Source organism: Mytilus californianus, unplaced genomic scaffold (genome assembly GCF_021869535.1).
Source record: "Mytilus californianus isolate M0D057914Y unplaced genomic scaffold, xbMytCali1.0.p SCAF_2, whole genome shotgun sequence".
In the NCBI taxonomy this organism is placed as follows: domain Eukaryota; kingdom Metazoa; phylum Mollusca; class Bivalvia; order Mytilida; family Mytilidae; genus Mytilus; species Mytilus californianus.
This window is the reverse complement of record NW_026262668.1, coordinates 94,038,424-94,156,433: the sequence shown is the minus strand read 5'-3', so window position 1 is coordinate 94,156,433 and position 118,010 is coordinate 94,038,424. Positions and strand designations below refer to the sequence as shown.

Below are 118,010 nucleotides of genomic sequence, written 5' to 3'. Positions count from 1 at the left end.
TGCTTAAAATGGAAGTAAATATTTTACCTAAACTGGATAGTAACGTTATTGGCCGATAGTTTTTCGGTTCCCTTTTACTGCCTTTGTTTTTAAACACTGGAATAACATTTCCTAAAAGCCATATTTCAGGTAAGAAACCTGTATCGAAAATTAAATTGAACATATATACATATATATCTAACATCAATTCAGAAGATGATAAAATATATTCATTTATTATTAAGTCGTCACCAGGTGACTTATTATTTTTAACACTTTGTATACCTTTGATAACCTCGTCTCTTGTTATTGTTTTATTCAAGAAATAATTTGATCTATCAGTATCAAAATTGTTATCTAGTTCAATATTCGCTTTATTAAGATTATCTTTATTCAATTCTTTAAAAAAATCATAAAACTGTTTGATATCAATGTCATTATTTACTGTACGTTTAAACTTATTGAAAATTTTCCAAAAATCACGTGGATTTTTCTTACGTAATGCTTTCATTTTCTTCTTCAAATCATGATTAAAGAGACGAATGCTATCATCCATAGTTTTTTTATATATTTTTTCACTATTTCGTAGTCTAACTTTGAAAATATTAGACCCATAATGTTTATACAATCTTAATGACTTTCTATAATCTTTTCTACTATTTTTACAATCGGGATTAAACCATTCTTTATTGTTATAATCTTCTTTTGAATTACTACAATCTTTCGTAAATACGCCAAAAGTTTTTTCTGCTGAATCAAGCAAAATCTTAGTAACATTGGTAACAATTTCATTTACACTACTTTGATCCACTTTACTGATATCATCATGTATTTCTAAGATATGTGACAATAATTCATTAACCTCATCTCTGTTTATGTTACTTGTAAAATCAGTACTCTTTTCATGTTTCCATTTACCTATGTATTTGTCATTATTTCTAATACATGTATTTACTTTTAGCATGTCCGATTTTACATTGCAATCTAGTTGTAAAAAGATTGGCGTATGAATATCCGAATATAAATTGCTAAATTGCATAATTTCAAAATCAACAATTTTGTGAAACATATTTGCAGAGCCCAATACGTAGTCAACTACGCTTAAGTTACGACTTGTTGGCTTACCAACTTTGTCAGATAAAAATCGACCGTTCAATATAAATATGTTATTATTTTTACAAAAACTAATAAGTTTTCTGCCATATGTATTTACTGTTTGATCTTGAGAGTTTCTTTTCCTCGGTATACCAAGGTCGTCTAAAATGCCTATTTCAGAGAACTCATTAAAATCAATCAATTCATTCACAAATGTATCATCAAAATCATCCTTATCATAATAATCAGCTAAGGTACCAGTTCGGCTATTAAAATCGCCAAATAAGCAGACATATTGTGAATCTTTATACATATTATGCAATTCTATCTCTATCTCAGATATAGCATCATCTGCTGTATATAATGTATTAATAGGTGGAATATAGATCACACCACATATTAGATCTTGTGGTAGCTGTACTAATTTCTTACAAATTTTAAACCAAAAGACAAAAGGACAATTTGTATCTATCGGAGTGATATAATTTTTAAAAACACTTTTATGGCCAAAAGCTAAACCACCTGATCTATAATTTGAGAATTTTTTTCTATTTTTACAATAAAAAGTGAAGTTTTCCAAAGATATATCATCTAAGTCATCTAATTTGGTCTCTGAGAAACAAACAATATCATGGTCTTGTAATAAATTTCTAAATTCTGGATATACAAGTTTGGATTTTAAACCACATACATTTAGTATCAATAAGTCTAGGTTAGTCTATGGAAAGGTATATACTATGAAATTTAGAGCGAGGGGCTTGCCCCGAGCTCTTAATTTCATAGTATATACCTTTCCATAGACTATCCAATTTAGCACATATTTACAACTCGAGTAATCTTTTAATTGGTCTATTGATAGTTTATTTTGGCTGACTACTTGTATCACAGGTGTTTGTAAAACGGAGCTCATTAACGAATTTTGTAAATCTACTCACTAGTATCATTGTAAAATATGTGATTTCAAAAGGCCCTTCACTCCAGAATGAAAAGATGGTAGCTGCTGGTGTAAGTATGTATACTGATATAAAGCGGTGTTTTACTATACATGTTCTTCTTACAAGGTAAGATGACAAAATAAATTGACCAAAAGCAGGCAATAATTAAATTGCAGTGGAAGCTTTACATGTTTTGAAAACATTTTTTAATTTCACAGTAAAACTAAAGCTATAATAAATTTGAAACATATAGATAGTTTGTCCCCAAAGATATAGTTTAGCAGATAGGCATTAAAAAGCAACTACAAATAGATCAGAGATTATAGGTTTTGTGTGTGTTTTTTTTTTTATTAGTTCAAAGTAAAAACTAAAAGATTTATCAGAATATGTTTGTATATATATATATAGGTGGCACAGTCATTATCTTCAGACATAATCACAGTTTTTCAATTCATGACATCGTCCTGAACATGCATGAAATATTTGCCACTGGACATTAAGCAACCAATAATCAATAAATCAATCAATTCATGACGAAATAGATCACTTTCCTTAAGAAAGTTTAAAAAATTATCACCAAGTTGCTTTAATTTTCCTTCACAAGGTTTCATAGTACACACTTTTCTGTGTACAAAGTAATTGCATGGATGATACATTATCATAATTTTAAGATATCGTTGTACTCTAATCAAGGTATAAAGAACCATATGTATTACCCTTTATTTAAATGATAAAATTTGCAATTGTCAAAAACATTTTTTAGATCCAAAGATTTTAATAGCAGGATATTTAAAAATCAATGTGAAAACTAATTACAAACTATTTAATTTAATTTGGAACACAGCATTTTATTTCAAAATAGCCAGTGGCAATTTTTGTTTTAAATATCTTGATTACGATACAATGAAATCTTACCCTTGTGGTCATTCATGCGTAGTTACTTAGTACACAGGAAAAGTATGTACTATGAAAATTAGAAGGCAAATATAAGCAATTTGATTGGACGAGAAGTTGTAAGTATGTGCTAATTGTAATTTATTGTTTTCTTTATAAGTAAAGTCAGTGTGAATAGTATTAACACTTTTACTACGGTGAAAATCTGTTCCACTCGAGATGTGCGAATGCTTGTACAACTGAATACCAATTAGATCTAGAATCATGTGCAAAACAGTGTAGGCGAGACCATTGATTGGCGCTCTAAAATATCCCATTGACTGGGTCAGATTAGGTGAACGTTCGTCTGTAACGCCCACAACTCACGACGTATTTATTATAAACATTTAAACTGTGGGGTTGCCAAAGGGTCTCAGTATATATACGAACTACAGTGCACAGTATATTATATACATATTTTATTTGCGATCATAAAATGTACGAAGTCGTCCATTACTATGTAAATTGGGTCGATTAAAATAAAAGCTGAATATGTTTCTGTTGCCAAGGGTTTTTCACAAGTATAGTAGTTAGCAGAAAAGATCACCAAACTATACATTGTATACTGAACTGCGGCCAAGCTTAGCGAATGGTCGTGCAACATAATCAGTCAAACAAACTTTATTAGATTAACTCGTTAAGGGACGATCGTTTTCATTGGTCAATTCAAACCTTCGACCTCACACCTGCGAAAATAGAACACGCGTACTATAAAGCTGAACGGACTGATCAGTATTCACGTAGCCGGTCAAGGTCGTTAAAAACTTCCATCGTCGTATTCACGTACATGATTGTGTTCTTGATTATCCCATGGCAATTCTAGCTTTTATACATGTGCATGTAAAATTTTAAACTTTAATCTTAACAGTCACGTCGAAATATTTAATTCAACTGTCTCCTCTCAATTGGTTCTGGATTAAGGGAGCTACCATTTTATTTTGATTGGGGGTAGGGGACTTGGATGAAACATTTTGTCCTGCATTTTTTTTAGTTGTTATCTCTGTCCTGTCTGTCTATTTTTCAGTCTGTTAGGTCCTGACTATATTTATTAGTTTATCCTGATTTTTTTTACATAAATCGTCATCCTGCCTTTTTTTTGTCAAGTTGCTCACCCTGCCTTATCTTTTATCCAATGGACTTGATGAATTAACGTTGTACTTGAAATGAAACCGTCCTTAACTACAAAAATAACCAAATTACATACTAAAGATATTGCTCGATTTTTATAGTAAATGGGTTTGTGTTATAAACTGTCATGTTCATTATTCATATTCTTTCATAAGTTTTAGGATAGTGTGATTTTTTTTCTGATTTAGTTTACTTGATTTTGAAAAAAAAATCCCGAAATTCCAAGTAAATTCAGAACATGTAACCAGCCATGCTTTGTTTAGAGAAAAAATGGAGATGGCAAACCATGGCACAGTGGAAGGAAATGTACTTTATAAACTCCAGCGATATACTTTCTTAATTTATAATTAACTGTTTTGCTATCCTCGGTTGAAAATTATATATTGTAAATATTTAAATAGTTGCATAGAAAACAATCAGTTTTAAACAGTGTGGTTATTCACTAAATGTATTGATAAAAGGTGACTCCATTTTTGTACATACTTTTACAGTAGTCATCCTTAATTTCTTAATATTTCGTTTATAAGTTTATCATACATGTATGATTTTGTATTTCATTTTAATACGCACGCATGCCACACGTTACTTTGGCGGATAGTTCAACAATGTTATGCAAAGCTCTATTCTTACGGTATGAAATTAAAGGATAAATTTTCAACCAATTAAAGTCGAAAACAGTACATTTATATAGTTCCTTATAAACTACGACATTTCTCACAAGTATTTATTTATTTTTTAGTTCCACACATGCAAAAATAAAATCTTCGCCGATGAAACATTTCAAACCTTTTTACACCAACATACCTTCACTGAATTCATTTGAATTTCGTGGTGACCATGATAGTACATTGCATAGTACATCTATATTCACGTGCACACATGATACGATCTTTCGGGGACAATTTGCTCGTTTATGACACGTCATTTCTAAATGACCAAACGCTTAGCTACTTTATTTTCGTTTTATAGCATGAAAACAATAAAAGAGGAATGTGCAACCCATCATAAATTTAAAATGGATCAGTATTATGAGATCCTTATTATAAGTAACTACGACATTGTCAGGATAATAACCTAGCGTCAATATGAAAGAAATTAAAGTGGTTCATACATTCATCCGTATAAAGCCGCACATGTATTTTATTTTATCCTTATATTTTTCATAGTGCGGTACAAGTGCTGCATGCATAAAGAATATTACTTAACACAAATTATTAGTATAATATTTCGACCCCACTATTTGAAATTCACAAAATACTTATTTAATTATTTCGACCAAAAATCATTGTTTTTTTACGTTCGTAGTAACGTAGTACATTCCATTGTCGGTCACCTGTGTCAATTCACGTGCACACTACAATTGTTGTTGTATTTAAATCTTTCGGCCAATGAAATGAGACGTTACAAGTTGTTTGTTTGTGATACGCCAGAATGTTATCAATGAATTATCAATCGCTAAACTTGACTGTACCTATTCAAAAACGTAAATGCAAATTTCATAAGGCTTGATCCAAATAGCCTTTTTACTGTCTAATAACTTGCAAGTACGAAAAAGACAGGAAAGAAGTATTATATTTTGTCTACATGTTTTGTGTTTGCACACTTTTTAAAGTTGATCATGCATTCGTTCTAAAATAAAATTTTGACCAGATAAAAGTTAAAAGATGACATAATTGGACAACCGCAATTGTTAAATCGCTTTGACGTCCGAAAAAAAGATAATAATCAACACATCCATTGTAACTTTTAAAGCCAGTTAAATCCTTTTTTGCTGAAAGAACGTCCGATATCATAAAAATTCATTATCAAAACATAACAAAAACACAAGTAAAGAACGTTTAAGTATTCAATATAAATCAAAACACAAAGGTTATTCCTGATTAGTTTTTCGAATTATTTTATTTAGGCGTTGAGACCCTTTGGTGACCCCACAGTTTAAATGTCTATAATAAATACGTCGTGAGTTGTGGGCGTTACAGACGAACGTTCACCTAATCTGACCCAGTCAATGGGATATTTTAGAGCGCCAATCAATGGTCTCGCCTACACTGTTTTGCACATGATTCTATTTATTTGTTATTGTTATGATATCGAAGAATATTTATACATATATAACTGTTTTCTATTGTGAGATGTAATATTTTCTACAACCGTTCTAGATTAACAGAGAAATAAGTAAAAATGCACGTCAAAATGACGAATTGAGTGAACCTTGCCTCGAATTTGTTTAATTTCTCCTTAAATTGTTCACATGGTACGGAAAGAAAGATATTGACATAGAGATTGCAAAACTAGTCACTTTGAGCACCTCAATATTTGTTTTTCTGCGTATGGAACGAAAGAAATGGGTCATGTCAAAATGGAAGCACCCGGTTTTGTCAATGTGTACAACCCGGTTTTGTCCTAGATTTCACAAGGCAGAACCCGGTTTTGTCAAAGAAAAAAATGCATAATTGCATAATATAATTGAACTTCAGCAATTAAAAGGAGTTTGGTGGCTGGTTGGAAAACGATTTCTTACAGAGGACAACCTGTTATTTATTTGAATCTGTAAACACTTGAATTCCTACTTTATTGGAACAAAAATAATTATAATTTTGCTTTGCATTCAAAAAAAAAAATACTCTAACTGCGAAATAGATAGAAATGAAGGTTAAACCGCAAATTGAGTTTTAAGCTCTCTATACGTTTTTTTGTATATGAATTATGTAAATTTGAGTGTTTAAACTTAAAATTAGAGTTTATGGTCTTAAAAATTGAAGGACGCACATTTGATATGTGATTTTCTTGCACAACAGGATGGTTATCCTAATAAGTAATCCAATCTACCTAGGGGTGTAATATTTCATATAACCGTTTAAAATAAATCTTCTTATGGGTAAATGTTCATTATAAGGCATGATAATCAAACAAATGTATATATGCTTGCAGAAAATGAATGTTTATGGTGAGAAAAGGATTACAATAATCATGCATTAAAAATCAAATCTATCTATCCCTAATTGTAACTATAATACTAAGTATAAATTAGTATTATAATAGTCTCAGGCCATCGAGAAAATGCAATTATGATTAGTTTATTAATAGTTGTATAAATAAACGGTTCTGTTATCTCTCCATTGTGTTATGATTATCGTACATTGACGTTGGTCAATATATTAATGACAATATATAGGGACGGATTCATGTTTTTTTTCAAAGTGGGCGTAATTCAAACAGCTTACATACCACAGAGCGTAGCGAACCGAACAATGTTTTGGACGAATTATGCTAAAAAAAATCGTAAAAATAATATTTATTTTTTTTGGGCCATCAAAGGTGGGGTGGGGGCGTGTGACCTATACGCCGCCTGGATTCGCCACTGATGTTATATAACTAAATCGTATACCAACTTAAAATTTTATAAGAAATAAGAAAGCAGGGACACCCACGAAATTGTATGTATGTTAGTAGGATTATCATGTTTATTCTAAAAATTCACATTGATATTTTGGATTTGTCGGAATGCGAGACCAAGGGATGCAAATTCGTGGCGGCTTGAACTATTTGTATGAAGCTTAATATGTCAGACGTTAGAAGGCCTGACTGCAACATACCTCGCACACAGATCTTTTATGTAACGATGTTTCTATCTTTCATATGTCCATTGCCCTTGACCTCATTTTCATGGTTCAGCGATTTCCTAACAAAATGAATAGCTGATAATGGTTGATATCTATGATTAAGGTTAACATTTCGTGTTCAAGTCCGTATCTCTAATACCATAAGTAATAGGTCAACTATATTTGCTCGTATGGCGCACATGACTATTTAAATGACTTTGAACTTATTTTTTTGATTAATTGGTAATATTAAGTTTTTTTTTGGTTGGTTTTAATGATTGTAATGTGTTCATATCCGTCTGGCAGGTTTCATCAGACCTTGAATTTTTTTTATGATTCCATGAACAATGTTAATTTTATGAGATTCTTTTATTAAATTATTTATCATACAGACCTTCAAAATAATATCGGTAACGATCATTCCAGCAGTCGCGACATATCAGTGCGTACAGTCACTCCCGTATAAATAATACGTAGTATTTATTTTTGTTAAAACAAAAACGCAATTGAAGTTGTTTTGCCATGTCTGATTAGTTTATCTCGTTCGCCTTAATTATGAAATGTTAGACTTTTTTTTAATTCAAGAAAGGTGCAATCTTGTTTGGAATTCTTGGTTGGTTTTAGCTCACCTGACCCCAAGGGAAAAGTGAGTTTTTTTCATCACTTGGCCCCCGTCGTCCGTCGTCTTCCGTTAATTTTTTTACATAATCTTCTCCTCTGAAATTACTGGGCTACAATACATTTAACAAACCTTATCCACAATCTTATGTCGGTTTTAAAAGGTCTAACGAACTTATGTTTAACTGTTTTTCATCATCATTGGGGTATCTAGTTTAAAAAGATTTTGATGACCCCCGCTTGTCAACAAAGATGGCCGACATGGCTTAAAATAGAACATAGCCCCGGGGATGCAAGTTTTGTCTATTATTTGAAAACAGCTATAGATAGAGAAAATTTAACAGGGGCTGATATGTTCATAATGTTGAGCTCTACCTTTTGTCCATACACATCAAAACTCTCACACGAATTCTTATAGAAGTTAATTCTTGAATGACAAATTTCTCCTTTTTTTCATTTTCTGTCTATTATCTTGAAATATATAAAAGTTATATAGCAAAATGATCAGCAAGACAATATATACAAATAAGTCGACTTGGTCGGTATCCTTGTAAGAATTATTGACCTTTTAATTACGATTTTTACCATTTCTTTACGTTTTTGCCAATTATCTTACAAAAATCTTCTCCTCTTTAACAATTTAATTTAACTTGGCCACACGCTTTATTGAGGTATCTGGTTTGAAAACCCACATGCTCAGCCATTTGTTAATTTATTATTTTGTTTCAGGGTACCAGTGTTAACGTTGTTTTTCATAAAATAAACAAAACCGGGTTCTATACATAGACAAAACCGGGTCATTGTGTAGTAAACAACATTGACAAAACCGGGTGCTTCCATTTTGACATGACCTATTTCTTTCGTTCCATACGCAGAAATACAAGGATTGAGGTGCTTAAAGTGACTAGTTTTGCAATCTCTATGTCAATATCTTTCTTTCCGTACCTTTCTTTCCATACCATGTGAATAATTTAAGGAGAAATTAAACAAATTCGAGGCAAGGTTCACTCAATTCGTCATTTTGACGTGCATTTTTACTTATTTCTCTGTTAATCTAGAACGGTTGTAGAAAATATTACATTTCACAATAGAAAACAGTTATATATGTATATATATTCTTCGGTATCATAAAAATAACAAATAAATAAACAGAAAACTACCTTTTCTCTGTCTATTGATGTTCCGTCACCGTGCCGGATATTATATACCATCGAGTCCAAACATTTTTGCCGGGGTAGTTTAGACACAGTGTTGTTTGTCCTCGGCCTTCGATAACAATGATTTTACGCTCACTCAGTCTGTCAGAGGCCTTCCAGTGGTGATTTAAATTAATCACTTGTTTCACATTTGGATACATAAAATTAAGTATTCAATATTAACAAGTAATAGCTTTTCTAAAAAGCTAGACGTCTTATAGCTGATGAAAGTGGAAAATGTTTTCTCTTTGTAGTTTAATTCGTTCAGAATTGTATGTAAATTGTAGTGGATTATAAAAATTATAAAAGGCTTATACAATTTTTTGGAATTACCAATTTCTTTTGGGGAAAGTTTTAACACTGGAAATGGAGGGGTAATGTCTTTTTATCGATTATTTTTTTGTCAAACAGATATCGGAGTTGTTCGTTGACTTTTTCTTTGGTTGTTTGCTTATTTATTTGTGTTAGAAAAGTATTTATTTCATAGGAAATATGTTCCAGCGGAATTTATATCACAGAAAATTTATACCCGGAATATATATTATAAGGAAATATGTTCCAGCACTGTTAAATTTGTTCCGGAACTAATTTTTTTACTAAATGTTAAATAATTTCCGGGTGTTATAGATTAACATGATGCATTAACTTTATATCAAGCAAAACATTGTATATAGTTGTACCTGACAAATTTAATACTCAACATTGAAGTCTTTAAACAACACGAAAACATTCAAAATAAGGTAAATCTTTTAGAAATTCAAATTAAGTCAGCATATATATTGTACGTAGATAATATGATAAAAAAAAACAAATGCACAACTATGATTAACAACTGTGATAAATATTTAAAACACACTATTTCATTTTTTGTCTCGCCTTGACGGAGTCAAAAAGCAAGACATAGGTATGCTGTTTCCGGCGTCGGCGTCGTCAACAATGTATTAGTTTGTGATTAGGTCTAGTTTATGGTGAACCACAAGTGGTAGGTCAATCATATTTGGTATGCAGTTGTATTAGCATTGGCGCATCTCATTTCCATGGATATTATTTGGCTCTGCCCCCTCAGTCATGGTCTATTGACTTTGAAAGTTTTGCTTATTTTACATGTATTAGTTTGTGATTAGGTCAGTTTATGGGGAACCACTAGTGGTAGGTCAATGATATTTGGAATGCAGTTGTATAAGCATTGGCATATCTCATTTCCATGGAGATTATTTGACTCCGCTACCTTAGTCATGGTCTATTGACTTTGAGAATTTTGTTAAGTTAACATGTATTAGTTTGTGATTAGGTCAGTTCAAGGGGAACTATTTAGAGTAGGCGAATGTTAGAATCATGTGCAAAACAGTGTAGGCGAGACCATTGATTGGCGCTCTAAAATATCCCATTGACTGGGTCAGATTAGGTGAACGTTCGTCTGTAACGCCCACAACTCACGACGTATTTATTATAGACATTTAAACTGTGGGGTCACCAAAGGGTCTCAACGCCTAAATAAAATAATTCGAAAAACTAATCAGGAATAACCTTTGTGTTTTGATTTATATTGAATACTTAAACGTTCTTTACTTGTGTTTTTGTTATGTTTTGATAATGAATTTTTATGATATCGGACGTTCTTTCAGCAAAAAAGGATTTAACTGGCTTTAAAAGTTACAATGGATGTGTTGATTATTATCTTTTTTTCGGACGTCAAAGCGATTTAACAATTGCGGTTGTCCAATTATGTCATCTTTTAACTTTTATCTGGTCAAAATTTTATTTTAGAACGAATGCATGATCAACTTTAAAAAGTGTGCAAACACAAAACATGTAGACAAAATATAATACTTCTTTCCTGTCTTTTTCGTACTTGCAAGTTATTAGACAGTAAAAAGGCTATTTGGATCAAGCCTTATGAAATTTGCATTTACGTTTTTGAATAGGTACAGTCAAGTTTAGCGATTGATAATTCATTGATAACATTCTGGCGTATCACAAACAAACAACTTGTAACGTCTCATTTCATTGGCCGAAAGATTTAAATACAACAACAATTGTAGTGTGCACGTGAATTGACACAGGTGACCGACAATGGAATGTACTACGTTACTACGAACGTAAAAAAACAATGATTTTTGGTCGAAATAATTAAATAAGTATTTTGTGAATTTCAAATAGTGGGGTCGAAATATTATACTAATAATTTGTGTTAAGTAATATTCTTTATGCATGCAGCACTTGTACCGCACTATGAAAAATATAAGGATAAAATAAAATACATGTGCGGCTTTATACGGATGAATGTATGAACCACTTTAATTTCTTTCATATTGACGCTAGGTTATTATCCTGACAATGTCGTAGTTACTTATAATAAGGATCTCATAATACTGATCCATTTTAAATTTATGATGGGTTGCACATTCCTCTTTTATTGTTTTCATGCTATAAAACGAAAATAAAGTAGCTAAGCGTTTGGTCATTTAGAAATGACGTGTCATAAACGAGCAAATTGTCCCCGAAAGATCGTATCATGTGTGCACGTGAATATAGATGTACTATGCAATGTACTATCATGGTCACCACGAAATTCAAATGAATTCAGTGAAGGTATGTTGGTGTAAAAAGGTTTGAAATGTTTCATCGGCGAAGATTTTATTTTTGCATGTGTGGAACTAAAAAATAAATAAATACTTGTGAGAAATGTCGTAGTTTATAAGGAACTATATAAATGTACTGTTTTCGACTTTAATTGGTTGAAAATTTATCCTTTAATTTCATACCGTAAGAATAGAGCTTTGCATAACATTGTTGAACTATCCGCCAAAGTAACGTGTGGCATGCGTGCGTATTAAAATGAAATACAAAATCATACATGTATGATAAACTTATAAACGAAATATTAAGAAATTAAGGATGACTACTGTAAAAGTATGTACAAAAATGGAGTCACCTTTTATCAATACATTTAGTGAATAACCACACTGTTTAAAACTGATTGTTTTCTATGCAACTATTTAAATATTTACAATATATAATTTTCAACCGAGGATAGCAAAACAGTTAATTATAAATTAAGAAAGTATATCGCTGGAGTTTATAAAGTACATTTCCTTCCACTGTGCCATGGTTTGCCATCTCCATTTTTTCTCTAAACAAAGCATGGCTGGTTACATGTTCTGAATTTACTTGGAATTTCGGGATTTTTTTTTCAAAATCAAGTAAACTAAATCAGAAAAAAAATCACACTATCCTAAAACTTATGAAAGAATATGAATAATGAACATGACAGTTTATAACACAAACCCATTTACTATAAAAATCGAGCAATATCTTTAGTATGTAATTTGGTTATTTTTGTAGTTAAGGACGGTTTCATTTCAAGTACAACGTTAATTCATCAAGTCCATTGGATAAAAGATAAGGCAGGGTGAGCAACTTGACAAAAAAAAGGCAGGATGACGATTTATGTAAAAAAAATCAGGATAAACTAATAAATATAGTCAGGACCTAACAGACTGAAAAATAGACAGACAGGACAGAGATAACAACTAAAAAAAATGCAGGACAAAATGTTTCATCCAAGTCCCCTACCCCCAATCAAAATAAAATGGTAGCTCCCTTAATCCAGAACCAATTGAGAGGAGACAGTTGAATTAAATATTTCGACGTGACTGTTAAGATTAAAGTTTAAAATTTTACATGCACATGTATAAAAGCTAGAATTGCCATGGGATAATCAAGAACACAATCATGTACGTGAATACGACGATGGAAGTTTTTAACGACCTTGACCGGCTACGTGAATACTGATCAGTCCGTTCAGCTTTATAGTACGCGTGTTCTATTTTCGCAGGTGTGAGGTCGAAGGTTTGAATTGACCAATGAAAACGATCGTTCCTTAACGAGTTAATCTAATAAAGTTTGTTTGACTGATTATGTTGCACGACCATTCGCTAAGCTTGGCCGCAGTTCAGTATACAATGTATAGTTTGGTGATCTTTTCTGCTAACTACTATACTTGTGAAAAACCCTTGGCAACAGAAACATATTCAGCTTTTATTTTAATCGACCCAATTTACATAGTAATGGACGACTTCGTACATTTTATGATCGCAAATAAAATATGTATATAATATACTGTGCACTGTAGTTCGTATATATACTGAGACCCTTTGGCAACCCCACAGTTTAAATGTTTATAATAAATACGTCGTGAGTTGTGGGCGTTACAGACGAACGTTCACCTAATCTGACCCAGTCAATGGGATATTTTAGAGCGCCAATCAATGGTCTCGCCTACACTGTTTTGCACATGATTCTAAACAGAAAACTACCTTTTCTCTGTCTATTGATGTTCCGTCACCGTGCCGGATATTAGATACCATCGAGTCCAAACATTTTTTGCCGGGGTAGTTTAGACACAGTGAACAAGTTAAAGGTAAAATAAAATGATTCAGTATTATTAACAATAAAAGTAAAATGGTTGTCCACACCGAGGTCCACACTGTTACGGGAATACCTCTAGTTTTATGACACTGTTATATGGAACGCCATGACTGCCTTGTGTTGATGATCATCATTATATTCATTGGTCACATCATCATATGCAGTCGTGACAGCATTATAATTATGCAGTGCTCACAACATTATATGCAGTGGTTACAACATTATATGCAGTGGTTACAACATTATATGCAGAAGTTAACAACATTATATGCAAAAGTTACAACATTATTATAGGCAGTGGTCACACCATTATATGCAGTCGTGACATCAGTATATGCAATTGTCGAAACATTACATGCAGTGATCACAACATTATATGCAGTGGTTACAACAGTATATGCAGTGGTTACAACATTATATGCAGTGGTCACAACACTGTATGCAGTCGTGACAACAGTATATGCAGTTGTCGGAACATAACATGCAATGGTCACAACATTAATTATACGTGTTTTTCTGATGAAGGTGATGATCAGTGATCGTGATGATGATGATTGATGATAGTGATGGTGGTGGTTCAAATTCGGTAAACTTCGAAAATTTTATCGGAAATTGCCGAATCCGGCAATAATTGATAACAAATACGAATACGAATACTTTATTGAACTAATTATCGGCCCATAAAGGACATGTTACATATAATGTTTACAAATAGACATAAACAAAAACAAAAACACAAAAAAGACAATAACGATAATGCTTAAAATGATAATATGGATTTAACTATAGCAGTTGTTTTCTTATTGTTTTCCTATTGTAAAACATTTATATCAAGTCAAAGCCACAGTGTTGCATCTATCTTCATATTCACAAGAAAGTAGCCAAATAAATCTGTTTTCGATATTTAGATTTTTTGAATTTATACATATCTTTAACATTACTTGTTGTTCGAATGCTGGACATTCCATTAGAAAATGAATTTCATCTTCAATTGAATTTACAGAACATAATTTACAACTCCTTTGATCTTTGTCAATCTTTCTATAACGACCCTGCTCAATAGCTAATTCTCATTTGTGTGTAAGGTACTTCCTTCCAATTTTTTTTTACAACATTTAGATAAGTCTCTCTTTTGAAGATATCCTTAAATCTAAAATAGGCTCATAATTTAACCTTTTTCACTGTAGCATTCTGTAATAGCTTTTCTTTCCAAAATTGCATATACATGTACCTCTTAATTAAAACATCTTTAATCTCATTAACATTGAGATTATAAATATCTACATTCAGCTGTTTCGCAATAAAAACAATATATGAATACCATGTTTGTTTGCCATTCTGGGGCATATAAATGCTATCTGTAAGAGTTTGACTCAATAAATGACATTAGTTCATGTCGTTGATTCTATAGAACAAAATAATTAACAACTAATATCAATATGTAGTGGAGTACGACCAAGTTGCACGTAAACTGCTAAATTTGTTGATTTACTATGAACTCCCATATATATTTATAAAATTTTAGGCATACATTTTCACAAGGAAGTTTACTATACTTTTGCTCTAGTTCATACGAATTAATATATTGTGATTGAAAATAACAAGTACCCCAATTTCGGGTAAAATAGGCTTAATTGTATGATCAAAAATATGAAGACTTGTATTAATGTTTGGCATCATACTATCAAAAACACCTTTCAGTTTAAAAAAAAATGCTATTAGAACTCTTGGTAAACCATTTTAAGCAGTCTTAAACGTACCAGATGCTGAAAAAACAACAAGATATTTATAACACTGTACATTTTCAATCAACTGACAACTGTAATAAAATTTATAATGAATTAACTTTCCACTTTTATTGGAAACAATTATTTTTGTATTTTTCAAATAAACAAGAATGCACCATATACTACAATCGTTTTCTAATTTTTCTAAACAGTATTTCAATCCATCCTTTGTTGTTGAAAATAATATAACATCATCGACATACAATAAACAGTTGATTTTACGATTTCCAAGAGTTGCAGACGTACAAACATCATTAAAAAGATTTGGCAAGTCATTGATAAAATTTTTTTTAAATTTGGACTAAGATTTTACCCCCTTGTCTCACACCAACCTCTGTTTTGAAAGAAGGTGTAAATTTGTCATTTATTCTAACCCTTAGTAAATTATTAGTTTACATACTTTTGACAATTCTATAAAAAGATCCCCTTATAACAATTTCCAACAATTTTAAAAATACAGCTTGGTGAAGAACTGAATAAAACGCTTTTTAAAAATCTACAAAGCATGTTTACAAATAAGATTTACCATTTTACGTATATTTTTCTATTAATGTCATAAAAAAAAACATGAGATCAGCAGTACGAGCGTTCTTTTGGAAACTAATTAATAGTAAATTTGTAATGATAATTGATAATGCCCGCTAACAAAATGAAACAGTTATTGAAGTCATGTATTTAAGGCAATTCGAATGAAATCTTCATCAAAGAAACAATAACACATGCTATTGTCTGCAAATTGGACAGACATAATTTTATAAATTTAAGGGGTAGTTCATTCCGAGGAAATGATGAAACTAAGAGTTGCATGTATTAATTATAGGTCTGTTCGTCTTAAGAAATACGCATGGCATAATGTAAGTAAAAAGACAGTGTGTATACTATATGCATCGAGTTCATTTCCCACTGAACAACACTAGCTAGATTCCACTTCACGATAGAGAGCCATTATTTGGCTTCGGTTTTCAGAATTATGCATTTTTACATGATTTAGTATCTAATAGACATAAACAATGCAGTTTACTTTTTATTGTAGGTGTTTATCATAACTTTACATCAATTGTATCCAACTTTTGCAAACTTTTTAGCCCTTAAAGCAGTTTTTCTTATAAATATGAACAGCAGCCTCAACCAAAGAGATATGTAATCATATATGAAAGCATCGATCATATTTTACAACTTCAGATACACATCTTGTTTGGTAATAGTTGATGCTCATATCAAAATATAAACTTTTATAAGAAAGTTTACCCTTTTCCAAACACAGTTTAATAGTTTTATTCGTAGTTATCATCACTTATCATCCCTTCGCCAAACGGAGTGTTCGTTCGTCTGTCACGGTTAAGTTTTGCGTTTAGGTCTGGATCGAAACAAGCTGCGAGTCAAAGAGGAATAATTTACTATTGTGCGCACATCTTGGATAGTAACGAATGCCTATGAAAAATGGGCCACCTCGACCTACATTTTACACATATTTAACCCATTAGGAACGACATATTTTCATGTGCGCACATCTTTGATAATTACAATAAAAAGTTGGTCACCTCGACCTATATTTTACGCATGAATGATTCTGATTAAAATTTTGTGTTAAGGTCCAGATGAAAGCAACTACAAGTAATAGAATAATATTTGTTACTGCGCACTTCTTTGATATTAATGAAGGTCTGCACAAAAATTTGGTAACCTCAACACACAGGCCTAGCTTTAAATTATATATACTCTACAACAAAAGAACACGCCACTCGTTATTATGTCTCTTAATGGAGAACTAATGTTTTACTATGAATTCTTCTCGTTGTTGTTATTGGCGTTTTTATTCTTTTCATATACAAGTTTGTCTTGTTGTTATAGTATGTGGATTTCAGTTATATTTGCTACAAAAAATTTTCCAAAATGCAATACATAGTTTACTTCTGACAGATTTTTGGTTCTTCTTGAAAAATACTGGGTCATGATATATCTAAATTGTAGTCCCGAGTAATCTGAAGACGTTTATTTGGTGTTAACTGTTCAGAAATGCACAATTATATATGTTTTTAAATACTAAAAGTATAAAGATATTAAACCATGAGTATGATGATACTGATCATTGAAATAAGATTGAAAGACATTAAAAATGCCCCTGGCGTGGAATAAATTCGGGGTAAATTCTTAAGTTCCTTATTTGAAATCAGAGTTTTATATATTGTAGCTGTCTATTGTTGCCGACTGTAAGACTCCAGTGCTGTACGGTTATCTTTGTCGTTGGGTTGCTGTCTCATTGACGCATATCCGCATCTCCTTTTTTCATATGAATATGAAAGGAATGAGACATAGTTTTTGTTCATTCTTTGTTGTTCCTTTACATAAGTGTTTATGATATGTAAAATATTAAAAAAGAATAGTATATTTGGACAGCATTATACGAAAACAAAACGATCACTTCAGAGAAAATTAAAAAAAGTGGGAATAAACGATCAAATCATATGAGCCACCGAAAGGAGACGACTCCGAGTAATAGTTTTGAGGAACAGTCATGCAACCACATTGGACGTCGATTTTATATATAGGGTTAATATAACAGACCTTGATTTGAGGAACGGACCTCGAATATAGGTTCCCGATTGACCTCGATCTGAGTTATATATATATATATATATATATATAGAAGTCTATAAAAAGGACCAACCAGCAAATTTACTATGTACCGGATCGTCTAGAATAGACGATACTGTGCAGATAAGGAAAAAATTATATAAGTCTAGAGATTTGCACAACGATACTAATATAAGATGGTATTATACGAAGATGTTGTTAATAAATCGTGTTGACAAATGTTAAGCCGAAATATTTGTCAACACGATTTATTAACAACATCTTCGTATAATACCATCTTATATTAGTATCGTTGTGCAAATCTCTAGACTTATATATATATATATATATATATATAGTGTCTAAAAATAGCAACAATCAACAAATCTATCTAGGCGTGGATCAGTTTGTAAATAAACTGATGCAGTTACTACATAAAATTATATAAGTGCCTAAGAATGTAACTTTAACACACTAATGAGTGTTATAAAATTAGTTGTTATATTTTATATTAGTCACGAAATATTTCGCTAAACAAATTAGCTTCATCCGGCGTGTGCATCTCTCAAGGTGAAATCGGATGCATATATATATGTTGTGTACAAGTTGTAATGTTGTACACATTATAATTTGTACAGATTTTTTGTACAAGTTATCAGTGTTTTATGAACCGCTTAACACAAATGGATGATGCAAGCAGACAGTCTTTATTTCGCATATTGCTGTCATATTTCCTAAAACTACATGATATAGTCTAATACGGAGAATTGATAAAAAACATTATAAGAACACAAAAAGACTTTTTATGGAAAGATTTTGGTATAAGGAGAAAAATAAAATTAGAGTTTAAACCATTCAGGTATCCTCATTTCCAGTTTGAGGACAAAGAGAATAGCACTAAATGTTAGGTTGAAGTATATAAATTTGAATTTAAGACATTAAACTGACACATTTTAGAAGATAATCTTTTATCACCTGGTGTCAAAAAACTTATAACTTGTACAAAAACCCTGTACAAATTATAATTTGAACAAACTTACATCTTGTACACAATATATATATATATGAAATATGGCACTGAATATTGACCCTTTAAATAAAACTTATTCTAAAAGGTTACCAATTCAACACTGTAAATAGATCTTTAAATATTGGTTTTTTTTTTTGGTATAAATATTGATTTTGCTATCAGTAAATTAAAATTATACTAAATATTATTTATGTATATATATACATATACACATTCATGGCTCTACAACCTGTCGATACCTGTATCTTGGCATTGCATACGGTCATGTTTTTCTCCGACTGTTAATGATGTCATTACACTAAATCCTTTGGATGTCGGATGTGTACTGATTGATATTTTAGTCTATGATGTATTATTTTTTTATTAGTTTTTATTGGCTTTGAACTAGCTGTCAGTAGTACCAGTACTCTCAGATATGTACTTAGTGTCTTTTTTGTTGTGGAGATGTATAAATACGCTGCCACGTCCGGTCTATGTTTTTTCTGCTTTGTAACGATCTGATGAGTTAAGCCCTTTTCAACTGATTTTTATAGTTTGTTCTTATATTGTACTGTTACACACCACTGTTAAAGGGGAGTGTTAGGCGCCAAAAGAACAAATTTAACCCAACCACATTCTGTATGTGCCTGTCCCATGTCAGGAGCCTGTAATTCGGTGGTTGTCGTTTGTTGCTGTATATCATATTTGTTTTTCGTTCATTGTTTTCTTCATAAGAGAGGCGAAAGATACCAGAGGGACATTCAAACTCGTAAGTCGAAAATAAACTGACAACGCCATGGCTAAAAACGAAAAAGACCAACAGATAAACAATAGTACACAAAACACAACATAGAATACTAAAGACTAAGCAACACGAACCCCACCAAAAACTGGGGATGATCTCAGGTGCTCCGGAAGGGTAAGCAGATCCTGCACCACATGTGGCACCCGTCGTGTTGCATAAGTTAGTACAAACCCGGTAATAAGTCTAATTCGGTAGGTCACATTCGTGAAAATGGAACGGGATTATATAATCAAGCAGTTAGTTTTATCGTTTGAATTGTTTTACATTTGTTATTTTCGGACCTTTTATAGCTCACTATGCGGTATGGGTTTTGCTCATTGTTGAAGGCCATACGGTGACCTAAACTATAGTTTCTATGTCATTTTGGTCTTAGTCGGAGGGTTGTCTCATTGGCAATCATACCACATCTTCTTATTTTTATCTATAAAGTGGCATATAGCTTTTGGTTGTTAAATAAGAAATGAACTCGAGGCATATAGTATACAAATGCCATTTAATGTTTCGTTATTTTTAATTACATTTTGCAATGGGTATTTCTCAAGACGACTAGAACTATAATTAATGCATTCAACTCTTAATTTCGTCATTTCCTCTGAATGAATTACCCCTAAATGGATAAAATAATTTGCGTCAAATTTGCAGACAAAAGCAGGTGTTATTTTTTCGCTTATAACGATTTCAATCGAATTGCCTAAATTACATGAATTTAATAACTGTTTCGTTTTGGTTGCGGGGCATTATCAATTATGATTACATTCGGCAATTCCCGATACAATTTTCAAAGTTTAACCGAATTTAAACGACCACCATCACTATCATTGTCATCGTCACTATCACTGATCATCACCTTCATCAACAAAATACGTATAATGTTGTGACCATTACATGTAATGTTCCAACAACTGCATATAATGTTGTGACCACTGCATATAATGTTCCGACAACTGCATATAATGTTGTGACAACTGCATATAATGTTGTGACCACTATATATAATGTTCCGATAACTGCGTATAATTTTGTCACGACTGCATAAAATGTTGTGACCACTGCATATAATGTTCCAACTGCAGATAATGTTGTCACGACTGCATATAATGTTGTGACCATTGTATATAATGTTGTGACCGTTGTAACCACTGCGTATAATGTTGTAACCCCTGCATATAATGTTGTGATCACTGCATATAAAGTTGTGATCACTGCATATAATGCTGTGAGCACTGCATAATTATAATGCTGTCACGACTGCACATAATGCTGTGACCACTGCATTTAATGGTGATTATCAACATAAGGCAGTCATGGCGTTCCATACTGTTATATCAACACCAATGAGTAATGCACTTTATTGTCGAAGTTATGGCTACTGGTTCAAAATAATGTTGATTTCGACAACGAGCTTTGTAACCGCTGAGAACGTCAGGTATAAAACATATGAAGATCCTGTATATGAATTAAACTGGGATTTCTTTAGGTGAATAGTAAAGCTACCATAAAACGTGTAAAATTATGTTGATGGTAAAATTAAAAAAAAAATGAATTCGCAGAGCCAAATAATCAGTTATTATAGTAATTTATATTCAGTTATGTTTCCGGAATGAAGGGATTCATTCAATTCATTCTGATATAACTAAAAACAATCTTGATATTAAAAACAAATTAAAAACCGAACTACACTTGTATAATTTAAAAAGTTGACGCAGGTTAAATATTTACAATAGAGACTGTATAGATATGCATCCCAAAAGAACAGTATGTGCGATATGAGCTGAAACAATTCTAAAATTTCACATGGGACCAAATTAAAGTTAATACAAGAGAGACTGAATAGACATATATCCTCTATGAATAGCACTGTTCGATTTAAACTGGTATTATTCTGAAGTTTCAAAGTTAAGTGATTACAACAGAGGCTGCGTATTTATACATCCCAAATGAATAGCGCTGTTGGATTTGAACGGTTATAATTTTTAAATTCAAAGTTGACGAAGGTTACGTTACAACAGAGGCTGCATATAAAAACATCCTAAATGGATAGCCCTGTGAGATTTGACCTGGTATAAATCTAGAATTTCAGAGTTGACAAAGGTAAAGGAGTTATAACAGACACTGCTTAGGACTACGTCTTTTCATTTGATCCCATTTGGTGCAAACGTTTTTAATTTACTTATCTAAAATCTTTCCCGAGTTTCCAGACCGCAATCGAATGACTTTTTCCATCATCGACCACAACACTGCTTGGTCTAGGGAGGAGATAATCACTCGGGAAAGATATTTGATCGATTAGTTGATCGAACTATGTACGCTAAATCATCTGACTTGTCACTATCAACTAAAACGAAATCATGTGGTGGGATCGTACATTTATGAGTTTTCGATAACTGATTTACTTTTTGTTGCTTCCGTAAGCAGGTTTTGATATATTACCCTGTTTCTTCCGGTTCCGCTTTCCTTTTTAACCCAATACGTGTCGGATAACTAATTTCGAAGTTTGGTAACTGTTGAACGTATCTATTCCATCGAACATGAAATTTTGAAATAAAATATGCAATAGATACAGTTAAGTCTGCCTCGTATCTTGATTTATATCTAGAAATTGACAATGAGGGTCGGTTGAGAACAAAACTTTACGACAAAAGATGTGATTTCATCTTACCAATTGTCAACTTTCCATTTTTATGTAGCAACATTCCAGGAGCGCCTGCATATGGAGTATATATCTCCCAGTTGAAACGATATTCCAGAGCTTGCATTTCCTATCATAATTTCTTTTATAGAGGTTTGCTGCTCACAAGGAAGCTATAAAAACAAGAATTCCAAGTGGTGAAGTTGAAATCATTGCTTCGAAATGATTTGGCCATTCAAAATTCTTTCAGTATCTCTTATAGTTTTCAAGATAATATGCAAAATGCAAAAACAAAAAGGGATAATATCATCATTTTGGGGCAATGACTCATATAAGTAGTCAACAGGCGATTTCAACAATTTTACTTATTGGTAGAGTTTGTCTGAATTGACTGTTTTACGGGAAACTTAGCACAAAATTTGAAAATTTGAAAAAATATTATGTTTATTCTATATAAATACAGTATGCATATTTGCATTAGTAGTTACGTTTTTTTCTCCAAAATATGTGATCAAATTGGATTTTTAAACCCGACTATCTATTTTCGACATGTCGCCATCTTGACAGCATCTTCGAATGTAACACATTTAATTAAAGCGAGTAGTCAGCTGATATACCTGTTAATTCAAAAAAGTACGTGATGTCTAAATACCACAAAGTCCCAAAACAAGCATGGCATACCGGAGTTTCAAAATGACGTACATGTATATATGTTTCTGGTTACAACAATTATAATATAATATAATACATTCATTCATTCAGGGGTCTTCCCTTATTGATAATTGACATGGCTTATTAAATTATTGCCAAAGGTCGTGTCAAAGTTACGCATTCGGATATTCTAGCGACTTGAAGACTGGAAACACTCAGTACTTTCACTCCCACTAAACTAGACATTATTAGTTATGAGAGTAGATGATAATTTCAGAGAATACGCTCAAATCAGAGACAAATATTATATATATGTCTCTGCTCTAATGCCCATATGCATACAAAAGTGAACAAAATTGGCAACGTTTGTCACCCCCTGTTTTTGGCGGGGCTCGTGTTTCTCCGTCTTTAGTATTATATGTTGTGTTATTTGTACTGTTGTTTGTCTTTTCGTCGTTTTTCGTTTTTTACCATGGCATTGTCAGTTTGTTTTCGACTATGAGTTTGAATATCCCTTTGGTATCTTTCGCCTCTGTTTGATCACGAATTGATTTCTTTAAAAACATTAAGCAATTATTACTTTCAATTCGTGTTTCATTACAATCCGTAATTTTGATTGGCTGACAATAATCTTGAGGCACTTTAATATCAAATTTTATTTCCGTATAAAATACAACAGCTTTGACTGCACGTGCTATCCATGACAATGTTAAAAATAATGCACAGAAAAACAAAAGAAAATCTGGATATACTCTTAATTTCATGGTTTTAGCATAAAAATGTAATTATTAGAATTGAGTGGTTTTTCTTTTATAATTTTATATGGTTGTAAAAACGTTGATTGTGCGCACATTTCGCGCTTCGATTTACGCTTCTACACTCCAATAAAATAATAAAAGGAAGCATTCGATTTTTAAATAAAGGAACACTTTATTATCAAGTAAGCTTGTATTTATAATTCATTCCATAATTGAAATACTCAGGTTATCGATATTCTGTTTAAAAAACAATTATTATTTGGATCTTTTCACGATCTTTTTATAGCCTCTGGGTTCATCATAAAAGTCCTACACGTCACGTCTAAAATACTCAAAGATTCCAAAAACTATATTTTAATTTTACGTGGCGATATTTCAATTATTTGGATGAGGTTAGTGAAAAGCGCTTCGTTCGCACCAAATTATTAAAACGCATGTGTTCCTTTTCTATACTTCTTTCAAACAGTTCCCAAGGTTAATTTAAAATTGTACATTTCGTAGTTTATACTAAATTATCCCATTTTTATTTTCAAAATCAATGAATTTAGTTCAACGTTTTATTATCTTTTTATCATTACAATGTTTTTATTCATTATGTGAAATACATGTTAAATAGGTCATGATTTATTTCATAATTTACAATGGATCAAACACGAAAGATGATTTATGTATTTGCCACCCTTTCCGACTCAAAAGAGAATATGAATATTTTTGTTTTTCTTTGTGTATTTATCTCACCCGTTTGTCTTATTATGACATTCACAGTGTGTGGGTTGGTGGTCTAAAAGTTAAAAACGATGGCTACATAGCTGAAAATCCCGGATTCGATTCAGACTCGGGGCGCTGGAAATTTCAGTACATCAGAAGGGTTGCCCCTGATTTTGACCTGGAGATCAATCTGCTGATATGTCTTCTGTTTTGTCTGTTCCCACCAAGCATCCCGGTGGTTCTATTCAAGTACTTTGGTTTCCTCCATCATAAAACAGACTTTTCCATAGCAATCCCTTTGTGTTGGGGAGGGTATTGTCTTTGAAAATATTGTTGTAAATACGTTAGTGACACATCTCCAATTATATCGGGAGTGTACGCGGATTCCACTGTACCCTCGCAACTGTAGTGGGGTGGTTGGAATAACGGAGGGATATACCTACATACAAACATTCATACCTGGAACGGTTTACCCTCGTATGAAGATAAAAAGAACAGTTATACAGAATGCCGATTTGATAATTATCTTAAATTTAACCATGCCTTCAAGAGGTATTGCAAGAGAATAATACACTGTTGTATTTGTAAAGCAAAATATTGTCCTATAAAATATTGTCCTCCAAGACAATATTTCATGACTATGTATCATGAAATATCGTCCTCATCTATGAAAAAATGTCCAGAGTAGGACAAATTTCCATAGTGAAATTTTGTCTGTATATAGACAATAATTCATAGATGAATACTATAAAAATTTTGTCCTGTTAAAGGGAGGTTATATTTTGTGTGTATTGAGACAATATTTCATAGACAGATTGTCATGAAATTTTGTCTCATGAAGTGGAGGTTATCAACAGATATCATGTTGGATAATGATATCATAAAAGTTTTTTATTTGACTGATAATAACAAATAAACACAAATTAATATTCCAGTTACATTGTACTACTGTCATGATTGTACCTCCAAAACGCTGTCGCAAAAAGATTCGTCAATCTAGTATTTACGAATACAATGTACTATTAGTACATTCAATTTTGAACATAAATAAGTGATTGTCAGTACATTACTTATATTTATACAGTATAATGTAGTACAATGGAACATACGTTAGACAATTCTTTAATCTACAATTAACCATTTATAAAGTATCTATGCAAATTTGAAACTAGCTAATGTTAAAATAAATATTAGTTCGATATATATAAAATACTTACTTGACAAAATAATTTCAGTTATAAATCTAAAATTGTGCATGCTGCATGCTTGTGTACTATTTTTAATTTTGTAATAGTTTGATTAAGAAATATTTTCATGGACAGTATTTCACAGTGAAATATTGTCATGGACAGAATTTCATAAGGAAATAATGTCATAATAGACAGTATTTCATAGTGAAATATTGTCATGTATGGAAAGCCTCAGCTGTCATATATTAGATATTTTAAAAACGTTATGCTGAAGCTTAAAATGTAAAGTTAAGACAGCGTGATGTTGAATTGAGTCATCAAAATGCTAACTCTAAATTACAATATGCTAAGTTGAATTTCCGCAATGTTGACTTGCAATGACAAGTGCTTTAGTCGTGATAGTATAATGATAAGTCACGATGTTGTGATGATATGCCAAACACACGTAACGTTGGGTTTAAAGTACATGATGTGAAGTTGACGTTGCATGATGTTAGCTTGCAGATGGATACTGCTCGGTCATACACTTCGATAGCTATGATAACAAATAAAATGAATAGCTAAAATGTATGGTGCTGACATGTTATTAATAAATGTTGAGCTGAGAATGTACGATGTTATATCATTGTGATATTACGATAGGTCTATCATGCCATCTGTTGATTTAAAACACCATGATGCACAGTTGAAAGTACATGATGTTAAGTTAAGATAACACGATGCTACAACACTATATTGAAACGAAAGGCTTACCATACAATTTGTTGACTTAAAACAACACGATGCAACGTGTTAAGCTAAGATGCTCATTTGAAACTACACGACGTACAGTTGAAATTTTGTAATGTTAAGCTACGATAGTACGATGTTATATCATTATAATGCCACAATAGACTTATTATACAATTTGCTCATTTAGAACTACACAACGTACAGTTGAAAGTACGTGATGTTAAGCTAAGATGGCACGTTGTTATATCATTAGAATGTCACGATAGGCTTACCACACGATATGCTCGTTTAAAACTACACGACGTACAGTTAAAAGTGCGTGATGTTGAGCTATGATAGCAATATCTTATGTCATTATAATATCACGGTAGGCTTGCCATACAATATGCTTATTTAAAACTACACGACGTACAGTTGAAAGTACGTGTTGTTCAGCTAAGACAGCACGATGTTATATCATTATAATGTCACGATAGGCTTATTATACAATTTGCTCATTTAAAATTACACCACGTACAGCTGAAAGTGCGTGATGTTAAGCTAAGATAGCACGTTGTTATATCATTAGAATGTCACGATAGGCTTACCACACGATATGCTCATTTAAAACTACATGATTTTCAGTTGAAACTAGATGATGTTAAGCTAAGATAGCATGTTGTTATATCATTTGAATGTCACGATAGGCTTACCATACAATATGCTCATTTAAAACTACACAACGTACAGTTGAAAGTATGTGATGTTGAGCTATGATAGCACGATGTTATATCATAATAATATCCCGATAGGCTTGCCATACACTATGCTCATTCAAAACTACACGACGTACAGTTGAAAGTACGTGTTGTTGAGCTAAGATAGCACGATGTTATATCATTATGACGTCACGAGAGGCTTATCATACAATGTGTTGACTTGAAACTACACGATGTAAATTTGAAGTAGTTTGGTCTTGACTTGAAACAGTAAAATGTTAAGTTATAAAAACAGAAGGTAAAGTCAAAATAAAACAATGATAGGATGACATATACTTGTGCAGAGTTGAAGATTTTTGGTGTTGACTTCGAATATAGTACAAATATTAGATCGTTTTATGTTAAATTGAAAGACAATAATGATGCGTAAAACATTACAGAATTATGTGAATTGAAACTGCAATTCTATGGAAAAGAATAAGGGACAAATCCCCAGGATTTTTTCTTCATCATTTGCAAGTTGATGAATATTAATGAAATTTAACTCCGGAGGCAAAATTATATACAAAGAAAGTTTTCCATAAATTCATAAAGCAAAAGAATTACCCATCGCTATATATTACACTTGAATACAGTTTTGCCGTATATTTTACATGTTTTGTTTGGATGTTTTTTTTTATGATTAAAAACCAGACTTTTTTTATGAACAATATTTAAGAAAATATTTATCTATGTTGTGTGTTAATATATACAACATAATATTGTGCTTATAAGACTTATGACTGTGAGAGTCAAATTTTACCTATATAAAATCACATCTATGTAAGAGTTATCGGAGAATTTGTATTTACCACTCCCGTTTTCCCCGAAATAGAACATAAGAATCTGGAATCTTTAAAAACAAAGATCAACTGATATGACAAATATCTTACGCTTAGCGTAGGACTGAGAGGGTCAGAGCTATTTCAGAATGTGACCCCCCCCCCCCCCCCCCCCGATCTTGTTAGAGGTATCTGAAAATTTGAATTTTCTTTTCCACGAAATAAAACAAAAGAATCTGGACTTAATCAAAAGCGATGCGATTACGATTTCCATAGATTGTCGACTAGTTCGTTGAAAATTCGGCTAGGCAAGTAAAGTATATTGTCTTGTAACAAAGCAGGGTTTATTCATATTCACATCACACTTACATGTTCTCGTCCTGATATGCATGTAATATTTGCCACTGTACGTAAAACACACCCCTTTTCCCCGAAATAAAACCAAAAAATCTGGACTTAATCAAAACCGATACTATTTGGATTTCCATAGATTGTCAGAGACGTTTTGTCAACTAGTTTGTTAAAAATTCAGCTAAGCAAGCAAAATATGTCTTGTACAGAGCCAAGATTTATTCATATTCATATCACACTTACATATTCTCGTCCTTATATGCATGTAATAATTGCCATTGTACACTAAATACTAAAACATTTTCATCAATTCTTTTTTATGAAAAGGAGCCTACTTTAAGCACGTTCATCGATTTGACACCCTGTAATTCATGTTTTTTGGGAGCTCCTCGAAAATTATAACACATTCCTTCTTTATTTGCAGAATCGCCAAGTGACGGGTGCCACATATGAAACATGATCTGCTTACCCTTCTGGAGCACCTGAGATCACCCCTTTTTTTTAGGGTTTCGTGTTGCTCAGTTTTTGATTTTCTATATGTTGCGCTTAATATACTGTTGTTTGGCTTTTTATTTTTTTTCTCTCGTTTATTTCGGCAGATGAGTTTTTGTCATGACATTGTCAGTTTGGTTAATAGTTTTATTATCCCTTTTGTATCTTTCGCCTTCTTTTTGTCCATTTTTGTGTATTTTTTTTTCCATTCTCCCCTCCCCCTGAACAGTATAATAGATAGATAAATGAAAACAGAAACCCTTTTCAACAAAAGGAGATCTACAAGTAACTCGACGTGACCGAAATTGTAAATTTCTTCCTCATTAGATATATTGCCCTTAGGGTAGATCGGGTGTCTTCCGCAATCTTAGGGAGCTACCATTTGATTTTTATTGGGGGGCTAGGATGAAATTTTAAAAAAAAGCAGGACAGGAGTTTTGAGTTAAAAAAATACAGGAAAACTTGGCAAAAAAAAGGCAGGATGACAATGTATGTAAAAAAAATCAGAATAAACTAATAATAAAAAATGCAGGACCGAATAGAGTGAAAAATAAAAAGGCAGGACAGAGATAACAACTAAAAAAAAAGGCAGGACAAAATTTGTCATCCTAGCCCTCCCCTCCTCCCTAAAAATCACATGGTAGCTCCCTTAGATTCTCATATAGCACAACACAATCGGTCTAGATCTAAAAAAATATACACATTTTGAGAGAGGAATGTCATTCATATGTTACAGTAGTACTTTTCATTTTGATGAAGAAAATTATATGATTTATCTGATTAAAACGATTATTTGTTTTTGAATACAGAACGTTTTTTGCATATGTTTTTCAACTTTTCCATATAGGGGAGATAACTCGGATAACATTATCTTTTGTCGTTTTTTATTTTTTTTTAATTTTTTGCCATGGCATTGTCAGTCTGTTTTCGACTTATGAGTTTGAAATCCCTTTGGCATATTTCGTCTTTAATGATGAAATGTGTAGGGACTTTATCTATTTTGTTTTGTAGACAGAAAACGAGTCTCGTGATCCCAATTTTTATTGTTTTTTTCTAACATTGAGTTTTCCATGTATAGTTATAAAAAATCTGACAATACTGCATAACCTGTATAGCTTGCAAAATGCTCTGTGGCCCAAACTTTTTATTATGTTTTTTCAAAAAAGAATAAACTACATTTTGGCAAATAATTAAAAAAAATGTACCGATTTTAATTTAGACCACACTCATGAAAACTATAAGAGAGAGAGAGAGAAACTGTTGACATAAAAAAAAAAACATATCTACAAATTAATCAAAGCAAGACCAAAATAATTCATGGACTTTAACAATTTTAACAGATTTTTGATTTTTTTCTTTTTCTTTGAAAACACATATAGATAGAGAGAAGCTGCAAAGAACCAAGAAAATCACTATGGACAAGAAAATAAGTGACGGAAATCATTAATACACCAGTTTCACATTTAACTGCGCATGTCTAACCTAATTAGCCAAACTGTGAAATCACGCGATAATTCCCGAGAATTCATCGACTGGGGGCTTACGGTTGATGTAAGCAGTGACCATGCAGACCTGGAAAAATAATCACCTGATTAAGTGTTTGCGTTTATATGTACACGAGCAACAATTGAATCAAAATATATATTGACGAGACAACTTTATTAACGATGACACATTAAAAGATTTTTAAACGGACTACTGTTGTGTTGTAGAGTAACAGACGATCTAATATGACGCCTGACGTTGTACCTTTAATTGTCACGAAGAAATGCTTGGATTCCCGCTGAGGTCGTTCACTTAGCGGGAAGAATAACATAGAAAAAATAAGCGGGGGTCACTTCATATCCATATATTAGGTCACTGATCAATTAAGAAGTCAATTAACACCTTAGCCATGTGGAATCCTAGTTTTACCTTGTACAATCCCACCAGGTGACAATTGATAAAAACGTACCCTTTTCTACATACAGTTGCTGAAAAAGGGACGACCATATGATATTCTGACGGAAGACAGAAGAATTTTTTCGGATTGAATATTCATCGTCATCTGTTGCTACCTGGGAATATTATACTGTCAATCACGATTTAATGTCCCAGTTGCTACGCATTCTTTTTCTTTTTTTGCTGCGCGAAAAATTTATTTAACTTTTGTACACAATTATTTCCTGCATTTTGTAATACAGATGTTAAAAATGTAAACCCTGTTTCTGTATAAGATACATGTACATAATTTACACTGAGATATTACGGTTAATGCAACTAGATATATTTTAATAATTCAGGAGGGGGTCATTCAGCAATTATGATCTTATTTTATGGTAAAGCAGGATATTCAATTACTGATAATGATATCTTAATGTAAATTCATTCATTATTAATCAGAATAAGAAAATAGATAATTTTTACATAACAAGGATTTTACTAGTACTACGTCCGAAGGATATGTCCACATTTTCTATTTATAAAACCAAAAACATGTTCTAAAGAATATATAATTGAATTACTAGTACCTGTTCTTAGAGACACTCAAAATGTTAGAGCGTTGAAATACAATATGTAATGAGGAAGTAAATGTATACATGAACGCATGCTGGTTAATCAATATAAGTAATGACAGCTGTATAATAAAAATTAAAAAAAAACTACATCATTTGTTACAAAAATCTAATGTGCATGTCTTTCTACACGTTTAAAATCCCTGTATATGTACAATACATAATAGCTACGTTCGCCGTGACAAACATACTGTGTACTGGTATCATCTGTTTACCTGCCTCCAGCACACACCAAGAGAGAGATGTGTATTATCGGTATTTATTATTGTGCTGCCAAATATAAGGGTAAATTGGATAGCCCCTAACCCGAATGATTCAGTCCCTCCCCGTAATCGATCTCTCCTACTTGCGTTAATGAAGCAATCGTAGATCAGCGGAATATACCGACCGAATTATTCGGGTAAGTTAGCCCCCTGTCACGTATGATATCGTTAATTATCGCGGGATTTAAACTAAAACGCGCATTTGATTTCGAGAGCAGGGTTGATAAGTCGCTTATGTGAAACTGGTCTATTGGCTTCTTATTATAAGTTATAGGAGTCATTGTCCATTAATGACTTTACCAATTTAAAAAAAAATGAAATATTCTCCGAGTGGATATATACATAAACCTGGGCACTATCTTACTTGGTGCTGGAAAAATGGTTGGCACTGCTGTAAATGATGTTTTTTTTTTGTTTTGTTTTTTTTAAAGTTGACGATTTAGACTGGAGGCTCTAGGTCAAATTTCATTAGGTTTCATATAGACTTCATGTATAAGCGGAAAGTATACAACAGAATCTACCATACTTTATATTTGGGTTGGCCCCATGCAGTAGGATTCTTCCACCTATCAATTCTTTTTGTTTGATTTCGTGGAAAAGAAAATTCAAATTTTCAGATACCTCTAACAAGGCCGGGGGGGGGGGGGGGGGGGGGGGGGGGGGGGGGGGAGTCACATTCTCATATACCTCTGACCCTCTCAGTCCTTATTATTTGTCATATTAGTTGATCTTTGTTTTTTAAGATTAAGACTCCAGATTTTTATGTTTTATTTCGGGGGAATACGGGAGTGGTAAATACAAGTTCTCCGATAACTCTTTCATAGATGTGATTTTATATGAGTAAAATTTGACCCTCACAATCATAAGTCTTATAAGCACAATATAATGTTGTATATATTAACACACAACATAGATAAATATTTTCTTAAATATTGTTCATAAAAAAAGTCTGGTTTTTAATCATAAAAAAAAAATCTAAACAAAACATGTAAAATATACGGCAAAACTGTATTCAAGTGTAATACATAGCGATGGATAATTCATTTGTTTTATGAATTTATGGAAAACGTTCTTTGTATATCATTTTGCCTGGGGATTTGTCCCTTATTCTTTTCCATAGAATTGCAGTTTCAATTCACATAATTCTGTAATGTTTTACGCATCATTATTGTCTTTCAATTTAACATAAACCGAGCTAATATTTGTACTATATTCGAAGTCAACACCAAAAATCTTCAACTCTGCACAAGTATATGTCATCCTATCATTGTTTTATTTTGACTTTACCTTCTGTTTTTATAACTTAACATTTTACTGTTTCAAGTCAAGACCAAACTACTTCAAATTTACATCGTGTAGTTTCAAGTCAACACATTGTATGATAAGCCTCTCGTGACGTCATAATGATATAACATCGTGCTATCTTAGCTCAACAACACGTACTTTCAACTGTACGTCGTGTAGTTTTGAATGAGTATAGTGTATGGCAAGCCTATCGGGATATTATTATGATATAACATCGTGCTATCATAGCTCAACATCACATACTTTCAACTGTACGTTGTGTAGATTTAAATGAGCTTATTGTATGGTAAGCCTATCGTGACATTCAAATGATATAACAACATGCTATCTTAGCTTAACATCATCTAGTTTCAACTGAAAATCATGTAGTTTTAAATGAGCATATCGCGTGGTAAGCCTATCGTGACATTCTAATGATATGAAAACGTGCTACCTTAGCTTAACATCACGCACTTTCAGCTGTACGTGGTGTAATTTAAAATGAGCAAATTATATAATAAGCCTATCGTGACATTATAATGATATAACATCGTGCTGTCTTAGCTGAACAACACGTACTTTCAACTGTACGTCGTGTAGTTTTAAATAAGCATATTGTATGGCAAGCCTACCGTGATATTATTATGACATAAGATATTGCTATCATAGCTCAACATCACGTACTTTCAACTGTACGTCGTGTAGTTTTAAACGAGCATATCGTGTGGTAAGCCTATCGTGACATTCTAATGATATAACAACGTGCCATCTTAACTTAACATCACGTACTTTCAACTGTACGTTGTGTAGTTTTAAATGAGCAAATTGTATAATAAGCCTATTGTGACATTATAATGATATAAAATCGTACTATCGTAACTCAACATTACAAAATTTCAACTGTACGTCGTGTAGTTTCAAGTGAGCATCTTAGCTTAACACGTTGCATCGTGTTGTTTTAAGTCAACAAATTGTATGGTAAGCCTTTCGTTTCAATATAGTAGTGTAGCATCGTGTTATCTTAACTTAACATCATGTACTTTCAACTGTGCATCATGGTGTTTTGAATCAACAGATTGCATGATAGACCTATCGTAATATCACAATGATATAACATCGTACATTCTCAGCTCAACATTTATTAATAACATGTCAGCACCATACATTTTAGCTATTCATTTTATTTGTTATCATAGCTATCGAATTGTATGACTGAGCAGTATCCATCTGCAAGCTAACATCATGCAACGTCAACTTCACATCATGTACTTTAAACCCAACGTTACGTGTGTTTGGCATATCATCACAACATCGTGACTTATCATTATACTATCACGACTAAAGCACTTGTCATTGCAAGTCAACATTGTGCAAATTCAACTTAGCATATTGTAATTTAGATTTAGCATTTTGATGACTCAATTCAACATCACGCTGTCTTAACTTTACATTTTAAGCTTCAGCATAACGTTTTGTAAATATCTAATATATGACAGCTGAGGCTTTCCATAGTCATGGACAGAATTTCATAGTGAAATATTGTCCAGAAGGAGGTGACAAAATTTCATGGACAAGGACACTATTTCATAGTAAAATATTGTCTTGGACAGTATTTCATTATGAAATAGTGTCCGCAGACAATAATTTATATGAAATTTTGTCCGACGGACAATATTTCATGGGAGACAATATTTTATGTTACAGATTTACAGCCAAAACGGGGAAATATTACCTAGAATTAAAAGGTCAGAAATCGAAGATTTGTTGTCAAAACAATATCAGTGTTATGTATCTTTGTTTAAAATAGCCGTCGGATATTTTTTCTACAAAATAAAATGAATTTCTTCTCAAAAACTATCAATTGATATCAAAACTCGAAAAAAAAACAACAAAAAAAACTGCCTTTACCTAGAGACATATATATGTTTCTGCTTTACCATATGAATTTTTAACTATTGAATGGAAATATTTAAATGGTTAGTCAAAATTCGCGAGTTTTCACTTTAAAGTTTTAGCCATGTCGGCCATGTTAGAGGGAAACGGGATCACCGGACATATTTTTTAAACAAAATTCCCCAATGATGATAGTGGTTAAGGTAGGCTAAAATAGCAGTTTTAGAGAAGAATTTTTTTGTAAAAATTAACAGACGACGAACACAAAGTGATTGGAAAGCACACACTGGTACTTTGTGCCAGGTGAGCTAAAGCTACATGTTAAATGCAATACGAGCTTAAATACAGTGTTCATATTAAAATAATATATGTCCATGTACACATTTCAACACTTTGTAGGTACAAATGCTGGATTTTCATAGTGGCTCAATTCGGTAAGCAGCTTTGGCCTATACATTCGGATAGTCGTCATGTCCATCAGCCTTTGTGAATCCTCTTGAACTTCTAAAAATAGACAAAAAGACTATAACGAACCCATCTTTATGAAGCTGATACCCAAGTGGTATTGTGGTAGTGTGCTTGCTTCGAATGTGGAAGTTGTGGTTTCGATTCCCTGTCTGACGAAAGCCATTTACTGCTTCTCCGCCAAGCGGGAAGCATTTAGAAATAGGAGCAAAGAATAGTTCTGCTGGAGTCAGAAACATATGTGCATGAAGGGTGATATGTCCTCTTGCGAACTCATCATAGTGAACTTGTATGTTGAAAAATCCTGCTCAGCGTATCGGTCTAGCAATCAGCAGTGCTTTTAATTATATCACACCCGCATGTTCTCGCCCTTAAATGCAATATTAATGTAACATTTGTTTGACGCTGAACACCAATCTGCCAACCCATCAATCTCTACGAAACCATAAAGTATGAAGATGGACAAAAGGGCAGAAAACATGCTTTTATAATTAATTTATTTATAAATAAAATACATTGTTTATAACAAAAGAGGTATGCACTTTTGGAATTTAAGGAAAGTTTCAACAGACTTGAAATAGTGAAATTGATCTAACATCGTGCATTGTTTAACTTCAAGACTTTCTTTAATGTTTAAATTCCGGAGTCGATTATGGATCTTTAAAAAAATCCGACATATGCTAAACATATAAATTACCATAGCAAACATTTGTTTTACACTTACCAAGGTTTTGCTCAGGTTTATGTTTGATCATTTGTTTCCGTATTAGGTGTACAGTGGTTACTATAACTATAAATCCAAACACCGCTGAACATGCACTTATAACAGCTATCCAAAGTTTTGACAATTTTGATGTACCGCTTTCTGTTGAATCTAAATGAAAAATAAAAATATTAACATAAATTACTTAAAATCTTTATCTAATTCTTCCATAGATACAAAAATTTGTTTTGCAAGTTTTTCTGTACCTGTAGAAAACTTATATCAAACGGAATAGCACGTCTTAATTTTTATGATGATGTTGTTTACCGAGCACAGAAATTTAGATACGATCCGGGTAAACTTATCAATCCTTTAAATAAACTTATTCTAAAAAGTTACCTATTCAACACTGTAACGAGGTCTTTGAATATTGTTTTCATTGGTATAAATATTGACTTTGATATCAGTAAATTAAAACAATACTAAATAGTATTGTTATACACATATGCGCTTTTACGGTACTACGATCTGTCGATACCTTTATTTTGGCATTGCACAAGGTTAGGTTTTTCTTTCACTGTTAATGACGTCTTTACACTTAATTCATTGGATATTGGATGTGTACTGATTGATATTTGAGTCTAAGATACATGATTTTTTTATTAGTTGTTATTGGCTTTGAACTAGCTGTCAGTAATTGCGAGTACTATATATAAGATCTACTCTTAGATCAGTACTTTGTGTCTTTTTTGTTGTCAGGAGTGTATAAATACCCTGCCACGTCCGGTCTGTGTTGGATGTTTTTTCGGCTTTGTATCGATCTTATTAATTAAGCCCTTTTCAACTGATTTTTATAGTTTGTTCCTATGTTGTACTGTAACACCACTGTCCCAGGTTAGGGGAAGGGTTGAGCCCTCACAAACATGTTTAACTCCGCCACATTATTTATGTGCCTGTCCCATGTCAGGAGCCTGTAGTTCAGTGGTTGTCGTTTGTTCATTCTTTCACATTTATTTTTCGTAAATTGTTTTGTTATAAACTAGGCCGTTAGTTTTCTCAATTGAATTGTTTCATATTTTTCATGTCGGAGCCTTTTATAGTCGACTATATGTTGCAGGCCGTACGTTTGCCTATAATTGCTCACATCCGCTTCATTTCAAATTTGATGGATAGTTGTCTCATTGGCAATCATACCACATCTCCTTATTTTTACATATATTTCGTTAAAGGAATTGAAGTTCGACGACCTTAGACGGTTTAGAAAACTATTTTTACATTTTTGTTCAAATTCCTAAATTTTATCATGCAGCCCAAGCACCTAGTTTGCTGAATACATACAAGTGTGTTTTTTTTTCAATAGTTTGTCCTTAACTTGGTCAGAGTAAAATTCATGAAGCACAATGGATCAATCCCTTCTATATGAATAAAAAAAATTGCGGCTTAATAGCCTGTATATGCTAAGAATTTTCTATCCCAGGAATAGATTACCTTAGCTGTATTTGAGAAAACCTTTCGGAATTTCGGGTCCTCAAAACTCTTCGTACTTTATTTGGCCCTTTTAACTTCTTTTATTCGAGCGTCACTGATGAGTCTTTTGTAGACGAAACGCGCGTCTGGCGTACACAATTTTAATCCTGGTATATCTATGATGAATTGGTATACAAAAACTCATCTTAACTTCATTTCATCACAATAAGCAGAACTACTTTTATTGGGCATTGCTTAGTTTGATGTTAACTTAAATCGGTTACATGTTTGTACTTACATGAGCAACACGACGGGTGCCACATGTGGAGCAGGATCTGCTTACCCTTCCGGAGCACCTGAGATCACCCCCGGGATTTGATGGGGTTCATGTTGCTCAGTCTTTAGTTTTCTATGTGTTTTGTATGCTGTTGTGTGTCTTTTGGTCTTTTTCTTTTTTTGTCATGGCGTTGTCAGTTTATTTCCAACTTATGAGTTTGAATATACCTTTGGTATCTTTCGCCTCTCTTTTAGAATCAGATTTTTTTTAAATTGATAAATGTAAATATTTCCTTTTTTTATCTTTTTTAGTGATTACTTCTTATATGTTAGATTTATCCTCGGCATTCATGTTTTAATGTAAATACTCGTATCTGTGAAATAATAGTAACTTTTAGAGCTCTTAGGGTAATTTTCATATAATATAATGCACTGTTAATAACCGTATATTTAACATATAAATACAAAGTTTACTTTAACAAAATACGACATTAAAATAAACCTTTCCACTCAATGAACATTGAGAAGTCTTACCGTCAATCACATTGAAAGACAAAGCTTTAACAGTTTGATTTCCGATCTTTAAAAGATGCTTCTGTTTCATCGCATCCAATATCATCGTGATGTCTTCTTTCGATTCTGTGCTAGTAATAACGTCATGATTAGCAATAAGACTGCCTTTCCTGTTAAATTTTATTTAAAAAATTAATTATTTGTCACAAACACATGACGTCTCTGAAATAATACCAAATAAGACATGTCTTTATCATGGATATATCGTTTTTGTAAAAGGTACCTGCTAGTTGTACCAATCCAATCTTTATTTTTCTTTATTTGTCAATAACATGTATCACAGTAAGTGAAATATAATGAGTAACATGATACAATCCCCTAGATATTATTATTTGCACTCAATATGGTCTTCTTACTGAAAAATAGTCGGGTATCTTTTTATAATACACAGTCAATTTTCTACGACGTGTGTTTAATCTTTGTGCTCTTCCTTGAGGACTACATGTGTGTATTACACAGGTTAAACGTTCATATCACAGGTATTTAACACACATAAGTTTCTCTAAGAAATAATACTGAATCTCCGTGTTCGACTAGGATTTTTAATAAATAAAAAAAAGAAAGAAATATCGAGTTTAGAACAAAATCAGACAATTTCTTATTTGGGAGCAGTGTTCAAATTAGATCAAGGTTTGGTGTTACCGTCTCAGGTTGTTACATTAACAATCGAACAGTTCAGGGACAGAGGAACAAAATCTTTTATATATAAACAATCGAGAATAGGGAGCAGTTTTCTGAAAAAAACAGAAATTACAGACATTTTTGAAAAACGAACAAGTTTTGGTTCGTCAAACTGGGCTGTTTTTGTTCTTCGGCTGGGTTGTTGTCTCTTTGACATATTTACCGTTTCCATTCTCCATTCTATTTGATTCGGTCAGACAATGTTATAGTAGTTCAATACATAAACAAGCAAGGGGGTCGCTCTCCTCAGCTTTGTCAAAGGACTTGGGATCTATGGATGTTTGCTTTATAAAACAATATTTATCTGACAGCAGCACATATTGCCGGAGTACACAATGTGTCAGCAGATCAATTGAGTCGGATAAAAATCCATGCGACAAAGTAGACATTGGACAATTCAGTTATGCAACATTTTTTTTCAAATTTGGGGGCATCCAACCATAGTTCTCTTTTCAACAAACGAGAACAGGAAAGCAGTTGTATTTTGCTGATGGATAAATCACCCACAAGCATTGGCATTGGATGATCTGTCCACAGGATTACACAACATGTTTACATATGCTTCCCCCTGGCACTATTACCAAAAGTATTACAAACTCATGCAAAAATGTGAGTGCGAGATAATACTGATAGCTCTGCTTTGCCAAGATAACATTGGTATCCCCAATTGTTACAACTTGATTGACAAATTTGGACTAAGATACTTACGCAATTGAGAACAACGTGATATTTATAAAAGCGTCCTTGATAGATGAGTGAGAATAATACTCAAACAACTGAAAAAGAAAAATGTATTTGCATTGAGTATTTATCTACAAATTAAATGAACATTTTTTTCTAAGAAATATGTAAACATAATGCTAAAGATGAGGTAAATGCTCTCTCTCTCTCTCTCTCTCTCTCTCTCTCTCTCGATCTCGAGTTATTTAGGTACCCATTAAACTATACAAACAGTCTACACCAAACTAAGCATGGAAATGCCACTTTCTAAGAATAGGATTTTGGTCAAAAGGTCAAAAGAAGGTATGAAAAGACTAAAATTTCGGAATAACTTTCGTTTCCGAACAAACATATTGAGTTATTGTTAAGATTTTTACATAAGGTTGAAAATGTGACATGGGTTGAGTTACCCCCTTCTGATTTTGATAACAAAAGTTTGGGTCACAGCGGAAATTAAATGACAGATATATAATTTTTTTTATATATCTTTTATAACACATCGGTCAGCAAATACATTTTAATTGAATTGTAGACCAACAGATTTGTCTTTTAGTAAGATATGAAACCAGAGCTTGAAAAAAATATTGATGGTTAGCATTTGTGATAGGAAGTTATAACTAACTTTCCATTATTTTCAGTTTTAATGAAAGTTAGATCTACCGTTAAAATGCTTTTAATCAATAATATAGAATAAACCCCTATTAATGCACCTAAGAATGTAAAAATCAAAGGAAATGCCTTCATGTAATCTGTAATTGCTTACATTTACAGACACTTACAAAAAAACTTGTAATTGTGCAATTTTAGAATGCATTAATTTATATGTCTGGGTTTTTCAAGAACAGTCGGGGCTTTTTCGATTACCGTCTAGGTTTAATTGAGTAAACAAAAATGTTCATATTGGTTCAAATGCGATCTATAATTGCATTTACGTTTGATTTTTTAAGGATTCGAATACATTGTAAAATAGCAAAAATACCGAACTCCAGCGGAAAGTCCTTTATAAATTGGCAAATTCAAAAACTCAAAAACATAAAAACCAATTGAAAACAACTGTCATATTCCTGATTTCGTACAGGCATTTCCTTATGTAGAAAATGGTTGACTAAACCTGTTAAACCTCTCATTTGTATGACAATCGCATAGAATTCGAACGTACTTTTCAAAACACAATTGTTTTAAACGGTTTTGACAATTTTGTAAGAAAAGTGTCGTTTTGTATAGGTTTTCACATGTTTTAAGAAATTTATGACTATGTGCTATTGTCCGTCACTAATAAAAGTCAGTTTTAAAAAGTATAACAAAAATGCCGAACTCCAAGGTAAATTTAAAAAGGGGAAGTACAAGACACTTGTTGGTTAAACCAGGTTTTAAAAAGATACCTCATGACTTTTCTTATTCATATATTCTTTGAAATATTTTATTCCTAGTACGAACCCGAACGTTTTGATAGTAACAGTAGCCATGTTGGTAAATTCGAGGGACACACTAGAAACAAATTTGAAAGAAAGCACCTAAAAACAAGTTTGTTGTCAATTTGCCTTCAGAGACGATTTTTGTTAAACGGTTTACTGATGAACGACAACAGAGGACACACTATGTAATATCATTCCTTCGGTCATGTGCTCTAAATAAAGGTATACATCATAAATAAATATACCCCTGTGAAGGTATCTTGGAACAGTTTTTTGTATGTTGCAGTTGTTGTATCTGTCAAATCCACTGTGACTTCGAAATCAAGGCGCAAATCTATTCTCTCTATATACGTCTTTTCCACTCCTATTAAATGAAAATAAAAACCAATAATTTCTAGGGGGAAAAAAGGAGAAATTCAAAATATTTAATGACCCTTAGCAGCATAATTAATCAAATAATCAAACAACAAAAAGAAGGCGCATTTTAAATATGTGACTCAGATGCGCTCATAATTTGAAAAGAGGAAATACACCTCAGAAGACATGAGTTCCAAAAAAATAAGGTACATTGAAGTGAAAGGTCAAGATTACATGTGTGTTATAACTGTACACGATACGCTGGCTTGGATATTGACAAACATGCCAAATATAATACATCAAGTCTGATGGATAACTATATCTGGCACAGACAAGCTTACTCGTAAAAAATATCAATGACTGCATTTTCAAGTTTATGGTCAAGGTCAAATACATATAAGTGATACAATAAAACGTTTTCTCTAATTCTTCGTCAATTTATCCCTAGGGTTCTGCACCCATTGTATAAAAAAAATTTAATCAATGTGTGGTTCGTTTGATCTCAGTTCTTCATTGGTTAAAATCCTATTATGACGTCGAATTTTCTTGCTTTCCTCTGAATTTCCTATTGTGACGGCATGAAAAAAGGCGACCATGCCTGATGACGTCACATAGAAAGAACACATCTTTTTGCAGATCAGTCGAAAAGAAGGAATAAATTTGCCTGCGTATTGTTTAAAAATCATTAGAGAAACAGATTCCACCACCAAATCTCGTGTAATACGGTATTTATCCACTCTCGACAGTTAAATCTTAAATATTTAAAACGCTCGGCGAGCCTCGCGTTTTAAATTTGAAAATTTAACTGTCTCCGAGTTGATAAATATCGTATCACACTCGATGCAGTGGTAGAATCTATATATATATATACAAGTATATTAATCTGCATCAAAATATGACAAATTTATGGACCATATATAGCTATGTGATAAAAAACAATAAAAACACAGGCTCAAATGCATCTCACACTTCGAAATTGTATTTTTCATCAGCAAAATAATAGAAGTAGAATTTTATTATTGGAATATCTTATATTGAAACTTATTTATACCTTCTGTAGAAGCAACACTTGTAGCTTTTTGTGTCGTAAAGAAAGCTGCACTGTTAGTTGTTGATGAAACAATACTTTGTCCGGGGCTGACACTCATAGTTGATGTCATTAAATCTAAAATAGATAGATTGATAGATCTAAATTAGAATGGTCAGTTTCAAATATAATAACATGTAATTATAAAAATAAGAAGATGAGGTATGATTGTCTATAAGAAAACTCTCCACCAGAGACCAAATGACATAGAAGTTCACAATTATAGGTGACCGAAAGGCCTTCAACAAAGAGCAAGACCTATACCGCATAGTCAGATATAAAAGGCTCCGAAATGACAAATGTAAAACAATTCAAAAAGAGAAAAATAACGGCCTGGTTTACGTCCAAAACAATGAAAAAAACCAAATATGATATACAGAAACAAACGACAACCACTGAATTACAGTCTCCTGACTTAGGACAGTCACATACGGAATGTGGCGGGGTTTAAACAGTTTGCTGGCGCCATCGCCTTTCCCTTACATGGGATATTGGTGTAACTGTACAACATAAGAACTATCAATAAAAATCAGTTGAAAAGAGCATTATTCATCAGATCGATATAATACAGAAAAAACATCTAGCAAAAACACAGACGGGCGTGGCAGGGTATTCATACATTACCTCAACAAAAAAGGCAAGATCTGAGAGTAATCGCAGTTACTGCCGGCTAGTTCAAAGGCGACAGCAACTCATCATAAAATCATACATCTAAGACTTGATACCGAAGGAAGTTTTTGGTATTCATTGAAATATGATCTTTAATTTCTAAATTAAATCCTGCCTTTATAGATCTTAGGGTCTCCAGAAGTTTTTGTTTATATGAATGATACTTTGTGTTTTGAGCAAAAACTAAAGAAGATAGAGAGAAGCTAAACAGAAAAAATGATCAGCAATACAAAATCAACAAAAAAGAAATTTTTGTCATGAATTCTTGTCTACAATGTTGGAGCTAGTCCATTGTTGATTATGCACATAAACCTAGGTGAGCGACACAGACTCTTTAGAGCCTCTTGTGTTTATCTGTAACAAACATTTTAAAATTTCAAACGTATTGGTCAAGTAATTTATAAGTAATCTGCACGGAAAAAAACATAAAGTGCTGTTTTCCAATAGATCAAGGAAATAACTACTAAACGGTAAAGGTAAAAATCCGCAATATTGAACTTGACCTCCATTTTGTATTAAAATATAACAATATATTTTAATTTGAAAACCTTTGGTCGAAGGGTTCACAAGTTATTGCACGGAAACTGTTGGAAGCCGCTCACCCGACCACCACCCGCCGTATTTACTTATGAATAAAGTAGACCATTTTCATATTACCAACTTTTGACTCCGGAATTATATTTTTTCGACAGGTTACTTTCTCTGTGGTAGGACATCCTGGTATTCGGTCAGGCAAGAGCAACGCAAATAAGTAAATTCAAGCTTTTAATCGGTACAATTTTGAGGGAAAGTTAACTGTTTAATGCTTTCTATACATGACTGAATCATCAGAAAACAGTAAACTTTCCTCCAAATTGCACCAATTATATATTTGATTTTATACTTCTTTAAACAGCTCGTAATTGATCGAGTACCAGGACGTCCTACCAGAGAGTAGGTAACCTGTCGAAAAATTATAGAAACGGAGTCAAAAATCGGAAATATGAAAATGGTCCGTTTAATGCAGTCAATATATACTGTTGTTTGTTTGGAGATGTAGTACATTATATACAGTTATTTAGTAACTACTATTTTGACCGGGAAACTGGATTCTCTCGAATTTGCTCCTCAATGTGATAAATCAAAATCAAAGTACTGAAGTACTGAATATCGGATGACCGCAAGTTCTGGTGGATAGTCACAGGCACTTGTCTAAAAAAAAAATCTCTATACCTGAAAGTTAGGTTAAGGTACATAGATTTTTTTTCTGAGACAAGTTCCCGTGTGGATGATGAATAGATGACAGAGAATTCAACCTCACCGTAATTCAGTGATAATTATTATATTGTAGTGATATAATCATGGGACAATCATTTGTTATCAGTATAATCTGGTTTGTTGTTATATATTATATCAATATTTGGACAACAGTTATATATATAGCAGATCGTCTTAATAACTCTACCGGCAAATTTTCATCCATTTATACCATCATTCTATTCTACTATTCTAATGATAGTGCAGTGCAAGTGCATGGTGGACACTCTTCTGTAATAATTCGTTTTTCTAATAGGTTTGATTTTAGAAGGTCAGGAATAACCATTATTTGGTGGATTATGCCTCAATTCAGGTATAATCCACCATTTGATATATAATAAGATAAACCAATTGAGGTATAATGCAGTTTTTATCCCCAAAAAAATTTAAGAGATATAAAAGCATATGTTTGCATTTACCATAACAAGCTTTGATGAACACTTAGTGATGACATGTAATTGATTCTGACACTTCATGCTGCATTTTGTATGGGAAACCCTGAATAAATATGACCCTCCTTTTCCTACTTATAAATTCTTAGTTTTCATCTACTAAATCTTATTTTTGTTCTGCAGTCTCTTCCTGTCCATTTCGGCTAACAAATCTTAAAGTTGGAACTGATGTAGACTTAACATGCTTAGGGAAACCAGTCGTCAATGTCCATCAATTAGTGGATTATACCTCAACCGAGGTATAATCCACATTTTTTATAAAACACAGCACAGGAATTCAGAAGCAGTTACATGTCACCAGTGAGAACTCATCAAAGCTTAATATGGTATATGCAAAATAAAATGCTCGAATATGTTTTTTAAAAAATTCTGTGATAAAAACTGCAATATACCTCATTTGGTCTATCTCACTATATGGCAAAAGGTGGATTATACCTGAATTGAGCTATTATCCACCAATTAATGGTTATTCCTGACCTGTTTAGTAGGCATTCATATTTCTCCCGCTAAAGAATATATATTGATGAAATTGATGAAATTAATATATATCAAGCGATAAGAGATATTCATCCGCAAACACAATTTGTCGGTACGTGTTAATAGATATTAATGATTTTTTTACTTGTATATATATATTTCTCACGACAAAACATTTTCATATTATTTATCTATGTTCTTAAAAAATATTTTCATGAGTATTCATTGAAAAAATGAATCGCTGTGTGTATTTTCATTGGCTAGAGGTATGTGGAGGGGGGCCTCTGGCCTTTGTTAGTCTTGTATGTTTTTTTTAATTTAAGTTCATTTATATGTTTTGGAGTTTAGTATGACGTTAATTTTCACTGAATTAGTACACATTTTTATTTAGGGGCCAGCTGAGGACCACCTCCGGGTGAGGGATTTTCTCGCTGCGTTGAAGACCCATTGGTGGCCTTCGGCTGGTATCTGCTCTTTGGCCGGGTTGTTGTCTCTTTGACATATTCCCCATTTCCATTCTCAATTTTATTATAACAAGCGATAAGGAATTTATTTTGCACTCGATAATATCCGCGTATTTATAAGAAATATGTTCGGTTATCAGTCAAAAACGCAAGTCACGTGGGTAAAAATGTCTGCGGCAACATAACACCGGAATGCCCTCAAGGTCATCCGCTGTAAAAATACTTGATGAATATTTTCTACAATTTCTTATATTTATACCACATATTTTTCATAAAAATATGAAATTTGTCCACCTACTGTAAATAAATAAGTTGATAATTCACATCCAGCCTTTTATGAGCGGTTTATGAACATATTTAAATAAAACGAGCAAACAAGGAAGTAAATTTCCTTCAAGTTTTTCTTTTTTTGCAATAAATTAGTTGCTTAAGATTAAAAGTACATTTGTTTATAGCATTGCGGTTTAGAATTTTTTGGAACATAATCGATTCCGTTTTGAACTTCAAATACCACTTAAATGTTTCAAATACTTTTTATAAGTACATCAGGTTTCCTCAAATTCTGTATGTATTTGACTGTAAAAATGTTTAGGCTATTAGTAAACATTCTTTAATATTCAACATTCTGAATCTAAATTGTTTATCATAAAGATCTGAATTTGTTTAGTTCATTGTATTCCATATTCATATTGTGTGTCTTTTAATCTCTCTTAATTGGAACTATTTAATCACAGCTCTTACACAGATGTTGATTTCAATTTTCAAACCTCTTTTTGATGCTTTCAAAAGCACGACACTTCTTCACCAAATATGTAAAAAGAAAGAATAACCTCTAATTTGTTTTAAATTTTTTTTTCATAACACCTAGGGAAAGTTATCATCCGAGGAATTAAAGTGTCAGGCAACATCACAATTTAACCAGAACTTGATAAGATGAAAAACATCACACAACCCGAAGATACCCACATTACTAGATCGTATTTTTCTCAAATTATAATAAATCGGTCTATAGCAGAATGCAAGAATTCATGGTTTCTTTATTTGTATAGCTATATCAAGTATTTTAGTATTTTGAGCTTGCATTACGTATCTGAGAGTATTCTTTGAATTGATATGTTCAGTATTGTTTTACCTGTACATGTGTTTGTCGTCTAAACATCTGATGCTACCGAGTTTATTAGGTTTTTTTATCTGGTTGTTCCTTCTCTACGCCTTTCAATAATACCTTGATTTGCATAAATAGAGAAAGAAAGTGCCAAGTAGATGTCGACTTGTAAATTGATTTTTGTTTTATCATGTTTTGGTGATTGTCCTTTTGGTGTATACCACACATTTACGTTTATTCATAAGCAAGACCCCAATGATTAAATACTAGGATTCAAATGAAAGAATACTATCGTTGATAACAATCCTACCTGTACATTTCTCGACAATAACAGTATCACTGTAAGACTCTTGCAGCGATGTTCCATTCTCCACAACTTTTGCAACTATTGTAATATTGAAGTGATCAACCTCCGACATATTTGTCCCAAATACTTCAATTGTATTTAATACATCCATAGACGACAGTACAAATGTTCCCGTAATAATTTCTTGCCCTAAACTCAAATTAAAGTTTTCTGGAACCGTTACGCTTATTTCAAGCGTCTCTGAACTATCTATGTCTTTCAAAGGTGCATTTATTTGTAAATTGGCATAATGTTTCTTCATGCTAAAGCAATCGACTCTAACTCGCATGTCAACACCATCAACAATAGGTTTGATAAGAACAGAAATGAAACTATTTCTCGTTGAGTTTCGTGAACCTTGTACCAACTCAGCAAGAACATGAAATGTAAAATTTCCAGATAAATCCCTTGGTGGCATAAAACTAATATTTCCGAAATCACTAAAATTCAATTCCCAACGATAATCAACCAAATGTCCAAATGAAAATGTAGAATTTTCAGGAAAATTTATAATGTATATCTTGAAACTGTCGTATGGTGTTCCATTTGTAGCTTTTGCCGACATATATATTGCAATTTCTGAATCTTCAAACCCCTCGGCATCTCGAGCATCTACTATTGGTGGTTCAACTGGTGGTGTATCTGCAAATGTGGAAATGAAAAAGAAAAGTGAAGCATTAGAATTTTTAACGGTAATAATCACATAATTAGACACGAATCAAGTTTCACATATACGATTGATTTGTCGCATTGTAGTCCTCAACAAAGATGTTTGAAAGTAGAGCAATGAAATTACTATCCTTCGTCATGAATAAAATTGTATTCCTATTTTGTCAGCATGAAAGTATCATTGTTAAATGAGAAACTACATCATAATAATAATTGGATTTAACATTAAACACATATCTATATATATCCCGTTTATAAATCTGGTAATTAATTAAGAAACAAACATTATTGATAGCTTATTTTTTAGTGTGTGCATAAAAAAATATTGGAAACTAAAATTACTGCTACCAAAGCTCTCAAAATGATACCAACCACTTTTATAAAATCCTCGATTTGCTATTTGAAAACACCACATTAATTTGGATAAATCACAAACTATTCTATTCAGGTGTAAGAAGGAGAATCGGATACAGATGTGCACTATAGTCTGCGGGAATGACAAAGTCCATGTCATGCCACATTAAACACCAACATTCTTTCGAATGATAAATGCAAAAGGAGGACGGAAAGAAGAATAGACGGACAAGCACCCCATCACCATATACCACCAGTTTCCAAAGTGAGAGGTATATAAAGAACAACATGTGGAAAGCACTTCTTACAGATGCTCTCCGAAATGCACATAGGTAAGGTATCGAGAAACCAAAATTGATTGATACCAATACTTTCTCCAGAGCCACAATGATCACAAAAAAACATTTTTTAGTATCCACTTTTAGCGACTTGTACAGGCCCACTGACCCTGGCTATGCACTAGGAGCTGGGCACATGCCAAATCACACTGATAAACATTAAAATATCAGTTATATTTCAAAGAAACCAGTATTTTCTTTTTTAAAGATCAATTGACATGTTGACTTAGATAAATAGATGTCTTTACATTCAATATATTTTCAATCTGTATCAATTGTATTACAATCAAAAAAGGGAAAATCAAGTTAACATCTGGGAACTATGTTTTCCAAACATTCCTATTTTGAGAAACAATGAACTTACATTTTTTAAATCTCAAATTCAATAGGCATCTACCCCTTCCTTATATCTACTGTCCGGTAAAGTCTCATTCAAATCAGACAAAGGAATACAGTATGGAAACAATTTGTTTCGGACAGACATACAGACAGACAGACGGAGGCGAGCATAAAAAAGATTACGCACAGTAATACTTAAAAATGAATAAAACTACTAGATCATCATATAAACAATATCAATATATGGATGAATCAACAGTATATAACAAAAATTCGAAGAAAATATTTTTTTTATTTTTTTTTATAAATAGCTACCTCCGCTGCAATCGGAACCATAGAATCCAAAGTCACAGACACAATTATTGTTGTTTGTACAATTTCCATTTCCAGAACAATTGTTCTTGTCATTACAAATGCCTAAAATTAACAAAAAACCTTCAGTAAAAAATATGGAATCTTGAAAATTGAAAAGATAAAGAAAAACTATATTATGTCTTCTGATAAGAAACAATTTTGCTGTTGTTAGTTATTTACACAATGATCAACAATGCGCGTACATGTGTTGTTTCTTTTTTTATTATCATGTAACAAATTTTTATTTGGCGATGGGAATATTTCTCGCTTCTTAAAAACAATTTTCTTTCGTCTTTAAAATGAATTACGTTTTAAACTAGGTATAAGACAAAATAAATGCTCCAGCAGCTTATTATTTCCAATTAAGTAGTGTCTTATAACTTTTTTGGGAAAAGCTGAGTTACAAAAAAAACATGTACACAGACGTAAACGTGTTTATTTAAAATGTGTTATAAATAGATACAAGACCCGTTCTTATTATTTTTAAACGGTAGTCCACAAACACTTTTGATATAGAAATATTAGTGTCCAAACATTTTGACAATGTCATTTTATGAATAAGCACATCATAGATATCAGGATTGAAATTTTGTACTTGCGCCAAACGCGCGTTTCGTCTACAAAAGACTCATCAGTGACGCTCGAATAAAAAAAAATTAAAAAGACCAAATAAAGTACGAAGTTGAAGAGCAATGAGGACCAAAATTTCCTAAAAGTTTTGCCAAATACAGCTAACGTATTCTATTCCTGAGGTAGAAAAGCATTAGTATTTCAAAAATTCAAAGTTTTGTAAACAGTTAATTTATAATTATGACCATATCAATGATAATTCATGTCAACACAGAAGTGCTGACTACTGGGTTGGTGATACCCTCGGGGAATAAAAACTCCACCAGCAGTGGCATCGATCCATTGTTTCAGCATTAGAGCACTTCGCGCTTTGTTCGATACGATGGTTGATATTATAGTGAAAGTTTGCAACGACTTTCATTTGCTTATGTACTTTGTCTTTAGAGTGTCTAAATGCCATTTTGTTTTTCTTTGTTAAAATTGTTAATTATTTGTTTTAATAGTGATTAAGATAATAACACACTGTTGACTGCTGTACTCCAATTTTTGACATTCTTACCTATTATGTCTGTTTGTATTGCTCACACATTGTTGTCAATATAATGGAATTAATATTCGACTGTCTGCATGTGAGAGGTTAAGAGGCTATAAAACCAGGTTTAATCCACCATTTTTACATTAGGAAATGCATGTACCAAGTCGGGAATATGACAGTTACTTTCCATTCGTATGATATGTTTGAGCTTTTGATTTTGCCGTTGGATAAAGGACTTTCCGTTTTGAATTTTCCTTGGAGTTCGGTATTTTTGTTATTTTAATTTTTATAAACTACCAGCGGCATGTCGAAATAGATATATAAAGGGTAACAAAACTGACGAAAAATATGCTGTAAGTTAGAATAAAGCATAGCCCCTTTTCATCTTTCGAAAAGCAAATTCTGCAATTAAGTTCGTAAATTTAAATGACAATTTAAACAAACTAACCTTTTAAAGGTAAGTGCTAACTTTTAAAATGCCTGTATGACGTCAATTTTCACTGCACTAGTACAAATTTTTATTTAGAGGCCAGCTGAGGCCCGCCTCTGGGTCAGGGATTTTCTCGCTGCGTTGAAGACCCATTGGTGTCCTTCGGGTGTTATCTGCTCTTTGGTCGGGTTGTTGTCTCATTGACATATTCCCCATTTCCATTCTCAATTTAATGTTCATTAGATTTAGCTCTCTGACACAAAAAGGAAATGAAAAGACAAAGTTCGAAGCCTGACTTGTATCATAAGGTTGAAATGCTGCCACACCTAGGTTGAACCCCATCACTCGAAATATCGTTATCGGTCATCTCCAAGCCGGAAAGACGTAAAACGATGTTCACAAACTCTAAACGTCAAGTTAACCAGAGCACAATTTCTCGGCTGTGGAACATATTCCAACAGACTGGTTCAACTAATAACTGCCGGATGAGTAGAAGACCTCCCATAACGACTCCTGGACAAGATCGCTATATCTGTGTCTTTCATCTACATCATCGAGCCGTTATCGCATCAACCACTGTAGCCTGAAGACCTAGATCGCGAAGAAGCACATCACAAAAAATTCGCAACCGACTTTAAAACCCATAAGGCCGTATTTTAGAGAGATATTGACGCCATTATAGAGACGTAAAATAGTATGTTGGTGCAACGGATTGGTTCAGCAACGACTCTCTTTTCTGCTGCAGAAACGTGCTGGCAAAATACAGGTATACAGGTACCAGAATGTTTTACGTAGGCCAAGCTTCAAATACAAAACAGTTATCTCTTAATTACACCACAGGAGTTTTCGTTAATATCAAAACGTGAACGAATATCCGTCTTTCATGCCTAAATATATTAATTTTGCCGGTCTTATTTGAGCAGATTTATTCGATTCGACTACTGTCAGCTTTCCTAAATGACTCGACATGTACAGTGCATTTTATATTAGATACTTAAAAATCATGTGTTACGGCACTTTCCTTCGAGAAAAAGCAAAAAAACTTTTTCTTAAAACTATTTGTCGACTAATTGTTTGAGGGAAAACGAGTTTGGACAATTTTGCTGTAAAAACAAGGAGTTAATAACTTTAGTGCAAATATGTTAGACATACATAAATAATATGAACGCTCATAAATGACAGGCTAATGTCTATTTTACATCTGAGGGAAATTATTTGGTAGATTTGTGATATTTTTTTTTATTTTAAAGTCGCCAGATCATACCTTCTTCTTTGTCGATTTACAACAATCAGTGCTCAGGAGGACACTCAGATGCTACCGTTTCACAAGAAATCTAGAAGGCTACATTTCGTGGAAATGATATATTTTTGTAATTTATTTACCTATGATAAACAGTAAAAGAATAATACCTGGTACTCTTGGAAAGTGTACATGAATAGAATTCTTTTCTTTGATACTTTCGAGACCAGGTCGGTTGTCAGTAAAATCCACAGGACTAAATAAAAGTTGATACTCCTCACCGGGAGGTAATGGTATTTGTATAACATTTTTGGTTATTCCAGTAAGTAATGTCTCATAGCCATATTCTACAAAAAAAGTTAAATTTTCTTTCATAGATATAAGAAGATGTGGTATGAGTGCCAATGAGACAACTCTCCATCCAAGTCAAAATTTATAAAAGTATTCTCTTAGTTTTTATTTGTCTCCTTCATTTGTTTCATCTCAATTGATTTGTGAGATTTGAATATCGGTAAACTATTATTGCCTATATTTATATTTACAACAGTGACCTGATGACAAATCTTCACTATTTGGACAATTGTAAGAACTTTTTTCCCCAAGGTAGTTTTATGTATCAAAAACTATACAGCAGTGTAAGTTTGATCGCACTTTTTTCAAATATCCGGGATTTTGATTGGTTGATAGTTGGTGTATATATGGTTTTTATTCTATAAAAAGAACAGTCTTTATAGTTTTCTATTGCCAGGGTATCTGCACAATGATATGTCTTTTTTACCCAAAGTAATTCCCAAAACATATGTGCCTTTTTCCGCTTTACGGTTACTCTTGATCATGTATGCGTCATCAGTGTTCAAGTAGAAATTTGATGAACCAGCGTCCTTTTCTTTAAAAAAGTTCATCGGAAGATACCAAGACCTTGTTGATATATAGTTCATATCAATTTCACAAATAAAACATGATGGTCTTGATGTATAGAGTCTAGGTACTTACGTTGTTTATCATCTCAAATACGTGTTATAGTGTTCTTTTTTTAAATGACTTTGTATATTTTTAACCCTTACTGTTTAGTCCATTTTTGGTAATATCCTTTTTGGCGTGGATTGGTATCTATACATCCCGCCAGTGTATTGTTCTAACATGGTCACTTTTTGTATTCTTGTCTTTCATTTTGTTATGTGCTTGGGGTGTCTATACCCTTTTGTTGACATATTTGTTTGTTTTCAACGCGATGAAGATGATATCACAAAGTTTACTAATGTACTCTAATTTTTGACATTTTTACCTATTCTGTGTGTTTGAATTGATCACACATTGTTGTCACATTTTTGTCAATATAATAGAATTCTATGCAACTGTCATACAAGTGAGAGGTTAAGAAAGCTATAAAACCAGGTTTAATCCACCATTTTCTACACGAGAAAAAAATGCCTGTACCAAGTCAGGTAGATAACAGTTGTTTTCCATTCGTTTGATGTGTTTGAGCTGTTGAATTTGCCATTTGATGACAGATTTTCGGTTTTGAATTTTCCTTGGAGTTTTTTTTTATTTTACTTTTTATAAAAAGTTTGGTTAAAGTCAGCTGTTTTGCTAACGTCTTGAAGGGAAGATAAATGTTTTCCGAATGTTTAAATTAACCATCTCTATTAATCTTCAGTGTAATTAAACAACTATCGTATGGTCATTGCAATTTCTTTGAATTTTTGTAAATAAATACACGTATTAGTGGTACAGAGTTTTCTATACTCTGTGAATACAATTGCCAATTATGTATAAATAATCAAACCAGATTTCAGTAGAACGTCTGTATATTGAAATCCAGATCCTATATCATGATAGGAAATTGCTACTGCCAAAATTTCCGAATTCAGCATTTCCTGGACAACAGAGCCATTAATGTCAGGAGGAGAGTCATCTATCTGTTTAAAACGGAATGTAACTGTTACTTGAAAGCTCAATTACTATCAATAACTGTATTAAAAAGTATTACTTCACATAAAAAATAGGAAGTTCGATTTTCTGAAACATTCATATTATTACTATGCGGAATGGGTTTTGGCTTCTACGTCATTTGGTCTCTAGTGGAGAGTTATTTCATTTGCATTTGTATTTTTAAACCAGTAAGATCGGAACCTGTACATGAGGAAAAGAGGAAACTCCTTCTTGTTCAGTTACCAATAATTTATTGATGTAATCAACATCAGCAACGTTCTACATCACAAGGAGGTAATATCTCAAATTCCACTTTATTTTCAAAATCAGTCTGTTCCTATTGTATTCTACAATTACACCAAAACCATTTCAACTAACGTATTTAACTATCAGCAAGCATTGCAGACCTTGATTTAGAACAATACCTAAAAAACCCTCTGACATGTGACTGTTCCCACTCGCCTTACATTAACAGCGCCTCTGGCCATGTTATTACTGGGGATCTAAACATAATTCAACATCTCCGAAAGGTGATATCTCATGGTCCTAAGTTAAGAGAAGCTCAACACATAAATTGGAACCATAACTTCAAAATAATTATGGATTCCATTGAAGACTACGCTAGAGCATGGGCTAAACGAGAAGAAGTTGAACTTGAACTTCACAAGTAATACACGACGGTCTTGAAGTATATATTGTTAGTACTGACGTTGTTTATCATCTTAATAACGTGTTGTATTATTCTTTTATTTTTCTTTGTAATTTAATACTTTACTGTTTAGTCTATTTCTGGTAATATCCATTTGACGTGGCTCTGTACTTATACATCCCGTCATTGTTTTATTGAGCTATGGTTAATTTTTGTATTCTTGTCTTTCGTTTTTGCTAATGTGCTTTGTCTATATGCCTTTTTGTTTTTCTTTGTTGACATATTTGTTTGTTTTTAAAGTGATTAAGATTATAACACAATGTTGACTGCTGTACCCCTTTTTTTTTGTTTTGTTCACACATCTTTCACTCGACTTTCATACAAGTGAGAGGTTTAGCTTGTTATAAAACTAGGTTTAATCCACCATTTTCTAAACAGGAAAATGCCCGCACCAAGTTAGGAATATGACAGTTGTTATCCATTCGTTTGATGTGTTTGAGCTTTTGATTTTGCCATTTGATTAGGGACTTTCCGTTTTTGAATTTTCCTGGGAGTTGGTATTTTGTTATTTTACTTTTTCATATTAGTATATTTTACTATTTATATTGATATACATCACTTCTGATAAACTCATTTGTAATACTAAAGAAAACATGCTGTATAGAAGAATGTAAGGAGTCTAAAAAAATAGAGGTTGGCAAACATGATAATATTCTTTGTGGATTGTTTCTATTGAATGTATTGACTTTTTGTGTAGACTTTTAAATACTTGATGTCGTATTGTTTATGGATTAAAACTGATTTTAAAATATTTTTTTATTAAAATTAAAATTATGAACACAAATTGCAATTTGATGAACGAATATTTCTGAATAATTTCTTACCGTGTTGAAAATCAGTGGTGTATCAACCGGTTCGTTCTGGTCGAAATAAATAGATGCTTTTAAATCAATTCTTGTCATGGTTTTAACATCTGTCTTTGGTTTGACAGAAAACGTAACATATCCTTGCCCATCGGTCCCATTGTTTGGTGGGAGAAATCCTTTACGTGGATCGCTCGGAGAAAGACCTAAGTTTTAAATAAATATCTGTTAACACTGTTTAAAAGTGTTGCCTTGAAGAACCTTTGTTCAGACTATAATTTTATTATGTTAAACATAAGAATAAAAAGAAATGCCTGCAACAGAATGCTGTTACGAAATCTCACAAAAGAAATCAACATTTATATATTCCCGAGGAATCATCCTATATATCATTCAAATAATCTTGAATTGTCAAACAATAAAATAATGGTTAATGGATGAGGATCTCAAACATTTTGAAAATCTTCTAAAATTCTCAAATAACATGAGGTGCGGATGTCTACTTTGAAACTTACCCGATATATCATTTAATTCATATTGACATGGCAAATAATAGGAAACTATATGGTTTATCAGTGGGGATCTAAACTTATTAAAATATATTTGAACATTCTCAAATGGCAGGGGACAAGAATGATTCCTGTAGGTTCACTTTATATAGTGTTCAATTAAGCTTGATATGACAAACAAGAAAACATATATGGCTAAGGGTTGTGGAAGAAATTGAAAAAGGAAACGAATGAACAAATGAAAAAAAAAATGTAGTACCAGTGCTGATCTGTTGATATCATATTAAATGACAAAATATTTCCCCGAAATACTTTGCTTATATAACAAGTTTGTCAAATTAGCAGTCTAAACGTTAATTTTTATGAACCTTATTTCAATCGGATTTTTTTAACAATCATATCATACGCTATAAAATTAGGTATATTTTTAAAAATATTTTTTTTTTATATTTTGCTAATCTTTTTTTGAAAAGCAAATAGCGACAGCGGCTTTATATATTTGAACATGCCTTAGTAATTACTTGCTCCATGATGCACTAGAAAGGTTTAAGGGCATACGATACAGTTTTGATCCCATGCTGATATGTTGATGAAAATTTGCATATAGGCTATTTTTTACCTGATTAAATCAAATATGTTATAAAAAAATATACCTTCGTGAGCTACTCTTTGAGTAAAATGGGGTCGAAATTTCAGATATTTGCTCAAAATTCGGATTTATGGACGTATTTTTCCTTTCAACAGAAATACATAACTTTTTTGTTTTAAAAGATAAACACAAGCTGTTTTTTGTTAAATTATTTGTAATTTCTGTTTTATATAAGTATCCTATAAATTTATGCATTTTTTTTTTAAATAACTCATATTTATCAAATATTCATGAATTTAGAAAAACACGTCATTTTTTGCTGTATATTTATCAAATTTAAAAAAAATTGCATTGTTGACTTTTTCATGAAAATTGGTACAAATAATCTTCATACGTAATTGGTACAAATAATCTTCATACGTAATCAAACCAAATGGCATTTTAAAAAAGACGGGTCCATGAACTCGTTTTCAAGTTAAATCAGTTTGAGTGATAAAAATCAGTCGAAAAATGCATCTTTTCCGATATGTCAAAGTTTTACGTCGCGAAAATAACAACGTCATTACCTCCCCTGTAACTGTATCGTAAGCCCTTAAAAAATTGAATTAACAAAACGGCAGTATTCATCAATAAAAATAACAACCCTATGCATTTTTATAATTATAGCAAACATAACATTTTATGCATTAAGTGTAAATACCTGTACTGGCCTCAACTGTTTGAAACTCCCAAGTAACTCTTTTTTTCAATATGTCCAATCCACCTCGAACGCGAACAAACAAACCTTCATATATTTCAGTCAAATTTACAGATACCTAAGTAATTGAAAAATGATGTAAATTGATAGTTATTTAGCCTGTGATACCGATGTTGATAAAGAAATTACCAACAATAAGCATAAAAAATAATATAAAAATACTTCACAAAGCTTATAAGGCTGCAAAAATTAGTCCCATACGTATCATATGTCGGTTTCAATCTTATGTTTGTACACTCGAATATTTTCATCTTCTTTTGTGTTTATTCATATTATTTTCAAAACAAGTATTGTGAAGCTGTGTGATATGGTAATTGAAACTTAAACCTTACAGCTTTGTACTAAAATTAGATAGCGTATAATATGGAATTTAAGAAAAGATGATGATCAAAATATAAAAATTAAAGTCTACTGCACAACCATAAGTAACTAGCTTTATCTTCTGCTTTTGGAGAAAACCAATAAAATTTAAATGAAAAACGTGAAACTGAATTAGATTTTGAAATCATGAGGTATTAATTTTTAAATAATTACCTGAAAATGTGTTCGTTCCTTCAATTCATGATTGAAATTTCCGAAACCAAATTTTCCCAATTTGAACGTCCTCATATCTATGGATTTATCTAACTCATAAACTATGAAAACTTTCTGTGCTGGAGCTGTTGCGTTAGCGACATTTTCAAATCGAATTTTTATACTCATTGTAGTATCCTTCTGAATGAAACGAGCAGCACCATATCCTAAAGGTCCAATGATATCATTCTGTGCCAAAAATAATTTCAATGTGCATTATATCGATATATAATATGTATCATACACTCTTGTCTTGGTAACATATTTACGAGATGACATCTGTAAAAAATTTTCTCTGATTTTATTTAGTCCAAATTTCAGTATACGTTTTCAATTTACTGTTTCTATTTATTTACAAAGATCTCGCATTAAACATTTTGTTTGGAACATAAAAACTCATCAAAGTTTTTTTTTATGCCAAACTCGCATTTCGTCAACTTAAGATTCATCAGTGTTGTTCGAATATAAGAGCATAAGAGCAGATTGTGATCAACATTTTAAAATAACCTTTTAGTCTTAGATGCATGATTATGTGTATTAGTTGTTATTGGCTTTGAACTAGCTTCAGTTACTGCAAGTACTCTTAGATCTGTACTTAGTGTCTTTTTTGTTGTGTGGATGTATAAGTATCCTGCAACGTCCACTCTGTGTTTTTGTTAGATGTATTTCTGCTTTATCCATCACGAGTTAAGCCCATTTCAACTGATTTTTATAGTTTGTACTGTTACACCCCTGTCCCAGGTTAGGAGAGGGATATCGCCTTCAAACTAGTTTTATCCCGCCACATGCTGTATGTGCCTGTCCCAAGTCAGAAACCTGTAATTTAGTGTTTGTCGTTTGTTGCTGTATATAATATTTGTTTTTCGTTTATAATTTTGTACATAAATCAGGACGTAAGTTTTCTCGTTTGAATTTCGGAGCCTTTTAGATCTGACTATGCGGTATGGGTTTTACTCACTATTGAAGGCCGTACGGTGTTAATTTCTGTATCATTAAGTATCTTGTGGAGAGTTGTCTCATTGGCAATCATACCACACCTTCTTATTCATATATTTATATTCTGTTGAATAAATAAGCATATTTCTGTCACGTTCTATGTAGTCAATGCTTGTCTTCTATCGCATTTTTTTCCATTATTAATTTTGGTAACAAAAACCTCTTCCTTTGTGTTTTAAATGAATGGTATTTTAATCCTTACTTCCGTGACTAGGTTCTGTCTTTACAATTAGACAAACATAAATGAAAATGTAATTAGCCTTGTACCAATTTATCATATAGATGTGAGTCAATTGTAAATTTAGGTACTGGTAGTTAACCAATGTTCAAATCCTATAAAACGATGTTGAAGATACAAATCAAGGTGACAAACAAAACTTGTGGGAATTGCCTGAACTCGGGCAGTGAGCGACACTGGTTGCGTAGATGGGTGCGTTGACAGGACACGTGTCAAATAAATATGAACCCGCCATGTAAATCCACACTAAGTCGCTATTTCACAATCGGTAAAATTATATCTAAATATCTCAGACCGCGAAAATATGTCGTTAGTATGTGCAGACACTGACATTTCGTAACGAATAACCAATTCGTGATGGTGACCGTAAATTTTGTGCAGGGTCAATTTCTTTCACATTACTCTGTTGGGGCAATTTTTTCTGTAAGAAGCACACCCCTGTTAATAAAGTCCACATATTGTGAACATTCACGAGTGTAACGCATAACTTGAGACATGTAAACGCCATTTGATGGCACAGAATACATGTTAGTGCTAATAAATTGGAAGTTGATATTAGAAAATTTAAGATCAGCACGTGTGTCATAGAGTCTAGTTTGAAGTCGATCATCTTCATTTATATCGAGAAAAAGATCAACACATGAAGCAGACCTTCTAGTTGAGGTAATTACTCTCAAGTTCACTGGGATATTTGAGACGCAAGCACGCTCTGAAATGGAGTTTATTGAGGTACAAGACATTCTTAATATATCTCAGTGTTCCAGCTAGGTCGTTTTCACAGGGCGGTACGCGCCCGCCCTTTCCCGAGTGCCGCCCTGTGCCCTTTTTACAGATTGCAGGGCGCCTTGCCTTTTTTGAAGATCGATTGGTATATATTTTGTTCGAATTGATATGATCAGCCAATTACGAAAATTTACCTGGCGACAAGTATATGACTTTGTTTACGACCCCAAGCTAATCAACGGTTACAACAGGTGTCATAATCTGTTGTTATAGGTAATCCGTTTATCGGATGGGTCATTTAATGATCATCAACATTAATTCATTCAAATAGAATCGGTCAGTCGGCATTTGTTTGTTTTTGAACTTGAAGAAATGTTCATACAACTTGGGCACAATTAGCAATGTTTACCGTAGTTTCATGGAGAAAACGTAATTGACAGAAAGTCGAAAACCATAATCAACTCGTTAAAAACATTGCTCTTATTGTTTTCCGTGAAATAAATAGCAAATTAAGACGTATTTTTCATTGACTGCCTTCATTTTTTATACGAAAATAACAAAATCGGCCGCCATATTGTTGATCGTATTTACATCTTCTACGTACTGTTTATTATCCTCCAAAGAAGGAGCACACCCAAATAAAGAAAGATAACTCAATCTTATTTTTTCCTAGCATTGAGTAACCTACTAAGATATTATAAAATATGTCTTCATACTTCTGGCTTTAGAATTTATATGTTTAGGTGTTTTGAGTCATGGGAAAAGTTAAAGAGGGTCTTAGTAGCAAGGTTGGTAGGGTGCCTTAATCATCTTTTTCGGTATTTTTTATTTTCAATCCAAATTTTCACTGTTCACTATATCCTAACATTGTGCATTTACAGCTGTTTTGTGCTGTATTGCAATTAAGCACAGAAAAGGTAGAAAGGTGAAACTTTTAAAGTGTGTCACACCATAGAAACAGAATGAAGCAGGACATTTTTCAAAAAATACTGCATATAAAGCTTAACTGTGCCAAGCAATGATTTAAAACTTGTGTGACAAGCTGCTTGATAAGTTTTCAGCCTAAAAAGTAGAAAGATAGTTTTTCTCTGGGCTAATGATGTTGTTTTTGTATATATACAACCAGTGATTCAATGAACAAACAATGTTTTATTATAATCTTTATTAAAACATGCCCTTTTCATATTATCATATCACGCGTTAAATGCCCTTTTTTCAGGATTGGCACCCTGCCCTTTTGAAATCCTAGCTGGAACACTGTATCTGTAAGGAAATTAAACAATTTTGCAAGATAGTTTTCCCTTTCTATGAACGAGTACAAAAATAAGTATACCAGTAGAGGTTGAAATGTCAAACCACTAAACTCAACAAATATGGCGTCGAAAAAAGTATTTAAAAATGATGTGTCACTTTCCTAATGCATAAATTTACAAAACAGAAAAAATATTTTTTTCATTATATAGTATAATTCTCTACTCAACATCATCAATCACACCAATATTCAATAAATCATAAACTTGTAGGAAATTCCATATCAAGGGCAACATTATGAAAACAAATTAGAAATTTAGATAAATATATCAGATAGTTCTTACCGGATCATGTGATCTAATCCATTCTATTATTTTATCTATTAATTTATTCAATGCATCTGGCCATAAGTTCGATGCAATATTCTTCGCGTCCTGTAAATAATGGTTTAGGATTAGTATCGGTATAAAGTAAAGGTATATATTGTGTCGTGTTTAATTGTACTTATAAACATGCTAAAAATGTTTAAAAAGAAAACGAAAAAAACAAAAACAGTAAACAAAAACACCTTTTAACGTTAACTTAAGACAGTACAATGAATTATATTGAATGTTCATTAATTTGTTCTGCTTATAATTATAGAATCTGGTGCGTGATCTATCATACGATTATTCAGCAAGATAATTATTTTATCCCAATGACACTACATTTTCGTGCATCATCTATTTATAGCAACGTTTTGTATATTGTTATCATTCACACTTGCAAAATTAGAATGTTTTGTTTGCTTGAAGTCCTAACTGTACAACCAATATTTAACCAATAAGGAAAGGCATCTCGGGGAAAATTGTGGAGGTTACGGGAATCTGTAAATCGAAAAGGGGATATGACTGCCCATCAAAGTAACACGAATTAAGCCTCCCTTCCAATAGCATACATATACTAAGGTTCTCCAGATGTCATTTAATTAATAAAGCTAAGATGGAATCTCCGAAACTACTTTCCGTTCTGCATGTGTCATCCATTGTATTACTTGCGGTAAATTGCTATACCAAGTCGGGAAAGAAAATTGACAGCAGTGACGGACTGCAACTGCGAAAATAAGTGTTTTTGCTTGTATTGAAGTTTTCGATGGTGTTACAGTAACATTTATTATAACATATTATCGACTTTTGTTTAGTTTAATTCTTGTTCAAAGACAATCCAATAATGATTTCATGTTTTTGTATTGATATAAAAAAATATTTCTTTACCGAAATTGCATAAAATTGTACATCAGTCTCAAAAGAAATACAACGTATTAGATAAACATGCCTGAAGCTTGTCATTCCATGATTTATTTGGATCAATTATTTCCCCAAGTATATTGGATAACAAAACATCTGCCGCTTTTCTTAATTTTCCGGCATCTTTCTTGCTAGGATAAAAACTAGATATCAGTCCTGTAGCAAGATCTTTTCCAAAGCCTTTCCAGCTGAACGGTTTATCTCCAAAAACGCTCTCTTTTATAACTTTTTCTACCTCCGCAGCAACGGTTTCTATAACTCTTTTCGTAAAATCTGCAACTACTTTGCCACACTTTTTACCAATATAGCCAGCTATTTTGCCCCCAATTTTACCAGCAATTGGACCACCTATCATCCCTTCCATTAAGGCAAATGCAGCGCCTACAATATCAAACAAAGTTTACGTAAATGTACATATTTTGAATAAATTAAAGTACCTGCTTTCAAAACAATGCAATCTGTGTTAGCACATCTCAAATTTATATTTAACCCATTCTATCCATATATCTAAACATAAAGTAACTGGTTTAAGAGAAATTAATGTAAAATACCTATCACTATTTGTCTTGTTTGCAGTAATGCTCCCATAAGAAATAAAATGAAAGAGGAAGTTCTCAATTGCGTTATATACTAAATTCTGTGCACTTTACGATGAAATATACTCTGTTGTTTTGGTGGCACTTCGGATAAAATGCATATTTAACCATTATGTTTTAAGAAGACCCTATTTTGTAAAAAGACATCAATCATATCAATCAGATCAAAATAAAAAACAAGAGGAAAAGTTTTAAAAAAGTTAGTCAGTGGTTTAGGAAAATGAAAATAGCAGTATATAATTTTGGTGTGGCGGAAGCGCTATTCTAGATTCACGTTCATCAGAAACACTAAATCTTAAATTTGAGAAAGCCGAGAATAAATAAAGTTATAAATGATTGAATATTCGATGAGCTACATGGTCAACGGGACTTAAAAAAAGAATAACTAAATAAATATTAGTTCAATTTTCCCTTAGGGATTTGAAACCTTAGTATCTGAATAACGTCTTAATTTATCAGCGGAAAATTTAAGAAAGGTAAGTTATAAATCTTGTTAGTATCGATGCACTCGACTACTGAGCTGATGATTACCTCTGTGACTAGTAGTCCCCCAGCAGGGCTTTCAATCCAGTGTAAAAAGACGAATATATACATTTTGAGTTTAAAGCGCTTTCTGCATTTACCTCACGAATGCTCAAATCCAAAAATTAGAAAGCAGAGAATGTATAAAGACTTGAGAAGCTATATGACCAAAAGGTATCTAAAAATAAAAGCCAATCTATCTGAGGTCAACTATGCTTGAAAGAATTGGAAATTAGTTTCTTTCTAACTTCTACATTTATCCAGGTATGTTATATATCATGTCAGTACCGAAACACTGACCAATGAGTTGATGATACCATTGGGTACTAGTAGTCGACAACAGTATTAGCCCAGTTCCAGAAAGTAAATAAAAGTAATATATAAATTAGGGGCACCGATGATCTTTTCTGTATTTATATTTATCAGTAACGCTCAACACTAAACATTTTAAAGGGAGGATGTAAAACTATTGAATACTTGGCGAGATACATGACCTAGAAGTTACGGATATAAGGACAATGAGCGATTATATGAAAGAAAGAACGAACAGACACAGTTAATAGTAAAATTCTATAGACTTATTGTCTAGTATATAGGTTAAAGGGTTTTATGGATTTAAAATATATAGATCTAGTGAAAATTTGGTTTCATAAACTTGAATGCTGCATTATTGAATGAACATGTAGAAAAATTGAATATTTGTTGTAAGCATTCATGAGCCTGATTTTACCTCCTAGTGTGCTCTCTTGATTAGTCAGATAGTTATATCCAAGATAAAAGGCCAAATTTACTGCTCCGGTGACTAGGAAAGCATAGTTTCCTTTCGGATCTAGAAAATGAACAGGATTATTGTAAGCATAAGCATAGAAATTTTTCAGTTTTCCGTCTAGGGCAAATTGATCCATGCTTAAAAATCGTCCATGTTCAGAATCATAACATCGTGTCCTCATAAGATACAGTTCTTTGATTTGCTTCATGTTTATAGCTCCCCACTGCCCAATAAATGTAAATGGATTTTGTAGCTCTTCAATACTTGACGTAATATTTCCAAAAGGATCATATCTGTAGGAATTCAAAATGTCGCCGTTTTTATCTAACATGCTTACAACTGATCTGAAATGAAATAAAGTTACAATTTTAAAATTTATTAATAGTCAGGACCATCAGCACAAGGGAAGCCCGAACATGTGCCGACAAATTATGTACAATATTAATCAGAAGACAAGAACCTAACCAAATATGTGCAAACTGTTGCATACATTTCATAAATTTAACAAAAAATGTCATAATTTGTATTTTTTGTGTGTTTTGATTTTCTATTATACTGTTAATTTAGCACTTTCTTTTGTATGTTTTTTTATTTACTGATCGAGATTAAAAAGGCGGAGGGTTGAAGTCTTTTATAAAAAATTAATGTATACATTAAAACGTTACAGTGGAAGTCATTATATAAAGGCTTTTTACTATTTATTTTTTGTCATTACAATAACCACAATCACGATTACCTCGTTGATGTTTACTATCGACTTATACTGATATTTAATGGATATTAATGATTTTTTTAAACATTGACTTTTTATTGCTCTTCAGCGTTCTACTCCATTTTGGCCTTCCAATTATTTCGTATCGGGGGACAAAGATGAGTTTTATTTAGACAAAACGCAGGTTTATCGTACTAAATTATTATAAGTTATGTCAAAATATAAGTAGATGAACAATAACTGACAATGAGACAAGTATTTACCGGAGACCTTAGAGCAAAGATAAAAACAACTTTAGGTCATCATACGGCCTCCAACAATGAGCACAATGCATACCGTAGAGTAAGCTATTAAAACTCCGGCAATAAGAAACATGAAGCAATAAAAAAATAATAAATGAACTATAAATTTGACAGATAGCAACCAGCGAAAACGATTAAACGACACTTTACTGACCCGGGACAGGCACAACAAGTTTGTGGCGAGGAAAATGTTTCTAACTAACTGGGACAGTCGTGTAACAGCACAACAAAAATACAAATGGTCAAATCAGCTATATAAAACGGGCTTGAAAAATTATATCGACATGAAGCACAAAAACATTCAACAAAACGACAAATGATGCAAAGTACCGATTAGACAGTTATATATCGTAGCTACTTAAACCCTGGTATCATAGATACACACCAGCATACATATAGGAATCATTAAAATGTATACAGCGATGCCTACATTTTATGTTTTAATGGACTATATATATTGATGTTTACTAACTGTAAGTTTTCAGTAATGAATTCATCCCGTTTATAAATTTTGGATTGTCTGCATGACATTTTGCACGCTTTTAACAATAATTTTATATGTAAAATGAGGATGTTACATACATTTAAACTGCTAAAACTATTTTGGTTTTAATACAGTAAGTAAATTATTTTTATACAATATTCTGATGCTATTTTCTATCTTAAAACTTTTGCTTTTTTTAATACTTGAATCGGCGCTTGGTCCAAATACTCGTCAAATATGCTTATAAATAATGAACTTTAAAGTGATGATACATGTAAAAGGCTTACAATGACAAATGATTCTCCCTCCACTCTATCTGCCATCAAGTTTCATTCTAGTCAAGTTACCAACCAAAAACCTTTTTTCTTATTTTTCTTCTTTTAGTTACAGTGGTATTGAACTTTGATCTATTGGCCCCAAATTATTTAGGCTTATTTCACGCCCCTATATCTCTCATTTGTATAAGTTTCATTCCAATCAAGACAGAGGAGCTCAGATTTCAATAATGTTTCTTTTTTAGTAATAGTGACCTTGACCATTAACCTAATGACCAATCCAAAATAAAGGTTACTTATACTGTGTCAGATTCATTCTTATTAAGCTAGGAAAACTAAAATTACGATGCAGAAACTATTTTTTATTTTTTCCATTTTTCTTATATTATTTAGGTAGCAGCGATCTTGATCTTATCCCTTTAGACCTCCAAATAATAGGCGGATTCCCATCCTCAATATCTACCATATGCACAAGTTTCTTACCAATCAAGTAAGGGAAATTTAAGTTGCCACTCGGAAAAGATTTCCGATTTTTTCCCTATTTTTAAGGAGCAGCCATCTAGATCTTAAGCCTATATATAGAACCCCAAATACTAGGTTGGTCCCCCTTTTTTCATTTTATTTCTATTTTTAGTAATTACCTTATCCTTGTCCCCAAATTCAACAGGTTTTATGCCATTCCAATTACATTCCATCTGTATAAGTTTAATTACAATTAAGCAAGGGATACTAAGTTATACCAAAACAATCTGTTTCTGACTCAATGATAGAAGGACGAGCGGTAAAGCGATTACTATTTGCCGCCGAAATTTTTTACGGGGAGCATAAAAACCAGACAATATATGTATAACATAATATGTATAACATAAAACTGCTGCTGTCATCATAATGAATAGTGACATTTTTGTTAAAAGCGAAATAAAAAACCTACCCCATTGGATCAAATTGGTAATAGTAATATCCATTCTTATTCTTCATAGCTATTAATCCTAATTGATCACCGCCATGGAAATATAGTTGGGTATCTGTAGATTCGCCTTTGTACGTTATCTATTAGTCCAATCAAGTATTATGAAAGAAAAGTTGATATATTTTTAAAAAAAAAGTGTCATGGATTTATCTCGTGTTTATCCAATAAAAGGAATGAAAGAATTTGTTATTATGCCTTTCAGTTAAATGAAACACTTGAAATACTGATCAAGGAAAAATTCCAAACATTTCATATTCATAATTTGATTATTAAAGCAGGTCCATTCTTATATAACCTGTAGTTTTCTATTGTTTAAAATGCATGACAAGTGATTTTGATATAATTCATTTCGCATAAAAACCGGTGACCATTCTGAAACATCTGTCCTCATTTATGCAAATATATAACTATTCTATGTAAAAAAAGACGTAAAGATTATTCATCATAGTTGTCTTATTTTGAATGTCATATTAGTCCGTCTAATTTCAATGTAAAATATCAGAAATGTTTCTGTGATTTTCATTTTCGAACGAACAAAAGCACTTGATACAGTAAGTTTTAAGGAGAAAAGTGCTATGTGACATGCATCGTTAACATCTGCATTATGTGTTGTTTTTTTTTAATTACATTATATGGATAGCGTATCAAATACCACTTATGGGGACATGAATCAGCATCATGCAGGGATAACAAAAAAAAAGAGAAAGATACCAAGAGGGCATTCAAAACTTTTAAGTCGAGATACACCGAGAACGCCATGGCAAAGAATGTCAACCAAAAGACTAAACATTTATCCAAACACAACAGTGGACATTTTAAATTGTAAAGAAAATGGCTTTGTACCTTTTTTTATGTTGCTGTTTTCTAAAAGAAAATGGCTGTAACGTTTGTATCTCGAGGTTTCGATACGATGAGTAATGTGTGAAAATAGGTCTGTGAACGGTATTTAAATTAGGTCCAAAGAAATATGTTTTAGCCTTTCTACATTCAGTTAATCGTTAAGTTTATTCAAACCTCGATTATGTCAACAACAGTCTAAATGTTAATTCCGTCGACACAGTCGGCCTCTCTCCTTTAAAAGTTCACTGTATTTTTTATTCTATATAAAGATAAGCAGACGTGGTATGATTGCAATTGAGACAGTTATCCACCAGAGTTCAAACGTAAATACCTTAAAGTCAGCTATAAAAGACTCCGACATGAAAAATGGGAAACAAATTCAAACAAGAAAAATAACGTTTAAATTATAACAACCCAATTTTTACGAAAAACAAATATATTGACATGAATAAACGACAACCACTGAACTTCAGGATCCTGACTTGAGACAGGCACTACAAGAATGTGGCGGGGTTAAACATGAACAGTGGTGTAACAGCACAACATAAGAATAAACTATAAAATATATTTTGTAAACTTGCAATTGGCCTAACTCAAAAGAAAATAGTTTGTTTATCATGTCAAAACCTCATAAACTTTTTACACTCATTAATGCTTTTTTAATGTTTTAATGTGATAAGAATTATGAATTGTGCCCATCACTTATGAAGGAGCAACATCTGGCCCTTTTGGAGCACATAAGCACATGAGACCATGAACAGTTTTTATTGGGATTCGTATTGCTGAATCTAAGTATTGTTATTTTGTGAACACTTTGTCAGTGATTTTTCGTCTTGTAATATACTATGGCCCTTTGGTATTTATTCTCATTATGGTCCATGCATGTGTATGAATAAAGGCAAGGTAATAAAAAAAGGTTAATTCCAACTGAAATATTTAGCGTTAATACTCATGTGTTGGGTTGATTAAAAAAAATATATAGTCTATACAATACCTCTGCTAAAATATCTTGTCCAAATCGCCCAAATGCATCAACAACATATTCTGTACGTTCATTTTCACAACTTTTTCGTACAAGATTTTTGAGACCATCATACTCCAACGTGCATTCGTTATCTGATGTTCTGAATTGGACTAATTGATTTTCAGCATTAAATATAAAATCTTCTTTCGTTGGTCCATCTTTTGAGATCAAATTACCATTTTTATCGTGTTTGAACGTCTGATCGTTCCCATATTTTGTATATTGGTTTAATGAATTTGCAGTATATTCTTTACGAATATCATTTATAGCTACAGCTTTGCGATTTTTATGCTTATCATACTGTAAAGTTTTCACGGTGCCATCTGGATGTTTGACGTACGTTAATTGTCCAGATGGATCATATCGAAATTTCCAGTTGCCATCCATTGTTTTCAGTGATATTCTTCTCTGTCGTAGGTCATATAGATATTCAAATTTTGAGCTTAGATTTCCATTTGGTAAGTAGTTATATACACCTTTCAGCAGGTCCGTACCCACAAAGTAGGAGTACACAGTTTCTGCACCGTTACCTAATATCTTTTTCTTCAATTGCATCTTTTCGTTATATTCTACCTTCAACAAACTTGTATTGTCGTAAGAATTGATTACCCGTGTAAGCAAATTTCTTGAATTGTATTCATAATTTACATCATACCCCTCTAAAGACAATTTCATACTGGATTTCTGAAAATTTTCGTTTAGACTATAGTTTACATATATATCTTTTTCAAAGTATTGAAACTTGACATACTCTGGTAAACCATTATAAGTGTAGCCAATGGAAGTTGTTCCCATTTCCATTCTTGCCTCTTTCAACCTATGCTGTTTATCGTAAGAAAATGAATAAACGCGATCGTTTCCAAAGTCTTTTACAAGAACATTTCCATTATCATCTATTTCAGATCTAATGTTTTCCCCAGACCTACTTTTAAAATTTCGTTCATTTTTTTCATAATCATATTCTTCTGTAGTATTATCTGGGTACAGGACAGCCCTTATATTGCCGTCAGGATTGTATGTCACTGAATACGCATTATTGTCGCTATCCTTCAAAACTGTAACACGTCCATGATCATTGTACGATACAGTCACAAAGTCCCCGTTAGCATCTTCGCATAATACTGAATTCGTCAGTTCATCATATATGTTTTTGGAAACTATCTGTAAAGAGTGTGAACAAAATACAATGTTTAATTAGTTATAAATGTAAAATAAAATATCAACCTTTTAAGAAATATAAATAATAAATTAAGAATGACTTTTAAAAAATATACATTTCTATAAAACCAATATAATTGAAAACCGCATGACAACCAAATTTTTAAAGCATTTTGAACAGCTCATCACTTAAAATACAATCAATGCCCCAGTAACTGAAGATGCGTTTATTTTTAATGATGAAGAAATTTCCTTCGCAAATATTTATAGTTACGAAATCGCCTTGGGATACTATTTTATCATGCTCTGTATTCTGAATTTTTTCAGTTGAGAATCCAAATCGTTTACGTAAAGCAATTTCTCCATTTTCATCGTAAGTTAATGTCTGTGTCACATTGTCCGGTTGAGTTAAGGTAGTAATTATTGCTTCACCGATAAAGGTATACACTTTGTTAGCCATTTGTGTGCCATTCGTAATCAGTTCAATACTTTTCAACCATCCTTGAGGGTAATATTCAAATTCTTCTATAGATCCAGATGAATATTTTATCCGCTTTATAGAGTTGTCACTATTGTATTCATAGCGTGTAATCTTTCCATTTACATCCGACGATATCAACCAGTCGTTGTCCATATCATAGTCATATATACTAATGAAATAATAGCTCAATTATTTTACAACTCAAAACACAAAATTTATTTTTATCATTTATATTTTTCATTTCAATTTTAGTATAACCTTTTTAAATTTAATACATCATCATCCGCATACAAATACAAAAATGGAGGTCAATGTGGGTGTTTTAGCTTAAAAAAAACCAACGTTTTCTTTATTTAATTGTCATTCTGTCTCAAAAATTGTAGATTTAAGCAAAGAACTAGACCTATTGTGTATTGCTACTTTACATCCAAGATAGCGGTATACAGTAAATCGACTTAGGTTAAATATAAAATAAAATCTATGCTAGCAAGCAATGTATATTATATTCTGTAGATCCCTTATCACTTTTGCACACCCACAAATATCGCGTAGGATTCTATAGTTTCAAGATGGCTTGCAGGCTGTCCTACCTTGCATCAAAACGTAAAACCCATGATCATAACTTACCTATTTGAATGTTATTTGACCCAATGCATTAAAGACTGGTGAAAGGCTTTATAGCCTGCTTAAATATTTTGTTTCTTTGAATATACATTGTTTATTAGCATAGATTTTATTTTGTATTTAACCTATCGTCGATTAACTGTATACCGCTATCTTGGATTGTAAAGTAGCGGTACACAATAGGTCTAGTTCTTTGTTTAAATCTACAAATTTTGGGACATAAAGACAATTAAATAAAGAAAAATAAGTGATTTATTGTTTTGTTAAGACTGTTTTTACGAATACCAAGTATTTGCTATAATTCGATACCATTTTTTGATTTAACCATATATGGGGAGATAACTCTTATAGTAAAATTTTATATAAAGAAAGGTTAAAGAAAATTTCATTTTTTACTTGTAGCCAGAAAACAAGTTCGGTAACACAATTTCTTTGTATTTTGTAAAAGAATATATTAATGAAATCTACTTCAAAAACACAACCTCACTAATAAGCGATAAGTAGAATTTAATCGACAAGATGACGTTCTTGAAGAAAGCATATAAATTTGTATGTTTTAAAATTTAGACTTGTTTATATTTTTTCGTTTGGGCTTGTATTATATTTCCCTTCGGGTTTATATGATCCGTTCATCCTACTTCGACTCTTCAAAATTCAAGAGTCAATCCTAAATTGAGGTAAATCATATGGCCTTCCAAATACCGTTTCGATTCCTAACATCACTGAAGAGACATTAATTGTCGAAATCCGGATATGGTGTAATAATTTTTTGCACCTTTTGTTTGCGGTATACCATCTTTTCCGCAAGTTTATTGTTTTCTGTTTGGTATCAAATTAATAGTTAAGAGCCATTTTGTTACATCTGGTGATCCGTTTATTTGGCAATCGCCAATGGCAGTCAGCAGGGTTTAAGAACATCCGTTGTTCGACCTGCTAGTCAAATGGATTTGTTAAAATATACTTTTCACTTTTTTGGTCTTTTGGAAAATGTTGTTTGTGCTGTATTTAGACCCCTCTACCAAGAAATTTGTTTTGCATGCACACGTAAAAAAAATGCGGTTTTTATCCAACGCAATCATAGGTTTGAACGTTGTTTTCAATTTAGGCTTGTTTATATATATATATATATATATATATATATATATAAGTCTAAAGATTTGCACAACGGTACAAAAATAAGATGGTAATGTACGAAGATGACTTTATAAAATCGTGTTGACAAATATTTCGGCTTAACAAATAGCCTTCGTCAGTGTCAATAATTTTAACAATAAATGTATATATATAGTGTTTCTGGTATAATTATTTGAAATAATATATATTTAGATTCCTTGACGCTTAACATATATGTTGTCGCTAAAGTATACTTATTGTCGCTTCTTCACGCTTCCTGTCATTTCTTAACTCATCTTGTCGCCCCTTGACACTTATTGAACTATTTGTCTCTAATGAGTGAGACCATAAAAACATCCGGTTACAGCATTAATAGAAAATTTCAAATTACGTAAGATTGAATCTAAGTAAGATGGAATATAAAAAAAAAACAACGTAAATTAAAAAGGGGATAATAAAACATTAAAACAACAGAAACTAGAAACTAACTAAAGTGTTTTTTATGACCCACTGTAGAGGAATAGGAGCATTACTGCAAATTTAATAGTTTTCATACATATTCTTAAATTTGTTTTTCTGTCTTTATTTCATAAAATTATGCAGACGCTATTTTACAAACTTGAAACCGATCAGGTGTAGTAATTCATGTCGAGAAGAGGCATGGAAGTTATAAAGTTGTTAAGCACTGACAAGGATACGGTTACACTCCTGGTAACGGTTCAGCGATTTTAGAAACAGCCAGCCGTATACAATTTCAGAGCACTTAAAAGTCTTCTTTCCCCTTCATCAAAAGAGAAGGCATCAGAACTTATTACTTACTTTTATATATAACGTACCTCTCCTGTTCATTATCTGAATCATTTCTTAATTCAACCCAGTTAATAAAACCTCTTTCGTTGTAGGTCATGACTAAGAAAGGGCCATCAGAATGTTCTATTTGCTGTAACTGGTTATCTTTATAATGCAATTTGACAAAACTATTGTCGTTTATGGACTTTATAGCAATCAGTAATCCTGTTTCATTTGAATATAAATACTCTCTGCCTTCAATTTTGTCGATATAAATATATGTAAGATCTACAAACGTAAAAAAATATTGTGAAGCATTAGCGTTATAGATTTTGTGCGAGGTAAAGAGACTGATTCATACAAAGCAAATGTTCATCGGTTGTCTATTTTCATAAATTTGGACACCAGGAACCAATTCAAGATGTGTTCTCAATTAAAATATGTTTTGTTGAAATCAAAACACATATAGTTTTCAGCATTTTTCGTAAATGATGGGCAACTAATAATTTTGGCACAGCGAATCATTTCGTAATAGCAAATAAATCTTAGCAAAAAAATTTGGTTCGTAAAGTTAGCATTTTTAACAAAATCTAAACACAATTTTGACTCCAGGAAACAATTTGGGATGCAAATTATGCCTATATCAAACTTGAAGACATCCTACCACAAGAAGACGTTTAGCTGAAAATTTCACATTTTTTCTTAATTTTTCATTATTCTTTAGAAATAACTATATACACCTAAACATCAGTTTATGTTTAAATCTTATTATAAGATGACATTTTTTTTCAACATTTGTGATTTTTAACAAAATCGATTTTTTTTCTAAAATTAATGTACCGAATTTCACTCAAACATATTTAATTATGTACATTTACAAATTATGTCCAAAATGTCATTTGCCTCATTTCTATGATTTTGGAGTTTTTGCGTTTACAAACAAGAGGCTCTCAAGAGCCTGAATCGCTCACCTGTAATTTTTTCCTTAAATCTTTCATCAATGATTATTTTTGCTTTTCACTATACATTAATGAGTGGCTTTAAAATGCTATTTAAATGTTCTTTGTATCTGTCATATTTTCTTCAAAAGCAAGATAATGCATTTTACCCTTATGTTCCATTTTAGCCATAGTGGCTATGTTTCTGGACGTTCAAGGAAATAAAATACAAAATTTATACTAGATACTCTGAAACTCATTTAGCCCAAGTTTGGCTGAATTGATTCAGCAGTTTCAAAGGAGAAGATTTTTTAAAGTAAGCAAACTAGATGAACAAATTATGAAAAATTGTCTTTAAAGGGCAATAAATCCTTAAGGGGTCAATTGACAATTTCGGTCAAATGAAGTTATTTGTAGATCTTACTTTGCTGAACACTACAGTTTATCTTTATCTTCAATAATATTTAAGATAATTAACAAAAACTGCACAATTTTCTTACAATTACCAATTTAGTGGCAGCAACCCAGCAATGGGTTGTTCGGTTCATCTGACAATTTTAGGGCTGATATATGTTGACCTATTGAACAATTTTATCCCTTGTCAGATTTGCTCTTAATGCTTAAGTTTTTGAGATATAAGCCAAAATCTGCATTTGACCCATATGTTCTATTTTAGCCATGGCGGTCATGTTTGTTGATGGATCAAAACTTCGGATACAGTTTATAAACAAGATACCCTAAGAACATTCAGTTAAAGTTTAGAAGTATTAGGCCCAGTAGTTTCAGAGGAGAAGATTTTTAAATGTTAGCAGACATGGTGAACAAATTGCGTTAAATTGTCTTTAAAGGGCAATAACTCCTTTAGGGGTCGATTGACAATCTTGGTCAAATAAACTTTTTTGTTGATCTTACTTTGCTGAACATTATTGCTGCTACTGTTTATCTCTATCTATTATAATATTCAAGATAATAACCAATAACTGTTGGTTCGTCTGAAAATTTCAGGGCTGATAGATCTTGACCTATTGAACATATTTATCCCAGGTCAGATTTGCTCTAAATGCTTTAGTTTTTGAGATTTAAGCCAAAATTGACCCCTATGTTCTATTTTAAGCCATTACGGCCATGTTTGTTGATGGATCAAAACTTCGGACACAATCTATAAACTATATACCCTAAGGAACATTCAGTTAAAGTTTGAAGGTATTTGGCCCAAAAGTTTCAGAGGAGAAGATTCTTCAAATAGTTTATGACGACGACGACGACAGACGACGGACGACGACGAACACCAAGTGATGGCATAAGCTCACCTGGGGACCTTCGTGCCCCTGTGTGCTAAAAATGTTAACAAAGGACAGACAGACAGACATACAGGCGGACAGACGGACAGACGGACAAAGTGAAAACTATAGGGCTCCCGCATCCTCTTTGCTAAGACATTTAAAAAGTTCATTATACATTGTAAGTTTTCTGTTTTTATCTCTTAATAAAAGGTGTTCATACTTTTGGAGGAAATTTTTTTTGGGGGGAACTTGATAAGAAAAAATATGTTTTGTTACCTAAAGCTACATTTATACCTTTAACAAACATTTCCTTTAAGTTGATTGAAAGGTTACCGTGATAATAGAGATTCAAGTTTGATACACAGTATGTACAATTAAAGGTTGAACTTTGTAAATACAGCCTTTTCACAAACCACGCCTCTTTTGGGGAGGATATTAAATATTCATAGATATTTTATTTTGTTTACATACTGGTTCACATATATGATCTCTATGATTCATCTCGTAAAGACATATCTTGGGAATGTTATCAGTAAATATACACATGCATAGCGGTCAAATTGAAATCTGTGGAAGACCCAAAGTGAAGGGAGGGGGAATTTTAGTATAAGTTTAAACTCTTAGAAGTTCGGTGCATATAAATGTTGAAAATATGCAGCACAGCCCTATATTTTACCTTTGAAAAAATAGTAGTGAATATGAGCTTTCCATTCTAGGATATAATTTTTTACGAAGCTTCATAATAGAAGTGGTACAGTTTTATCCGTAAAGGGAGTTCCTATGGGAAATTGCATAAGTCTATATTTACAGAATTGCAATTTTGTACCGCTTCCGTAGTATATATTGCCAATTGCACATATGAAACAAATTTGAAGGTTTGGAAATTGAATAAATATATAGGACAAAGAACAACACGTTTTTAGTACAAGTTTAATTCTTTACACAGAAGAAGACAATCCGTACTGCTGTAGTGATGTTTTGGATTTCAATGAACGAAAAAACGACTGTTAAAATGATCGTATATGCATTTAGGGTTATATTATAATGATAATAAAAGTCCTTCAAAATACAATCAATGGCACCCGGTACTTCAGGGAAACTAGAAAAATGACATGTCAGCATAGTCCCGGCTTTAAACATTCTGGTGTGAGTCAAAGGGACTGATGCATACAGAGCAAATGTTCATTTGGTGTAATTACAATTAAAAATAACTAAAAGGTAAAATAACCAAAACATACCGAACTCCAAGGAAAATTAAAAAAAAATAAAAAGACCTTTATCAATTGTCAAAATCAAAAGCTCACACAAACAAACGAATGAAAAACAGCTATCATATTCCTGTTTTGGTACAGGCATTTCCTTATGTAAAAAATGGTGTATTAAACCTGGTTTTATAGCTAGCTTAACCTCTCACTGGTATGACAGTCGCGCATAGAATTCCTTATATTGGTAAAAATGTGTGACGAAAACATATATATTGATCAATACATGAAATCCTGAATACTACGCCAATTAGCCGTAAGGAAAATATTTTAAGGTTTTGAAATTGAATTAAAAAAAAACAGGACACAGAGCAATACTCTTTACAATAGGTGAACTCTTTACACAGAAAAAAATCTATCTGTATTGAGGTGCTAAAAGTGGCGTTCAACACCTACCAATCAATCAATCAATCAAGAGGACCCATACATGCAGCAAACGATCCAACAAAAGTTAAGGTCTACATTTCATTGAATGAAACATTGATGTTTCTTATTCTAACTGATAAAAGACCAGAGCATTCAACAAAGTTATTTATGTTATTTGAATGAATCTTATAACGTGTTAATGTGACAATTAACTGTCTTTACTGTGTTTAGTTATTATATAAAAAAAAATTTGTTACTTACTGTTGGTGCCATTACTTGAAAAACGCAATTCGCCAAGATATTTGTTTTGGTATATGCCATCAACTTGCCTCTCAAAAATATAACTCTTCCCATTGAATGTTACATTAGCTTCGTCATAATGCACTGCATTGAGATGTGTACTCCTAAAAAGTTTATTCATTTATTATTATCTATTTGTTGAAATCATTAATATCGAGAATCGTTTTTTTTTTATGTATATATTGAGTAACACTAAAACTTTGTTGACCCATATGCTTGACATTTAAGATTAAACGTCCTTAATATTTCACTGTAATAATTTAGGTTCGAAAATATGACGAGAGTCACTGTTTATTTATTCAATTTTCTGGTACGTCAAGACAGTCAACTTTGTTTGCTTTTAATGCGGTACAGACTATTCATTAGTTTCATGAACAAAGTTTAAATTATTTGAAGAAAAATTACGTTCAGAATTAATCATTTCAGAAAGTACGGTCCCGTTCAAAGTGTCGAAACATAATATTTATTCTTCAAAGACATTTTAAAGAAACTTTTCAACCATTTGTTATATTTCTTCATTTTCCAGTGAAATGATATATGTTAGTCAAAACATTCTCATATGTAAATAAAAACCATTAAATGATGTTTCTGAAACAGATCTATAGTAAAACATTTTTTCAGGCATCGTTGTACTAATATATATCTTATTTGTTGAGTTTGGTTGATGCATTTCATTCGGTATTCAAATTGGTACTAAGTGTGCCCCCCTTGTTTTTGGACTCATATAAAGCCGAATTGATATAAATTTTCCAAATTTAAAAAGAAAAACATCTTGCATTTTACTTTCATGTATTTGATATAAAAATAGGAAGATGTGGTATGATTGCCAATGGGACAAATCTCCGCAAGAGACCAAATGACAACGAAATTGACAACTATAGGTCACTGTACGGCCTTCAACAATGAACAAAACCTATACCACATAGTCAGCTATAAAAGGCCTCGTAATGACAAATGTAAAACAATTCAAACGAGAAAACTAAAGGGATGATTTATGTACAAAATAATGAACGAAAAACAAATATGATATACACCAACAAACGACAACTACTAAATTACAGGCTACAGACTCGGGATAGGCACATGCAAAATCTGGCGGGGTTCAACTAGTTTGAAGGTGCCAACCTTCCTCTAAAGTGGTGTAACAGCACAACATAAGAACAACCTATTAAAATTAGTTGAAAAGGGCTAACTCAACAGATCGGTACAAAGCAGAAATACATGTAACGTGATGTCCTCTCACTCAATAACCCACCTTTCAGTGAGTGCTTGTATTTCATATATCCCAGTGAACTTGACATTAAGGATACTTCCGAAACTAGAAGGTCTGCTTTATGTTTTATTTATTCCCCTGATTATGCCAAAGATTATTTATATAAAAAATCAATGACAAAAGTGATGATTTTTCAATTATCAATTTCCCTTTTTTCAGCAGTAAAATATCCTCTGTCTCATCGTATATCATTTACATGTCTATATTTGTATCAACTTCACAAATAATACACGATGGTCTTCAAGTATAGATTCTGGGTACTCACGTTATTTATCATCTTAATAACATGTTATAGTATTCTTTTATTTGTCATTTGGAATATTACTTTTACTGTTTAGTGTATTTTTTTGTGATATCCATTTGACGTGGCTCGGTACTTGTACATCCCGTCATTGTGTTATTGTGCTATGGTAAGTTTTTGTCATTCATTTTTGCTTATTTGCTTTGTCTATATGCCCTTTTGTGTTTCTTTATTACATATTTGTTTGTTTTTATAGTAATTAAGATTATAACACAATGTTGACTGTTGTACCCCTATTTTGACATTTTCACCTATTATGTCTGTTTGTTTTGTTCACACATCGTTGTCAATATAATGGAATTTTATGAGACTGTCACACAAGTGAGAGGTTTAGCTAGCTATAAAACCAGGTTTAATCCACCATTTTCTACATAGGAAAATGCCTGTACCAAGTCAGGAATATGACAGTTGTTATCCATTCGTTTGATGTGCTTGAGCTTTTGATTTTGCCATTTGATAAGGGACTTTCCGTTTTGAATTTTCGGTATTTTTGTGATTTTACTTTTGAACGTTTCGCTCGTAACACTATACGGACTTCTTTAGCGGGGTGTACTCCTTACACAAAAACTCCTCCAACAGAATTATGAATAAAAACGACTGAAATCGAAACAATAGCAGGGGTGTACTTCTTACAAAAAAAAACTACCAACAGAATTATGAGTAAGAACGACTAATATCGACACAAAATCAGTTTTACGGTTTCCGTCACGAATTGGTTAATCGTTACGATATGCACTAGCGAGGAATGTTTTCGGAGTCTTATATCTCTACAAGCCAGAACAGTCGTTTAATCTGAAATGTTATTGCCGTACGGCCTTCAACAATGAGCAAAGCCGATACCGCATAGTCAGCTATAAAAGGTCCCGAAATCACAAATGTAAAACAATTCAAACTAGAAAACTAACGGCATAATTAATGTACAAAAAAATGAACGAAAAACAAATATGTAACACAGCAACAAACGATTTGAAACTGTCTTTTGGAGAATTTTTTTGTTGAAATCTTATCTATATATTTATAGTTCTTTATATTTTATTTTTAGTCTGTATTTATTTTAAATTCCTTCATGGGTTTAATACGTTAACAATTTCTTTTTTAAATGTGCGTGTTTTCGTACATACCAATAAGGAAGCATCCATCCCTTTCCCATCACGCTTTTATGATATCTAGAAAATACTTTTGATGAAAAGAACCTCCTGAAATCTAAACCCAGATTTCTTGACTTTCTTCTTACTATAATGTCGTTTTCTTGAGTCAGTATTGTGTCCTCATTATGTCCACCAGCCATGTCTAGTAACATTGCAACTATATCTGACAGCTGAATAACATTACGTCCAGCGAGACTTAACTGATTCATTATTTCAGATACCTTCCAGTTAAGGGAATACCAGCTTGTACCTATCAACTGAATAAAATTGTCCCATATTCGATCCCATGCCTCGTCGTTTATATCGCTAGTTCGCAGGTGATCTTTGGTAGAAAAATATACATGATTCGTCTCTTTCAATGGTTTAATTAAGCTTACACTTATCTTACTTCTCCCAATTTTCGAATTTTCTATTTGTTTGACATTGAACACGAATCTATATGAAGCGCCTGGAGGTAAAACACCTCCTGGTGTATTTTCAGAACTAGCAATTATGATATTTTGCTCCCAGAACTGCACTTCCTCAGAGTCACTTTCGAAATTCAAATGAGCAATTCCATTTGTTTGGATAAATATGAGAGGTGAAACGATATCCGTATCTCCAATGTTTTTGATATAAAGATACATTACACCACGTTGACCTGGAAGTAGTGCATTTGGCATGTCTATTTGAGTAGATACTTTACCAACTTCTCCAGTGCTAATTTCTAATGCATCTTCTAATACGGTTGTGTTTCCAGTCAATGAGTTGGTGAGATTTAACGAAAACCTCTGACCTTGAATCGTTAAACGGAAATCAAATGTAGCATACAAAAGTGTCGATGAAAATCGAAATATCTTGAGCGGTTTCAATTCTCCTAACGTTGTACCAAAGAGCGTCATATCTAACTCCTCTGGGAACAGTGTTCCTTCAATTTTTAATGTTGCATTACCAAGCGGAATTGCTCGAGTCGGAAATACACTTAGTATCTCAAATCTAGCAAGTTTCACAAATAGATTAACATCTACTGACGAAACATGATCACCTGAGTTTGTAGTAGTTACTAGTATATAATAGTTACCAAATTTTGTCATAGGTATAATAATTGTTTGGTTGGATTTAAAAGGGTCATCAGAAATATAATCAAAATCAACATCTGTGGCCGCTTTTCCATATTTAACTTTTATCTCATAAAATGTGTCGATGCTTTTACATTCAGACCTTATAACTATTGTTTCCTCTGATGAAATATTTGGTAAAAGGAACAATTTCGCATTATCTGTACCAATTCTTATGTCATGTACAGTGTTGAGATATAAATGCGTTACTTTGATATTTGTTCCATTATAGCTGAACCCGACATTATTCTCCAAATATTTGTCTAGTATATTGGATCTAGATTTTACCATTGCCACATATGAAGCTTCGGACATTTCCGGTATTTTTCCACTTAGAGAATTACTAACATCTGTAATTGAACTTAAATGATCATAGGGTTGTAAAGTAACAAATCTACATGTAGTTTGTCCTATCTGTTTGTCTTCAATATCCCATTTTCTGTCTGCAGAGAGAAAAACCGAATCGCATGTATAACCCTGTGCACTTATAGTTCCATTATTACGAAGTTTCCAGTGAACTTCTAAATTATCCCCATATGAAACCATTTCAGCTGTTTTAACGTCGACTACAGCAACGTCAGTGCTCAGTGTTTGCTCTATTGACATCGAAATAACAAACTCGTTATCTAACTCATCAAACTCGTATACAGCATTTCCACTGTCAACTTCAATGATTATGAAATAATTTCTGCTCTTTAAATCATATGGAAGAAATACTGAAACTGTATCATTTATTGTTTCATTCACTTCTATAGATTCGGAATAATAGCTGGTTATCAGTTTAAGATCAAATTCATCTCGGAGGTAATCGTCACTAAGATAAAAACTATTGTAAAATACTCTTGAAGAAGGAATAACTCCATTGTTTGTAAAGTTATAACTAATTAAAAGAGGTTGACCACCTTTTTGGGGTCCGATACTTTCATTTGCAGAAACAATCATATTCGGGAGCCTATTGTGTTCAACATATATTGCTATCTTGTGAAAATACAGGGACGAGGCTTGAGAACTTAAATCTACAGACAATCCTGTCTCATCATCATCAAAAGATATAACGTAAAAGAATATTTGACTGTTAATATCATTGGGAATAATAAGGGTGACGTTTGTCAAATATGTCTCTCCAGGGTCTAAAGCTCCAACGTGCAGTGTTGTTGAAAGTAAATATCCTGAATCGAGTAAAACTTGTTTTGATGCATTCTGTATTGGACACATGTAAACGAGATCTTCCCACGATGTCAAACGTGTTCGGGCTGATCCAGTATTTTCTGTAAGAAAGGAAGTACTTATGCTACTTCCAGGTGATAGCATGGTTTCATTGAAAAGAAAAGATACATTAAGTTGAGACATTGGAATCGGAGGTATCACGATTGGTTTGCTCAATGCTATATTGTTATCCTCTTCATTGAATTCAAAAATGGTATCTGCATAGTCAGTGATAACATATACGTAGTATATTCCAACATATTGTTTTGGAATAACAACTGTTTTCGACATCGAGTAGGATGCAGATGATTCAAGTCCATACATTATTTCAAAAGTATATAGTATTTCAATATGTCTAGCTATATCTGATATTTGTACATAGTTTTGACGTGATATTCCAACTGCATCTAACCAATTAGACCGGAAAGGCATAGAATTTCCTTTATTATGTACTGACCAGGTAACGGAAACTAATGATTGACTTGATGACGAATTCTTCAACGAAACTTTTAAAAAGTCAATTAGCAGATCAGGCGATGGCGGTCTGTTAACAAAAAGAGTAATAATTTTGTGGTTATTTTCTATTCTTGAAGGCTCTCGGCCTTCAAACATGTCATCTGTTGTTTCTACAATACAATGCAGGTATACTTCACCATAGAGTAATTTGGGAATTTGAAGTAAAGTTGTTGTACGAGAGATCTGTTCTGTATGTAAAGGTCCAAATTGTACTGATTCTTCTGAATCAATGTCTGTATACTGTGAGCTAGTAGAGGATACAATGATTTTATGGTACCACCTTTGGTTCGATTGAATGGTAACACCTAGGTTACCTACTGAACACTCCAATTCAAGTTGGCCACCGCTATATACTTCATCAGATATAACTTTGAATTTGTGTATGTACAAATCAGGCGATTTGAGAGATATATTAAAAATGTGTGTCATTTTCATATTATTATTCCAATTATTATCAGCAGTTTGACTCAAGTAATCAATATGGACACGGAAAAACACATCGCCATACACATATGGTGGTAGCACCAATTCATTTTGTATAATATAACTCTGATTAGGACTTAATATGTGGCCATCCCCACCGTAGAATTGTCCTAATATGTAATCTGATTCATTATTGGAGTGAACAACAGCAATTAGTTTATCCATCCACCTTGAAATTAGTGTTTTTCCTTTGCCTGTGTTTTCAGCTGTCCACGAAACGCTGATTGAGTTGAATGTCACATTTGACTTTACTTCAACAGAAATGTTGTTCACGAACAAATCTGGTAAAGATTTTTGTATTTCAATCTCTTTATTTAGACCATTATTGTCCTCATTTTGAAATTCAAAAACATGGTTATAGTAATCTGTGATAACACTGATGTTGTAAGTGCCAGATTGGACATTTGCGGGAATATTATAAGTGATTGAATGACTGTATGACATTGTTGGGTCCAGTTTTGTACTATATGATTGTTGACCTATATTATAGGATCTACCAGGTTGTTCCAATAAATTCAATTTCTGTAAATTAGGAACACTTATTCGTTAGTTTACTGTACTGTTACAATAATTTCAAATGAAGACGAGAACTAGACTGAGTAATTACAGTTGCATAGTATGAAAACTATATCAAAAGATATATTGTTTATATATGACCAATTTATAATTTTTATACTAACAAAAATAATAACCGTTCAGCTTTCAAATAATTGGAATCTTCATATTTCTATCTACATTTCTAGTAACCTGAAGTTTGCAATGATGTTATTTTGATTTGATTTCGTTACATATTTTGTTTCCCTGACATACTACATCTGAATCTTAGTCAAGGTTTTCCGCCTAACTTAGGCAACTGTACAAATAATGTATTGCGCATTAAATGGATCGTAAAATGCGCGAAAACATATGACCTCAACATAAGTTTGTATGACCTCAACATGACTTCAACATGACCTCAACATGATTTCAATATGTTTACAAATAGTATGAACATATAGTTATTAATACAATTGTTAGAAATTACTTATTAACAACTGATTACCATAGTAGTTAGATTCAAACATGCAAAATAAAAAAACGTATGGCGCAATTTAATACATATATAATATTTGCCAGTGACATTGGCCTTAAATACAAGAATTTAAGTCAAATGTCGTTATTTAAAAATTGTGTCCGGTCTAATTTCAATTCAGCTTAATTCAACTGTATACGTGTACAGCCTGATAGAGCTGAGCATGTATCATTACTTGACATGTATTATTTGTAACAGTGACTTACAAAATGAAGGTTAAGTTTTATGGTCCCTTTTTTGAAGCATGTCTTCTCTCAAAGCAGGCATTACACACTTGTAGATTAGATGTTAATAAAGAACAACATTAAAGTAGCAAGGTATTTCTATGACACACAAATTAGTTTCTGTGGCATATAAACAATGATAATATCAAAACCTCTTACTACGTTATCAATCCAATAAAAGGCATATGGTGATCTGTAGCCATCATTGATAACAGTCCATTTTATTACCATGGCATCACCTGTGACAAAGAACGTCTTTTCAGTAAATATTTCCCTTATTGTAAGGTCTGGTGGAGGAGTCAGTGTAACCTGAAGGATCTGTTAGAATAAAAATACAATGAATTAACATGTAAATAGTACAAAGTAGAGAAAAACAAGTTCAAATGTATTTCATTTTCATCTTTTGAAAAGCGAATGCCTGTTTGTCTTCATACGATTATAAAACGGTGATAAATTGACTGCACCTGACATTTGGTTATACTGCATCTTTGTGATGATGAAAGCAGGCGAAGAAGCATGAATACTAAGTATATTCTTTTGACCTTTTTTTACGATCCAGTGCAACCATATTCTGGACAGAGAATGAAAGAATCAACTGATAATTTAAAGTCCCAATTTTGATGAAACAGGAATTGAAGCAAATCAATGCTAAAGCAAAGTAAAGGTTGTAAACATAAAAAAACATTTAAAGAGACATTCAATTATGTTTTTATTTTATCTTTTTTGTCATTTCCATGTTTTATTATGTCGTGGTCCCTTGATCAGTCTTCTCGGCTGACCACATTTGTTAACAATGAATTATTATTGTGTAAAGCCTCATTACCAGTACGTATCATATGATTGGATTTGCAACATTGATTCTCGAATCATGAATATAACTTTTACTATACACACACGAATTCATTTATTTTAACGTTACTCTTAACCAAATAATATGTACTCTACGTGCTAGCTAGTCTTTCATATACGTTGTAATATATCTGACCATCAAGTTAACACTATTTCGACACCTATACGTTCGTGAACGTTATCGAAGACAAAAAATGTGCAATATCAATACAATCCGTCACGAATTCCGAGATCATCTGTGTCTACCATATGCAAACAATTGACGCTAAACGCGCGTCTAGTATGCAAAGTGTTAAACTCTGATGAGTTTATTTACAGCGTTAAATATATGATCGATTAATGACAAATCAGTTTTCATCAGCGATTACATGATTTCCTTTAATACAGATCTGCTTGAAATAACTGAGACAAGGGCTGGTTCTTACATTGACAAATGCGTTCAGTCGAATCTTTTTTTTAGTTTTACTGTGCGTATTGCCGTGTGTTTGTTTATTCTACATTGGCTAGAGGTATAGGGAGATGGTTGAGATCTCACAAAACATTATAAACCCGCCTCATTTGCGCCTGTCCCAAGTCAGGAGCCTCTGGCCTTTGCTAGTCTTGTATGTTTTTTTCAATTATAGTTCATTTATATGTTTCGGAGTTTAGTGTGACGTCCATTTTCACTGAACTAGTACAAATTTTTGTTTAGAGGCCAGATGAAGCCCGACTCCGGGTGCGGTATTTTCTAACTGGGTTGAGGACCCATTGGTGGCCTTGGGCTGTTTTCATCTCTTTGGTAGGGTTGTTGTCTCTGTGACACATTTCCCTTTCTGAATTTTATTACAAAGAGCATTGTTGCATGACAAGCAAAATGCTCTTGAAATGCAATACGGACTGTTATTCAAATAAAATTTCGTTAAGTTGGACACGACCAAAAGAAACTTCTTAATCTCATGAACGGTCTAATGGGAAACAAGAACGAACGCTGTAAGTTTGCCTTCACACTTTAATGGAATTGAACTATCAAATAGATTCGGACAATTTTTCCTTGCAAACATCGAAACCAAAAGGACCATCCTATATAAAGTAAACGAATCGTTTGGCAATGTCAATGAACAAACTTGAACAAAAATAATTATACAAGTTTCTAAATACTATTTTTATAGGTCCTTATATTTCATTATTTGTATTTCCTTTATATCTAGTGACATTTGGAACCGAAGTTGGAACACTTTAGCCGTTGTTGTCCTGCTTTAGTTGCTTTTGTAATGTACTATTATATTATATTATGTATTTATAATTTCTCTGTCCTGAGTGTTCTTGTGTTTATTTGTACTCTATTCCTGTCACGTCATTTTAGCGGTATTTTTAACATTGCCATATAAGCAGAAGGTTTGGCTAGCCATAAACCCGGCACAACCCAGTATTTTTCCTTAAAATGTCCTGTTCCAAGTCGGCAATATGGCAGTTGTTATCAAATAGTCCGTTTCTATGTATCTTGTTGGCGGTTGTGTTGTTGCAGTTCAGTGTTTCTGTTGTTCCGTTATTTTCCTCTTATAGTTGATGTGACTCCTTCGGTTTTGGTTTGTGACCCGGATTTGATTTTGCTTAATCGATTTATGACTATTGAACACCGGTATACTACTGTTGCCTTTATTTACTGAAGCTTTTTTATGATTAAGAGATAAGTTAAGAACTATTGAATATTGAAAATGCACAAGTAAATAACAGATATGATAATATGAAAAATAACACTACCTTTGAAACCCTCCTGTTGTTTTCATCCATCCCATGTTCGTATACATCACTGGCACTATCAGAGTGAACAATAATAGTGTAATTTCCATATATATTTCTGGGTACAAGGATTGATAAATGCACTGTATAGCTTTCATCTGGGACTAACTTGCCTATTCTGTAGTGTCTTTTTAGGTGAATATCTTGCCAATCTGAGAACAAAAGACTTGTTATTTTGTTAACTGCCATCGATAAAACACACAACTACATCAATCCCATGATTTCTTTCGTCAGCGCATCGGTTTTTCTGTTTCATTGAAGACATAGTAATATGCAAACATGGCCCAAAAAAAAGAAGGGGGTATATTATAAACTTGTTCGACTTAACCGAATCTAATCTGCAAACAAACATTTTTTTTTAATGAAAGGGTACAATTTCCGTGTATTTCGTTTACCCAAATCAGAAAATGTACAAAAGATGGGAAATTAAAATTTAATTTCTTAAAGTTTAATCTAATTTTATTTCTATCATCAACCTCAATGATCAAGATCAGTTTACTAACAATGAAACATAAAAAGATCCCTTAGCAATCAGTAATGAAAGGCACTTGACCATAGAATAACGATTAAATAGGTAACAATAACACAAGTATACACAAAAGCTTAAACAATAGTATACCGTATCAAAGAAAGATCGCAGTTACTGAAAGGAAGCACAAAGTACCTTACGTGTTGATATAAAATCAATTCTACAAAAACAAATATAGTGTTTCTATGATGCCAATTTCATGTTAATTATTTGCTTTTTTTAATCCTTTATACATTTTATATCTACCTTTTCAAAATTAAAATTTAAAAATTTAACTCGAATATATATATATAAATCTTCAAAAAGAGCTGAAAAGTACCTAAATTATCATCATCAGACCAGTAAATATCATCTACCCAGGAATCAACGGTAGTAGCGCCGTCTCCATGGTTGCGAACATTGTAAATAACAGGTAAAGAAGACCCTATCAATCAAATATATGAAACAATATATATTAAATGTCATATAATGTGAAACGAAAATGCAATAGAATGCAAAATAAGTCTATAAATTAGTTATAAGAAAATTTTAAAACTACTGGATATCGTGTCCGTGGTTTTATTATAGTCACTACTAATATTGATTTCGACAAGTTGCTTTGTATAAACCGTTTATACAAAGCAACCTGTCGAAATCAATATTACTACGAAATATGCCGAACTTTGATGTTTAACAACAATAACATAAAAGCATTACAATGTCGTCCCTTCATCAGCACATTAAACTTTATGCAAAGGGAAAGACGATTGGATACTAATGACAGTTTGCCACGCCTTTATGAATTGATGGTTTGTTTATTCAAGCGTAATTACATTTGTAATACTCTCAAACGTGTTCATTCCACCAAACGTGTCTAATCCCCCAAAACATGTCCATTTCAACCTCTTGCTGCTGGTAATCATATATGATTGCATTTCGTGTGCCAGAAAATGATGTCACGACCTAATGACGTTGCATTGGGGACCCATTTAAGAACAATATTATACGGTTTAATCTTCGGTATTTTATTTGAAAGAGTTACAGCAATAATTAGAAGCTTGCTTAATTAAACAAAAAAATATGGATATATGTCAGAGGATATATGTATTCAATATATTTTGCTCCAATTATTTAACATTTGATGTTATTTGTGTTTTCAGTGTTATATGTTTCACATTCATATCATATTCATATTTCATATTCATATTTCACTTGATGATTGACGACAAATAGGCTCACTAAGCGTCAGATGTCTCATGAAGAGGATCATGTCCAAAAATTACTGCGAGAATGGGAAAAACTGTTTGAAAGATAAGGTTTTATATAGGAAAAGCTACATTAATCATGAAGCTGTGTTTCAACTAGTATTACCTTCTATTTACCATGATCTAGTACTGACTGTTTTACATGACGATGTAGATCACCAGGGGCGCGATCGTACTTTATCACTTGTGAAATCCCTTGAAAAAGACGTAGAGAGGAAAGTTTCGAATTGTCAGAACGCATACTCAGAAAGTCGAAGTGCAGGAATTCTGCATCATTGGTCAATATATGGTCATTTTACGAGGGACGCTAAAGCTATACCTACGAAAAACAAGTCCGCTTAAACTACAGCTAGAGTATTATGGTAAAGTTTCATTCAGCACTATTCTTTTTTCAGTCTCGAGTTCACAGTGATCAGGGGAGAAAGGTTATCCAGGACCTGTGCAGACTAGCAGGCAATCAAATATCTCGCACGACGCCGTATCACCAGCAAGGGAACGGTCAGTGCGAGCGAGCGTTTTAACCAATCCTTATTAAACATGTTGGGTACTCTTGATGACGATAAAAAAAATTCCAATTGGAAATTGTATGTTGCGCCATTAGTACATGCCTACAATTCAACAAAACACGAGACAACTGGATACAGCCCACATTATATAATGTTTGGTTGGCACCCGCGGCTTGCCATTGACGCTTTTATAGGCAACTCAAAGCAGTCTGTTACAAAATATCACACTGCATATGTAAGTGATTTGAAGAAACGACAGCAGTTTGCCTATAAAACAGCTAAAAAATCAGCCGTAAGTAGATGTAAGAAGATGTAGAAGTAACGACTGGAAGACGTCACAAAACGCGATATGATCTAAAAGTCAGACAATCAGTACTGGAGTCTGGTGGTAGAGTTTTACTTAAGTATTGACTTGAAATTCAGCTTAAACAGCAAACCTTACATTTCAAACTCGAGCAAAAACAATCAGTAATAGTGTGAAAATGTCATGAGCAAACAAGTCTACCTTAAATTTCCGGTACATTTAGGCTTTGCAAAAATTAATATTTTTATCAACCATTTAATTTTCATTTTTTTTAGGAGGTTAACATTTGGTGATTAAAATCTCAAAAGAACGGGTGATTGAAACTGCCAAAGGTATATTTAAAACAGTAAAGAAGCAACAGAATTCGTTTTGAAGCTCAAGAAAATTCGGTGTCAACAAAAGCTTCCAATCATACATTGAAATTTACTAACAGTTTGATTTAAAAAGAAACTTGAAAACTTTAAATCTGAAGAAAACATTTTGACGTTTATACAGTTTTTATTTGTAATTGAAATGTGATCCAGAACTTGATTTTGCAGGGGGTGTTGTAAGATCTTCGTGTTGGTAGCGTAGTGTACGAAAAACTAATATGATTGAACAAAACATTCTTTGCCCATTGATCTTTTCATGGGCACATTTGTCTCAATAGCAATAAAACGACATCTACTCATATATATAAAGGCGATGTTTCAAGACATCAGTTCTTAAATCTGTAAACAAAAATCGATATTCATGTTTGAAGCAAATCTGCAACTCCCGCGGGTAGGAATTAATAAATCTTAATTACAAGCTTTTAGTTAAACTTCATACGAGCTGAAAAGTGAAAAGAGTAAAGCTGATTTTGTTAAACATTGTTTTGTCTATTGTACGCGACTGAGTGTATTTTCAATACAGTAGAAGTTTTAGTACGGAAAAATTAAAATTGTTTTGATATGAACAAAAATGCTGGAAATACAATTAACTTATAATGCTAGCCGTTGTATGAAATTATGTGTTATGTCTTTTTTATTTTCATGCTTTAGTCTATATTTCGGAATAAAGCACTGTAAGGCTAAGTCGAACGTTTTTAAAACAAAATAAAGTAGGGCTGACAATATCTTTTTATCACAAATTCTTAGTTACCTTGTATGATCTAATATATTAGGTTTTATCACACTTACGTCTAACCAGAATGGCTGTCTGTTTGTTAACGTATTTGATCATATTCACTCGAAAAACCGCGGTCACATTCGAAAAAAATCAAATCACTGGGAAAAACACGATCCCAGCCGACACTATACTTACTGTACATTTACATACAAAGTTTACAAATTGAATAAACAAAATGTATTCTTAAGTTGTCCTTCATTTTGCTGTTCAGAAAACAATGTGCAAATGATCAGTAGTAAATAACACGTCGAATGACTTGTTCTAATTTGTCCTGTTAAGTCGACATGCACCGACAGGCCATTATTTTATGAAGGCGTGACAAAATGCAAAAGTCATCATACGAATAGCATATGGCAATGTTACAATTTCGTAACACATTGCATGGATAGGCCATCCAAATTAACGCATTTTTCATATCACATTACTTTCAATGTGATATGAGAAATATATCTTCATGCGGGAAATAAATAACAGGCTACAACCAGATGAGATTGATAATGATAATTTATCTGACGTCAAGCATTTATAAATAAAGGAAATGATTCACAACGAACGTACGCCTTCTCATGCGTCCATTCTAACAGAAATAAAATGGTAGTGCAAGTCACATATTAAAAGTATAAAAACTTAGTCTTGAACATGTGAAATCTAGTGAAATATCAGATATAAAGAATACATACCTGAGAAGGTAACATCTTGAATTATTATTGAATCAATCTGTAAATCCGGCGGTGGAGTTAGCTTAACATCTATACGATGGTCACGTACATTGTTTGTTGTATTGTAGTCTTGATATCTGGTCTCAACAAATACCCAAAATAAGCCCATGTCGCCCTCATGCAAATTCACCTAAATTTAATAGAAATTTATTTCGCATAGTCGTGAAAAGATGCATATTGACTTTGATGCTTCCTTACCGTATATTTAGTAGTAAAACAAACTATATAAAAATGAAATAATAACTCTAGAAGACTTAATTGCATAAATACCAAGAAAGAGGGAACATTTACTGTTGTATTATTGTTAAAGCATTGTCAGTCAATGTTTAAACTGTATACATAAGTTCGCAGGATATTCATAAATACTGAAATAATTGTATATATATATATATATATATATATATTTGTAAATACCTTTGCTTGAGATGTGTATCCATCCTCTGGGAACAAGATATTCCTTTGCATAACAACAGTTGGACTTCTGAATCTTTTTGCGTCTTCGAAACTGTCGGTAAAAGAAAAAAACACAAGGTCATTCCAACTGGCGGTCTCTGTTATTCCAGTGCCAGTGTTACGCACTGACCATTGAACAACAAATGATTGTCCTGAGAATGCAACCTTTGGAACTATGATACGTTCTACTGTCAAATCTGGAATTTTTCTCGTTTCAAATGACCATTTTGGACCAGGAATAGTATCATTCTCTCCAATATCAATTTCAACCTTCCATGAATATTTTGTATTGGATGTTAATCTTGATGTTTTCCAATATGTACGCGATTGTATGGTAATAACTGGTTGTTCTGGTTTTTCTTGTCCATACAGCCACAGATATATTTCATATCTGGTAGCTTTTGGATAGGATGGCCATCGTAATGTGGACTGTAATTCTACATTCACTTGACCATTTTTAGGCGTCACTGGTACTTCCAGTTGCAAAATTTTAATTTGCTGTGTGCCATTTGTTGTGCTTCCACAACTATCTTCAATGTGCCATGTTCGTATAATTGTGATACCACATTTGTTAAGAATGTTTGAATCTGTAAAGTAAATTCTTTTGAAAGGTATTCCGCAAGGGTGATTTACATTTTTTGAAATATATTGTTGCATGCTCTTGGTAAAATCATCAATATCTCCGCAAGGAACCAATGCCTCTCTTGCAAACAATAACCTTATTGGTGTCGGAGATTCAAATAAGATTACTTGTGTTTGTATAGCTTCATTCCCTGCAGCATCAGTTGCAGTCCAAACTCTTTGAATTCCACAGTTTTCTCCTACACTGTCTGTATAAATAATGTTCGTTCCATTAGGATTATTGTCTGTTACAATCGGGATGCCGGTTATGTTTGGGTTAAAATCTGCACCACACATGAGTGTTTGATTCACGAGTGTAGTCATCGAAGGTGGAGTGAAATCTGTTTAATATACAATCATAAAATGTTGTTATTATGTAATGAAATATATGTCTTAGACTAGGTCAATAAAAGGTTTAATAGCATAATTTATTATGTTTTTTAATAAGTAAATAAACTCTCATCATAGATACCAGGATTAGAACTTTGGCGTTTCGTCTGCAAAAGACGCGTTCGCTCGAATAAGAAAAAAGTAAAAAAAGGCTAATAAAAGTACGAGGTTGAAGGCATTGAGGCGTGTAAATATGCGGTCATACCTCACATTCAATGGTGTCACAATCAAGTAAAGAGGACAGGATCATGGCTCCGACAATTGAAACAAACATATCTGGTATTCCATTACGGTCAACGAAATCATGATGGCTACCGTAATACTCTCGAATACTAACGACTTCAACTTTACCATTAGGAACCATGGGTTCAATAGTTTCCTTTTTCGTCAAGGAAATTATCATAGGAAACAAAATACCCCATCAACTCGGAGATATGTACTCCATATGCAGGCGATACTTGAATGTTATTACAAACGAGTTGAACGTTCGATGAGATAGATGCGATCAACAAAGACACATGACATTGAAATATTAAGTTAGAATACATCATTCGTATAGGAAAAAGTGAAGTTAAAGATAATGTTAGCTTCTTTCCATTCTACCTAAGAAACTTCTGTATAAAGAATGTCGTATGTGAATAAAGGAACACGTCGGCAAGATGAGGAGCACAGTTTGTTTTCGTAGGAATGCCAATCGTTTGTTAATAACATCTTCGAAACATCACAAATGTGTTGTCAATTGAAATATCATTTTGATGATGTAAGTTTAAGATAATTGTTTTTTCAATCCGAATGATTTATCCTTTCCTTGTCATTCTTTGCCTTAAACAGTGATGAACTGATTCTTTAATTTATCTTTAAATTTATCACGAGAAATACTTGTGTAGAGGAGAGAAATATTGTATATCCAGAGATTCGATGGCGGAATCTGTGTCTTTAATGATCATAATAACCACTCTATCTTTCTTTTCCGATGATATAAAAACAATTATCTTTTTCTTGACGTCACAGATGATTTTCAGAGGAAAGCAGGAAAGCTTGACGTCATCATTGAATTTTGACCAAGGCATAACTGAGATAAAACGAAGATAAAACACATTGATTCTAAAAACAATAATCAACTGGTCGGGTAAAGTATAAATAGACTAAATATTAGAGCAATCATGCTTTTGCATTTCTATCATGTATTACTGATATATGATTCAAATAATTAAGACCATTCACAGTATTGACTGTCTATTAATTTAATTTAGTACATAACATTTGTGAGAGACCTCTTTCTTTATTTTTTTTTATATTATTGGTTTTTTTTTATTGTAATAATTCTACAAGTTCTGCAGAAATAATATTTAAAGTAATAATTTTCCATAACCTTCAAAGACGTACTGATTTATATTTTTCAAAACTATATTCTCAGCATGTAAAGCTCTTTATTCAAGAATTCCTACTTGTTCAAAAATGCGAAATACTAATATAGAAACACTCTCCCATATGGCTTCAACATTTGAAATAAGAGCAAGTTTAGTGTATATGTAATCTGAGACACGGCTTTGTGTTTAAAAAGACCTCTGTTAAGACAAACCAATACCTGTCTTAAATCTGTAAAGAGTGCTATTGCCTTCATTTCCAACAGCGTCGACAGCTTTCACAAGAAAAACATAAGTGGTGTTATCTTTCAAACTAAACATAGTGTTGAATAGATTACAGATGACATACGTTGGAAAGCTCCCTTCTTCATAAAGACTACAGTAGGTACTACAGTTTTCATTGCAGCTTAAGCTGAATGTGAACTGTTGATGTTTGCTTATGTCATGTGGTTTATCGTTGATAAAAATATCCGGTGGAGTCGTATCTAGAAGACAATAAATAAGGACATGAATATTAGTATCAACCTAATTCTACTTTTACAACAGGTCACATATTGTCAGGGTTTTCTAAAGCGCATCGTCACTAAAACATATTTTGATAAACATAACATCAAACAGAATCATACACACAAGAATAGTCATTTTGGTGTTAGTGTATTGTTTTGAATTCTTATGACGTTAATTTGTCGCACGAGGAAAAGCATAACTCGACTAACGAAAGCTAAATTTTAATAGCCTAGTTGGTCGAGTGATGCAGGGCACTGTGTACAGTGCATGCGGTGTTGCCACAATGTCCCAGATTCAGGGGTTCAAATCCCGCTAAGGAAAGAACTATTTGCTCACACAAATTTGCAGATCTAACATTGCTGTGCTAAATTTGAGACGAAGTATATATAAATTATGGTGTAAGTCCTATATTACTACAGGTTATCCAATTGAGAACGCCTGTCGTAAAGTTGTCAATATTTAGACGTGCAATGTATATAATACAGTTTTACGCTTGACGAAAGCAAGCTTGATAACGTCTCCTCACACGTTGTGACGTCGCTGATAACTTCTCTTCAGACATTGTGACGTCGCTGATAATACCTGCTCTCGTCTCAAAGCCGTGATACGAGAATTACGGAGCGACTGAGCAGGGTGATATAGGCGTAGGGAAGGAAATAATAAAATTAAAATTTAATGTGACGACATGGTAAGTGAAGTTATCAGCCTTTACCACAGACAAAAACAACTGATCTGCAAGGTGTACCATCTACTTGCCATAAGTTATAATTTCCAGATGACATGTTTAAATTATGAAACTGACAAAACTTTGGTTACAACGAACAAAAACAAAAACTAATTCACTTATAGTATAGTAAAATTTGTCTACATTAATTATTATGTAATTTATCTACTTATCTATGCGATTCAAGATTCTGTAATGAAGAGTACCCAAATTGCATGCATCTTTAAATTCACATCCGTAAAATTCGAATAACTGATTTTTTTTTATGTCTCCAAATATTTAGAACATTTGGACAATGGTCCATGCTTAATATTCATTTTTTTGGAAATAGATACCTGTAACATATTTTAATTGCTCATTTTTAAAAGTTGACTTTTGTGGACTTCCCAATTAATACTTCATCGGTTGATATATACTGTGAACGTTTTGTGTATATCTAAATATAGTTAGCTATTTTGAAAGACGTATATAATGTCAAATCATAATAATACAAATTGTTTAGTTTCTAACTTGTAAGGTTTTTGCCTCAATTTTTGCTAAATGGATTTAATTTAAGTTCTCGGTACAATTTGGGTACTGTGACGTTACATTTTTCAATGATAAAAATTAGGTCAAAATTATCAAGAAAAAATATCACTCTCTTTACTTAAATCTTCTAGATACACATTTCTTTTAAAGAAAGACGACAAGATGCAATTATATCAGGAACTTTAAAATATAACACCTTACCTATTTGGAATTCGTATTTTCCAACGTCTGCTTGGTTTCCCTCTAAGTCTGTCCCAAATATGAATAACGTATAAAATCCCTCTTTCAAGTTGTCTCCAGACCAGTAATCTGTACAGTTCGCCTTTTTTGTCGCATCTGGTTTGACAATGGTACATTTTGATGTTACAGGCTCGTTAAATGTCCATGATACAGTAATATTACCATTCGTTGCTTTCTGTCTCGATATAAAGGTTAGTTCGGGTTTTGTTACATCTCCTGTTGAAAACACATATACATCAATGAGTTTGCTTTGTCAAAAGTATGTGGTGGTTTAGTTTCTCAAAAGTACCCTTCCCTACCCCAACTTATCTACCAGTTCTAAACTACATGTAAACAGCGGCTACGGTGTATGATTAAAATATATTGTATTTTTCCAAATGTGGGGATTTCCAAATCAAGCTTTCACTTAACTTTACCTAGTTTTTGTAGGGAGTCATATTGAAACTCGTAATTCCGCGATAAGTCCTTTGTATTTTGACCATTTTATAAATTAACATCCCACTTTTCAAATCATGTAAAAATCGGATGCCGATGTGTTGTGTCGTTTTTTGTGTCAATTTGGATATTGTCACGAATAAAACCTATGAAAGATGTCAGGCTTACGATTTGGGACGTCAGACGAGCGTTTCATCTAAACAAGACTCATCAGGTGTGCTCAAAATTAAAACAGAAGGACGGCCAAACAAATTACGAATTTGAAGAGCATAAAAAAAACGAAAACCTAGAACAGTTATTGCAAATACGGTTAAGTAAGTTTCTGTCTGGGTGTAAAAACCTTTAGTGTTCCGATTTATTCTATATTCTACAGAACATGAAAATATCAATTATATTCCATGTCAACACAAAAGTGCTGAGTACTGGGCTGTTGATACCCTAGAGAACGAAACGTCCAACAGCAGTGACACCGACTAAGTGCTTGTATAAACTCAACAAAGATGCCAGGCTTATAATTTGAACGTCAGACGCGCGTTCTGTATACATAAGAGCTCAAATCAACACAGTTGGAATGCCAAACCAATTTTGATATATATACCAAATTTAATAATTGTGACTTCATTTCCTGTGAACTTTTATCCAGTGAATTTTTTCCATGTGACTTTTTTCCGTGCCTTTTTTCCTGTGACTTTTTTCCTTCAATCTAGAAAAAATGTGTTTTTGTTGTCAAAGGCATCAATACGACTTTCGTAATCTGATTTAAATCGACAATAGTTAAGGCCATTGAAAAGTTAATGTGTATGTAGCGAGGTCTTGACAGGTATACTGAAATCTGGGAATGATGGGCTGGAAGCAGGAGTCAAGAGTCTGGTGGAAACCAAGGGGAGACCAAAAGTAAAACATAGGGTTATGCTTGAATACTTTCTGATACCTATTTCCGTCTTGGAGTAAAGGGAATAAGACTTGGAATCAGAGACCCCTTTCACCCCTCAACATAGGGCTAAGTTTCTCGCATTTAAAAAAAGTGCGAAATTTTTTTTTTAATCACTTAGATACTTATAATCCATCTGATCAAGTTTGTTTTTGGGATTTCAAATCAATGATATAGTTTTATAGTGGAAATGTTAAAACTATAATACACTTAATACTGTAAACACTTTAGTCGTAAAAGCGTTTTGAGGATACAACAAATAAGTAAAGAAGTCGTGAAAGCCAAGCAAACAGCGGTACAACAGGTTTGGTCTTCTGTATTTAAAACAAATATGTCAAGTTGATTGTGAGTTTTATGCCGAACCCTTTCTAACTGATTCTCATTGTTTGTTACACAACGGTACCAGATTAGGGTAAGGTTTGCCTAGTCGCATTCTATGTGACTGTCCAAGTCACGTGACATAACTGAATGTCTACTTTGCATAAAGAACACATATTTTAATAATTTAGTTTTGGATGTAACGCGTCTTCTGATTGGTTGACGTTGTTTTGTTTATCAGCTCATAGACATAGTTTTGTCATGTGACCGTGACGTCATCAACGTTTTTTCATGGTTTACTCCGGTTTAAAATGGAATTTAGAATTAAATTATAAGAAATGACTGTAATATGTTTTCTGTCTATTCGAAATAACATAAACAATGTGGTGCACACGTTAAAATAACCCGCTACGCAGATTATTCAGTGTGCACCACATTTTTGATGTTATTTCTTCATAGACAGAAAAATATTACAGTCATTCCTTAAATCAACAATAATTGTCATGACGTTATTTGACAGAAATTTGAGGAAAGGACACAGATTTGGGGCTCGAAAAAGGGCCACAGATTTGCATTTCATGACGTCGTGGGACACAGATCTGAGGAAAGGACATAGATTTAAGGTCGGAAACAGATTTGAACTTTACAAATATATACAAGAGAAACCCAAAAATGATAATTTAAGGAATTGTGATTAAAAAATACATAAATATTTACTTATTCTAAACTCCCAAAATGTTTTGTTGCGAATTGGCGATGATTCAACTTTACAATCGTTGGTCTTTCCTCGGGCGGCACCTGAAAGGAAAATATATATGAATAACATTGTGAGCAGGGTAATCATTTAAAACGTTCAAATATTTCAGATTAAAGCACACATTACTGTGTTCGAAAATGTGATTATCTTTTTCGTGAAATTGGCATGAAGTAAAGAAATAAGATAAAAATAATCCAATGGAGAGCTGTAAACAGCTAAATTTAGAACACATTATATGCGTCTAAAATTGATAATAATCGTAACAAAGATATTCTCACAAATAATTGAATTTCATGAAAAAAAAATGTTTTGTGAACAAGGATCATAGCTTTATTGTAAAGTCATTGATAAAAAAATAACTTATAAATAACTCCAGCATATGGTAAATGACGCTAAAATGACGCTAGTTAATGATTTTATACTTAATTAGAATCGTAAAATAAAAGCTGATATTCAAATTTTAATATCTTTTTTAACCATAAAAATAGTTATTCGTCAATAACCACACTATGTAAACGGTGTCCTCTTTGAAACTCGGTGTACTGTGACTTCCAATTTGCAACACCAAATAACAACAAGACATTAAGTGTGGTATGATTATTTTGTTTTCTATATTGATTTTTTTACTTGTTAATAACAAGATATATTTCAGAATGAATTTTGCAAACATTAATTGCATATTTCCCAAATCATGAATTAAAATCCCCTTCAAAATCATTTATCCTTGATATATAAGTATGGTCCTTAATATTACTGCATTACTTTACATGGAATGAATATACATAGTCGGTTTAATCTGCAAGTGTGCTGTTACTTCGCGTTCATAATATTTCAGACGTTACTGTGCTTTCACGTTTTTGTGTACTGTGACTTCGTGCTGTAGTATCAAATTACAACCTCAACTATCAGTTTTCGTATTCTAGGGTGATCATATTGGTTTATTATTTAACTTAACAATATCGTAACCCTGCAAACTTTGTACGAATCCAATAGTCGCTGTATACGTTTTCATTCTCTAACAAAATATCCTCAACTCCGGATAAACACACATGTTTGGTTTTGCATGTGTAAAGTATCTCTTCTTTCAAACAAATTTTCATGGTTTTGTACCAGGCTGAAGTGTTTATCCAATAATAAGGTATCGGACAGTCATCTAGTCTCATTCATTTGATACAAACTGGCATGGACACCACTTATCACTAAGGCATGTATAGCTATAATTTCTCCTAATCCCTTTTAGTTCCCTTACTATTTTTTTACTTATATTTGTCGTAAATTCGAAATTTGTAAGCTTGACAGTACCACCAATTCTTTCATGAAATGGAGAAGTTCATTGTTATATTTCTGGCACTTTGATAGACATATCATTCATGTCGACTATATCCAATTCATAGAATTTCATCAACATTTGATATATTCGAAACAGATTCTTATATGCTTAACATATCTGTTCAGTCATTTGCTGTTGGCTTGTCTTCAAAATCAAAGAGATCTACACCGTCGCACATTGAAATGTTCTGGACCGAAATGACTGACTGGTATCTGAAACAAGAGTGCACAAGCTGAAATGTCTCGCCTTCTTTACTGACCATTGATTTTATGTTGATTGTCCTAAATATAAAGATTTACTAAAAGTATCACATAAACTTAACATGATCCAAGAAAATGAGGTCAAGGTCAGATAAACCAAACCGGAAATACATGTACACCTTACAATCATTCAATACACCAAATATAGTTGACCTATTGCTTATAGTTTCTAAGAAACAGACTTAAACAGGAAAATTAAACATTGACCAATGAACCATGAAAATAAGGTCAAGGTCAGATGAATCATGCCAGACAGACATGTACACCTTACAATCAATCTATGCATTAAATATAGTTGACCTATTGCTTATAGCATCTAAGAAACAAACTTAACCATGAAAACTTAACATTGACCAATGAACCATGAAAATGAGGTCAAGGTCAGATGATACCTGCCAGACAGACATATACACCTTACAATCATTCCATACAACAAATATAGTTGACCTATTGGTTATAGTTTAAGAAAAACAGACCAAAACACAAAAACTAAACACTGAGCAATGAACCGTGAAAAGAGGTCAAGGTCAAATAAAACCTGTCAGACTGACATGTACATTGTAACATATTTCCATACACTAAATATAGTTGACATATAGTATTAGAAAAAAAGACCAAAACACAAAAACTTAACTTTAACCACTGAACCATAAAAATGAGGTCAAGGTCAGATGACACCTGCCAGTTGGACATGTACACCTTACAATTATTCCATACACCAAATATAGAAGACCTATTGCTTATAGTATCTGATATATGGACGTGACCACGAAAACTTAACCTTGTTCACTGATCCATGAAATGAGGTCGAAGTCAGATGAAAACTGTCTGACGGGCATGAGGACATTGCAAGGTAAGCACATATTAAATATAGTTATCCTATTACTCATAATAAGAGAGAAATTAACATTACAAAAAATGTTAACTTTTTTTTCAAGTAGTCACTGAACCATGAAAATGAGGTCAAGGACAATGAACATATGACAGACGGAAACTTCATAACAAAAGGCATCTATATACAAAGTATTAAGTATCTGGGTCTTCCACCTTGGAAAATATAAAGCTTTTAAGAAGTTAGCTAACGCCGCCGCCACCGCCGGATCACTATCACTATGTCGAGCTTTCTGCGACAAAAGTTTTAGGATCGACAAAAACCTGTTCCTATCTAGAGGACATGTTCTGTTTTAGCCGTCTACACAAATCTTGTAAATTTTCAGTCTATCATTATCTGCTATAAACAACGATTTCAAAACTGCTGCCTTTATAAATACTTTTACATTGATATCTATGAATATTTGTTTCCCATATCTTTCAAATTCACATAACTTAAGGTTTGATTACCATACTGACCAGTGGTTGGCAATAATTCATAGTTTGTTTTTTTGCATTTCAACACTTTATTTCCATGATGGGCTATAGTATGCTTCAGTTTGTCTTTCTATGACAATGACCTCTCATCACAATAATTACAACTCAATGGGTACTTTGCACAGTGGACTCGACAAAACATTAATTTGACAAAATGAATAAACTCAAAATGTACAATGAATGCAACAAGTTACAAAATACAGATTCTTCGTAAAACTGAGAAAGATCAAATGAGAGCACCCCAAATAATTTCTCAGTTTACAGCTGCAAAATATGGGACGATTTTAACGGTTTAAAATTACATTGCAGTTGTTAAACGTGAAGTCACTGTACATTCACAATTACATTGCAGTTGTTAAACGTGAAGTCACTGTACATTCACAATCACTTTGTACAAGAAGTCACAGTACACAGGACTGAAATGAACGCGAAGTCACAGCATACTTGCAGACTAAACCGATCATGTATATTTATTACATGTAAAAGAATGAAGCAATATGAGGGACCATGCATGTTTGATATCAAAGATAAATGATGTTTATGTTTAATTCATGTTTTGGCATTTATAACAATATGTTTAACTGAATTATCAAAAATCTTTGAATGCCATCGAACTTTCAGACAAAACACACAAATGCTTTAAAATGTATTATTATTTATATGTTAATATCCAACTTGTGTTTACAAAATTCATTCAGAAATAGATCATGTTATTTAAAACAAATATAGAAATATAACAAAATAAACATACCAAATTGAATGTCCTGTTGTCATTTGGTGTTGCAAAATGGAAGTCTCAGTACACCGAGAACGCGAAGACACATTTCATAAATTACATAGTGTGATAACGGGTCAAATGGTTAATGCCGAATATAATTTTTTAGCTCACCTTTCCAAAGAAAAGGTGAGCTTTTGCCATCACTTGGCGCCCGTCGTCGTCCGTCGTCGTCGTCCGTCCGGTGTAAACTATTTCAAACATCTTCTCCTCTGAAACTACTTAACCAATTCCAACAAAACTTAAGCTGAATGATCCTTAGGGTATCTAGAATAAAGTTTGTGTTTTATTTTATGTTTCGTAAAAAAACATAGCCGCCATGGCTAAAAATAGAACATAGGGGTAAAATGCAGTTTTTGGTTTATATCTCAAAAACTAAAGCATTTAGAGCAAATCTGATATGGGTAAAAATTTTCATTAGGTCAAGTTCTATCAGCCCTGAAATTGTCAGATGAATCTAACAACCCATTGTTGGGTTGCAGCCTCTAAATTGGTAATTTTAAGGAAATTTTGCAGTTTTGGTTATTATCTTGAATAATATTATAGATAAAGATAAACTGTAAACAACAAAAACGTTCAGCAAAGTAAGATCTACAAATAAGTTTAATATGACCAAAATTGTCAATTGACCCCTTAAAAGGAGTTATTGCCCTTTAAGGACAATTTTACACAATTTGTTTATCATGTTTTCTAACATTAAAAAATCTTGTTCTCTGAAACTACTGAACCAAATTAAACCAAACTAAAGCTGAATGATTCTTAGGTTATCTAGACTAAAGTTTGTGTTTTATTTTCTGTTTCCTCAGAAAACATGGCCGCCATGGCTAAAAATAGAACATAGGGTATAGGGTAAAATGCAGTTTTTGACTTATATCTCAAAAACTAAAGCATTTAGAGCAAATCAGACAAGAAGTTAAAGTATTCATTAGGTCAAGGTTTACCTGCCCTGAAATTATCAGCCAAATCGGGTATCTGATTTTTAGGTTATTGCCCCTGAATTGATGATTTTAAGGAAATTTTGCAGTTGTCGGTTATTATCTTGAATATTATTATAGATAAAGATAAACTGTAAACAGTAAAAATGTTCAGCAAAGTAAGATCTACAAATAAGTTTTATATGACCGAATTTGTCAATTGACCCCTTTTTCACAATTTGTTCATCTAGTTTGCTTACTTTAAAAAATCTTCTCCTTTGAAACTGCTGAATGAGTTTCAGAGTATCTAGTATAAATTTTGTATTTTATTTCCTTGTACGTCAAGAAACATAGCCACTATGGCTAAAATGGAATATAGGGCTTAAATGCATTTTTTTGCTTTTGAAGAAAATATGACAGATACAAAGAACATTTAAATGGCATTTTTAAGCTACTCATTAATATATATTGAAAAGCAAAAAGAATCATTGATGAAAGATTTAAGCAAACAATTACAGGTGAGCGATTCAGGCTCTTGAGAGCCTCTTGTTATAAATCGTACGGTGAATTTTCTAAAGAATATTTTCCGCCTTATAATGAAGTCTTCCGTGCTAATTTAATCGTTTACATGTAAGAATGTACTTGTATTTAGAAACAAAGAAAATAAAGAAATTTTAGCAGGTTACATAATTATCATGGTTTAGATTTAAACAAAATAAAATTATGATATACCTGGATCTAAGTTCACGTAATAGTGTTTCTTTTCTGTAAACTCAAAATTTGTATTTACTATAAGAGTCTTTTCAATGGCACCTTGTGGAAAATGAGCATCTTTGCTTGTTGAAATGTCGATTTTGTATATTACTGCATCCGTGTCATTTTCTTTGAAGTACATATATGTTGTTCTGTTCGGTCGTTCAAACTAAAAACATGTATGAAATTATTCAATATTTGCTTTTTATTCATTGGTGGAAAGAAATGGTGATATAGAAATCTACAATATAAAGATTTGGTATGTCTTCAAAATTTACACAAAGTTATGACTAAATCAGTCATCCGGAATTTTATTCTTAAAGTATATATTTATTTCAATAATCAGTACTATTATCTGGTTAATTTCAGAAGAATGTTACAAAATAAGATGCCCTTCTTATCAACAGACTTGTATTCAAATTAAAGAACTAATTATTTACTACTGATCTATTTGGTTTTTTTTTTAGTTTTTCTCTCCTAGTAAAATGATTATTCTAAACGCTTTGCATGACGTTTATTTCTTAGTAGGCGTCCACAGTAATTATCGATTTTTAAACTAGTACGTCCATTAAAAACAAAAACAGAAAAATACAAGGCCGTGTACATCAATAGGACAAGCGTTTCATGACCTTCGTATTATGTGAATATGCACGCGTTACGCTTCAAATGAAAGTTTCGTTACGCAATTCAAATTATGATTTGTGCATATAACACCAATTTTGTTTGAGGCTTTGTCTGCTTGGACAATAAAAAAAAGAGGATAAATATGAAAATAAGAAGATGTGGTATTATTGCCATGACACAGAAATTAACAACAATAGATCACCGTACAGCCTTCAACTGAGTCAAACTCATACCGCATATTCAGCTATAAAAGTCCCCGAAATGACAAATGTAAATCAATTCAAATGAGAAAACTAACGGCCTGATTTATGTACAAAATAATGAACGAAAACCAAATATGATATAAGACAACCATTAATTTACAGGCTCCTGACTTAGAACAGGCACATACAGAATGTGGCGGGGTTACACTAGTTTGAAGGCGCGCCAAACCTCCCTTTACCTAGGACAGTAAGAACACAATATAAAAATCAGTTGAAAAGGGCATAACTCACCAGATCGATACAAAGCAGAAATACATAAAACAAAAACACAGAGCAGACGTGGCAGGGTACTTATGCATCCCCACAACAAAAAGACACTAAGTACAAATCTGAGAGTACTCGCAGTTACTGACAGCTAGTTGAAACCCAATAACAACAAATAAAAAAAAAATCCAAAATCATCAGGGATCTTGTAGGCAAGTTTCCGCCTATTAACGGTTGTTGTATAAACTTTTATACTTCAAATATAACATTATTACCTGTTTATCAAATTTGATTGTCCATGTGCTATGGTTTGGAAATAAATCACCAACAGGATGTACTTCAACTATATCTGGTGGAGACACTGTAGATAATTTAAATAAAGAATAGTGTTAGATCATATGAAATCCATAAAGATCAACATAGCACCGTACAATTTGATTGCAATTTCATTATTTCCCACATTGGGATTTGATATTAGTATAGATTTGAATTCTGTGGTGTTTTTTCATTCAAACGAAATGAAAGCAGGTGACCTTCACATTTAGCATAAAGCACGTCCTACATCATATCAAGCGCGTACACATTTCAGAAAACAGCATACAATTCTTATATTTACAGAATTTCGACATAAAAATATATATGTTATTAACATTTTAAATTTAAAAGTAGACAGAAATTGTGTATTGAAATGAAAGGTGTATCATGTACAGTGAAATCAATTATATGCGTCATATAGCTGAAATTTGCATATCGCCATGATTTAAAAAAAAAAAGATAACTAATAAAATATTCATTAAATTACAATAATTATTATACAAAGAAGATCATAGGATAATAATGTATTGTTACATATCTTTAAAAATAAATCATAAATCATAGATTGCTTTTATACGGCATGGCTAGTTTTCATACAAATTGGAAACATGTGACTGAATAGAATTAAATAATTCGTATTTCAGCCAATACAAGATCAACATTTGTATGAATTGAAAACCCATTATAAATATTCTGTGAATATAGCTGTGAAAGTATGAGCAAAAACAAGACTCTGAATCTATTCATCTCCACCATTTGTCATAAACCTTTAAAAATCATCAAGGTAAATCCACTTATGATTGCTGAGTTTCATCTGTGACAATGGGTCTTCATCTTGTAGTTAGCACTCACACTTCACCCTAATTACCCCAGTACTGTACATTATTTTTCGTATTGGACTATATTGGTTTATTTTGTGCTAACTAGCACTAAAAATCATCATTACATTTGATACCATGATTTTTACTTCTTCACAGATTTAAGTGTAGATGGCCATTGCATACACTTGTGTGCTGCAGTAACAAAATAGTGGCTGAATTAAGAGGTTGGAAAAGAAGGAGAAAGTCTAATGGAAGGAAACGTACAAAGAATGTCTGCGTGGAGAATGTCAAGGACATAAATCATTTTGAAATGAATGAATGAATTTCTTCCAAATATGCATGGGGCCTCGGTAGCCAAGTGGTCAATGGTCGAAGTACTGTATCACTGGTCTGTCAACACTGAGATTGGGAGTACGAATCCCGCATTCGGCAGGGGCGATCGACTTCAATCTTAATTAACAAGGATTGTCTGTTTTTCATTCGAAGTTCGATGGTTCTCTCCAGGCACTCTGGCTTCCTCCACCAGTAAATACTTACCGCCACGAAATATCATTATAATGCTAAAAATGTCGTTAAACACCAATCAATCAATCAATCCGAATATGCAGGATAATTTTTTTTAATCCCTCTTATCAATTCTGCAACGGTATATACTTAATTTTATCCTATATACGTAATGCCAAATAACCCCTATGATAATAATATCTTCGTTAACGGTTGTAAATGCCAGAATGTAATTAATGAGAACTATCTAAAGTTTGTTAAATATTCTGACTTACCTCCAACAAGCAGTCGGATACAAATCGAGTCAGAGTTCGCCCTGTAATCAAATTTTTATAGTTTCATTCTAATGCCCTTGCCATGTCTTGCAACACTCAATTACATTAATTTTACTTATCTGGCACCATGTTACTCATATTGTTGTTTCCTGATCAGAATATTGTATTGTAAAAACAGTATTTTTAGGCGTACTTATTCGCCTTTTCAAAATTGCTTTTAAAGAGCTAAACATTAATAATCTCGTGTAAATGATGGCTAGGAATACATATCATATGATTATATTAAAAACTTAAACGGATAGCAGGGAAAATTATCTGGCTAGCAAAGCTTGGTTAACATTGATGCTGTGAAAATTAAGTCTACAGTAGTAAAAACATGATATTGCTTTGCTCGTTCCTATTTTTAGCGCTCAACTTTGTCTCTCTCTACTCTTAATGAAGGATAATACTGAAAGACTTAAATCAAAATAAATTCAAAAGAAGTCCAATAGGGAATAAACAGAGTTTTGTTACTTTTTTATTTTCTTAATTGAACATTATTTGAATATCATTGAAAGCACCCGTATTTTAATCGCTTAACGCTTTCTAACTTCAATCAGGATAATAATTTCTGAAAAAAAATACAATTTGATCTTTGCTTAATGTTTTTGTTTCTCTATTAAATTAAAGTATGGAATAGTTTGAATGTTCCTTTGGTATCTTTCGCCTCTCGTTTTCACCAAGGTATTACATGAATAAATATACCGAATATCTACAATAACACAACTGTGTCACAGGTTTTATGTACAATAAAATATTGAGCAGTTTACTTGATAAAGAATGGTTGTCTAAAATATGTCAAAATGTATTAAATAAAACGGTATAAAAGTTGAATTATAAGTTCATATATAACTTTATGAATCAGAATGAATTCAAAGGTTATAACCATTAACGGAAAATGATTACCAAGAATCCTTAATTTCAAGATTTTTCTACAATAGACAATGTTCTTTCTTAAGATAATAACGAATTTAAAAGTAGTTGGCATCTCATTTGACGAACATAAGAGAAACAATTGGGTGTCGTTCGTACAATGTACCTGGACACCTGCAAACGAACACAAAATAGCGTTTCATCACAAAATTTGATCTCGGACGCTTTTTATTAACGTTTGAAGCACTCTGGATTTTTTCCCGGTCGATTTATATTTTGTTCTTCCAAACTTTGAGGCACACCTGATGAAGCTTGTTTCAGAAAAATTTAAGATGCGTCCTGTCTCTTAGTTTCCGGTTCATATATAATGTTATGGTTGCAACTCTCTTCTTGAAATTGACCTTAGACGGCTTTTGATGTTTGATAAAAAAATTTACAAATTCACTCAATTTAGAAACGTTTATTATTTTAATCTGGACCGTATCTGAGTGAAAGGATACCACAGAAACACGTGGCATACGCATGGAAATCATGGTATCATACTTTTTGACACACGTAATGCTATAATAAATTTACAATTTATTGGTAGCAGGACACCTGTATCATTTGACAAAGTTGCTTTGCTTCTGAAAAACTCGTGTTTACTTAAATGACTATTATGTATGCCTTAAGATATTACAATTACCTACATTTAAACTGCTGGGATATATTCATCATTGACTGATACTATCAAAACAAATCTTTTATTCCTCATCACAAATTGGTCGATAGTAATCAGGTGAGTGTGCCATGAATTAACAAATAATATATTTGCCCCAAATACCTTATGTTCTTACATCGTTTACTTTAACTGGTTCTAAATGGGCAAAACGAGGAGTATCATATAAGCCGGATATATTAAATGTCATAGTACCCAAATCGCACCGAGTACTCAATTTGCACCCATTTTGTAAACGAAGCAGCGGAAATTTTACAGGTTTTCTTAGATACTGAATTAACAATCCGTATTTTTATAATTTGACACTATGCACGTCTTTCAACATAGCTAAATATATCTAGATTTACTAAAAACGGTAACATTGTATATCAATAGATGAAGTATCCAGTGAAAGGGGTAAAATCTACGGACGAAATATTCCGTCGTCATGGTAAAAAATATCACTTCTATGTTGACGATATACAAGTATACATTGTCATCAAGCCCAGGGGTGTAGCTAGAAAAGTATTTAAGTGTAGGCATATTTCGCCGAGCGTAGCGAGGCGAAAAATTTTTTGGACTATTTTATGCAGAAAATAAGCTTAATTAAGGCCCCTAGAGGATCAAGGAAAACGATTTTTAACTTTTTCGAACGGAATTTTTCAACTCATTGGGCAAAAATTTGTTAAAATTAAACAAATCTAAAATTTCTGGACTTTTTATAAATAACTTTCAGGTCCAGCTTCATACACAAAGTCAATGATACGCTTATTCAAAGTCCAGTCGACGGTTTTTTCTTCCAACAAAATCGATTATACTCGCATCAACATCACCCTTCAGGTGTTGGTGGATATAAAGAAGAGATATATTATAATAGGAAATCTCTCGTCTCCCATTGTCGATTTCAGGCAGGACTTTACGCGTCGCATCGCGCTGAAGGATCTTTCACTGGTAGCCGATGAAACGGGCATTGTCAATAATATCCAAATAATCCTATGCACCGAAGGGTAAAAATCGGCGTTCGTGACATTAAGGACACCAAGAAGTCTATCAGGCCTGTTGTCTTCAATACACCAACGGGCTTTCCATCGAGCGACCTCATCGTCAAATTCTCTTTTTTCACCTAAATCCGAACGGTAAATGTTGTAGATTTTGTCCGCTATTGTAGGAGTCAAGTTCCCTAACTTGGTTGGAATAAAGTAAGATGCAAAGAAACGTTCCTCGTTGCTGATTAAGCGCTTTGTAATTTCACCAACCGAGTGGTCGATAAATACGAAGTACAACGAAACTCTCCAATAGTCTGTCGGGTCACTAATTGGGTGATGAGCTCTGTGTCGTTGACGTCCAGCGATACGAGTAACTGATGGCTGAATGTCGTGTTCTGCTGTCATATCTGTTGCTCTTGCAAACAAAGACTCCCAAACTGTAACATCACCTCTTTCATCCGAAAGCCTTTGAATGACAATTTTAGCTTCTGTCAAAGCTCAGTCTATCAAATCAATATTGGGTTTCTGTAAACAATTTGTCAAGACGACTGTTGAGCTTAATATAGTATGTGTTTTGCAACAACAAGACTTATGATAAATTCGAATCGAAGAATCGCATTTATACTCTGTGCTGCTTTGTCATCATTGTCGACTTTCAGGGAATTCAGGACAGAGACAACAATTTACTGCAAATGCTGTTCGAAATGTAAACAGAGAATCTGCACGGCTTGACCAAATCGTCTCACACAGCGTTCTTAACTTTGTTCGGCGTTCTAAATGTTCTTGACCATTTTCATTTCAGAGAGTTCTTCTGTGAAAGTAGTCAAGCTTTTAGCCGAATAATCAAATTTGAACGCAATTTCCTGTACAGTTGACATCATATTTCTCACACAAAGTTCTTTCTTTTTTCATTTAAAGGGGTATAAAACTAGCAAATTTATGTATAGGCACGTGCCTAGTCGAGCCTTAGGTAGCTACGCCATTGAAGCCGTTAGACTACTGAAAGAATTATTTTCAAAACTCGAACTATATCTGTCCGATACAAGTTCATGGATGTCAAAAAATATGTAGAAACTTAATCAAGATAAAACCAAACTTATCATATTCACACAGAAACGTATGAAAGCAAGTGTACCTAATCTGCAACTGAAAGTCGGCAATATTGTGATAAGTAGTGTATCCTGCGTGATAAACCGAGGAGAATATTTTGATAAACATCTTCTGAAGTATCTGCCATAGTAAAATCAGGTAATTTTCACATCAGTAAAACTGGAAACATTCGCAGCTTTATAACAACAGCCGCGTGTAAGACACTAGTTAGTGAACTGTCTAGTAACATCCAAACTTCATTACGGGAATATTGTGCTCTACAGTATCAACAAGACTTCAATGAACATATTACAAAACTTTCAAAATACACCAAGACAAGGAAACATGAACAAATTACGCCGATACTCATTTACCGATTTGCATTGGTTACTCGTCCAATACAGACCACAATACAAAATACTTATTTAGGCGTACTGTTTTTTTGAATGGAATTGGCCCTGCTTACATTAGGGAACTAGTCAATAATCACGTGCCACATCGATGTCTTTGTTCGAGTTTTACCCAACTACTTACCGTTCCAAAAGTGCAGACGGAGACGTACGGCGAAAGATAATTTGATTGGGAAGCTCCATTTCTTTTTTATGCCTTTTAATAACAATTTTTACTTACGGGTTTTTGCATGTTTTTGTATTTATTTTCAATGCAACATTTGGTACTCCTTTAGGGTTCTTACCTGATTCGCATGATTTTTAGACGACAAGGTTAATACATTTTATTATTTTGTTTTACTATTTATTTCCGTATTGACTTTTTTATGGTTGTCATTTTTTGGTATTTTTATTTCAGTTTTTGCATCTGACATATTGAATGTTTTGTGTCTTTCTTTTTAATTTGTTTTAATCCACTATGCTGCATGTACAGCGCTTTGAAAAAAATTTATTATACGACGTTCACAAAAAGGACACTTTTAAAATTCAATCAAGGATAAATGTTACAGGGATCCATTTCTTACAAAATGCATAGCTAACATGGAATATAATTTTATTGTCAAATGGTTCTAAAGATGTGAAAAAATAATACAAAGCATTAGTTATGTGATATTTACGGACCTGCAGTTAGGCATGGTTACAATTTAGAAACGTCTCATTACAGAATTTTAGGTCGTTTGGAGGGCAGTTCAAATACATTTTTCTATGATTCAGTATAGATTCAAATTGAATTTGTGAAACTCTATTGTACATAAGAATATCAAATATAATAAACTGCTTCGCTGAGCGCAGCTAGATACGCCCGCAAAGGTCCAACCCTGAACAGTTGGGGCAAAAATTGACACAATATTCATACTTGATTCAGGTCTGAATTTGGATTGTAATTAAATATTTGACATATTATAGGTTTCTGAATAAATGTAGTCAAAGAACTTGAAATTGGTTATATGAATTGAATTTATATTCAATTAAAGATTTCTTGCTGTTGTGCAATACTTAGTAAATCTGTTGTCAGACTATAAACAAATAAAGTTCAATTAATTCTCAATGTCATATTAGAAATTTATGAAAATAAAAAGGGAGCTTACATTAATAGATATAAACAATTCACCAAAGTTTCATGAGAATTGGTGACAGCATTTTTGAGTTATTGTCCGAAAACTGGAAAATCACCCCTTTTTTTAATGAATAAAACCCCATAACTCAGAAATGTAAAATGTAAAATTTATAAAATTCTAAAGGGAGCTTACATCAATACATACAAACAATTCACCAAAGTTTCATAAGAATTGCTGAAAGCATTTTTGAGTTTTTGTCCGAAAACTGGAAAATCCCCCCTTTTTTTATGAATAAACCCTGTAACTCGGAAACGTAAAATCTAAAATTTATAAAAATCGAAAGGGAACTCATGTCAATAGATATAAACAATTCACCACAATTTCTTGCAAGTTGGTGAAAGCATTCTTGACTTATTGTCCGAAAACTGGAAAATCCCCCTTTTTTTAATAAATAAAACCCCATAACTCAGAAACGTAAAATCTAAACTTTATAAAAAACGAAAGGGAGCTCATGTCAACAGATATAAACAATTCACCAAAGTTTTATGCAAATTGGTTGAAGCATTTTTGAGTTAATGTCCGACATGTTGACGACGGACAGACGGACGGACAGACGGACGGACAGACGGACGGACAGACGGACGGACGGACAGACGGACAACGGTATACCATAATACGTCCCGTAAACGGGCGTATAAAAACTGCATGGAAATTTATGTCTGTTAATTAAATCAATGTAAGTCAAAATAGGGGTGTAATTTTGGTTCCCTAATGTTACCCTTCTGGATTACCCAATATAACTCTAATAAAATAAAATACACAATTTTCTTCATTTAGAAAAAAGTCTAAAAATTAATTGCTTTCTTTTGTAAAACTTTGCATGTTTCATTAAAGTTTTAGACTGATTGTTTTCTGCTATTTTACAATCCTAGATGGAATAAGACATCCAATCTACCATAAATAAAATGATTCATATTTTTGAAATGTGTGCAAAATTATATTTACATGACTTTTTAATAGTTATGCAGTGTACTGCCTTAAATTCCTTGTGCTACTCAGACCAAGAGCTCTCCGAAGCTGTTACATACATTTTATGCTAATTCTTTTTACTTTATAGTAATTACAACAACAAAATATAGATAATTTTACTTTATATTAGTACTTGCCAGATTAAGTTCGAAATTTTTACAAATTATCATCTTTGACTGTCTTAGTACTTCATATGTGTTATATGTGTTTATTTTTTGCATGCTGCATGCTTTGTTATGATTCTGGTGACATCTTGTTATTGTTCTTTTTTTTTTCTTCTTCACATATTTATTTTTCTTCCACACTTATTGTCCGGGCTAGTTCTATGATATGAATGGACCAAAGTTAATAGAGGTAATTTACCATACTGTAAACCACCAAGTAAAGTTGTGCACTTGACTTCGGAATGTGCAAGATAACCACTGTTTCCATAGAAATAGAAAAAATGTGAATAAATTTTGAAAATTCTAAATCTTTTATTTTGAGACTCGACCTAACGTATCTTTATGGAAAGTTGCCTGTTATGCCTAGATGGAAATACAGTATTTAGAACTTCCAAAAAAGGGCTCATTGCGATAAAAACTGGGGAATGGCATGACATTGGCCCCTACGGGAAAACATTAAAGTAGTATTTTCTTACAGAATATGGTACGGCAAACCCAGTGAAACTTTACTGAAATGTTATATGTCATGTCTCAATTTGGCATCTGTCATTGAGATTTTTTAAAATGGTACTTTACAAAAATGACAACTGGCATGTGTAGAGATACTGTTTGACGTTGGAATTTTCAAAATGGCTGCCGTTACCATGAAAACAGTTAAAATTTTCAAAATGGTCCAAACTTAATGAAACTTAATATAAATGTTATCTGGCATGTGTTGATGCGCGATCTGACTTTTGAATTTACAAAATGTCTGCCGTTTAGTGACAATCGGTGGACTAAGGTGCCATCCGATATTGCTTGAAATTGCAAATCTAGTTGTATGTGTTACTGTATACGTTTTTATTATATTCGGATAAAAACTCATCAGCCCTTCTGTTTAAAATGTTTGTCAATATGCCAACTCATTGGTTGTGTAGGGAAATGATCTAATAGATAAATAAGTAGTTGGAGAGTATTTCTGTACATCTTCCTTGCAATGTTTTTACGGGAAAATTAGATGTCACAACTGATTGACAAATTAACTTTCCAAAAGGAAATATTAAAAGGAGACACACAAAACAAATATGGTAAATGAATCAACAAAATACTTGTAATTATATAGCATTTGCTTATAAACATGATATGATATTCACAATAGAAAAAGTTACAAGGAAGTTCTTGTTTGGGAAAGTGTGGTAGTTCAACATCATTTATTGATATGCTAGAAACGTAATAATATCTATCTTTTTATTAAATCAATTTTATTTGTTGATATTGTCTTTAATATTTAACATACATACAAATCATAAACTTACCCGTTGCTATCTAAAGCTGTATAACAAAATATGTGAGGTCCAGCCTGTCCAGTATCTGGGGTCCATGATATATTGACATACCATTCCCTATTGGCATACACATCTAGTTCAGATTTCACCATTCCTTGTGGTGAAGCAGTTTGAATTTCTCTGATACTGTTTGACAAACAAAAAACCTCTGTTCACGCAAAATCAACTATAACATCAGTAAAAAATTTAATTTCAAATGTTTTGCATCACATTTGCGAAATATTTTAATGATGCAGTAAAGAAGAATGGATGGATGGCTGTTTAACATGCATATTCGGAACGAAGAATATGTAAATTTGATTTAGATATGGACCCTGCCTTGTACCAGACTGACAAAATGAGTCGGATTTTGGGCTTGCTAATTCTCAAGGTGACAGTCATCACGAAAAATTACACAAATTGGAAAACATCATTCTGAATCCAAGCCGACCAGTCTTTGTCCTTACTCCTAAACACAGTCGATCTAGGCTCAGAAGTAACAACTATCAATTTACTTCGACTCGACCGGGAATCAATCCTGCACCCAAATTGAGTATCGCTGAAGCTGACTTGTGTTGTAAGGTAATGAAGATGGTTAAGCTTGGATGTGTCCCTTTTAACATAATAAGTAAATTTCGAACTCATAATTTTTTTTAATTTCCCTACCTGATAGTTTGGCTACCACTATTACTAATAATTGGTTCAAAATACGTAGTGTTAAAAGGTATTCCAATGCAAGATCCTTCTATACGTGTTGGCTCAACAAAAGTTGGCTTACTGGCACATGTTGTATTTGACCTAAAAACCACGACTAAAAATTGTAATGGCACACTACTGAGTGCTTCCATAGATCCGGTAGAGATAAAATCTTCTATTTGTATTGCAACACCGTACCAACCAGCTTGTGTTGCTGAATATGATACCGTACATTCTCTCTGAAATACAACAATTATGGCTACCATATGATTGGTGACTTAAACATTGTTCAACAACAGTTCTCTACAAAATATATTAGCAAAAGTGCCGAACGAACATGAAACTAAATCCATTATGATACATATATCTATCTTCAGAAACCTAAAATTTGTAAGACACGTGTATGATTTCCATGTTGTCTTCCCTGCAGACAAAGCCCTATACATTATCAAATGATTGTGTGTACTGCTTGATAAGGAGATAGTAAAAACCAGATATGTATTCAATGACACTTCATAAAAAGGAAATCCTAGATAATTTGTCGGTTTTATGTTCCTGTAGAATTTCAACCAGAAATGAAGGAACTGCATATCTTTCCCTTTATTACTCGATACCCCAAGTACATAAGTGTCCTTGCAAAAAATGATACATTGCCTGTGAGCTTAAAGCTGCACGAAACTTCTTTTGAAATACACACATTAATTCTATAAACATCCAAAAATGCGTTTCAGAGTGACTGTCAATCTACCTACTCTAGGGTTGGTATCAATAAGTTGTAGATACTCTAAGTATTCTAAAGGTCTTTTCGTATTCTCCTTTTAACTTTACGTTCCACCGTATAGATTATGTCATCTTACTGCATTGTGACTATGTTGATTTCATTTATTTAACATTAGTTAAACGATACTGTGAACCGGAAACTTGAAGGATTTATTTTTTGACGTAAAATAAGTAATGTCTGATGTATTGACATCCACATATAAATTGGCCGTTAGATCGGTTGACAACTTTATCATTAAGAGATGTCATCAAATTTTTTAAATGTCTATTTTCGATGTTTTATCCCAAAGGTAACTTTAATTGGACTCTATAAATTTTATCTCCCAGTTGATATATACACAGGGTTTATGTCTCCTATCAGAAATTTCTTGAAAGAAAATTGCTGCTTGCAAGTAAGCTATATAAACTAGAAGGAGGAGGAGCACAACGTTTTGCAATCAAAGATGGTATTTTGATAAAAGACGTTTAAAAACAATTTATTATTCCTAATTCTTTGTATTTTATAAAGTTCTTATCTTTTATTCATATTCTAAAAATTCAAGTTTTTTTTACATAATGAATAAAAGCACGTTTCGATTTTGAAAAAACAATTAAAAATAACTGTCGCTTAAATGTATTGCACGAGTTTTCAACAAAATAAATATTACCTCATGCATTTCTGCTCCGCTGAAAGAGTAGCAAATGCCTCCGCATTCGTTTTGATTTGAAATTGCCCATCTGCATCTGATGTCGTCATTGTCAGGATCACTGACTGCATAAGTTTAATAAAAATTAATTATTATGATCATTGTTTCTGCTGGTTAACTTACACGACAATGTGATTATTTTCAAAAGTGTAAAAAAAAAATCATTACTTATGAATCTATAATAGAATCATGTGCAAAACAGTGTAGCCGAGACCATTGATTGGCGCGCTAAAATATCCCATTGACTGGGTCAGATAAGTTGAACGTTCGTCTGTAACGCCCACAACTCACGACGTATTTATTATAGACATTTAAACTGTGGGGTCACCAAAGGGTCTCAACGCCTAAATAAAATAATTCGGAAAACTAATCAGGAATAACCTTTGTGTTTTGATTTATATTGAATACTTA

At 32.6% G+C, this 118,010-nt stretch overlaps 1 protein-coding gene across 5 annotated transcripts; it reads right to left on the bottom strand.

The window, feature by feature from the left end:
* Positions 1-32,400: 32,400 nt before the first annotated feature.
* LOC127730411 (uncharacterized) lies at positions 32,401-117,667 on the bottom strand. Of its 5 annotated transcripts, none has more exons than XM_052238809.1 (36): positions 117,561-117,661; positions 116,104-116,372; positions 115,429-115,584; positions 107,750-107,790; positions 106,110-106,195; positions 104,723-104,912; positions 99,304-99,384; positions 96,864-97,118; positions 95,125-95,388; positions 92,487-93,487; positions 92,034-92,202; positions 88,470-88,574; positions 87,583-87,773; positions 85,153-85,311; positions 80,369-84,219; positions 77,635-77,777; positions 73,572-73,812; positions 70,792-71,167; positions 69,330-70,520; positions 67,457-67,575; positions 64,714-65,096; positions 62,894-63,246; positions 61,924-62,013; positions 58,333-58,560; positions 57,742-57,856; positions 55,965-56,149; positions 54,286-54,418; positions 52,670-52,846; positions 49,686-49,787; positions 47,635-48,312; positions 42,826-42,939; positions 41,663-41,781; positions 39,991-40,058; positions 38,563-38,711; positions 36,280-36,456; positions 32,401-35,621 (listed from the first exon to the last, which is right to left on the bottom strand). In XM_052238809.1, exons 1-36 carry the CDS (start codon positions 117,567-117,569, stop codon positions 35,503-35,505), a joined length of 12,087 nt encoding a protein of 4,028 aa, XP_052094769.1. In that variant the 5' UTR covers positions 117,570-117,661; the 3' UTR covers positions 32,401-35,502. The 5 variants fall into 5 exon arrangements, 4 of the variants coding, with proteins under 4 accessions (XP_052094769.1, XP_052094770.1, XP_052094773.1 ...); XM_052238810.1 differs by having other exon boundaries at positions 36,307-36,456; XM_052238813.1 differs by lacking the exon at positions 73,572-73,812 and having other exon boundaries at positions 117,561-117,667.
* Between the last annotated feature and the right edge of the window lie 343 nt (positions 117,668-118,010).

Coding starts and splice junctions, on each gene's coding strand:
- LOC127730411 (XM_052238809.1), bottom strand. Junction 85,312..87,582: donor ACAACAGGAGGGTTTCAAAG/GTAGTGTTATTT, acceptor TTATTCTAACAG/ATCCTTCAGGTTACACTGAC. Junction 49,788..52,669: donor ACACTTTCCAAGAGTACCAG/GTATTATTCTTT, acceptor TGTTAATTTTAG/GCATTTGTAATGACAAGAAC.